This window comes from Pongo pygmaeus, chromosome 19, assembly GCF_028885625.2.
Source record: "Pongo pygmaeus isolate AG05252 chromosome 19, NHGRI_mPonPyg2-v2.0_pri, whole genome shotgun sequence".
NCBI lineage: Eukaryota > Metazoa > Chordata > Mammalia > Primates > Hominidae > Pongo > Pongo pygmaeus.
The window spans coordinates 10,216,970-10,349,723 of NC_072392.2; the positions used below are offsets into that span (position 1 = coordinate 10,216,970).

The 132,754-nt window shown below is 45.1% G+C and overlaps 1 protein-coding gene across 1 annotated transcript; it reads right to left on the bottom strand.

Annotated features, from left to right (window-relative positions):
* Positions 1 to 44,150: 44,150 nt before the first annotated feature.
* On the bottom strand, positions 44,151 to 116,142 carry MYH13 (myosin heavy chain 13). The gene is made up of 41 exons (XM_054459132.2): positions 116,115 to 116,142; positions 114,330 to 114,380; positions 107,372 to 107,587; positions 105,391 to 105,534; positions 105,153 to 105,309; positions 103,205 to 103,232; positions 103,004 to 103,115; positions 100,778 to 100,870; positions 98,138 to 98,201; positions 97,949 to 98,047; positions 97,733 to 97,836; positions 93,620 to 93,758; positions 89,405 to 89,523; positions 88,195 to 88,344; positions 87,930 to 88,100; positions 86,521 to 86,830; positions 83,046 to 83,119; positions 82,868 to 82,955; positions 75,873 to 75,990; positions 74,897 to 75,020; positions 73,187 to 73,323; positions 70,665 to 70,920; positions 67,165 to 67,407; positions 64,708 to 64,884; positions 63,526 to 63,671; positions 63,331 to 63,421; positions 61,952 to 62,341; positions 59,070 to 59,196; positions 58,863 to 58,981; positions 56,325 to 56,521; positions 55,742 to 55,925; positions 55,079 to 55,244; positions 54,273 to 54,397; positions 52,705 to 53,013; positions 52,416 to 52,619; positions 50,153 to 50,278; positions 49,673 to 49,843; positions 46,644 to 46,748; positions 46,447 to 46,542; positions 44,820 to 44,954; positions 44,151 to 44,251 (listed from the first exon to the last, which is right to left on the bottom strand). Exons 3-41 carry the CDS (start codon positions 107,573 to 107,575, stop codon positions 44,237 to 44,239), a joined length of 5,817 nt encoding a protein of 1,938 aa, XP_054315107.2. The 5' UTR covers positions 107,576 to 107,587; positions 114,330 to 114,380; positions 116,115 to 116,142; the 3' UTR covers positions 44,151 to 44,236.
* Between the last annotated feature and the right edge of the window lie 16,612 nt (positions 116,143 to 132,754).

Here is a 132,754-nt window from a genome sequence, read left to right on the forward strand (position 1 = left end):
ACGCCCCTTCCCTGACCTACTGAATCAGACTCTGGGGTGGGACCCAGCAACCTGCACTTCAACAAGACTTTAAGGTGACTGCAAAGGGCACCCAGGCTGGAAAAGCACTGCTTCATAATCACTGATGATTCTTTGCATCATCAGTTGTCACTTTGCATCATTCACAGTCCAAGAGGATGCTGGACATGGTGGCTCACACCTGTAACCCCAGCACTTTGGGAAGCCAAGGGGGGGATCACTTGAGGTCAGGAGTTCAAGACCAGCCTGGCCAACATGGTGAAGCCTTGTCTCTACTAAAAATACAAAAATTAGTCAGGCATTGTGGTGGGTGCCTGTAATCCCAGCTACTAGGGAGGCTGAGGCAGAAGAATTGTTTGAACCCGGGAGCTGGAGGTTGCAGTGAGCTGAGATTGTGCTACTGCACTCCAGCCTGGGCAACAGAGCGAGATTCCATCTCAAAAACAAAAAACAAAACAAAACAAGCAAAAAATCCACACACACAAATATCAAAGAACAAAACAAAACAAAAAACACAAAGTCCAAGAGGAATGTGTCTCGATTGACAGATCCTAAGTCATGTGTCTTACTTCCTTGCTGCAAGAGAGTCTGGGAAAGAGTATCAACAATGAAAAGCTTCCATAGTGAGAGGCAGGCGCTGCTTTGTACTGAGACTTATGGGGATGAGGGTTCTCAAGACATAGAGATTGAGTTGAGATGCTGATCCACAAAAAAGAATGACTAGTGGGTCATTGGAATGACAATTCCAGGATATGGAGCAATTAGAGGCAAGGGTTTTGGCCAAATCAATTCAACAATTATTTCCAGACTGATTAAAGAATGAAAAGTACAACAATAACTTTTAAAACGTTTAAGAGAAAACATAGAAGACTATCTTTTTTTTTGAGACGCAGTTTCACTCTTGTCGCCCACGCGAGAGTGCAATGGCACAATCTTGGCTCACTGCAACCTCTGCCTCCCAGGTTCAAGCAAGTCTCCTGCCTCAGCCTCCCAAGTAGCTGGGATTATAGATGCCTGCCACCATGCCCAGCTATCTTTTTTTTTTTTTGTATATTTAGTAAAGACGGGGTTTCACCATGTTGGGCAGGCTGGTCTTGAACTCCTGACCTCAGGTGATCCGCCCACCTCAGCCTCCCAAAGTGCTGGGATTACAGGCATGAGCCACGGCGCCTGGTCTAGAAGACTATCTTTTTTACACCAAGGTAGTGAAGGATTTCATAAATCAACTTCAAAGAACATGAACTATAAAGGGAAAAACCTGGTAATTTTGATTATATTAAATATTAAATGTTTATTATGTTAAAAAGCACCATAAATAAAGTAAAAAGACAAGCCAAAGATTAGGAGAATATACTTGTGTCCCTTATAGCTAACAAAAGATTAGTGTCTCGAATATTTATTAAAATTCTATAAACTAATAAGAAGGAGAAAAACAACCCAATACAAAAAGTCTGAAGATGTTTAAGTTATTTGTTGCTGCATACAAAATTACCCCAAAACTTAAGCATCTTTCTCTCTCTTTTTTTCTTTTTTGGAGACAAGGTCTTGTTCTGTTGCCCAGGCTGGAGTGAAGTGACATGATCAAGGCTCACTGCAGCCTCGACCTCCTGGGCTCAAGTGATCCTCCTACCACAGTCTCTCGAGTAGCTGGGACCGCAGGTGCATGCAACCATGCCTGGCTAATTTAAAAAGAATTTTTATTTTTTAGAGATGGGATCTCACTATGTTGGCCAGGCTAGTCTTAAACTCCTGAGCTCGAGTGATCCATCTGCCTTGGTCTCCCAAACTGCTGGGGCTATAGGCATGAACCACCGTGCCCAGCCAAAATACAGCATCTTTAAACAATTATTTGTTATCACAGTGGGTCGGAAACTTGGCAGTACCTTATCTGGGTAGCTCTAGGGTCTCTCAAGAAGTTGTTACCCAAGATGTCACTGGGTCTGTGAGTCACCTGTATTTGCATTATTCACAGTATTACACTTATCTTAAAATCAATTATTGCTATAGGATAAGGGCAGCTGGGTTGACAAGATCTCCTGTGAAAATTCTAGGAGTCTTAGCCTTTTATAACCTGTTGATGGGAGTTTAAATTGGCTTCTGGAGGGTAATTTGGTTAAATATAATCAAAAGCTTCAAAACAAAACACATCTGTTGACCTAGCAGGCCTATCTCTCAGTTATTAAGAAACCATCAGACAAGTATATGTAAAAATATGTATAGAATGTTTATCCAAACATTGTTTATAGTAGCAAAAACAAAATAAAGCATGCAAAACCCATAAATAACCCACATCTCTCCAGAGGGTGCAAAATATACAACATGCATTGGAATATTACAATTCCAATAGAAAAGGCAATATAATAGGCCGGGCGCCGTGGCTCACGCCTGTAATCCCAGCACTTTGGGAGGCTGAGATGGGCGAACCACAAGGTCAGGAGATCGAGACCATCCTGGCTAATACGGTGAAACCCTGTCTCTACTAAAAATTCAAAAAATTAGCCAGGCATGGTGGCGGGCACCTGTAGTCCCAGCTACTCGGGAGGCTGAGGCAGGAGAATGGCATGAACCCGGGAGGTGGAGCTGGCAGTGAGCCGAGATCGCACCACCACACTCTAGCCTGGGCGACAGAGCGAGACTCCATTTCAAAAAAAAAAGAAAAGACAATATAATAAGCATAGAAAATAGTCTGGAAGTTTTCATAATAATATGTTCATAGTAAATATCACTGGAGATTGGGTCGTAAGAGCTTTCTATTTGTCTTTTGTTTTGTTTTTTTTTTGTTTTTTTTTTTTTTTGATGTGTAACATGAAATTTTTATTTTATGCACAGGATTAGACTGATCAAAATCTTTGGTTCATAATACACTCTTATTGTTAATCCATTTATTCATTCATTCATTTGCTAATAATGTTTTCATAAAACTTCTTGAATTACGAGCCAACCTAAGAACTAGAACGCTGACAATAATTCAAATCTACTATATGTGTTCCTTCCATATTTTATTCTCCCCCCACCTCTCAGGTGGCCAAAATCCTAAATTATTTTAAAAAATCATTTAGTTTTATTTTTTAAACATTATAAAAAGAGAATCATATTATACATTGTATTAGTCAGCGTTCTCAAGAGAAGCAGAACCAATAGGATATCTATCCATCTGCCTTTTTTTTTTTTTTTTTTTTTTTTTTAATTTATGAAGTATTTATTGATGATTCTTGGGTGTTTCTCGGAGAGGGGGATATGGGAGGGTCATAGGATAATAGTGGAGAGAAGGTCAGGAGATAAACACATGAACAAAGGTCTCTGGTTTTCCTAGGCAGAGGACCCTGCGGCCTTCTGCAGTGTTTGTGCCCCTGGGTACTGGAGATTAGGGAGTGGTGATGACTCTTAAAGAGCATGCTGCCTTCAAGCATCTGTTTAACAAAGTACATCTTGCACCGCCCTTAATCCATTTAACCCTGAGTTGACACAGCATATGTTTCAGAGAGCATGGGGCTGGGGGAAAGGCCATAGATCAACAGCATCCCAAGGCAGAAGAATTTCTCCTAGTCAGAACAAAATGGAGTCTCCTATGCCCACCCCTTTCTACACAGACACAGCAACAATCTGATCTCTCCTTCCTTTCCCCACACTTCCCCCCCCTTCCTTTCAACAAAACCGCCATCCTCCTCATGGCCCGCTCCCGATGGTCGCTGTCTCTTCGGAGCTGTTGGGTACACCTCCCAGACAGGGCGGCCGGGCAGAGGCGCTCCTCGCTTCCCAGACGGGGCCGCCCGGGCAGAGGCGCTCCTCACTTCCCAGACGGGGCCGCCCGGGCAGAGGCGCTCCTCTCCTCCCAGACGGGGCGGCCGGGCAGAGGCGCTCCTCACTTCCCCGACGGGGCCGCCCGGGCAGAGGCGCTCCTCGCTTCCCAGACCGGGCCGCCCGGGCAGAGGCGCTCCTCACTTCCTCCCAGACCGGGTGGCAGCCGGGCAGAGGCGCTCCTCTCCTCCCAGACGGGGCGGCCGGGCAGAGGCGCTCCTCACTTCCTCCCAGACGGGGTGGCGGCCAGGCAGAGGCGCTCCTCACCTCCCAGACAGGGCGGCCGGGCAGAGGCGCTCCTCACTTCCCAGACTGGGCGGCCGGGCAGAGGCGCTCCTCACCTCCTAGACGGGGTGGCCAGGCAGAGGCGCTCCTCACTTCCCAGACGGTGTGGCGGCTGGGCAGAGGCGCTCCTGCCTTCCCAGATGGGGCAGCCAGGCAGAGGCGCTCCTCACTTCCTCCCAGACGGGGTGGCGGCCAGGCAGAGGCGCTCCTCACTTCCCAGAGGGGGCGGCCGGGCAGAAGTGCTCCTCACTTCCTCCCAGACGGGGTGGCGGCTCCCAGACGGGGCGGCCGGACAGAGGCGCTCCTCACTTCCCATACGGGGTGGCAGCCGGGCAGAGGCGCTCCTCACTTCCCAGATGGGGCAGCCGGGCAGAGGCGCTCCTCACCTCCCAGACGGGGCGGCCAGGCAGAGGCGCTCCTCACTTCCCAGACGGGGTGGCCGGGCAGATGCGCTCCTCATCTCCCAGACGGGGCAGCCGGGCAGAGGCGCTCCTCACTTCCTCCCAGACGGGGTGGCGGCTGGGCAGAGGCACTCCTCACCTCCCAGACGGGGCGGCCAGGCAGAGGTGCTCCTCATCTCCCAGACGGGGCGGCCGGGCAGAGGTGCTCCTCACTTCCCCCCAGACGGGGTGACGGCCGGGCAGAGGCACTCCTCACCTCCCAGACGGGGCGGCCAGACAGAGGCGCTCCTCACTTCCCATACGGGGTGGCAGCCGGGCAGAGGCGCTCCTCACTTCCCAGATGGGGCAGCCGGGCAGAGGCGCTCCTCACCTCCCAGACGGGGCGGCCAGGCAGAGGCGCTCCTCACTTCCCAGACGGGGTGGCCGGGCAGATGCGCTCCTCATCTCCCAGACGGGGCGGCCGGGCAGAGGCGCTCCTCACTTCCCAGACGGGGCGGCCGGGCAGAGGTGCTCCTCACTTCCTCCCAGACGGGGTGGCGGCCGGGCAGAGGCGCTCCTCACCTCCCAGACGGGGTGGCCGGGCAGAGGCGCTCCTCCCTTCCCAGACGGAGTGGCCAGGCAGAGGCGCTCCTCACCTCCCAGAGTGGGCGGCCAGGCAGAGGCGCTCCTCACTTCCCAGAGTGGGCGGCCGGGCAGAGGCGCTCCTCACTTCCCATAGGGGGTGGCAGCCAGGCAGAGGCGCTCCTCACTTCCCAGATGGGGCAGCTGGGCAGAGGTGCTCCTCACTTCCTCCCAGACGGGGTGGCGGCCAAGGCAGAGGCGCTCCTCACCTCCCAGACGGGGCGGCCGGGCAGAGGCGCTCCTCACCTCCCAGACGGGGCGGCTGGGCAGAGGCGCTCCTCACCTCCCAGAAGGGGCGGCTGGGCAGAGGCGCTCCTCACTTCCCATATGGGGTGGCAGCCGGGCAGAGGCGCTCCTCACTTCCCAGACGGGGTGGTGGCCAGGCAGAGGCGCTCCTCACCTCCCAGATGGGGCAACCGGGCAGAGGCGCTCCTCACTTCCTCCCAGACGGGGTGGCGGCCAGGCAGAGGCGCTCCTCACCTCCCAGACGGGGCGGCCGGGCAGAAGTGCTCCTCATCTCCCAGACGGGGCAGCCGGGCAGAGGTGCTCCTCACTTCCTCCCAGACGGGGTGGCGGCCGGGCAGAGGCACTCCTCACCTCCCAGACGGGGCAGCCGGGCAGAGGCGCTCCTCACTTCCTCCCAGACGGGGTGGCGGCCGGGCAGAGGCGCTCCCCACCTCCCAGAAGGGGTGGCCAGGCAGAGGCGCTCCTCACTTCCCAGACGGGGCGGCCGGGCAGAGGTGCTCCTCATCTCCCAGACGGGGCAGCCGGGCAGAGGCGCTCCTCCCTTCCTCCCAGACGGGGTGGCAGCCGGGCAGAGGCGCTCCTCACATCCCAGACGATGGGCGGCCAGGCAGAGGCGCTCCTCACTTCCCAGATAGGGCGGCCGGGCAGAGGGGTTCCTCACATCCCAGATAGGGCGGCCGGGCAGAGGGGCTCCTCACATCCCAGACGATGGGCGGCCAGGCAGAGATGCTCCTCACTTCCTAGACGGGGTGGCGGCGGGGCAGAGGCTGTAATCTTAGCACTTTAAGAGGCCAAGGCAGGAGGCTGGTAGGTGGAGGTTGCAGCGAGCCGAGATCACACCACTGCACTCCAGCCTGAGCACCATTGAGCATTGAGTTAGTGAGACTCTGTCTGCAATCCCAGCACTTCGGGAGGCCGAGGCAGGCAGATCACTCGAGGCCAGGAGCTGGAGACCAGCCCGGTCAACACGGTGAAACCCCGTCTCCACCAAAGATACAAAAACCATTCAGGCGTGGCGGCGCGCGCCTGCAATCCCAGGCACTCGGCAGGCCGAGGCAGGAGAGTCACAGGAGCCCGAGGCAGGGAGGTTGCAGCGAGCCGGATCATGGCAGTACAGTCCAGGTTCGGTAACAGCCGGAGACCGAAAAAAGAAGGAGAGGGAGACCGAAGAAAGGGGAGAGGGAGAGGGAGAGGGAGAGGGAGAGGGAGAGGGAGAGGGAGAGGGAGAGGGAGAGGGAGAGGGAGAGGGAGAGGGAGAGGGAGAGGGAGAGGGAGAGGGAGAGGGAGAGGGAGAGGGAGAGGGAGAGGGAGAGGGAGAGGGAGAGGGAGAGGGAGAGGGAGAGGGAGAGGGAGAGGGAGAGGGAGAGGGAGAGGGAGAGGGAGAGGGAGAGGGAGAGGGAGAGGGAGAGGGAGAGGGAGAGGGAGAGGGAGAGGGAGAGGGAGAGGGAGAGGGAGAGGGAGAGGGAGCTTTTGTTTTGTTTATTTAGGTTTTCTAATTTTCTTTTCTTTCTTTTTTTTTTTTTTTTTTGAGACAGAGTCTCACTCTGTCACCCAGGCTGGAGTGCAGTGGCAAAATTTCAGCTCACTGCAACCTCCACCTCCCAGGTTCAAGCAATTCTCCTGCCTCAGCCTCCTGAGTAGCGGGGATTACAGGTGTGCACCATCACACCTGGCTAATTTTTGTATTTTTAGTAGAGACGGGGTTTCACCATGTTGGTCAGGCTGGCCTCAAACTCCTGACCTCAGGTGATCCACCCGCCTTGGCCTCCCAAAGTGCTGGGATTACGGGTGTAAGCCACCACGCCCGTCCCTAGATTTTCTAATTTTCTACAAAGATTATGTGTTGCTTATATGATGAGGCAGCAATGGGTTTTAAAAAATGAGTTTTAGTTGATAAAATACATTTAATCTAATCCAGCAGTGTAATAATGTTGACACTAAAAAGTGATCATTTATGACATTAGGAGACTGGAAGAAGTAATGATCCCATTACACTCTTCATATGCTCCTAATGGGAATCACATTTTAAGGGTTCAGAGGAGAGACCCCAGGATGTTGTTGGACTTGAAAACTATATTCTACAAGTAACTGTTGAGAAATCATGATGATTTATGTTTTTAAAAAGAGATAATTAAGGAAAAGTACTTTGTCTTCAAATGTCCGAATGGCAGTCTTATGAAGACTATTGACAAAGAGCTGCTCTAGCAAACAGTCCCAGAATAAACTGCTGGAAATCCCGTGGAGGAAGAGTTCATTATGATATAAGAAAGAACTTTCTAACTATTAGGCACTGTTACTATTGCCATTATGAGTTAAATATCTTAGGGTTCTTTGGTTGCAAACAATAGAAATAGACTCCAGTTAACATATTCAGGAAAAAAATTATTCAAGGATAATTTGAATTATTGTATAATTTGGAGCAGCTCATAGAGGGGACTTGGGTTTGGAAAATCACAGAAACAAAAGACATCTAGGATTCCAGATAGAAGGAACAAGTAAATGGGATGTTTCTGTTGGCAAAAATTAGCCCTACTTCTCTTCAAAAGGTCTTGACATAACTGCACCCAACATCCAAAGTTAATGGAGTAAGAGTGTGATGAACCTGGCTTGGCTGAGGGAAGGCAGGACTACTTCACTGACAGTCCCTTTAAGATTTTTTTTTAGACAGAGTCTCACTCTGTCGTCCAGGCTGGAGTGGAGTGGTGCAGTCTCAGCTTACCAACCTCCACCTCCCAGGTTCAAGCTATTCTCCCGCCTCAGCCTCCCCATTAGCTGGGATTACAGGCACCTGTCACCATGCTCGGCTAATTTTTTGTGTTTTTAGTAGTGACGGGGTTTCACCATGGTGACCAGGCTGGTCTCGAACTCCTGACCTCGTGATCCGCCTGCCTCGGCCTCCCAAAGTGCTGGGATTACAGGCGTTAGCCACTGCACCCGGCCCATTTTATTTTATTTTTTTTGAAACGGAGTCTTGCCCTGTCACCCAGGCTGGAGTGTAGTGGCGCAATCTCAGCTCACCGCAACCTCCGCCCCCCATGTTCAAGCTATTCTCCTGCCTCAGCCTCCCGAGTAGCTGGGATTACAGGCACCTGCCACCACGCCCGGCTAATTTTTTGTATTTTTAGTAGAGACAGGGTTTCACCGTGTTAGCCAGGCTGGTCTCGAACTCCTGACCTCGTGATCCGCCCGTCTCGGCCTCCCAAAGTGCTGGGATTACAGGCGTGAGCCACCGTGCCCTGCCCCTTTAAGATCTTATGTAGTGGGGAAGAGATCATTTCAGAGAAAGAGCAAAAGTGAATGAGAGAGCTGCTTCTATAAGACGGGAGAATGGATTCTGGAGCCAGAAACAACACATGGCAACACATTGCCGCTTCACTCTGCTGGGCCAAAAAATTTGCTTCATCACTGAAGGACTTCAGCAGAGGCTGAATGGTCAAGGATTGATAACTCCTTGCCTAGGCTGCTGTGGGGAGATCCCCATGTTAGACTGGTGGGGATTGTGGGGAAGGAGGTGTAGACTAAATGAGTTCTGTGGTTCCTCAGTAAGAGTCAGCCCAATATTCTGTCTCTGAGTCATACTTAGTGTGTTTTGTGAAAACCAGTGGCAGTTTTCACCCAAGATGAAAGGTGTGTCCCCTAGAACTCCCCAGTGTCCTCTTTAACACGTAATATGATTCCAGTACCCATGAATTAAACAAACCCTTCATGAACTCATCTATATTTTTATACTCTACCTCTTCTGGGTAGTTAATTAGGTCCAACAGTTTATGAATCCTAGAGACCATTATCATGCAAATGAGTCATTCTATTTCTTAGTCCCCCCCTCCTCCCCCCAATTCTGCTTCTAACCATTCACAGATGTCCGCTGACTGTCATTGTTTTGGGACTTGGTGATCGAGTTTATGTTTGCCCTGGAAACTTTAAACATTTAAAAACATTATCTTGCTGCTCACTCTCTCCAGCTCAGGTTTATTAGGCTGTGGAATGAACTTTCATGGGAAACAGTGAGCAAATGATTATGGAATGGAGTGTTTTCTTTGCAAAGGAGAGGTTTTCTTTCCCCTGATTATCGCACCATGTAGCTAGAACAAAACTTGGGTGCAAGGAAACAACCACAGAATAAGGAATCAAGAGGGAAAAAGAACGAATATTAAACTCCCACTATGTTCTAGGCATTATGCTGGGCCTTGGTGTCGTCAGGATTCCTAGTCATAAGCCCGGAAAATGACTGAAGCTGATTAAAGCAGAAAAAATCCTCACCCGTTTTAAGGCTATTGGGGTAGTTCATAGATTTCTCAGAAAGATTTGATAACCAGGTGGAGCAAATAGGCAGGAACAAAATGGTGCTCTACAGTCAGAGAGTAGCAAAAATCAATGCCACAGAACTGGTTCAGTCAAAGAAAAAAAGATAGCACTAGAAACCAAACCATGCACTCAGTCCAGATCCCTCAGGCCTGACACTGAGGCTGGCACCACTGCCACTCTGGCCATGAAACTGCATGTTACTGTCACTGCTAACACCACCTGGTTCTTCTTTCCTTGCTCCAATTCCCCTCTCCACGCTCATTCAAGGCTGAGGAGCACGTACATATGTTTGACTGAGTCTAGGTGACCTGGCCATTCCTCAGCTTCAAGGGAGGCTGGGAGAGGAGTAGCCAGGATTTTCCACTTGGAAGAGGGCTCTGTCTCTCTCATTTGGACAGCGAAGAAAACCACCAAAATTCCACGTTAGCACTTGCCATATTTCCCTAATTCAGCAACCCCATGGGTAGGTATTTCCCCTGTTTTATAGATGAGTAAATTAAGGTTTGGTGGGCTGAGTAGTTGGATTAGATCATACAGTGAGTAAGTGACTGAACAATGGCTAAAACTGGTCTCCTTCCCTATAATTTCATGATGTCTTATCTATGCCAGGTTCTATGTTCACCCCTTAACATAAGAACCTATGAGCTAAGCATTATTATACTCATTTCACTAATGAGGAAATGAGAATTTACCCCGGGTTCTCAGCTCATAAGGCATGGAAAACAGGTGGCATAACATGAGTCAGCCCTTTAACTACTGCACTATATTGGCTCTTCAGGTAAGAGGGACATTGGGTGAATCCTCTTTCGCAGTCTTTGTCTGGCAGGCCTTGGGGGCGTACCAAGTGTTTTAGTATGTTCTCACACTGCTAATGAAGGCATACTTAAGACTGGGTAATTTATAAAGGAAAGAGGTTTGATTAACTCACAGTTCCACATGGCTGGGGAGGCCTCATAATCATGGCAGAAGGCAAGGAGGAGCAAAGTCACATCTTACATGGTGGCAGGCAAGAGAGAGCTTGTGCAGGGGAGCTCCCACTTATAAAACCATCAGATCTAGGGGCCGGGTGCGGTGGCTCATGCCTGTAATCCCAGCACTTTGGGAGGCTGAGGCAGGCAGATCATGATGTCAGGAGATCGAGACCATCCTGGCTAACACGGTGAAACCCCGTCTCTACTAAAAATACAGTAAAAATTAGCCAGGTGTGGTGGTGGGTGCCTGTAGTCCCAGCTGCTCAGGTGGCTGAGGCAGGAGAATGGCGTGAACCCAGGAGGCAGAGCTTGCAGTGAGCAGAGATCATGCCACAGCACTCCAGCCTGGGCTGTCTAAAAAAAAAAAAACAAACCATCAGAACTTGTGAGACTTATTCACTACCATGAGAACAGTATGGGGGAAACTGACTCCATAATTCAATTATCTCCTGCCAGGTCCCTCCCACAATACATGGGAATTATGGGCGCTAAAATTCACAATGAGATTTGGGCAAGGACACAACCAAACCATATCACCAAGTGACCACCCAGACACCTACCTCAGGCAACAGAACACTAATCACTTTGACACCCAATGTTGGAAGCTTTGAGCATTCTCAACTCCTGGCTCTTCCATATCAGATAAGTGGCAAGTTGTTTTTCCCTCTTTGTGCCCGCAGCCACATCTCTGGTCTGGGTTTTATTACTTTATGCCAGTGATCTGCACTATCTTCTCAGTTGATCTCCCTGTCTCCTGTCTTCTCCTTGAGCATAGCCATGGCCAATGCCTATGTTTTGTCCCAGGGCTGTGTGATCTAATGAGACATAATGGTGATGGGAGAGTGGTGTCCGCTGGGGGGATGCATCAGAATTTAGTTGTGCCTGGATGTGTTACTGGAATGACCATTTTATAACCATCCAAGAATAAAGCCAATAGTAAATGTTGTGAAAGGAGCATGCGTATTAGAGGGGTTGATTATGCTGTGCCTGCAGCCTGCCTAGCCATCAACTTCCAGTTAGGTGAGACAATACGCGTTCTTATGGTTTGTAATTGAGTTTCTACTATTTGCAGCAGAGAGCATTGCCACTGCTGGTCATTTAGCTGAAATACAAATCCAATCATTTTCTTCCCCTGTGGTTTTGTATTGTCTTTGGAATCAAGCTCACATTCCTTCATATGGTTCACAAAGCTCCCGATGGGCTCATGGTTTACTGGTCAGGCGTGGTTCTCAGTATCTGCTGTCTACCCTTTTCCCCAAGGAACTTCAGGTTGTCATCAGACAATCCTGCTTCCTTTTCCCCATACACACCTGTATATCTATATCCTTTCTTTCCTAGAACATTCTTTTCCTCCTTCTCCATCTACTATACTTCTATTTATCTTTCAAGTTTAGCTCAACTGACAATCCTTCCACAAATTTTTTCCTAACCCCTCCAGGCAGAATTAAGGAATCTCTTAAGCCTTCCTGAGCACTTTGTGTCTGTGTTATGGTGCTTTCTGCAGCCTCATATACAATCACAGGCCACCTATATTTCTGCCTCTTTGCAAAACATGAGCCCCTTAAACACGACTATGTTCCATCCACCTTCTAGCTCTAGTGCCTGTGCCTTGTACAGTACAAAATTATCCTGTAAGTACTAATGAAATGTTCATGAATTCATTCAGATTGCAGGTAACTTAGCATGTGGTTATTAATTGTTATTTATTTTTATTACAAATAAAGCAGTATTAGTGTCAGTAATAATGTCTTTAGGATTTTGCAGTTCATGAAGCTCTTTACTATACGCTATCTCAATTAACACAGTATTTATTTTTAAATATTTATTTATGTATTTATTTACTTTTGAGACAGGGTCCTGCTGTGTTGCCCATTCTGGAGTGCAGTGGCACCATCACGGCTTACTGCAATCTCTGCCTCCCAGGCTCAAGTGATCCTCCCACCTCAGCCTCCCAGGTAGTTGGGACTACAAGTGCATGCCACCATGCCTGGCTAATTTTTTAATTTTTGTACAGATGAGGTCTCACTATATTGCCCAGTCTGGTCTCGAAGTCCTAGGCTCAAGCCATTCGCCCACTTTGGCCTCCTAAAGTACTGGGATTACAGGCATGAGCCGTCGTGCCCAGCCCCACAATATTTCTATAACACCAATGTTGTCCCCACTTCCCAGATGAGGAAACTAGGCACCCAGTTAATGTATGTATATTTGTTGGATGCCTATAATTTGCATAATACTGGGCAAGAAGCCAGCTGTGAAGGAAGCTTGCAAAGAAGTAAAAACCAGAGTCTCCCTTCTCACAGTGTTTACAATTTACTTGCGGAGATAAGAAATCATGCAGAATATTTCCATTAAAAAAGACAAGAGCATTGGAAAATAACAGTGAAGAGATGTTGAAGACAGCAATTTACTACATAATAAAAGAACACAGGCCGGGCGCGGTGGCTCACGCCTGTAATCCCAGCACTTTGGGAGGCCGAGGTGGGCGGATCACTAGGTCAGGAGATCGAGACTATCCTGGCTAACATGGTGAAACCCGGTCTTTACTAAAAATACAAAAAATTAGCCGGGCGTGGTGGCAAGCGCCTGTAGTCCCAGCTACTCGGGAGGCTGAGGCAGGAGAATGGCGTGAACCCGGGAGGCGGAGCTTACAGTGAGCCGAGATCGCACCACTGCACTCCAACCTGGGCGACAGAGTGAGATTCTGTCTCAAAAAAAAATTAAAATATAAATAAAAATAAAAGAACACAAAACATAATTACCATAAGGATTAAGATGGAACACTATGGTCTCACAATGGAGGTCCACAAAGGGTCTTCCAAAAGAGAGCCCAACTTGGATTTTAAGGATTAGCGGGATTTCACAAAATGAAGAAGTGGGCAAGGCATTCCATGTGAAAAGTGAAGTCTTAACTGGGTGCAACTCCTTCTCTGCTAAGCAAGGAAGAAGATAGGATAGTGAAAGCCCCAAGGAAATGAATGGATACATTTGTGGCATGGATAGATGGATAGATAGATGGATAAATGGATGGATAAGTAGACGGATTGATAGATGGGTGGAAAGATAGGTGGATAGGAGGATGAGTAGATGGGTGGATGGATGAACAGAGGAGTAAATTCACAGCTTGTAGAGGATGGCGCTCATTTTACCAAAATTGTCTCCAAACACAGCAGCATGATAATGAATTGTATTCTCTTTACAGAACAACTTGGTTTAACTTGTCCAGATGAAAGAAAGGCATTGTAGAAATCCATAAACACTTGTTGAATTAAAACATTTGAATGTGGTCAGAGATACAGAGAAAGGCCTGGGCTTAGGATGCAATCAGGCCAGTGTGGCCTTTTGACATTATGTGTGGGTGTGTTTTCTCACAAACACATGTGAAGAGACACAAACAAAACTTTGTTTGAGGTTTTTATTTTCCTTCTTACTGTGAGATGCCAAACTTCTGTTTTGACTGGATCGTCCCTTTCCAATTTTTCATGTGTGGGAGCCCAAAGCCCCATGAGTTGGTGTGAATGAGACACTTTGACTCATAATGATGGTGGAGGCAAGTGTTCATGTGACTGGGATAAAAGATGTTATTCAGCTGGTCAGGGAAAAGATCACACTTGATGGGAAAGTGAACTTTATTCCTCAATCTCATTCTTATATCTCATGAAATTGTATCCTGAGTCAATGGTCTTATGTGATCAAGATGAGATATGAGTTGGTCTTCCTCTAGCTTTTTTTTTTTTTTTGAGATGGAGTCTTGCTCTGTCACCCATGCTGGAGTGTAGTGGCGTGATCTTGGCTCACTACAACCTCCGCCTCCCAGGTTCAAGCAATTCTCCTGCCTCAGTCTCCTGAGTAGCTGGGATTACAGGTGCCCACCACCACGCCCAGCTAATTTTTGTATTTTTAGTAGAGATGGGGTTTCATCCTGTTGGCCAGGCTGGTCTCGAACTCCTGACCTCAAATAATCCACTTGCCTTGGCCTCCCAAAGCGCTGGGATTACAGGTGTGAGCCACCGCACCTGGCCTCTAGCTTTTAATTTCTAACAACTAATGAGTCGCATTAACATAATACTTCTGCCTTACTCCACAATATAACCCATCATCTGTGTTCCCTGAATTTCTGGCTATGTTGCAGAGCCTGCAGCCATGCATCTGAACATAGAGGCTTTTCCTACAGTTGGGAGTTTCCAGCCTAGACTTTCCCAAGACTGGCCTAGTTCTGGTCTAACTCACAATGTTTGGACTCAGCCTAAAATGTGCCAATTTTTAAAAGCTTTTAAAAAAATTTCCCAGCCTAAGATGGCTTGCGCAATCTTCAGCCTGATGTCTTGTGGTTCTCTGAGGGCTTTTCTGGCAGACACTGTTGGTTGCCTACACAACCCATTTCTGACTCGCTTCTTTATCTTGCTACCTCTACTTGTGGAAGGAGGAAATCCAAGTACAGAATTTCCCAATCTCCCTTGGGCTAGATGTGGTCATGTGACCTGACTCAGGCCAATGAGAAGAGGAGGTCTACTTGGGGCTTCTGGGAACATGTTTTTTCTTTATGTAGGAGATAAATTGAGATGTTACCTTTCTCTTCTTTTTCCCATCTGGAATGCAGAGGTAATGTCTAAAGGTACAGCAGTCACCCTGTGGCCATGATGCTGCAAGCATGTGGAAGGAAAGCCAAAACACTAAGAATGGAAGAGTAGAAAGGTAAAAAGATGCAGGCTGGGCCGGGCATGATGGCTGATGTCTGTAATCCCAGTACTTTGGGAGACTGAGGGGGAGGATTGCTTGAGTTCAGGAGTTTGAGGCGAGACTGGGCAACATGGTGAGCCCCTGCTTCTACAAAAAAATTTAAAAAATTAGCTGGGTATGGTGGTGTGTACCTTTAGTCCAAGCTACTCGGGAGGCTGAGGCAGGAGGATTGCTTGAGACCAGGAGCTTGAGGCTATAGTGAGCTACTTCAGCCTGGGCAACACAGCAGGACCTTGTCAAAAAAAAAGAAAAAAAGAAAGAGGAATGAACAAAGGAAAGAAAGAAGGGAGGAAGGAAGGAAGGAAAGAAAGAAAGGGAGGAAGGAAGGAAGGAAGGAAGGAAGGAAGAAAGAAAGAAAGAAAGGAAGGAAAGAAAAGAAAGAAAAGAAAGAAAAAGAAAAGAGAAAGAGAGGCCGGGCACAGTGGCTCACGCCTATAATTCCAGCACTTTGGGAGGCTGAGGCAGGCAGATCACCTGAGGTCAGGAGTTCGAGACCAGCCTGACCAAAATGGAGAAACCCATTCTCTATTAAAAATTCAAAATTACCTGGGCATGGTGGCACATGCCTGTAATCCCAATTACTTAGGAGGCTGAGGCAGGAGAATCACTTGAACCCAGGAGGCAGAGTTTGCTGTGAACCAAGATTGAGCCATTGCACTCCAGCCTAGGCAACAAGAGTGAAACTCTGTCTCAGAAAAAAAAAAAAAGAAAAAAGAAAAAAAGGGTCAAGATGACCTAGTTGGGCTGCTCAGGCAAAGGGAGACCACTTTCAATAAATGTCCACATGGTTTAAACCTTTGTTGTTGAGTTCTCTCATACTTGCAGCTGAATACATCCTAACTGGTATGGTCTGCCAGTGTTTGGCTGAAGGATGCTGTGAGGAACAAGGTGAGAATATGGATCTGACTTTGGATAGAGCCAAGTATGGGAAACTAGAAATGGGGGAATGGGTTGATGAAAGGATTCGTCTTGCTATATTCCTACTTGAGTTTTCCTTTTTATTTTTTTGAGACAGGCTTTCACTCCTGTCGCCCAGGCTGGAGTGCGGTGTCACGATCTTGGCTCACTGCAACGTCTGCTTCCTGGGCTCGAGCAATTCTCCTGCCTCAGCCTCCCAATGGCTGGGATTACAGGCACATACCACTGCACCCAACTAATTTTTGTATTTTTTGTAAAGATAGGGTTTAGCCATGTTGCCCAGGCTTGTCTGGAACTCCTGGGCTCAAGTGATCCGCTCACCTTGACCTTCCAAAGTGCTGGGATTACAGGTGGGAGCTACCATGCCTGGCCAAGCTTTCTTAATTTCTTCTACCCTCCATATGCCTCTTGGTTTAAGTTTTTTTGTTTGTTTGTTTGTTTTTGGAGACAAGGTTTTGCTTTGTTGCCCAGGTGGGAGTATACTAGTGCAATCACGGCTCGCTGTAGCCTTGAACTCCTGGGCTCAAGGGAACTTCCCTCCTCAGCCTCTTGGATAGCTGGGACTATATAGGTGTGCACCACCACGCATGGCTAATTAATTTTTTTTTTTTTTTTTTTTTGCAGAGACAGAGTCTCACTATGTTGCCCAGCCTGGTCTTGAACTCCAGACCTCAAGTGATCTTCCTGCCTCCACTTCCCAAAGTGCTAGGATTACAGATGTGAGCCACCACACCTGGCCTTGGCTTCAGTTTTAATGCATTAACTCTCTTTATAGGAAATTCAAGATATTGTTGTGGCAAAGATCCCACATATGCCTATATCAGTAGTAAGTTAAAAATGATTCACCCCTAGAATCAATCTCCATAAGGGAATGGATTTTTTGCTGTTTTGTTCAGTTATTTAGCCCCAAATTCCAGAATAGTGCTTAGCACATAGTAGATGTTCATTAAATATTTGTTGAATAAGTCAATTATTGAGACTTTGTCTCAAGACGCCCTTGATTTGAAAGGCAGAAAGTTTGGCAAATGAAAATCTATGATGCTTATAATCTGGTCATATTGCTTTGATTGTGGACTGTACTCTGCTTTGCCTAAAATCCTTTTTAATAATAGTCTTAAGTTTTGTCATGTCAATATATACCCTAAAAATAGTTGAAAAGTCACCAGTTTTAGGGAGCAGGTTTAGAAAAAATGACTGTTCCCTTGTGAAAATCCAGCCACGCTTCTGAAAAGAGGAAGTTCTATTGGACCTTGAGATTAGTCCGGGAAAGGGAGAGTCTAATTTAGGGATATTTTGAGGACAGAATCCTGAATAGCCCATGTGGATAGCTTCCTCTGTTTTATTTTAATTGTACGCTCAGTGTAATGTGCTTAGTCTTTACCAGTCTGGTCTGAAAGTACCCTTCCAGCCTTCCTCAGCCTCCCTCTCTGCACTTCAGTTACATGCCCGAAACGCCCTTTCTCATTTCTCATCTGACCATCTCCAGGTCAGCCCTCAATTCCCAGCTTGGCCTTTCCCAATTCCTCCAGGTGGGGATCGTTGCTCTAATCCTAGAGATCCTACAGTCTCTCATTCCTGCCTCTCCGTAGCAGCTTGTCAGGCTGCCTCACCTGCTGGAATTACGTCTTTCCCATTTCTCCCCTCTAGTACACACTGGATTTGCGGTGAATAATTACGGCCGTAGATAACATTTATAGAAAATTCACTTCATGCCGGACACAGTTCTAGGTGCTTTACATGTATTAACTCATTTATTCTTCCCAAGAACCCCAAGGTAGATACTACTGAGAACCCCATTTTACAGAAGAGGATTTAACACATTCTGCAAATATTTATCGAGTCGCTACTGTATGCTTGGCACTGTCCCAGCTGGGTACTAGGGATGTAATTTTTTGCTGTTGTGTGTGTGTTTTTTTTTTTTTTTTTTGAGATAGAGTCTCACTCTGTCACTCAGGGTGGAGCGCAGTGGTATAATCTTGGCTCACTGCAACCTCCGCCTCCTGGGTTCAAGCGATTCTTGTGCCTCAGCCTCCCAAGTGGCTGGGATTACAGGTGCCCACCACCATGCCTGGATAATATTTGTATTTTTAGTAGAGACGGGGTTTCACCATATTGGTCAGGCTGGTCTCAAACTCCTGACCTCAGGTGATGCTGGTCTCGAACTCATAACCTCAGGTGATGCCGGTATTACAGGTGTGAGCCACCGCGCCCGGCCTAGGGATGTAATGTTGAACAAGACTGGAAGAAGGATAAAGTCAACAAAGTAAACAAATTGATGAATCGATATTTATAGAAATTGGGCAGGCCTGATGCATCAGAAAGGAACTTTTTAGGTCTGAGGAGTGAGAATGGATCCTCCCACAAGGTGCTACTGTTAAAATAACCACAGATAAGGGAGGTTGAAGATGAAAGATTCATACCAGGAAACTTCACAAAACCCACCGGGCAGAGATCAATGTTAACCATGAAAGGAAGGACAAAAGCAGGAAGAGGCAAACTGAAAGAGCGACAGGGAGTTGGAGAAGCACAAGTCCAAGATGCAGGGAGAGAAAAGGGAGGCTCAAGAAAAGACTTACAACATGGCCAATGGCAGAAAGAGGAGCTGATGGTAATGAAAGGGATTCTTACAAGTGCCTGGAAATAGGCTGGCACTGATCTTACAGGCTGAGGCTTAAAAAGGCTTTGTTCTTCTGTCGGATAAGGAGAGCCATTGTGGTCCCCAGGAAATAAGGAGTTCTTGGGTGCGTGTATATGTGTGCGACTGAATGGGGAGGGGAAATCCCTTGCCCCAAATGCAGAATGATTGTCAGTGTCCACTGTATTCCTTGCACCTGCCTGAGCAGAGGAGCTGGAACTGCCCCCACAGGGACCTGCGTGAGGAAGCTGGGCGTGGGGGTGGGGATCACGGGAGGTAGGCTTGGCTCTGCCTCACAGTAAATGACTACCTGTGAGCCAGGCTAGCACGCGGCATCTGCAGCTGGGCATGGAGCCCCTGCTTTGGGGCCCCAGAGCCCACCTGGTGGAGGTGTGGATGTGATAGGGAGGAAGAAAGGGGACTGACTGCAGACCCCAAAACCTGCCCCAAGAGCCTCTGAGTAGGAGAACCAGTGGCCTCTGGACCACAGCTGCCCTGATGGAGCCCCTGTGACTCCTAAAGCCGTGTAGATCCTAAGGTCTGACCCAGGTAGCCTCTGGAGAGGGATCAGGGACCCTTTGGGAGGGCTGCAGAGAACACCAGCCCGGGATTTTCTGCTTTCCTTGCCATCCCTGCTACTAGCGAGGCAGTACAGTGAAGTGCTCCGGAACCCCATCCCCAGGGGAGAGTCTGGCTCTTTCCCTTTCTACAGTGTGGCTTTGGGTAAATTTTAACCCTTGTCTCTGCGTCTACAAAATGGGCACGATAGTATCTCCCTTACAGGACTGTAGGGGGGTGAAAAGCTTAGGAAGGTGTGGAGAGCATAGTAGGCACTCAATAAACATAAATAGTGGTCGTTATTAGTAGTATTTTTGCCTCTGGGGATTGTTTGGTATGGGAAGGGCACACGCTCTTTGAAATATACCATTTCCTCTTGTCCCTTAGTTTCAGGGACAACCACAATTTTTTGGTACAGGATGAAGTCCAAGAGCAAACCTTGAAGTCCCAGGCCTCTTAGTTGCCACTTCCTTCCTCTTCTGTCCTTGGTGGCAGTAAATAACCCTGGGGTAATAATTGCCAGGAGTTGTGCCTGGAAACAAACAATCCCACTTTGACAGGACTCTGCAGAAATTAGAATAGCTGAATGACATTAGTTTAGGTGATCTGGGCATCTGCTGCCCACCTCCTCCCAGTTTGCACTTTATTATAGGCAGGCATGGTGGTATTTAGCTGAGCCCCTGACCCCATGACACTCTCACTGCCTTCTAGATTCTGCTATGCCAGGGCTGCCTCCCCACTCCTCACTTTTTCTCTGCTCATTGCTCAGTTGGGCTCTCCAGGGGAGGCAGGGGCGGGGAGATGATTTGCATAACATCTGAAAATAGAATTTTGGCAGCTTTTGTCAGATGCCAGGGTTCTTGGGAAGGGCACGGATGCTGAAGAGGAAAAAACAAAAGGAAGTATTCTGGGAATTCCCAGTTTGTTCTTGGCACCAGACAGGAATTCTAGTTCACTAAGAAGATTTTTCTCTGCATCCCCAACCCCTTCAGCCCATCCTTCACCTTTCTCTGAACACATTCCTGAACTTTCTGAATGCCTGGGGCTATTCTGAGTCTGAAGCAAGCCCTTATGGGTCCTGGTGGTTCTCTTGGGTTCATCTCAGTAGAGAGAGAATCTTTACAGAGCAGGTGAGCTCAGAGTGTGTCTGAATCTTCCGTGGAGTGTGTTGACAGCCAGAACCCTCTGGGGACCAGGGCATGAGGGATTCCACTAAACCTTGGCTTGGACGTTCTTTCTCACCTGTATCCTTTGGCCTTGACCTTTTTTTTTTTTTTGAGACAGCATCTCACTCTGTCACCCAGGCTGGAGTGCAGTGGCAGGATCACGGCTCACAGGAGCTTTGACCTCCCAAGCTCAAGTCATCCTCTTGAGTAACTGGTGTGCACCACCATGCCTGGATAATTTTTTATTTTTTGTAGAGATGGGGGTCTTGCGGCCGGGCACAGTGGCTTACGCCTGTAATTCCAGCACTTTGGGAGGCCGAGACGGGCAGATCACAAGGTCAGGAGATTGAGACCATCCCGGCTAACACAGTGAAACCCCATCTCTACTAAAAATACAAAAAAATTAGCCGGGGGTGGTGGTGGGCGACTTTAGTACCAGCTACTCGGGAGGCTGAGGCAGGAGAATGGCGTGAACCCGGGAGGTGAAGCTTGCAGTGAGCCGAGATCGCGCCACTGCAGTCCAGCCTGGGAGACAGAACAAGACTCCGTCTCTTAAAAAAAAAAAACAAAAAAAAAACCATGGGGGTCTCGCTATGTTGTGCAGGCTGGTCTCAAACTCCTGGATGCAAGTGATCCTCCTGCCTCAGCCTCCCAAGCCTCCCAAAGTACTTGGAAACGGCACCTAGCTGGCCTTGACTTCTGCTACCTAAGGTTATGCTGGGGGAGTCTGAGGGAATGATGTTTCTGTGGCTTTGTAGATCTCTTCATTTATTCATTTGTTAATTAATTCATTCACTCATTTATTTATTTTACTCTAAAATAATCACATGAAAAACGTTTTGTGTGTATGTGTTTGCTTGTGTACACAACTGCTTATGGGGAAGGTGTCTACAGCTTTCATGGGGTTGACAAAGGTGTCCCTGACCCCAAAGAGTAAAAAAAACAAAACAAAACAAAAGCAAACAAAAACAGACAAAAAAACCCCACCTGTATGGAGGGGTAAGAAGATTGAATTAGCATTTGTTGAGGCCATTCTGTGCCAGGTGCTATACTAAATTTTTGTGTGTTTTTTTGTTTGCTTGTTTTGGAGGGAGCGTAACTTTTTTAAATGAAGTAATACAAAAAAATCACTGTAGGAAATTTGAAAAAATAATGAGAATAATATAGAAAAAATTAATCTGTAATCCAACCACACAAAGAGCTCTTTAGCTATTGTGGATCTGTTATCTTCAAACCATCTTCCTATAAAACTGGACACTTTACACTTCTACAACTCCCTGACATGGTTCTTATTCCTAAGTCATAGAAGACTGTGAGGCTGAAGCCACGTCCCTCGCACCGGGAGGCACGCAGCCTTAGCTATCAAGGATAGCTTTCAGGGGGTGAAGAATACACTTAGCTACCAGAGTAAGGCAAGTTCTAGGATTGAGGAATACAGGACTGAGGTTCACGAAGTAGCAGGAGGGAGTCTTGAAGGGACTCCTCCAAAAAGGTAACGATTTGGCAGGTCTTGAAGAACCAGCCTGAGTTGTTTAATGGTTGTAGAGTTTCAGTTTTATATGATGACAAGAGTTCTGGAGATGGATGGTGGGTTATTTCAAATAATGAAAGTTCTGGAAATGGAGTTGGTGGATGGGAAAGGGAATTACTGAGATACGGTTTGGGTACACGGGGTGCCGATGGGGAAGGAACAGGCACTGCATCTCGTGGAAGCTCGATCCCACCTCGAAACTGACACTATTCTGCCACCATGGAATAGCTGTTAATGTATTTTGGAATTTCTTTTACCACTGTAATTCCCTTCATATATTTATTGCTTCTTCTTCTGGGGATATCAACTTTACATGGTATAAAATTGACTTCGGAATTTGCGCAGGAAGAAATCTGGCTTGCACTCGCAGTTTTTTTTTTGTTTTGTTTTGTTTTCAGTTACATGATTGTTTTTAGCCCCACTTGTAGCTAGCTTTACCACTCTAAATAATCCACTTACCCTCTGCTGCGTGTGTTATCCAACTTTAGATGGTATCAATGAACTTTCCCTTCTGGAGGATGAGAAGATCAGTGCTGTCACTCATCTTTTGCCTCTCTTCTGCCCCCTCCACCCTAACTCCTGACATCTGTCCACTGGATGCTCAGTTTTAGCCTGTCAGAGTTTATAATATTTATATTCTGTTCTGTAACTGAAACTGGGATTTTAAAAAAATTGTGATAAAATATACATAACATAAAATGTGCTGAATTTGCTGTCTTAACCTTTTTTTTTTTTTTTTTTTGAGGTGGGGTCTTGCTCTGTCACCCAGGCTGGAGTGCAATGGTGCGATCTTGGCTTACTACAACCTCCACCTCCCGGGTTCAAGTGATTCTCCTGCCTCAGCCTCCTGAATAGCTGGGATTTCAAGTGCCTGCCACCATGCCCAGCTAATTTTTGTATTTTTAGTTAAGGCAGGGTTTCACCATGTTGGCCAGGCTGTTCTCGAACTCCTGACCTCAAGTGACCATCCGCTTCGGCCTCCTAAAGTTCTGGGATAACAGGCATGAGCCACCACGCCCGTCCATCTTAACGTTTTTTTACATGTACAGTTCAGTGTTAAGTTTTCACATTGTTGTACAGCCATCACCACCATCCAGCTCCAGAACTCTTGTAAAACAGAAACCTTGTAACCATTAAACAATTCAGGCCAGGTCCAGTGACTCACACCTGTAATCCAAGCACTTTGGGAGGCTGAGATGGGAGGCTGGAGTGCAATAGTAGGATCACAGCTTACTGGAATCTCGACCTCCCGAGCTCAAGTGATCCTCCAATCTTAGCCTCCCAAGTAGCTGGGACCACAAGCATGCACCTCCATCCCCGGCTAATTTCTGAGCCCAGGAGTTCAAGACCAGCCTGGGCAACATAGGGAGACCCCGCATCTCAAAAAAAAAAATTAACCAGGTATAGTGGTGCATGCCTGTAGTCCCAGCTACTCAGGAGGCTAAGGTAGGAGGATCACTTGACCCAAGAGGTCGAGGCTGTAGTGAGCTATGATTGCATCACTGCACTCCAGCCTGGGTGACAAAGTGAGACCATGTCTCAAAAAACAAACAAATTAAAAATACGAAAACCCCCACAACACTCCATTTCATTCTCCAAGTCCCTGGCAGCCACTATTCTTTTCATCAATATGATTTTGACTACTCTAAGTACCTCATATAAGTGGAATCATACAGTTTTGCGTCTGTGTGACTGGCTTATGTCACTTAGCATAATGCCCTCAAGGTTCATCCATGTTGTAGCATATTGCAGAATTTCATTTCTTTTTAGGCTGAAGAATATTTTGTTGTATAGATATACCATATTTTGCTCATGCATTTATTCCTCAATAGACATTGAATTGCTTTCACCTCTTGGCTATTGTGAAAAATGCTGCTATGAGTGTGACTGACTGTACATCTATCACTTTGAGACTCTGCATTCAATCCTTTTGTGCATATACCCAGAAGCAGAATTGCTGGATCATGGCAATTCTATTTTTAATTTTTTGAGGAACCATTATACTGCTTTCCATAGAAACTACATTGTTTTACATTTTCACCAACAGTGCACAAAGTTTCCAATTTTCCCACCTCCTTGCTCACTCTTGTTAGTTTCTTATTTTATTTTGATAGTTGCCATCTGATGAGTGTAAGCTGATATCTTGTTGTAGTTTTGATTTGCATTTTCCTAATAATGAGGGATGTTGGCATCTTTTCATCATTAGGGAAATGCAAATCAAAACTACTGTGCTTGTTGGCCATTTGTATATCTTCTTTGGTGAAATGTCTATTCAAGTCCTTTGCCCATTTTAAAATCAGGTTATTTGTTTCATTGTTAATAAGTTGTAGGAGTTTTTATATATTCTGGATGTTAACCCCTTACCAATTATATGATTTGCAAATATTTTTTCCCATTGTGTAGGTTGCCTTTTCACTCTGTTGATTGTGTTGTGAGATGTACAAAAGTTTTTATTTTTATGTAGTCCAGTTTATCTATTTTTACTTTTATTGGCTGGGCCTTTGGTACCATATCCAAGAAATTATTGCCAAATTCAATATCATAAAGCTTTCTCCCTATGTGTTCTAAGAGTTGTATAATTTTGGATCTTTGATCTATTTTGAGTTAATTTTGTATATGGTATGTGGCAAAAATGCAATTTCATTCTTTTGCATGTGAATAAGCTGAATAACCAGTTTACTCAGCACTATTAGTTGAAAAAACCACCCCTTCCCCATTAAATGGTTTGGTACCTGTATTAGTCCATTTTCACACTGCTATAAAGAATACCTGAGACCAGAGAGTTTATAAAGAAAAGATGTTTAATTGACTCACTGTTACACATGGCTGGGGAGGCCTCAAAAAACTTTCAATCATGGTGGGAGGGGAGGCATGTCTTAGATGGTAGCAGGTGAGGGAGTGTGTGAAGGAGGAACTGCCAAACACTTAGAAAACTCACTCACTGCTCACTATCATGAGAACAGCATGGGGGAAACTGCCTCCACGATCCAGTCACCTCCCACCAGGTCCCTCCTTTGACATGTGGGGATTATGGAGATTACAATTCAAGATGAGATTTGGATGGAGACACAGAGCCAAACCATATCAGTACCCTTATTGAAAATTATTGACATATATGTGAGGGTTTATTTCTGGGCTCTCTATTCTAGTCCATTGGTCTATATGTCTGTCTTTATGCTAATACCATACTATTTTGATTACTGTAGCTTTGTAGTAAGTTTTAAAATCAGGAAGTATGAGACCTCCAACTCTGTTCTTTTCAAAATTGTTTCAGCTATTTGATGTCCCTCAAGAGTCCATATGAATGAAATTAAGTTTTCTGTGCCTTGTCTATAGATTGACTCTAAAAAGTGAAAACCAGCAAAAGACATTAACTATTTTTCATTGTTGAGCCAAGCAGTGTAATCAGAACTGTAGAGAGGTATATTTGTTTGTTAGTGTGGTCCTAATGAAGTACCACAAGCTGAGTGACTTAAACAAGAGAAATAAATTATTTCACAGTTCTGCAGGCCAGAAGCCCAAGATCAAGATGCTGACAGGGTCATCCTTCTCTAGGGCAAGGACTAGGGGAGGATCAATTCCAGACCTCTCTCCTAGCTTCTGGCTTTTGGCAGCATAAATGCAATCTTCACATGGCATTCTCCCTAAGTGCACGTCTGTGTCCAAATTTCCCCTTTTTATTAGGACATTAGTCCTATTGGATTAGGGCCCACCCCAATGACCCTAATTAACTTAATGTTAACTTAATTACCTCTGTGAAGAGTCTATCTCTAAATAAGGTCATATTCTGAGGTCCTGAGGATGAGGATTCCAACTTATCCTTTCTGAGGGACACAATTCAACCCATAACAAGAGGAAATGTAATCCTATCTCATTAACTCTGTTCCATTTGATGGAAAATTCCCAAGTGTCAAAGTCAAATGGACACTCTTTCTTTACACTCCATCAAAATCATGTCATATTTTAGTTTGCTTCATACTTCAATAGAAATGTTCTGGTTCAGATTTTAGTTTCTAATTACATTTCTCTTTCTTTTACATAAATAAACAAATAAAAAACTATTAAGTCTCACCTTACCAATAAGTTCATCCGTGTTCTGAATTATATCATTATGACTAAATGTGGGACCCTGACAATCTAGGTTCAAATTCCGGGTCTGTCAATAGCTCTTTGGGCATGTCACTTAAACTCTATACTTCAGTTTTCCCATATTGTTAGTGGAGTAAGAATGCTGTCTATCTCTTTGGAATGTTGTGAGGAATGGAATGAGTGTACAAGAAGATTTAGAGCAGTACCTGGCACGTAACAAGCACTCTCAACAAATATTCACTATTTACTGTGGCATACTATTTCTTGAAATCAAGCTGCTTTATCTTAAAAGAGATGTTCTTCTCAGTGCCCCAGGAGTCTTTTTGTAGAGCAAACATTTCTGCCTTGTTCTTCTTTAAGAGTGTCTTAGCTGTTTTTTTGTTGTTGTTTTTTTTGAGATAGAGTTTCCTTCTGTTGTCCAGGCTGGAGTGCAGTGGTGCGATCTTGGCTCACTGCAACCTCAGCCTCCCTGGTTCAAGCAATTCTCGTGCCTCAGCAAGTAGCTGGGATTACAGGCATCCACCACCATGCCTGGCTAATTTTTTGTATTTTAGTAGAGATGGGGTTTCACCATGTTGCCCAGGGTGTTCTTGAACTCCTGGACTCAAGCATTACATCGGCCTCAGCCTCCAAAGTGCTGGGATTACAGGCATGAGCCACTGCACCTGGCCAATAGTGTCTTAGCTATTCTTGATCTTTTACGTTTCCTTATAAAATATGGAATTATCTTGTTAAGCTCCATCAATGAAAAAGAGAGAGATAGACAGAGAAAGACAGAGATAGAGACAGAAAAAGGCAGAGATAGAGAGAGACAGAGTGAGAGATGTATACAGAGAGGGAGAGGGAAAGGAGGGAAGAAAGAAAACTCTGTAGAGACTTTTTATTTGGATTGCACTGAATACATCAATTTGGGAGGAATTGATACCTTTATACTATTGAGTCTTCTAATTGATGAATGTGGTATATCTTTAGGTCTTTTAATCAAATAGTTGTGTGTAGGAAAAAAACCTCTTGTATGGCAAAAGGCATCTTGAAGCTAAACTGCAATGATGACCAATGTGTAGTTCCTGCATACCAAGGTGGTCTGCAGCCAGGTCTTAAAACAATACCTGTAGCACAGATAATCCATCATAAAGATGGCCACCTAACCTCTCCAGTGGTCATGAGTTGCAATAAGAAAGTCTGAGATATGACCAGCTGCACCTGTTTTACCATAAAAGCTTGCTATAGAAAAGATATTTTCTGAAGGGTGGGTATGGGGATTCACTGTGTCATGGCCACCAGAGACATCACTTCTGTTCATAAGTCCCCATTAAATATTTCTTCCTGAGAAACTGGATTTGTCAGCCTCTTTCTTTGGCTTCTCAGCTCCCTTGGTCTTTGGCTGTAGGTTTGCATAGACCTGCTCACCTCAGAACACTCTTAATGAGAGTGTTTTATGATTTTTCTCATAGAAGTCTTATACATGCTTTGTTTGATTTACTGCTAAGAACCTGATTTGTTTTATTTGATTAGAAACAGCAGAGTTTTAAAAAATAGTTTTCAACCTTTGAAATTAGCTGATGCTTGTATATACAAGTACAATTTACTTTTGTATTTTAAGTCAAAAAAATTTTATAGCCAGGCGTGGTAGCTCATATCTGTAATCTCAGCACTTTGGGAGGCCAATGTAAGATGATCATTTGAGGCCAGGAGTGTGAGATCAGCCTGGGCAACATAGTGAGAGCCCTGTCTCTACAAAAAAAAAAAAAAAAAAAAAAAAAATTAGCTAGCTAGGCTTGGTGGTGTGTGCATGTAGTCCCAGCTACTTGGGCGGCTGATGTGAGAGGGTTGCTTGAGCCCAGGAGGTCGAAGCAGCTGTGGGCTGTGGTCACGCCACTGCACTCCAGCCTGGGTGACAGAGCAAGATCCTGTCTCCAAAAAAAGAAAATTTTAAACCAACAAAAATTATAAATAAACACTTTACTTGGAAATAATTTTAGATTTATGGAAAAGTTGCAAATATGGTACAGGGAGTTCCTGTATACCCCAAACACAGCCTTCTCTAATGCTAACATCTTATGTAACCACAGTACATTTGTCCAAAACTAACAGATCAACATCAGTACATTACTAACAGGTAAATTCCAGGCTGTGTTTGGATTTCACCAGTTTTTCCACTAGTCTTTTTTTTCTCTTCCAAGAGCCAATTCAGTATACCTCATTGCATTTAGCGTGTTTTGATTTTTGAAAACAGCTACCTTGCTAAACCCTGTTATTAATTCTAATATTTTATATATTGATTCTTTGGAAATTTCTTTGTATACAATCAGCAAATAATAATTTTGTTCTTTCCTTCCCAATCCTTGTATTTTAAGTGTCTTTTTCCTGCTGTATTGTATTAAGTAGGACTTCTAGTACCTTGATGAATAGAAATAATGATGGTTGGCATTCACATCTTATTCCTGATCTCAAAGGAAGAGGTTACAACATTTCCTTAATCTGATGTTTTTATCAGACTTTTGTAGAGACTCTTTCTCACATCATGGAAGTTCCCTTTTATTCCCAGTTTAAGAGAAAGCATTTTTAAAAATCATCAATGGTTGTGAATTTTATCAAATATATATTTTCCGCATCTATTGAAATGATCACATGAATTTCTGCTTTTATCTGTTTATGTAGTATATTAACTCAAATAGATTCTCTAATGTTAAATTAAATTTAAAATCCTGGAATAAATCCAACCTTACATCATGTTATATTATTTTTCTTATATATTGCTGAATTCAGTTTGCTAATATGTTTTTTAGGATTTGTTGCATCGATGTTCATATATGAAATTGACCTATAATTTTTGTTTTGATATCAAGATAATACTGGCCTCATAAAATAAGCTAGGGCATGACTTTCTTGTCCCCATTCCTCCTCTGGAAAAGTTTGGGTAAAACTGGAATTATTTCTTCCTTAAAAGTTTCACTCTCATCGGTGTTTAAAGCCAAGAAGTATAGCAATCCTGGCTGGGCATGGTGGCTCATGCTTGTAATCCCAGCACTTTGGGAGGCCGAGGCAGGCAGATCACCTGAGGTCGGGAGTTCGAGACCAGCCTGACCAACATGGAGAAACCCCGTCTCTACTAAAAATACAAAATTAGCTGGGTGTGGTGGCGCATGCCTGTAATCCCAGCTACTCAGGAGGCTGAGGCAGGAGAATCGCTTGAACACGGGAGGCGGAGGTTTTGGTGAACCGAGATCGCGCCATTGCACTCCAGCCTGGGCAACAAGAGTGAAACTCTGTCTCAAAAATAAATACATAAATAAAATTAAATTAAATTAAATTAAAAAAAGAAATATAGCAATCCTGACATGAGTGTTTCACAACCATCTTCACTGCACTGTTTTTTTCCAGAGCCGCGAAGCATCTCCTCATGTATTACACTAGTCATTTTACAGTAATGAGTAGAGCACAGATACAGCTTCTCCGCTCTGGGCTCTGTAATGCTGGAAGCAATGGGAAACCGCAGATCATTTATACCAGTCTTCCCTTAAGCCTGGTGGATAACTAGTTTTTGTAAGCTTGCAGGATATGCAATGGGGGGATGCCCCCATGTGCTTGTTTTTTTCGGGGGAGGGAGAAGACAGGGGATTATAGAAAGCGATGGTACAGGGCCCCTAAAACCAGCACAGCAGCTAAATTCACATTCCCTCCAAAGCTATTAGTGGAAGTATTGGCTGGGAGCAGGATCAGCATACTAGTGTGGGTGTGATAAGGAGTTCTCCTTGTTCTGTAGTTCTAGGAGTCTCCCTCCATCCCTCTTTTCTCTTTACTGGCTCAGACATGCTCAGCACCTTCAGTGATGGGGAGACCTCTACAGTCATTTGTTTGGGAGAACAGGATGTGACACTTCCTCTGGCATTCTAGGGGAGCTGTCCAGGGCACATTCCAGGAAAGGAAGTGGGAGGTTTCCTTTTCCCTTTTCCTCCACTGAACCCTGGGCATGTTTACTTCACTGGGGGCAGGTTGAGGCTGTGCTGAGAGAGGAGTAGAAGGAGATAACTCCTGGCCACGATAGATTTCTTCAAGGTTTAGCTAAAAGGTTTCCCAAAGTTTGGTCTCTGGACCCCTTTACACTCTTAAAAATTATTGAAGACTCCAAAGAATTTTGATTTATTTGGGTCCTATCTGTTGAAATTTACCATACTAGACAATAAAACTGAGAAATTACAAACATTACGAATTCATTTAAGATAGCAATAATTAATGCATCACCTTAATATAATCTATTTTTATGAAAATGACTATTTCCCAAAACAAAACAAAAAATAGTGAGTTGAAAGTAGTAGTGTCTTACATTTTTGCAAATCTTTAAAATTTCTGGCTTACTAGAAGATAGCTGATTCTCAAGTCTGCTTCTGTATTGAATTTTTAAGGCTTTTTTTGTGGCTGAGTAGTATTCCATAGAGTGTATGTACCACATTTTCTTTATCCAATCCACCATAGATGGGCACATAGGTTGATTCCATGTCTTTGCTATTGTGAATAGGGCTGCAGTGAACATACAAATGCATGTGTCTTTTTGGTAGAACAACTTATTTTCCTTTGGGTGTATATCTAGTAATGAGATTGCTGGGCTGAATGGTAGTTCTAAGTTCTTTGATAAATCTCCAAACTGCTCTGTATTTTTAGTGAGACAAGGTTTTGCCATGTTGGCCAGGCTTGTCTCGAACTCCTGACCTCAAGTAAACCTCCCACCTCAGCCTCTCAAAGTGCTGGGATTATAGGTGTGAGCCACCACGCCCTGCCTTGCTGGAGTGTTTAGGGTTTTCTAGGTATAGTGTCATATTGTCAGCTAAGGGAGATAATTTGACTTTTCCTTTTCCTATGTAGATGCCTCTTATTTCTTTCTCTTGGCTGATTGCTCTGGCTAGGACTTCTAACTACATTGAATAGGAGTAGTGAGACTGGGCATTCTCGCCTTGTTCTTGTTCTTAAGGGAAATGCTTCCAGCTTTTGCCCATTGAGTATGAAGTTGGCTGTGGGTTTGTCATAGAAGGCTCTTATTATTTTGAGGTATGTTCCTTTGGTGCCTAGTTTGTTGAGGGTTCTCATTATAAAGGGATGTTGGATTTTATCAAAAATTTTTCCTGCATCTATTGAGATAATCATATCATTTTTATTTTTAACTCTATTTATATGATGAATCACATTCATTGATTTGTGTATATTGGACCAATCTTGTGTCCCAGGAATAAAGCCTACTTGATTGTGGTGAATTTACTTTTTGATGTACTGCTGGATTCAATCTGCTAATACTTTGTTGAGGATTTTTGTGCTTATGTTCATCAGGGATATTGGCCTGTAGGTGTCTTTTCTCATTGTGTCTTTGCCAGATTTTGATATCAGGGTGATGCTGGCTTTATAGAATGAGTTAGGGAGGAGTCCCTCCTCCTCAATTTTTTGGAATAGTTTCAGTAGAATTAGTACTAGCTCTTCTTTGTAAGTATGGTAGAATTCAGCTGTGAATCCATCTGGTCCAGGGCTTTTTTTGTTGGTAGGTTTTTAAATTACAGATTCAATTTCAGAACTCGATATTAGTCTGTTCAGGGTTTCAATTTCTTCCTAATTCAATCTTGGGAGGTTGTGTAATTCTAGGAATTTATCCATTTCCTCTAGATTTTCTAGTTTATATGCATAGAGGTGTTCATTACAGTCTCAAGATTTTATTTTTTATTTCAATAGTTCTTGGGGGAAAGACAGGATATTTTTTATTTCAATAGTTTTTGGAGAACAGATAGTTTTTTGTTACATGGATAAGTTCTTTAGTGGTAATTTCTGAGATTTTGGTGCACCTGTCACCTGAGCAGTGCATACTGTACCCAATGTATACTCTTTAATCCCTCACCACCCTCCGCTTTTCCCCCTGAGTCCCCAAAGTTCATTATATCATTCTTATGCCTTTGTATCCTCTGAGGATCTTTTGTATTTCTGTGGGATCGGTTGTAACGTCATCTCTGTCATTTCTGATTGTGCTTATTTGGATCTTCTCTCTTTTTTCTTTTTTAATCTACCTAGTTGTCTATCACTCTTGTTTATCCTTTCGAAAAACAAAGTTTTGGTTTTGTTGACCCTTTGTATGGATTTTTGGGTCTCAATTTCATTTAGTTCTGCTCTGATTTTAGTTATTTTTTTGCTTCTGCTAGCTTTGGGGTTAGTTTAATACTGTTAGAATATTCTTCATATTGAGCTAGAGTCTGGGTCCTATAACTCTTATCTACTGCTCTGGACCTGTCTTTTAATCTAGATCAGTAGTTCTCACTGTGTGGTTATAGTACCACCAGCATCAGCACCCCCTGGGAGCTTGTTAGCAATGCAGATTCTCAGGCCCCACCCCAGAACTGGTGAATCAGAAACTTTGGGGATAGGGTTGGCAGTCTGCATTTTAATAAGCCCTCCTGGTGATTCTGAGACTTGCTGAAGTTTGGGAACCACTTTTCTGTACACAGCTTCTCAAACTCTCTGTGGTGAAGGATCCTCCCACCTCCATCCATGTGGACCTTCCAGGTACAACCAGTTCTGCAACACTGAAAATACATTCTGTTCAATGGGATGTGTCTGCTGACCATGAACTTGGATGTCACCACAGCATTAAATTGCCTTAAAAGTGTCCAAACGGCCAGGTGCGGTGGCTCACGCCATAATCCCAGCACTTTGGGAGGCTGAGGCGAGCAGATCACCTGAGGTCAGGAGTTCGAGACCAGCCTGACCAACATGGTGAAACCGTGTCTCTACTAAAAATACAAAAAATTATCCAGGCATGGTGGCACATGCCTGTAATCCCAGCTATTCTGGAGGCTGAGGCAGGAGAATCGCCTGAACCCGGGAGGAGGAGGTTACAGTAAGCTGAGATCGCACCATTGCACTCCAGCCTGGGCAACAACAGTGAAACTCTATCTCAAAAAAAAAAAAAAGAAAAAAGAAAAAGCATCCAAACACTCTCAATTTCTATACTTACCCCATGGAAGATCATTAACAAACAGTTCAGGAGATGAGCACTTGTTCCTGGACCACGACTTGAGTGGCAGTGCTCCAGATCTGCACTTCTCAAACTTAATGTGGGCACAAGTCACCTGCGGATCCTGTGAAGGATGGGTTCACTACATCTGGGAGGGACCTAAAATTTTGTATTTCTAAGTGCCCACGGGATATTTATGCTACTAGTCCATGGACCACACTTAGAATAGCAAGGTCTAGACTAAAGCAGTGCAGAATACATCTGATATCTTTTCTCATGAGTGTCTACCTAATATTTGAAGCTAATCACCATCCTCCCATTCTCCAAGCTTCTTCTCTAGGCTAAATATGACCAGTTCTCTCAACTCTTCCACATCCGCAATATTTCCAGATCTGCTCCCCACACCATACAGGATGGCCCCATAGATGCTATCTCTTCTCTGCCCCTAAGCCAGTGCCTCCTCTTCTCTTCTCATTCTTCCTCCCCATCCTCCCAGCATTTGTAGCTGTTTTGTTCAGTGTTTCCTGGGCTGGCTCCAGCCCTTGGGGGATTTTCAGATGGCTCAGGCTTCTGGGAAGCTCTTGCAGCTGGAGGAAGGAAATTACCCCAGAATTGGACAGTGGAATGTGCATCTGCCTAACCTGGACTCTTGCCCTGGTGTGCCTCCTGCTCTCACTGATCTCTCAGAGGACCCCTGCCTGCCCCATCTAGAGTCACCTCAATTTGACTCTAGTAACCTGGGCTTTCCTTCCTCCACTCACTCCTTAAAGCATCCTGGGGAACTTAAGGGGAAGGGAGGATAGCATAGAGAGGAGAGAGGGGTTCCTTGTTTGCTCTGGAGAGGGGCTTCTGACGAGGCCAAGACCCTTCACAAGGATGCCCCATCTCCACTAACCCAATGTTTCTTCTTTCATCTCTTAGGACTGCCTAGAGCCAAGCTCACTCCCCGAAAGCCAGTCTTGAGCCAAGGCTTTGTTTTCAGAAGTTCTTATAAAATGTCTTTTCTGGGAAGGCGTGAAGGGATTGAGACAGTCTCACTCATTAACATCTCAGCAAGGATTCATCTGTCAAATTAGTGAATAATTTGTCTAGCCCAGAGGGCATAAAACTCATAGGTAGACAACTTAAAAAAATTATACACAGCTTTACAGAGAAATGAAGACTTAAATAGATTAGAACTTCCATTTCGTTCCCCTGAATGTTGGCTTTTCTGACATGTCCATACATTTCACATGGTTATGATTAGTGTGAGTATATTAATGTAGACTTCTTTCATTTAACTTCTTTTAGTATGCATTAATATATACATCTCAAGGCAGACAAATGTTGGATGTGCTTTTGCCCTTTAACGTGTACATAACCCTCCAAGTAATCCCAGAGTAGCATGGTGGTTATAAACCCAGGCCCCATCACTTACTAGCTGTGTGATGCTGGGCAAATTCTTAACCTCTCTGAGCCCAACCTGTAAAATGAGGATAAAATAAGAACTCACAGCATAGCGGTTTTGTGAGAATTAAATAAGCTGAGGCATGCAAAAACTCCTAAAACACCATCTAGCCCCTCATAAGCACCCAATTAACTTTAGCTGCTCTGATAATAATTATTACTAGTATATTCAGGCAGTCATCTATTTCTAAGCATTTTAGATTATTTGCAGTTATTTCATTATTATAAAAAGGTTGTTGTGAACCTTCATCCTTTCTGGTAGCCATGTAAGGATTGCCTTGTCTACTAGAAGATATTAAGATGATAATGACAATGCCAAGATAATCTGAGAAGAGAATGATTACAATCAGCGAAGGGCTCAGAAAGGAAGCATTTCCTAGGGAAGGGAGAGAGCAAGTGAGGCAGATCAGAATCGAACCAGTCGTGCGGGGGGGACAGTTGATGCACGAGATGAATTTGGGATATCTTTGAGAGGAAGGCAGTTCAAATTCTTGTTATTTATTTCACTATGGTGCTCTCTGTGCTTGGAACAGTTTGATATAGTTTGGCTCTGTGTCCCCACCCAAATTTAATCTTGAATTGTACTCCCATTGTGGGAGGGACCCGGTGGGAGAGAACTGGATCTCGGGGGCAGGTTTCCTCCATACTGTTCTCGTGGTGGTGAATAAGTCTCACGAGATCTGACGCTTTTATCAGGGGTTTCCGCTTTTGCGTCTTCATTCTCTCTTCGCCTGCTGCCGTCCATGTAAGTTGGGACTTGCTCCTCCTTGCCTTCCACCATGATTGTGAGGCTTCCTCAGCCACGTGGAACTGTAAGTCCAATTAAGCCCCTTTCTTTTGTAAATTGCCCACTCTCGGGTATGTCTTTATCAGCAGCATGTAAACAGACTAATACACAGCACCTGGCACATCATAGGTCCTCTGTCAGCTCCTGGTTGAACGGATGAGTTGTCTGCTAGCTTCAGCAGAAGCCGCCAACCTGCTGTGGGCGGCCCTGGGTCCGGATCCCAGCCATGTCCAGATTTTTTAAGTCCAGATGTTTTGTCTGGCGCCACTCGGATCTCTCCTTCCTGAGTCATGGGACGAGAAACTCCTGGCTGGGGGCAGTGGCTCTGAGCAATGGTCTCTTTCTCCTCCTGTCAGCAGTGAGAGGCCTCTCATGGAATTTGGGTCATGGGGGTGGGGGTGGGGAATGATATTCATTAAGGGAACTTGGACTCTCAGCAGGAGTTGAAGGATGAGAGGTGTCTGCTGGGTCTGAGTGCCAGCTGGTTCAACAGCAAGAGAAGAAAGAGATATGGCCTGCATCTTAGAATCTTAGCAGCGCTGCCTCTTTCGTAGGAAAAAGACAAGTGAGGATAAGTACAGAAGAGGGGGAAGTGCCTACTGGCATTCTTAGATAGATTATTTTGGGCGGGGGTGGAGGGCGTTTGCAGCCATCGTGTGGTTTTGTCTACACAATGATCCAATGGGAAGGCATGACCAGCTGAAATTTAAAAGTGAGAAATAGACTCAGTGCAGTCTAGTGAGCCCTCATCATGGAATTCCTTGTCTCTTTCCACACTGTTTCTTCTGGGAATAGGAACTTGACCTAGTAGTGGGAGGGATAAGAAACACCCCTTTTGACTCTCAGTTCATGCAGTCTGGGTGGGGCTGGTTCCACCCAAAGCTTCAGAGGTGGGCTCATGAATCAGATCTGATTCATCAAAGTACCACATCCTCCTATCACCTCCTGACCAGGGGCACATGACCATGCTAGGCAATTAGAGCCAATGAGAATCAGCCCTAGGGTTTTGCTGGAACTATCTTTAGGCTCCTAAGATTTTAAGAGATAGGTTAGAGGTCTGGCCATTTTGTCATCCTAAAGGGGTCACCTTCTTGGGAATAAAGTTAATTCAGAGGAAAGCAGAACTGAGAGAAGGAAAGAGAGAAAGAATTAAGAAATCATCTTAAAACCCAGATCTAACCATGAATCCATGGATCCAGTCAGCCTGAAAATTGACTACCCTTGGAATTTTCATTTAGGTGAACCAATACATTTTCCTTTTTTTTCCCCCCGAAAGACTTGTAGCTGACTTTGTGTTACAGCTGAAGGAATTCTTATCATAGAGTATAGCAGTGAAGTTGAGACTCGGTCAGCATAGTTTACACTTGTCTTTCTGCCTTCCCTCCCTTCCCTGCACTGTGCAGTACGTAAATCCCTAGTCCTGAGAAGATTTCTCAATTTGCTACCTTGTATAAGCTTACCTAGTTGGACTTGTGGGTGGTTAGGAAGAGTGGGTGGCCCTACATATTCCAATATCTTTTTAAATTTTATTTATTTATTTATTTAGAGACAGAGTCTCCCTCTGTCATCCAGGCTGGAGTGCAATGGCACAATCTGCTCACTGCAACCTCCGCCTCCCAGGTTCAAGTGATTCTCCTGCCTCAGGCTCCCGAGTAGCTGGGACGACAGGCGTGTGCCTCCACACCCGGCTAACTTTTGTATTTTTAGTAGAGATGTGGTTTCACCATGTTGGCCAGGCTGGTCTCGAACTCCTGACCTCAGGTGATCCACCTGCCTCGGCCTCCCAAAGTGCTGGGATTACAGGTGTGAGCCACTGCGCCCGGCCTCCAAGTGTTTTATATACAGAGCTGCAGTTGTGTTTTTACTAGGATTTCACTGGGTCCACTCAATAATGTGCTGGTAAACGTTTAACAAAGAAAGGAAAAAACCTGTTCTGCAGTGTTTGCCAATTTCTGTGGTGCAAATATTCCAGCCATGGTTAATCCCAAGCTAACAACATAACAACACTGAATGCAGAGATGGAAAGAGGTACAAAGAGCACATGATTAGATAGTATTTTCACCACACAGATTTAATAGTTGTAGGTAACTACAAGAGATTATAGATACAATGTAGTAGGTAATTAAGAAGTTGTAAGTTTTGACTATTTAGTACCTTTCTTATTAATATAATTTATTTAATTGTAAGTTACATAATTTAATTTTGGTAGCATCTCTGTTTAACACCTGGCTCACAAAATTCCTGAAAATGTTATAATTGGCTCTTCTGAGCTGGAATGAGCTAGTTCTAGGCCACCACTGATCTCACTTAGTGCCCAGGTAGAAATGATGGCTTCTTCAAGAGTTAGGAGTGTAAGCTCTGGCTTGAATTAAAAAAGAGACCTGAAAGTAATCTTAAAAGCTTGATTTTGGTGAAGGTCAGTGCCAAGTTGAAGTGTGCAATGAAACTGAATACATTACTGTCTACTGAATGGAATTTATGACCTGAAGATATTCACAAATAGCTGTGAGACAGCACTCTTACTTCGCATGGTCAGCTGGTCCTGCTCTGTAGAAGGGGCCATAAAGCAGTAAAATAGATGTGTAGGGCAGGAGTCCTGTATCAGGCAAATTGAACCTGCAGAAAACAGATAGCACATCTGTATTAGTCTGTTCCCCCACTGTTACAAAGAACTACCTGAGACAAGGTAATTTATAAAGAGGTTTAGTTGGTTCATGTTTCTGCAGGCTGTACAGGTTCTGGGGAAGCCTCAGGAAACTTACAATCATGGCAGAAGGCAAGGGGAAGCAGACAATGTCTTACATGGCTGGAGCAGGAGGAAAAGAGAGAAGTGGGAGGTGCTACCCGCTTTTAAACAACCAGATCTCATGAGAACTCACTATCACAAGAACAGCGAGGGGGCAAAATCCACCCCCATGATCCAATCACCTCCCATCAGGCCCCTCCTCCAACATTGGGGATTACAATTTGACATGAGATTTGGGCGGGAACACAAATCCAAACCATGTCAACATCCAAATTAGCATAATATGAGGAGTGTTTGAGGAACAGACTCTCTACAAAGGTGTGGGCAGGTATAGAAAAACCAGAGGTAGAGTAGAATTCCAGGTCTATTAACAGGGCTCCATTATCTTCCCTAGGCCTGTGAGGAGGTACAGGCTGGGGGTAGGAGGGACTTGGTTACCAGAACCTGGAGACAGAAGGGTTGGGGGACTGGGATACCTGACATGGAATGGGATTTTAGACTACAGGGAGAGACACGGGGAATAAATACTGCTCTCAATCTCCTCCTTCCCTCTGCTCTTCTAGCCCAGCTCCCCATTGGCTAGGCCCACCCAAAGGCCAGGGCAAGGGATCCCATTGATGTCAACCTCTTGGGGCATTGAGCACGTTGGAGAAAGGTGGAAAGGGTCTCAAGGGTCAAATGGCACCTTGAGTATTCTGCCGTGGAGTGCACGTCCTGTCCTTTGTGTTGGGCTAGGAAAAGGGCCAGGGAACCTTGCTTTTGGAATTGCTATGGGCCACCTTCATCCCAGAAATTTTTAGGGTCTGGTCACCTGTTCCTGCGAAGGGCAGGAGGCTATTTGTGTAGGTATACTGGTTCTCCCCTGGGACCAACACTTCTCTTCCAGCCTGGCATGAGGAGCATGAAGTTTGGGGAGAGACCGTTGGCCATGTCATACTCTTTACTGCCAAGGCCATCACTAGGGACCACTCTTTGTCTGTCCAGTGAGTCTTAGCCCTCTATCTCAAGATTCTGCAAGGTCCTTTTCTGTGGATACTCAGTTGAGGAAGCCCTGGTCTGGGAGCCAAAAGACCTGGGATATCTGATTCTGATGCTATATCTTGAGGGGTTACCAGAACATATCACTAATCTGGATTTTTGTCATTTGCAAAACCAGTGGGCTGTTCCAGATGAACATAATTCCCAGTGACACCTCTGACTCTGAAGAGCGAATCCAAGATTTTATGAGTTTCATCTCCAGGTCATTTGTGTAATGAAAAGCATGCCTTTCCACAGCCAGGAGGTGGCAGCAAAACTCTGTTTTGAAGGGGGCGTTAGGCCAGGGTAGGCACTGCTCTCCAACTCCCTAGAGCTGAAAGTTCAGGTCTGGAGGCTCGGTTTTACTCCTGAATAACAACCACAACAACAATAGCATTATTCTTTTCATTATCGTTAGTAAAACAGAAGCAACAATGCCATCTTCAATTTGGGCAATGCTGTATAGTTGAGGAAACATTTTTGTGCATCGCATGGGAACCTTTTAACAACTGCATCCTGTAGGTAGGTAATGCCAGGACTTTTAGCCCCATGTTGAGGCTCAGGAACATTTCCTGACTTGCCCAAGACCCTCTGGAAAGTATTGATGTGCCAGGATAGGAACCCAGGCTTTCTTGCTTTTGTTCTTGTTCTGTGCACTCCTTATCTTATGGTGTGGAAGACCCAAGGCAAGGTCCCCTCTACCTCCTTTTCCATTTTGCAAGAGAGTAGGAGGGTCCAGAGGTACCCAGCTCAGCCTGAGGACTTAAGACTGGTTTCTAGCTGCCAGATGAAATTTGACATATACATGCTGGGAAAGAAAACTCAGCACACAAACCTCAGCTTCACTCTCTTCTCTTTCTTCTAGTCCCCAGAAAAGAAAAAAGATATGTATCTTTAGTTACTTACCATCAGGGTGTACCTGGTGTTTCTTTTATTCATTCATTAATTCATTCCTTCAATAATCAGAGTTCTGATGAAGTGTAAGACAATGTTATGTACTGTGAAGGATTTAGGAAGGTTCTTTCTCTTCTGACTCAGAGATCTGGGGGTCAGGAGCTGGGATATGGGAGCCAGGTAAGTGCACAGCTTCTTGGGGGTATCTTAATCCTAGAGAGCCCCCACTGAACTGGGAGTTCTTGAGAAGATGGAATTCAGATTTGGTTTTGTTGGCGTGTCAGGCAGAAGTGAATCCACAGGATTTAAAAAATGACCCCCAACTCCATATGTTAACTTCTCAAACCAGAGAAAACACCTTAGAGACACAGCCAAAACCCCAGACTGTTGTCCAACTGAATCCCTGTCTTGTACTCCACCTACCTCCTGGGGCCAGGTTTCAACCCTCCACATCACGATAACAGGTTATCAGAGTGCTTACTGTGTGCCCCACTCTAGACCACCTGCGCTTCTTGCATATTCTTATTTGCTTCTTAAAACAACCCTATAAAGTAAACTGTTACACTCTATTTCACATCTGGGGAAACAGAGGCTTAAAGTCATGAAGTAACTTGCCCAGGGTCTCAAAGCTAGTGAGTGGTAGCAGAATTGGGACCCTGACAGGTTAGGACTCAGGATCCTGACCACCTGTCCTTGCAGAGGGAAAACCCACCAATGTGAGACTGAAGAGCTGCAATCTCATCTCCTCCTCAAACACTGGGCAAGTCATAACTTGTCTGCATCATCTCCAGAAAATGAGGGTATTACACTTGCTTGGTCTTCTAATAGGCTTGTTGGGAGGATGGAATGGAAAAGAGAAAAATGGGCGTGTGACAACTTAGCATCATACAGTGTTGTTCTGTGTGTTCGAAATAATATTATTCTCCCTCCTGACTTTGGATTTTTTTGACTGTGAAGATTGAGGCAATTGAAAAGATCATTTCAGTGGACTCTTTCAGCAATGATGATGGTGATGGTGATGATGGTGATCTTGAGAAGGTGGTGGTGATGATGATGATGGTGATGGTGGTGGTGATGATGATGGTATGATCTTGAGAAGATGATGGTGATGGTGATGATGGTGATGGTGATGATGGTGATCTTGAGAAGGTGGTGGTGATGATGATGGTGATGGTGGTGGTGATGATGATGGTGATGGTGATCTTGAGAAGGTGGTGGTGATGATGATGATGGTGATGGTGGTGGTGATGATGATGGTATGATCTTGAGAAGATGATGGTGATGGTGATGATGGTGATGGTGATGATGGTGATCTTGAGAAGGTGGTGGTGATGATGATGGTGATGGTGGTGGTGATGATGATGATGGTGATGGTGATCTTGAGAAGGTGGTGGTGGTGGTGATGATGATGATGGTGATGATGGTGATCTTGAGAAGATGGTGATGGTGATGATGATGATGGTGATGGTGATTTTAATAGTGATGAAGGTGATGATGGTGATAATGATGATGGTGATGATGATGATGATGATGATGGTGATGATGATAGTCATAATAATGGTAGTGGTGAAGTTAGGGGAAGGTGACCTCAGAATCATTTTCTGCTGCTACCGCTACTGCCAATCCTCCTCAATCTCCAACCCCACTGTGTCAAAGGCATTTGGGGTGGGCTGGTGATGAGATGAAAAGGAGAATCTAGAAGGCCAGAGAGAAGGAATAATCTAAGATGTTAGAGAATAGTGTACTTATCTCAGTGCCTGGTACATAGTAAGCCAGTACTTACTATCAGGTAATAGAAGCTATGAATTTTTAAAACAGTTTTATTAAGATGTAATCATACACCATACAATTTATCTGTTTAAAGTGTAAAATTGAATGGCTTTTAATATATTCACAGTTATGCTGCCACCACCACAATCAATTTTAGAACATCTGTTATCCCAGAAGAAACCCTGTGCCTCTTGCTGTCACCCCAACCCCCTCATCCCTCCTGGAAAAGCTATGATTTGTATTGTTATCTACACCTTACGGAATAAGGAAATTGAGACTAAGCAATGAGAATAACTTGCCCATGGCCACACAGTTGGTATGTGACAGCACTGGGATTCCATCTAGGTCTGCCAGAACGTAAAGCCTGTGCTTCTGTCCACACAGGTCAGTTTGACCAATGAGGAAACTCAGGTTCAGAGAATATATGTGATCAACCCAAGGTCACACAGCTACAGCTATTAAGTGGTCAGGATGAGGCTCACATTTAGTCTTGGCTCCTAATCCACCCATAAGGGTCCTTATTCCATGTTACTGTGCCCCTTCAGGGTAAGCAAATCAACATAATCAGAGTGGATGAGATCCTTAAGATCCAAGAGAGAGATGTGAAACTAGCAGTAGTTTTCTTTTCCACTGGGGAGGGAGAATGGTGCCTGGGTCCAGTCTCGTCCTGGACTTGGAAAATTAACATCTCTTTGGACCCAGCTGCTCCCTTTTCCTTTCGGCCCTGAACAGCCTGAGGAGGCTCCATGCAGGTGGGGAGGAGTTACCCTAGCTGGAAGGAGGAGCAAGGTGGTACCTGAGCCCCTATCCAACCTTTTCTAAAGCATCTGTCTTCCTAGGAGTGAATGAGTTTGACAGTACCTGCTACCTTCTCAGATGTTAAGGGGAACTGTGGGTAGGCATGAGAGAGTTGTACGACAAAGCCTCTAAAAGGGATGGGATAGAAAAGCAGAGTTGCTCCGCGGCCCGCAATTCTAGGATCTCCAGGGTGTAATTTCCACTCTGCCCTAGACAACTATAGTCACAGTGCTTAATCCATCTGGGCCCCAGTGTCCCTATCTGTAAATTCAGAGAGAAAGTGAGGAAGTGAATTGCAAGAATTATGACTTCCTAGGAGGAAAATGCACTACAGTTATCTGAAAGAATCTTTATTTTCCCTCCTTCCCCTCCTTCCTTCCTTCCTTTTGGATGTTTTCAGCTTTATTGAAGTATAATTGACAAAAGGAATTATATATACTTAAGGTATGCAAATTGATGTTTTAATACATGCATACATTATTAACTATAGATAGGCCTGGTGCTGTAGATCTCCAGAATGTATTCATCTTGTATAACTGAAAATGTGTACCCTTTGACAAACATCTTCCCATTTCCTCCTGCTCCCAGCCTCTGGCAACCATTATTCTACTCTTTGCCTCTATGAGTTTGACTATCTTAGATTCCACACAGAAGTGAGGTCATGCAGTGTTTGTCTTTCTGCATCTGGCTTATTTCACTTAGCATAATGTCCCCCAAGTTCACCTATGTTGTCACAAATTACAGGATTTCCTTCTTTTTTATGGCCCAATAGTATTCCCTATAGTATATGAATATGTATATTCAAATTTGCATATATATGTACATTTGCATATATGTACACATTGTGGTGATATATACATATATACAAGCTATATACATATATATGAGATATATACATATATATGTATATACACTTTTTTTATCCATTTATCCATTGATGGACATTTAGTTTGTTTCCACATTGTGGCTATTGTGAACAGTGATGCAATAAACATGGAAGTGTAGATATCTCTTCAGGATCCTGATTCAATTTCCTTTGGATATATGCCCAGTAGTGGGATGGCTGGATCATATTGTAGTTCCATTTTTAAGTTTTTGAAAAACTGCTCTTAGGTTGTACCAATTTGCATTCCCACTAACAGTGCACAAGAGTTCCCTTTTCTCCACATCCTCACCAACACTTTCGTCTTTCTGATAATAGCTATTCTGAGAGATGTAGAGTGATATAGGGTCTTTATTTTTAAATGTTTGTGGAAGCTAGTGATTTACCTGGCCATGGGTTGGATTTCCATGTTTTCTACTTGCAGCAAAGATCCTCCACTTTCACATTCCTTATTTTATATTTACAATAGAGCAGCAAGAATTTAAATATCAGCTTCATAGAAGAGAAATGGACCATGACAATAAATATAGCAGAGCCAGGAATCCGAGTATTTAGGATAATTTATTTCTCATACATTTTCCCTCCACTCTCTCGGAGGTGTCACATGGCAACGAGCATCAGGTGAGCCTCATTCTTCCATCTTCTGTGGGAGAAAAAATAATTGTACGTAGGAAATGAGTCAACTAAATGGGAGACTGAACATCATCTTGAAGTGAAGCAGCTGGAAAATCTGGAACTTCAGAGGAATATTAAGGAATGGCATTGTTTCCCTTTGCACACTGTAAAAGCAAACCAATCTAGCTACTGGCGACAGGACAAATGCCCTGCAAATCAGGGGCTTCATGGGCAGCATCTGTAGCAACAGGGAGAGACAGGGATGACAGTGTCGTGCCTCACTGCTCATTCTCTCAAGAGTCTGGAACCACAGGAGTCTTTGCTAAAACAGTAGCATTTGGGAGTGTGCAACCAGCAGCAGGAAGGAGAGGATCAACAGTCATCTTCCAAGCTCTCCCGGTGTGGTCCATGGGACTCCCCCGGGGCTTGGGATTTCTTGGGAAGAAGCCATACTCAGGTACTTGCTCTTACCTGGCCCCACATCTCAGGTACCTGCCCTTATCTGGCCTCCCACACTCAGGCATTCGCTCTTACGTGGCCCCCGTATTCAATATCTGTTCTTAGCTGGCCCCTACATCTCAGGTACCTGTTCTTACCTGGCTGCCCACGTCTCGGCTCTTGGCCCGAAGCTTGTTGACCTGGGACTCAGCGATGTCCGCCCTCTCCGCAGCCTCCTCTAGCTCATGCTGGACTCTCCGGCATCTGGACAGCTGCGTATTGGCCTGCTCCTCCTGCACAGGAGACAGAGTGGGTATGAGGCTGTAGAGCCCCTCAGTCTGATTATGAGGTGCCCTGTCTCTGAAGGCCTCTGAGGAGTTGAGCAACCAGGGCCCTGGATTCCCTGATGGCAGAGAGGGCAGGTAAGCTTTCTCCAGAGTGTGAGGACAAGGCTCCCAGCTCACGACCATGTGTACTGCCTCGGATCACCCTGCAGGTGCTATTGTCCCTTCTAGGACCTCCACATGTTCCCTTGCATCTCTTCTATATGGTATCTGTTCCATAGAGATCTTTGGGGGAGACCTAAGTCCAGAGCTCTCCCAAGGCACCTAAAGGTATAGAGACCAATGGCCCAAGTCTCCCTCATCCTGTGCCTCTGCCCAGCACCATCTGTCTAAGGCCAGGCCACTGTACTGGTCTATTTGGGGGAATGTCAAGGATTCCTGACTAAGGTGTCCTCCTGGGCACCCTCTAGCCTGCTGATCCTGCTGGGACTATACTCATCCCATGTGCATGAATTGCTCTCAATATTGAACCAGTTCAAATCTGCTTCCCTGAGGTCAGGATTGAACCAACCAGGTTCCAGGGAAGGGAGGAAAAAGAGCAATGGGAGAAGCTCAGTCATTTGTCCAGGGCAGGCTCCCCTAAATTTTGGTCCTCAGAACAGTAGCCCTGAGGGATGCTCTGCATACAATAAGAAGGTTCCAAAGTCAATAAAGTGTGAGAAATGGTATATTCTGGAACCCCTCTTCCACTTTGTAGAGTTGATGACATATCAAACTCTACAACATCTACAAAATCTGAGATATCCTTGAAGTAAAGCAACGAGTGTAACTTTGTTTAACTCAGATTTTCCCAAACGATTTCTTTTCTATAAAAGAATAAGCTCCTCCCCACGGCAGCCCCACCTTCCTGCTATTAACATCCCTCAGAACCAGTGTCCTCAGAAGACACTCTGGGAAACACTGATTTCAGCCCATTCCATTTCTTTCCTATTGATTTCACCTATTTGATCAAAGGGTGGATCAAAAAGGATGGGATGGAGTGGAGGGAGTTAGGGAGGGCTGAGGAGGGCTGGAGATGCCTAGGAGGTTGGGCTGCAGTGGGATGGTGGGAATTAGGATGAGGTATCTCAGGTCAGGTCATGGGAGCAGGAATGGCTTTGAGGGTAGGCTGGGGTGGTTTGGGAGAGTCCGGGAGATCCAACGCCAGCAGGGTAGGCTAACATGCTCTAGGGGGTGTCAAGTGAGTCACGGTGGGCAGGATGAAGGGGATGGAGGGGACTGGCTGAGTAGGGTGAGGCAAGAGGGCACAGAGATGGTGAAGGTCGTGAAGGCTTAACATGGAGCAGGAGAGGAAGAGGGCAGGTGTCTCTGTGTTTATAGCCTGCAAATGCAAACTCAGGCCTGAGGCTCAGGAGACTTTACCAACCAGGATGGCGGGGACACCCAGGATGCCCCAGGGACTGTCTGTCTGTGGGCACTGCCGGGGACCTCCTGTGCTCACCGCCTCCTCAGCCTGCCTCTTGTAAGACTTCACTTTGGCCTGCAGCTTGTCCACCAGGTCCTGGAGCCTGAGGATATTCTTGCGGTCCTCCTCAGCCTGCAAACAGAGTACACACGGCAGGGGCCCGCAAACCTATGGCCACTTCTGATGGGGCTTGGTCCATACAGCATTCACTGAGGAGGTTTTGGGACCTCTACCTGGTAAGTCATCTCCTTGACTTTGCGTTCGTACTTGTGGGCTCCCTTCAGGGCTTCAGCTCCCCTCTTCTGTTCCACATCAAGCTCATTTTCCAACTCCCGCACCTGGGTAGGATGAAAGGAACACAGAATTCAAATCTCCTCTCCTAGGCTTCTCTCATGGACTCATGGGCCAATCATTCTAGAGTGAACTCAAGATCCCCCAATGGTCATTGAAAAGTCAGGAAAACAACAGATGCTGGAGACGATGTGGAGAAATAGGAACACTTTTACACTGTTGGTGGGAGTGTAAATTAGTTCAACCATTGTGGAAGACAGTGGGGCGATTCCTCAAGGATGTAGAGCTAGAAATACCATTTGACCCAGCAATCCCATTATTGGGTATATTCCCAAAGGATTATAAATCATTCTATAAAGATACGTGCACACGTATGTTTACTGAGGCACTGTTCACAATAGCAAAGTCTTGGAACCAACCCAAATGCCCATAAATGATAGACTGGATAGAAAAAAATATGGCACATATACACCATGGAATACTATGCAGCCATAAAAAAGGATGAGTTCATGTCCTTTGCAGGGACATGGATAAAGCTGGAAACCATCATTCTCAGCAAACTAACACAGGAACAGAAAACCAAACACCACATGTTCTCACTCATAAGTGGGAGCTGAACAATGAGAACACATGGACACACACCGGGACCTGTCAGGGGGCAGGGGGCTAGGGGAGGGATAGCATTAGGAGTAATACCTAATGTAAATGATGGGTTGACAGGTGCAGCAAACCAACATAGCACATTATACCTATGTAACAAACCTGCACATTCTGCACATGTACCCCAGAACTTAAAGTAAAAAAAAAAAAAAAAAAGATCCCCTAATGGGATTTTGCCAAGATGTCTCCTCCTAGGTCTCAGGAGCCACATTTTATTGACAATGCAGGTGCTCTGTGCAAGTGAGAATAAGATGCCCTCATTGGGCAGAGGCAGCCTCAGGTGCACAGAGCATAGCTGGTGGGTCAGGCTTTGCTCAGATGTCCCCTTTTGTGGAGCCAGGTCATTTGGCAAGGACAGCAAAAGCTAACCTGACTTATCCTTGCAGGTGAAACCTGCCCAGCTGTTCATGGTGGCCCTGATTACAGATCAAGTAAGGCAGCAGGGATCATGAAGAGAACCTGGGCCAGGAGTAGTCAAAGCACTCTCCACGCCCACTTGATAGACCCAAAGCAAGTCAGTCGCCACCACTGAGCATGAGTTTCTGCATATTTAGGATGGAGATAATATTTCCTACCCAGCTACCCAGCCTACCTCAAATGTGGAGATCGAATTAAAGTATATGAAAGTGTTGTTAGAATGACAAAGCACTACACAGGTGTTGTTAATTTCACAGTTGCTTCTGCCTTTCCTGAAGTCTTGAGGGGAAAGGGCAGCCACTGAGGACATAAGTCACCAGCTGTGGTCCCAACTCCACAATCCAGAGATTGAAGCCAGGGAGGGGCAGCAGCCAGCTGCATGCTCCACTCCACTGGGAATCCCAGTGGCTGCAGAGCAGTGGCGACTCTGGGCTTGGAGACTCACTACATCAACCTTGAAAACTACCAATGGGATGGGCTTACTCTGGGTGCTGTTCCCAAAACCTCCCCACCCTCCACCTCCTGGACCCAGGAAATGTCTTCCATCAGGTTCTACAAAACATTTGTTTTCCTGGGAATTCTTTCTAGGCTTCTGTAAGGTTTATGGAAGTCACATAACTGGGCAGGGGATGGGAGGACAGTCAAGGTGCCTCACCAAGGGAGGGGAAGGGTGGCCGAGGGCTCCCTGCTAACTCAGGAATCAAAGTATGGCAGAAGGTGTCATGAGATCTAATCCTTTTCCTATAGGAAGGATCCATGAGAAGAACAGGCCTAAACTCATTGTAGTGGAATAGGACTGGGGATAATTGAAAATAAACATTAAAGAATTTTGGGGGAAGTTCTAACTTCCCTGGTGTTTACTTTTGTTATTCAAAAAGTCTATGGCCTTGTTGTTTTTAGCACCCCCCTAAAAAAATTCCTTTCACATTTAATGGGACCATGTGCCTGGGGAGGATATCCTCGGGTGGTTTGCATAAAGAATGACAGTATTTGGAGGCTTTCCTGCTGGGAAAAGTTGTCTCCTTCTCTTTTCCTCCTCCTCATCCTCCTTTCCTCCCACTCTTTCATTTCCTGTCTCCCTGGGACAAGAGACATTCGAACAGCCTCCTCCGCAGAGCCCTCCTCCAAAATGTCAACCGCTAATGCAGCCCATTTTAAAATGATTGAAATAAACCACATGGGTCTAAAAGGAAAAGCAAGGCAGACAGGAAACAAAGGGAACAGTCAGCAAAGAAACTGAACAATAACTGCAGGATACGCTCCAGATAAAGAAAGAGCAGGATGTCCAGGTGTTGGGGGGTTGAACTCTTCTGGTGCATCAACCTAAAGGAAGAAGCCCTGATTGCCCTCTTTTGGGGCTGGAGCAAGAGACATACCTGTGCCAGAATTGCAGCCTGCACTGACAGATGAGAAAAGCTGGGGAGGGAAGGAAACCTGAGATGGGGAGAAAACGGAAACTGCAGATTTTATGTAGGATGGGCCGTGTTGATCAAAGTGAAGCTTAGTCCAAAATGTAAATGCATCAAAATGAGTAATTTTATGACTGTAAAGTATATGTTAATAGCTTTTTCCATGTATGTGTGTGCATCTGAATCTACATAGCAAATGGAATGTGAACATTAACACACATCACTATATTACATTTACTGAGGTGTGAGCATACCAAAATAGATGTGTGTGTGTGTGTGTGTGTGTGTGTGTGTGTGTTGGGGCATAGGAACAGGTGAAACAGAAAGAGGTGAGAAATGAGGCTCACAGGGAATTTTTCAAGCAGTCCTGAAACTGAATTTGCAATCTATTCATTCAGTGGCCTTTTCCCACCATCTCAGTTTCTGGACTGTGGTTCTGTCCGAGGCTGTCACTTTCAGAGTAAGAGTCCTCTCAAACACTCTACCCGGTTCTCCAGTTTCTGGATCTGCTTCTTCCCGCCCTTCAGCGCCAGCTGCTCAGCCTCATCTAGACGGTGCTGCAGGTCCTTCACCGTCTGCTCCAGGTTCTTCTTCATCCGCTCCAGGTGGGCGCTGGTGTCCTGTTCCTTCTTTAGCTCCTCAGCCATCATGGCAGCCTGGTTAAGTTCACAGGACACATCAGAGGCCCTGTCCGCCCATCCCTACCCAGAGTTTGCAGAAAAGGCGAAGGCTGGGATCATGGTGCTGAGCCTCCCCTGTCTGACTGGGGCCAGTCATTGCTGATTCCCCACAGCCTCCCCTCCCACTTTGCTGCTGCTGAGACTGTACCTCATTACATCTGTCTGGGAAGCCACCACTAACCGATTGTTGTCATGAGAGATGAAACGTACTTGCCATGCCCTGGCTCAGAGGCCCCCCTTTCTCAGTTCCAAACCCCATCTCTGAAAAGGAAGAACAGAGCTCACATCCGTGACGGCCTTCTTGGCCTTCTCCTCTGCGTTCCTGGACTCCTGGATTGAGTTCTCCACCTCTGCCTGGCACTGAGCTATGTCAGCCTCCAGTTTTTTCTTGGTATTTATCAGGCTCGTGTTCTACAAGAAGAATTAGATATCAGGGGTGTGGGTTCTATTGGGGCGCTTAAAAAAATTGGAAGGGAGAGGGTTGGCTGGGGAAGGAAGTAAATCGTGATCCTGTTCCATTTCTTATTTTTCCCGTGGGTGACCTGCTGGGTACAGTGCTGTACATTCTTTCTTTATTCTTAACTGAACAGAAAGTCCTGAAACAGACCCAAGGATTGTACATCAAAGAATTGAGTAAATGATAAAAGTAGAATTTCAAATATTTGAGGATGGATAGATTATTCAGTAAAAAGTGCTGGAACAAGGAAATGATGATAGACATACCATATAAAATGAAAAATAATTCAAATAATCAAAATATGCCATAAATAGAATTGTAAGGGTGATGACAAACTGGAAAACATTTGCAATGTATATTACAGAAGAAAATATTCCCTTTCTTAACATATAAATAAGGCAAATCAATCAAAAGGGCAAAAACTACAAATGGGTAAAACATACTAGAAGAAATTCAAATGGCCAACAAATGTGATAAAATGTTCCACCTCATTAGCAATAAAAAAAATACTAAAAACTCAGTGAGGTATGTTTCAGCAATAAAATTGGTGAAGATTTTTAAAATAAGAGCTAGAATATTTGAGAATTTATAGAAGAGAACTCTCACACATTTCCCCAGTGGAAATAAAACTTGGGACAACCTTGTTAAAGAACAATTTATAATACATTACAAATATCTTTGCTGTTTGGACCCTGAAATTTCATTTTTAGAAATTTATTTACTTCTAGAAATATTAAGATTATAGTAATCATGGAAGTATATGAAAATTTAGTTATGAGGAAGTTCATCAAAACAGTCTTTCTAAAAGTAAAGTTTTTATTGAGAACAATCTAAAATAACCACAGAGGACTGATTAAATGAAAGTACCATAATATACAAGTAGAATAGCCTACTTTTCTGTCATTAAAAATCATATAGAAGACTAAAGATGTCGAGGCTGGGCACAGTGGCTCATGCCTGTAATCCCAGCACTTTGGGAGGCTGAGGCGGGCGGATCACCTGAAGTCAGGAGATCGAGACAATCCTGGCCAACATGGTGAAACCCCATCTCTACAAAAATACAAAAATTAGCTGGGTGTGGTGACGTGCACCTGTAATCCCAGCTACTCAGGAGGCTGAGGCAGGAGTATCGCTTGAACCCAGGAGGCAGAGATTGCAGTGAACTGAGATCGCACCACTGCACTCCAGCCTGGTGACAGGACGAGACTCTGTCTCAAAAAAAAAAAAAAGATGTCAAAATATGTTCATGATTGTTAAATCCAAAAAAGAGGTTGCAAAAGATTGCTCATATTTTTACTATATATATATGTATTTATTTTTAATTAAAACTTTTTTTTTTTTTTTTGGAGAGGCCCACGCTGATCTCAAACTCCTGAGATCAAACAATCCCAAAGTCCTGGGATTAGAGGCAAAAATATAATATTTATATAATTCACAATGGGCCTAAGAATCAGAGACCCCAGTATGTTAATAATATGCTTGACTTTTTTCTTCCATGTATTTGCTTGTTTTTTCTATTTTTTTAAACAAAGGAGTTTAAAAAACTTTTATAAAAATAATTATTTTGTGTTTGTTGTTGTTGTTGTTGTTTGTTTTTTTGGCAGGGTCTCCCTCTGTTGCCCAGGCTGGAGTGCAGTGGCATGATCATAGTTCATTGCAGCCTCAACTCCTGGGCTAAAGCGAACCTCCCATCTTGGCCTCCCAAAGTGCTGGGATTATAGTTGTGGCGCTGAGCCGGGTCAAAAATAATTATTTTGAAATAAAATCTTAATATTCTAAGGTTTCCACTTAAATAGTACTTCCAGGTGCCTTACGTAATAATTAATCCTTCCTTGCTCTGATTTCCCCACAACGTGCAAGATGTTTAATGTTTGGATGAGAGAAAGCTCAGAAATCTGTCAATCAAGAGTCAGTTATTCCAAGAAGCAAGCTTAAAGAAAATTGGTCTTGGCCACTAGTCTGGGAGAAACCGGGTGCTCCTTCCCACGGCGTGAACCCTGAGCGGAGGGATAGCGGAAGCAGCTGCAGGGTGCAGGGGGGCGCTATCTGCCCCAGGGTGGACCTTCAGCGGAGGAGTGAGGGCCGACGCACCTGGGAGTGCAGGAGCTGCACGCGGTAGCTGGCGTCCAGCAGCTCCTGCTCTGACAGCCTGCGGGTCCGCTCCGTCTGCTCCAGGGCCACCTTCATTTCCTCCAGCTCCTCCAGCAGGAGGCCATTCCTGCGCTCCACGATGGCCAGCTGCTCCTTGAGGTCCTCATTGCTCCTCAGGGCGTCGTCCAGGTGCAGCTGGGAGTCCTGCAGGGGAGACCCAGAGTGAGGCCAGAGCCGCCTGGCAGGCTGGGGGCCCGTCCAGGTACGCAGAGGCGGCCACCGTGCTCACCTTGAGCTGGCCCTGGACCGTGCGCAGGTGCTTCTGGGTCTCTGCCATCTGGCGGTTGGAGTGGCCCAGCTGAATCTCCATCTCATTGAGATCTCCCTCCATCTTCTTCTTTAGCCTCAGGGCGTCGTTCCGGCTGCGGATTTCAGCATCCAGCAAGCTCTGCAGAGCCTCTGCTGCCCGCTGGCTGTTTCTTTTTAGCTGCTCGATTTCTTCATCCTTCTCAATGACCTTGCGGTCTAGCTCGGATTTCACCTGGCTCAGCTCTAGCTGCACGCGCAAGATCTTGCTCTCCTCGTGTTCCAAGGAACCCTGACGAAAGCAAAGGAGTGATTGAGAGTGCCGTGGACAGCCACCTTCCTGAATGGGTATTTTCATCCCCATACGATCAAATGGGTATTGGTTTTTTTAAAAAAATTAAATTAAATTTTTTTTTTGGTAGACACGGTCTGTCTATGTTGCCCAGGCTGGTCCTGAACTCCTGGGCTCAAGTGATCCTCCCTCCTTGGCCTCCTAAAGTGTTGGGATTACAGGTGTGAGCCATGGTGCCCAGCCCAAATAGGGTTTTTTTTTTTTTTGGACAGAGTCTCACTCTGTTGTCCAGGCTGGAGTGCAGTGGCACAATCTTGGCTCACTGCAACCTCCACCCCCTGGGTTCAAGCAATTCTCCTGCCTCAGCCTCCCGAATAGTTGGGATTACAGGTGCCCACCCCTGTGCCTGGCTAATTTTTGTATTTTTGGTAAAGACAGGGTTTCACCATGTTGCCTAGGCTGGTCTCGAACTCCTGACCTTCCAGGTGATCTGCCTGCCTCGGCCTCCCAAAGTACTAGAATTACAGTTGTGAGCCACCATGCCCGGCTGCAAATAGGTATTCTTATACCCATTTTATAGATGAAGAGAACAATATTCAGAGAGGTCTGAGTATTTGGCTTGCTCCCAAATATCCCTAATAGTGATGAAACTGGGACTAAAACTTTGCATCGCTCATGAACAAATTATCTTATGACTTGAGATAGAGTATCTTTCTTAATTAGTGAAAATTTTATTGAGGGTGTCTATTTTAATAGTGACCATAAATCAGGAGTCAACCTATTCTCTAAAATGACAGGGCAACTGCTCTCCTGTTATCCTGTGTCGGTTCGTATTTCCCTAGAAACCACCAGTCATCCTGGCCACCACCGATTACTGCATCAGGAGACTCTGGGTGTGTTTTGATTATACAGGATTCTTGATAGCCAAAGATGATTGTCTGTGCCTCTATGTTAAACATAACTGAGAGATTCTGCACTGCTCTCAGGATGTTAGGTGATTGATTTTCTGCTTCCTGAGAGGAAGACATTGAAGAACATAATGAACACATTTATTTATTTTCAAAGGGGAACTGTACCAGAGGACACCTAGGAGATAAAGTAGCAGCCCGTGGATGTTTCAGCCCCTGGGATGGCTGAATATTACTCCCAGTGGAGACTCAGGGCCTCCTGGCAGGAAGGGCCCCATGGGATGGTGAAGGGCAGCCTCTTGCAGTTCCCTGTCCTCCTGAATTTCCGAATGTCATATCCCAGACACTTACCTCCACTTCTTCTAAGGCGACCTGCAGATCTGACTTTTCCTGCTCCACTAGCTTCTTGGTCTTTTCCGCTTCCTGAAGATTCTTGCCAGCTTCTGCAATCTGCTCAGTTAAGTCGGAAATCTCTTCTGCAAAGGACAGGCTTGATTTAGGCTGTTTCAACAGGCTCCAGTTTATAGTATCGGCATTTGCTAGGCAATTCAGGGATGGGCTATTCATTCATGACATTTATACAGGAGAGAATACAGGGCAGCCGTTCAATGAGGTGTTGGCAAGACAGGGATGTGTTGCCTCACCTGCACTAGGCAGACAGGAACCACAAGTAAAGAATAGAAACTTAAAACTTCAAAAGTACCATATACAAAATGGTCATAGAGCAGACCAGAGAAAACAACTGTGGGGAAAACGCATAGAATCATAGTCTGCAGAACCAGAAGGCGCTTTGGAAAGTGTTGGGTGTGGTCTTCTGATTTTGTAGATCAGAAGTCTGAGGTCCTAAGGGATTCAGTGGCATGCGCAAAATACAAAGGCACTTAGAGACCGAATCACTGAAGGGTCTTCTCTAACGGAGCAGTGGGCTCAGCAACCCACTGTGCCTTCAGTTCTCAAAAATGAGACTTAGCTGCTGCCGTGCCTTACATTAAAAAGGTTTGGGCCTTGGGGCAAACTGAGTCAATGTGAGGCATGATGGGTGAGGATTGTGTGGGGCAGTGGGAAGGAGGCATCTGGAGATGGCTGTGGCCAAATGGGGAAGGGCTTGGCAGGAGGAGAGGGGGACATAGCACACACCGGTGGTGGAGAGAGCTCACCTTGCAGATTTTTGTTCTCTCGCCTCAGTGTCTCTAACTGGTCCACCACCTCCTCATAGGCATTCCTCATCTTGAAGAGTTCAGTGCTGAGTGACCTGGACTCCTTCTGAGCAGCTTCCAACTCAGCCTGGCTTTCGTCCAGCTTTTGCTTCCACTCTGCAAGGACCTGGGAGATGACAAAGGGACATGGGAGAAGCAGAAAGCAGGGGTGACTCAGAAGAGTTCATGCAAACAAGGGCTGTCAGTAACACCAACGTTTTGCCCTTCCATCCTTAGCGACTAAAGAAAGAGGAGGAGCACTGTTCTAGATCAGGCACCCCAAACTGTGATATTCCTGCAGACCCTCTGCTGCATTCTCACAAACATTACAATCTCAATGAAACGGAATTAGCTTTCACTAAAAATAAAGTTGCCTTTGGAGGGACTGTCACAGTAGTCAAGAAGACACCTTAAGTCCCCCAAACTGGGAAATGATGCTCCAACTGGGGGCCTTCTAGGATGTGCAGGTATCTCACACATCTAAGTGTGAAACTGTTGTTTTCACCACTGCCACTGCAAAACATTTGTCCCTTTTCCAAATTCAGGTATTTTCATGTAAATAGCATTTCCCCAACTTGAATTATCCTCATGCCATCTTCACAAAGAAAGCGGCTGGGGACGGACCTTGTCGAAGTTCCTCTGCTTCTTGTCCAGGGTGGCACAGGCGGTGTGGGAGCGCTCCAGATCCCGCATCAGATCATCCACCTCTCCCTGCAGCCTCTGCTTGGTTTTCTCCAAGGATGCGCACTTGGAGTTCGCCGTCTCCGTGTTCTCCTCTGCTTCCTGCAGCCTCTGGGCCAGTTTTTTCCTAGGAAAACCAGATTTTTTTCCCCCTTGGCAAAGGTGGAATATTTCAGAAGGTAACTGTCAGATGGGAAGAGAAATGAATAGCATGGAAGGGACTGGTGTTTGATGAGACCAAGACCTAGGATTTGGTGAGTGGAGAGGATCCAAGTGTCACCGAGAGATTCTCAAAATGCTTGGTGGCAAAGCAGGTCCCTAAGGAGCACCCCCAGGGAGCTAGGTGGAATGGACAGTTCCTGAGAAGGACAGGGAGACCCCCAGAGGGTGGGGGGTACAATCTGAATGTTTCAGAAACCACAAAGGCATGGGCAGGAAAGAGAGAATCTCTCAAGATGTGAAGACTCCTGGTCCCTTGGCTTGTGTTCTCAGACCCCCTCTGCTATTGCCACCCTGGAGCCCCTACTTGGCCTCCTCCAGCTCCTCTGTGCGCTGGATGGCGTCCGTCTCGTATTTGGTCCTCCACTGGGCAACCTCAGTGTTGGCCTTGGACAGCGCCCTCTGCAGCTCGGCCTTGGCTTCCTGCTCCTCCTCATACTGTTCCCGCAGCAGGTCACTGTCGTGGCGGGAGGACTGCAGGGCGTGCGCCAGGGCGTTCTTGGCCTGGGAATGACAGCGGTGACAAATTGCAAAAACATTTGACCCTTTTCCAAGTTGAGGTATTTTCATTTAAATCGCTTTCCCCCAACTTGAATTATCCCTATGCTGTCTTCACCAATTTTGCCCTATCAGCATATCACCTGGTTTATTTAATTTTTTTCAAGTGGACTCCTTAATTATATTTAAATATATTTAACAAAAGAGTAAACTGTCGCAGGACAGTAAGTGGAAAACCATTGACATTTGCCATAAACAGAAGGTAACCATAAGTGCAATGGAAATAAAGCAATGTTATCATGTTCTAGCTAGGTACTGTTGCCTGCTGGGACTCCATGCCTGGGGTCTACCCTTTATTTCTTAATAGGGTAAATAAGCAAATGCTAAGGAAGTATGGTTCACACTGAGGCCTTTTCCTTGATATAATCAGATGGATTGGAACAATTAAAAAGGGAATAATTTTCTCACTACTTGATGCAATGGTATGGAATGCTGTGACCAGGAGAAGCCTGAAAGCATCTTTTGATGTCACCAGTAGGCTATGTCCCTACACTGGGGATTGCTGATGTGAGCTTCGCTGTTTCCACGGCCTGACTTCCTCCTCCTAGGCAGAGAAGACATGCCTAGAGGCCTCCGTCCCTCAATCCCTCCCATGTGGAGGGATGTAAGGGCAACAGTTTAGCTCCGACTATAATGGCCACAAGACGCCCTCTGGTGCCACCATCAAAGAGAGAGTTCTGTCAGCCCACTTCAGTAATTTGTACATTTTCATCTTTTTAAAAATGCAATAGACCAGGTGTGGTGGCTCATGCCTGTAATCCCAACAGTTTGGGAGGCCGAGACGGGCGGATCACCTGAGGTCGGGAGTTTGAGACCAGCCTGGTCAACATGGAGAAACTCTGTCACTACTAAAAATACAAAATTAACCGGGCATGGTGGCACATGCCTGTAATCCCAGCTACTTGGGAGGCTGAGGCAGGAGAATCGCTTGAACCCAGGAGGCAGAGGTTGCGGTGAGCCAAGATCGTGCCATTGCACTCCAGCCTGGGCAACAAGAGTGAAACTCCGTCTCGAAAAAAAAAAAAGGCAATAAATGACAAACTTTGCCTAAGAAGGAAAACTCAGCTGTTGCCATATCCTGGCCAAAGGACAGCCCGCTCCTGCAGTGGCCGTTCTCAGTACTCGTTCAGGCTTGGGTTCTCACCACTTCCCCCTTCCCCTCATCTACCAAAGATCTTTACTATACAACAGAAAGATGGGAGACAAATATGGCGCTTGTCCTTTTTCAGAAGAAAAAGGTGGAGCTTGGGAAAATTCCAAAAGATTGCCCTATAAGTCTTAGCCAGTGTGCAACAACCTTGGAATTCCATTCATGCAGTTTTTTGGACTCTTGGTCCCCTATTCTGATACTTGAATAGGAATTGGCAGCACCAAGCACCTGCTGTGTGCACTCTTCTACTGGGCACAGTAGGTACAGTGGGGACAAACTATTCTTGCCCTCCATGAGTTTATAGATCTGTCGGGAGACATGTATTATAAACACAATATCTAGACATTGAAATCAAGAAGATGATGATGTTCATGTTTATGCAACAGTCTCAAGGGTGCTCCCAAAACCATGGAGCCTTCTTGGAGGAGGGGAGCTTAAAATCAGATGGTATAGGAGGTGACACACCAGGAATAATGAAGAAGAAAGAGGAAGGGGGATTTCGGTGGCCGGGATGAATTGCTGGGCAGAATGGTCAAGTGTGTGCAGTGATGCGGAGGAGGTGCCCTGGCTGGAAAGGGGAGTTTCTCAGACCACCCTGTGGGGGACAGAGGAGCCCAGGGGATGGACCACCATGGGTATGGTTTTCTATCTCTGAAGAAGGAGATCCAATGCCAAGGCCCTCTAACCTTAAAGGACAGGTTCCCACCATGCTTCAAGGCAGACAGGAGAAGCAACAGGTTTCTTTCTTTCTTTTCTTTAATGGAGTCTCGCTCTGTCTTCCAGGCTGGAGTGCAGTGACGTGATCTCGGCTCACTGCAACCTCCGTCCCCCGGGTTCAAGGAATTCTCTGCCTCAGCCTCCCGAGTAGCTGGGATTATGGGCAGCTGCCAGTACACCCAGCTAATTTTTTTTGTATTTTTAGTAGAGACGGGCTTTCACCATCTTGGCCAGGCTGGTCTTGAACTCCTGACCTCATGATCCACCTGCCTTGGCCTCCCAAAGTGCTGGGATTACAGGCGTGAGTAACCGCACCCAACCGCAGCAGATTTCTTGATGTAGCACTGCTCCGACCAGCTTCACGGGTGAAGTGGTCATATGGCCTGGCTTCTCAGGTTCAATCTGACTCTATATGTTTACCTTGGTTTCTTCTTCCATTTGCCTCTTAAGCTCTTCCAGCTGCTGGGTGAGGGCCTGCTTGCTTTTGGTCAGCTGTGAAATCAGAGACTCCTTCTCTTCCACCTGGTGACTCAGCTCCCCTGCCAAACAGATGTGGCCCCCACGTCAGTGTTACCGACCACCCTCTCCTATGGCCCGGCTGGACCCCAGAGCCCTGCCCATTCTCACCATTTTGGGTCTGCAGTCTTGCTTTCTGCATGTTCAGATCATGGATCAACTGTGTCTGTTGCTCGTCCTTGGCTTTGATTTCACTAAATTGATCTTCTACCGTCCGGCACGTTCTTTCTATGTTACTCTTTAACAAACAGAAAGTCAACATGAATGGGAAGAAATGGATTCCTAGTGCCCAGCATTGAACTGAACAGTGTGATCGTTTAGTTTCTTGTCAGGTAAAATAAAAATGAAAGTACAGAACAAAAAAAGGTTAGTTTCAAAAAAATCATAATCGGCCAGGCGCCATGGCTCATGCCTATAATCTCAGCACTTTGGGAGGCCGAGGCGGGTAGATCACCTGAGGTCAGCAGTTTGAGACCAGCCTGACCAACATGGTGAAACCCCATCTCTACTAAAAATAGAAAAATTAGCCGGGTGTGGTGGCACATGCCTGTAATCCCAGCTACTCAGGAGGCTGAGGCAGGAGAATTGCTTGAACCTGGGAGGCGGAGGTTGCAGCGAGTCGAGATCACGCCATTGCACTCCAGCCTCGGCGGCAAGAGCGAAACTCTGTCTCAAAAAAACAAACAAACAAAAAACGTAATCATTTCAGATTTGTGAATGCAGCTCAATCACCAATCGCTTGGAACATCAGGTAGATAAGTATTTAATGATTTGTAAACAACCCTTTGAGAAGATGTCACTTTTAAGTGGATCTTTGGGATCCTCTTGTAATATAAGCGATTCGTGAATAACTGCAAGCAATACAAGCCTGTGAATATTTGCAAGCAATATATTCAGATGACAGTGTTAAGCATTTCATTCAGTAACACAGAAGGTTCCCCATGGTGCAGGCAGTATGAAGGGATTCACCTCCCTGGCTTCCAGTTGGCCTGTATTTTTGTGAAGTTTGTTCAAAACCCTTGTGTGTGTTGACCTTTCTCTCCTCCTGCTGCTGCATAAAATAGAAAATAAAATGTATAGAGCATATGTTTTTCTTTAGAATGGGAAGTATGAGATGGCAGTGGAGGAAGCAGGTATACTAATTCCAAGGGACTCCTGGAGGAGCTTAGGATCTCTTTGAGAAGATGACATGTAAACATGAAGGAATCAAAGCAGGGAGAGTTGAAACGCGATGGCATCTTGCAAGGAGAACCATCAAAGGGGACAACTGAAAAAGCGTTAAGAGACATGAAGTGCTGCTTCCCCTGGATGTTAAAGTTGAGAACAGAGAGCAGCACATGGCAATTCTGGAGACAGGGAGGCTGGAGTGGGGGCTGTTTGTAGGTACAGTGCGTGGGGGATGCTGGAGGCCCTTCCTACCCAGCTACCCCTGCAGGCTGGCCTGGCTTGCCGAGAGAGAGGTGTGGGAGGGGAACATATACAGAACCAAGTTCTTAGAGGAAGAAAGAAAACCAAGGGAAAAAGGGCAAACACATGGGAAAGCAGGAAAGAAAGAGAAAAGGAGTCATCAGCCGGAGCCAGAGGCTGCAGTCGCGGAGTCAAGAAGCAATCTAGGAGGTACAGGGCTGTGTGGACGCAGACCCTAAACACTGGCAGCAGGGGGCGCTGGAGAGACCACTCTAGTTCTCTGATCCACATCTCCCTTCCTTTTCTGGACAGATGCCCTGACCTGGGAAACCCTCGGTGAGAGGCCCACAGCCCCACTTCTAGGGTCACCACTGCTTCTTCCAGCCCAGCCAAACAGCTCCTAGTACAGCTCAGAGCACCCTGCAAGGAGGGCAGGTGTTAAATCGAGGAGCACACATGCTCCACGAGGAGTTCTTTGCTTTGAGGCCGTGCACAGAGGTGGGTTCACTATGAAGCTTGTGAAATAAGCTTCAGGACCTGCATTTGCATGAGCCACAGAGAGTCTGGGAGCTGCAGAAGGTTCGAGGGAAGAGGAGCCATCACAAGCAGAATATTCTAGAAGGCATTTCTGGCAAATGGCCCAAAGAGGCCTCAGGAGAAAAGAACTTGAGTCTTCAGGGTAACCTGCGACTTTTTTGTCTCATTATAAATATTAACTTTCATGCTTAATTTTCATATGTTTGTGTACTTTTTTCTTAAAGAGCCCCAATCGGCCAGGCACAGTGGCTCATGCCTATAATCCTAGCACTTTGGGAGGCCGAGGCGGGTGGATCACCTGAGGCCAGGAGTTCAAGGCCAGCCTGGCCAACATGGTGAAACCCCATCTCTACCAAAAATACAAAAATTCGCCGGGCCTGGTGGCGTGTGCCGCTACTTGGGAGGCTAAGGCAGGAGAATCGCTCGAACCTGGGAGGTAGAGGTTGCAGTGAGCTGAGATGGCGCCACTGCAATCCATTCTGGGGAACAAGAGCGAAACAGTGGTGCCAGATCATCCAATTGTGCTTGAATCAAGTGATCTTGATGCTTTGGTCTGAAAGTTTGTGTCCCCCCAAAATTCATAATTTCTAGTCCAGTGGTGTTGGGGGGTGGGTCTTTTGGGAGGTGATAAGGTCATGGGGGTGGAGCACTTATGAATGGGATTAGTGTTCTTAGAGGCCCGAGAGAAGCTGTTCACCCCTTCTACCACATGAGGATGCAATGAGAAGGCACCATCTGTGAGGAACAGGCCTTCAACAGACACCGAATTTGCTGGCACTTTGATCTTGGACTTCCCAGCCTCCAAAATTGTGAGCGATAAATTTCTGTTGTTTATAAATTACCCAGTCTAAAATATTTTGTTACAGAAGCACAAATGGATAAGACAAAGGACGTGAGTGAATTTGAGGAACTGGAAACAGGCAGAAATAGGGAAGAGGGTTTCAGTGTAGAGCATGCAGTGGTTTGGAGGCATCAAATTACACGTGCCCAGGGGCAGGTGGCCATCAAATGCCTTGCATTTTCCGAGAGCAGAAGGGCCAGTCAGGTACCTTTGACTTGGAGAGAGCCTCGATGTTGCTGGCCATGTCGTCGATCTCCATCTTCAGCTCGCTCTTCTCCTTCTCCAGCTTCTGCTTCACCCGCTGCAGGTTGTCAATCTGCTCCCCAAGCTCGGCCACACTATCTGCGTGCTTCTTCCTCAGGGTGGCCGCCGTGGCTTCGTGCTGCAGAGTGGCCTCCTCCAGGTCCCTGCGCATTTTCTGGAACTCAGCCTCCCGCTTCTTGTTCATCTCAATCTGGGCTGAAGTGGCCCCACTGGCTTCTTCCAGCCTCTCGCTGATCTCCTCCAGTTCCCCGGCCAGATCTGAGCGCTGCTTCTCAATCTTGGCTCTGAGTGTGTGTTCTGCTTCAGTTTCCTCCTCCAGCTCTTCTATGCGGGCCTGAAAGGATTACTCTATCAGGAATGTTATTGTGGAGGAGGGGGCAGCCCCCGTTGAGAGGGGCTGGGTGTCGAGGAATTGCGGGTAGGCAGCACGAGGCGGGTGGGTCATTTGAGGTCAGGAGTTTGAAACCAGCCTGGCCAACATGGTGAAACTCCGCCTCTACTAAAAATACAAAAATTAGCCGGGTGTGGTGGCGGGCGCCTGTAGTCCCAGCTACTCGGGAGGCTGAGGCAGGAGAATAGCTTAAACCTGGGAGGTGGAGGTTGCAGTGAGCAGCTGAGATTGGGCCACTGTGCTCCAGCCTGGGTGACAGAGCAAGACTCGGTCTCAAAAAAAAAAAAAAAAAAAAAAAGAATACATTATAACATTAAATTGGTGAAAAAACTTGGAACTTGGAAACAACCTAAGTGTCCATGGATAAGAGAAGGCACAAACTGATTGTGATGGAGACTTGTTCTAGAAGTCTATGGAGCGGGTAGACACCAATCTATGTCTATCATGGATAGCTCTGCAGATCATGTTGCCAAAAGAAAGAAGCAAGTTGCAGAGTGATACTCTCAGTGTGATATGCTAAGAATATAAAGAAACAAGAACCTTTTCTGCATGTGCACTATATATTTTTTTGGGGTCTTAAATGTGTACAAAAACACATAGCAAAAGAGGCAGGAAGATGCACATCCCACTGAAACTGGCAATTAATTCTCAGAAGACGGGGAGGGCACTGGGCTTAGGGATGGTGATCAAAGCACCCTTATCAATAATATTTAGCTTTACTGGGCCTATTTTGAGCCTTTGCAAGGAAGTATGTTTATGGTTACTTAGAACATTAAAATATTATTTTCAAAAACTAAAGGAAATGACAGGACATCTTCTCTAGCTTTAGCAAGAGGAAGGAAAGAAGCAGCTAAAGAAACAAGGGGGAAGGAGTGAGGAAGGGCGCTCTTGCAAAGGGATTGTCATGATTGGGAAGGTTTTGATGCTTTTACCTGCAGTTCTTTAATCTTCTTTTGAAACTGCAAACTGTGGACTTGTTCGTCATCTATTTTGGCTTGTAACTGACTGAGTTCAAACTCCTTCCTGCAAATAGATTAAAAAAAAAAGAACATGAAATACAAGCCTCTTGGAGGGGGTGAAATTTGGCATTTAGGCTGAGACACAGAGGTCGTAAAAGAAATATCTACTTTTTCAATTTCTCTTCTATTTGCTGCTTGTCATTTTCTAGATCCATAATGGATTCCTGGGACATTTTCAGATCTCCTTCCAGCTTCCTCTTCGCCCTTTCCAGGTCCGCCCGCAGTTTCTTCTCCTGCTCTAAGGAACCCTCAAGCTGAGAAGACACACAGGTAGAAAATTAAGCCCCTGCTGGGGAAATGTTTGCCCCTTTTATCTGGTGCAACCATACACGTGGCCTGGGGCTTCCTGGGGCTCCTGTAGGGTGCTGGCTGCAAGCCTCTGGCCCCAGGAGGAAGCAAGTCTTGCCCCTACCTCCCCTCTCTTCTGTCTTCCAGAAAAGGCTACCCAGGGTGGGGCTGGATCCCTCAGGGGCCTCCTGGTGCCTCTCTCAGCTGATTCCCACTTGGCCTGGCCCAGACTATGTTCCCTGTAGGGGTATGGTACCCATGGGTACACACTCTTGCACAGACAATACAAATGGGGGCTTCTGTGGACAGCACTGTGAAGGTCTGTGCTGCACACCGTCACGCCCTCCCTGCTAACATGCGACCACGGGAGGCAAGGAATTCGTGTGTGTGTATGTGTGTGCACACACACACATGCACACATAGGAACAGGAAACAGGGGTGTAGAGGAGGAGCACACCTACCCTGGGCTCAGAAACGTTAAAAGTTATCTAGAAAATCTCTAGCCACAATAATGAGTAAAACCTGAAAACTTCAAACGTGGCTCTTACATCAAGAACAATAATGTCATGTGACGGGGGCGGAAATAGTAATTTTCATGGCCACAAGCGGAACTCATCTTTAGTAACGTTACAACAGGATTGGAGGTTTTGGAACCCAAAGGACCTACAAGTGGATGCTAATAATAATGATGATGGTGATGATAGCAGTAGTAGCAGCTATGTTTTACTGAACACTTTCTGTGTGCTGAGCTTTCTGTGAAAACCCTCTGAGATGGAGCTATTTACATCGCCATTTCACAAAGCACAAACTGAGGCTTTGCAAGGGTAAGCAGCTTGCTCAGTATCCCAGACTCCTTCAGGGTCAGGGTGGGGCTGAGATCTGAATTTAGGGATGCTGATTCCAGAGTCTGACCTCTCAAGCCCTGTGTCCTAGTTAGACCGTCTCTTGTCTGTGCTTCCACAAGTGATAAATGCTAAAAGCATAGTAGTAAAATATCCTCACATCATCTGTTTGCTGTTCAAGCTTGGCATTTATTTTGATTAGACCATTGACTTTATCTTCTTCCACCTGAAGATCATCCAGTGTTTGCTGATGGGCCTCCTGTAGAGATTTCTTTTCTTTGGTCAATTTGGAAATGTTTTCTTCAAGTGCTGTCATTTCTTCGGAAAGATTCTTTACCTGAGACAATATCAACACCGATTTAATATGGAAACGATTAAGCCAGAAGCTTCCATCAACAAAAGCTATTGCTTCTTTGCTCATTTTTCCTCTTTCCCTTTTCTTTTTGGCTACTACTTTTTTACCTCCTGGAATTGACAGACTGTCAGTTCTTCATCTTCCTTAATGGCCTATCATGGTGCCTCAAATTCTCCCATTAGGATTATTCATTTAAGGAGGGCATTATATTTTACAAGGAAGGGCACTTTTAAAATGCAAATGTGCTACCTCTGAAGGGTAACACATCAATCTATATTCGCTCATAATACGTCTGTGGAAATGTGTTTGTTAGGTTGGCTGAACAGGGTTTAGAATGAGGCAGGAAGGGGAGGAGAGGCGTGAGGTGCTATGCAAGAAAATTCACACCAGGCGCGGTGGATCATGCCTGTAATCCCAGCACTTTGGGAGGCCGAGGCGGACGGATCATGAGGTCAGGAGATCGAGACCATCCTGGCTAACATGGTGAAACCTCGTCTCTACGAAAAATGCAAAAAAAAAAAAAAATTAGCCAGGCATGATGGTGGGCACCTGTACTCCCAGCTACTCAGGAGGCTGAGACAGGAGAATCGCTTGAAATCAGGAGGCAGAGGTTGCAGTGAGCGGAGATTGCACCATTGCACTCCAGCCTGGCGACAGAGCGAGACTCCGTCTCAAAAATAAAGACAGAAAGAAAGAACGGAAATTCAGAACGGGAGTGCTGTGTTATCGGGAAGCAGGAGGAGGGCACCCAACACGGAACTTGAAGGAAGTAAGTGAAACCTTTTTCCGCATCCAACAGGCTTCCAGATCAGAAGTTGCTAACTCCTAATCTATGGGCTGAATCTGGCCGTATTTTCTTTAGTCCACATAGCAGTTTACAATGTTATCATTTACAATGTTACAGTTTTTTGTTTGTTTTCTGAGACAGAGTCTCACTCTGTCACCCAGGCTGGAGTGCAGTGGCGCAGTCTCAGCTCACTGCAAGCTCCGCCTCCCGGGTTCACGCCATTCTCCTGTCTCAGCCTCCTGAGTAGCTGGGACTACAGGCGTCCACCACCACGCCCGGCTAATTTTTTGTATTTTTAGTAGAGACGGGGTTTCATCGTGTTAGCCAGGATGGTCTCGATCTCCTGACCTCGTGATCTGCCCACCTTGGCCTCCCAAAGTGCTGGGATTACAGGCATGAGCCACCGCACCTGGCCCTATATTTCATTTTCTTACATTTTTCCACCATTTAGCAGTAGGTATTTAATATTTGGTGTGCACACCCCATCGCTCCTAATGGCTACGTAGTGTTCCCTGCTGTGTATCTACTACATTTTAGTTCTCCGTTTTCCCCGTGGTGGACCCTGGCACTGCCTCCAGCTGTCTCCCGCAAGCAATGCCATTACAAACACCCTAGGACATGTCGCCTTGTGGACAGGTGGAAGAATTCCTTGATCTATACACCCAGGAGCAGATTTGCTGGGTCGTAGGGTATCTGGATTCTTAATTTGACTAAGTAATTCCAAATAACTTTCCCAAAGGCTGCATCAGTCTCTGTCCTGCCGGTACCCGCTCCTCTCAGTCAGTCCTTGGTATTATCCAGTCTTCTGCCTCCTTCACTATCTGCCTGACCCCTGTAGGCCTTCTTGTTTGCAATCCCTGTGCTTGACGCTATGGGAAATGAAGAAGAATATGAAACGGTCCTTCCTCTCAAAGAAATGCTAGAAGTCTGTGATACAGCCAGGGAGGGTTGAGAAGAGCCTATGGAGCTGGGCCCAGTGGCTCACACTTGTAATCCAAGCACTTTGAGAGGCTGAGGTGGGTGGATCACCTGAGGTTAGGAGTTCCAGACCAGCTTGGCCAACATGGTGAAACCCAGTCTCTACTAAAAATACAAAAAATTAGCTGGGCATGGTGGTGCATGCCTGTGATCCCAGCTACTCGGGAGGCTGAGGCAGGAGAATTGCTTGAACCTGGGAGGCGGAGGTTGCAGTGAGCTGAGATGGTACCACTGTAGCGAGATCTGCCTGGGCGACAGAGCAAGACTCCGTCTCACAAAAAAAAAAAAAAAAAAAAAAGAAGAAGAAGAGTCTATAGGATAGAAAAGACAGCAGAGGACAGAACTTGTTGGGACTTAACTATCCTTCACCTTGACTCCAGCATCCCGTTTCTGGGCAATGTTATATTGACTGGACTCCTACGCCACTCTTTCTCCTCCTTACAGAGAGAGAGTGAAGCCTGGTTAAGACACTGTGGGAGTCCCTGGGGTTTGTGCACCTTGTTCTCTGTGGCATGCTTCTCTTTTTCAACTTTCGTCAAGGTCAGCTCCAGGTCATCAATGTCTCTCTTGAGAGAGGAGCATTTATCTTCCAGATTCCTCTTCTTGGCAACCAGTTCAGAATTCATCTCCTCTTCCTCTTCCAATCTCTCAGTCAGCTCCTTGACTTTTGCTTCCAGTAGGATCTTGCTTTTGATGAGTCCTTCACACCGTTCCTCAGCGTCCATCAGATTTTCTGTTTCCTGAAAGAACCAGTTCATTTTATGTTTTGATTGGCCTCTTTGAAAATGCTACAAAGAAAGGGTATCACCCTCTAAAAGCCTATTATCTACACCTAAGCCAAGAAATGGGTCATGCACACACATGCACACACACGTGTACATAAACTTAGATATCACCCATAAACACATTTTTTCTTTTTAGATGGAGTTTCGCTCTGTGGCCCAGGCTGGAGTGCAGTGGCGCGATCTTGGCTCACTGCAAGCTCCGCCTCCCAGGTTCCAGCGATTCCCTGCCTCAGCCTCCCGAGTTGCTGGGATTACAGGCGTGTGCTACCATGCCTGGCTAATCTTTGTATTTTTTGTAGAGATGGGATTTCACCATGTTGGCCAGGCTGGTCTCAAACTCCTGACCTCAGGTGATCCTTCCGCTTCGGCCTCCCAAAGTGCTGGGATTACAGGCATGAGTCACTGCACCTGGCCTGTATACATGGTTTTTTTTTTTTTTTTAACTAGCAAGGACATTGCTTATAGAAATTCACATATAATAATTTGTTCATTTATTTATTTAGAGACAAGGGCTTGCTCTGTTGCCCAAGCTAAAGTGCAGTGGTGTGAGTATAGCCCACTGACTGCATCCTCACACTCCTGTGCTCAAGTGATCCTCCCACCTCAGCCTCCCAAGTAGCTGGAACTACAAGGTATGTGCCACCATGACCGGCTTCTTTTTTTGTGTGTGTACAGGTGGGGCCTCCATGTGTTGCCCAGGCGTGTCTCAAACTTTTAGCCTCAAGTGATCCTCCTGCCTCAGCCTCCCAAAGTGGTGGGACTACAAGTGTGAGCCAACATGCCTGGCCTCACTTATAATAATTTCAAACAGAGGAGTTCGTGAAATTACAAGTTCACTTTAAAGAATGAATTCTCTAGAAATTTGCCACATTTGAACAGCTGGTCATCTCACTCTTCCTGCTACCACCAGTTGGAAAATGACTCATCTACTCTATGTTATCTCAAGCTGACAAAATAGTTTCAAAACATTACTATCTTTTAACTTTCATTAAATTTGTTTTTAAATGTATACATTTATTTATTTTCTAGAGATAAGCTCTCACTATGTTGCCCAGGCTGGTCTCGAGCTTCTGAGCTCAAGTGATCCTCCTGCCTTGGCTTCTGAAAGTGTTGGGATTATAGGCCTGAGCCACCAGGCCTGGTCCTTTCAACGGAAAAGTTCTGCCTATGTCTCCTTAGCTGTGTCTCCTCGAACCACAGAACAGAAAATTAAAAACACCCAAGAATTTGTGATTGAATACATATGTCCCAGAAGATGCTGCAGTGAGTCTCTTGGACAGACCAAGATCAGCTACTTCTGTTCTAAATTGGGCTGTATCTTCCCATATAAGAGTATTTATTTATTTATTTATTTATTTATTTATTTATTGAGACGGAGTCTCACTCTGTTGCCAGGCTGGAGTGCAGTAGAGCAATCTCGGCTCACTGCAACCTCCACCTCCTGGGTTCAAGTGATTCTCCTGCCTCAGCCTCCTGAGTAGCTGGGACTACAGGTGCCCACCACCACGCCCAGCTAATTTTTGTATTTTTAGAAGAGAGGGGGTTTCACCATGTAGGCCAGGATGGTCTCGATCTCTTGACCTCATGATCCACCCGCCTCGGCCTCCCAAAGTGCTGGGATTACAGGCGTGAGCCACGCCCGGCCCATATAAGAGTATTTTAAGACACACACTGCAGGGTAATGCACGGGAGGAGACTGGCAAGCATGCGTGCTAACGTTTACTGAACATCTATAAACATGAGCTGTGTGCCAGGCATTTTACAGGCATTAACCACTCTGATTCTTCAACAGCTGGATGAGGTGAGTACTCTGACTATGCCCATTTTACAGACGAGACAACGGAAGCACAAAGAGGATATGTAGCTCGTCCAAGGTCACGCAGCTATCAGGTGGAGCATCTGGGATAGAAACCCAGTTATCTTGTTCCAAGAACTGTTCTTTTGTCTGCTGTACCTGGGAAAGTGCTCCTATTAACTCACTATAGTGATTGGGAAAGTGAAAAGGGGAGTGGAAAATGCTCTGTATAAAAACAAAAGGTAAAAGTATTTGGGGATTTATTAAAAAGGGAAAATTATAAATGCCTTCACTCTGTGAAAGAGACAATTATATTGCCCCATTTCTTTTCTTTTTCTTTCTTTCTTCTTTTTTTTTTTTTTTTGAGATGGAGTCTTGCTCTGTTGCCAGGCTGGAGTGCAGTGGCACGATCTCGGCTCACTGCAACCTCCACCTCCTGGGTTCAAGCGATTCTCCTGCCTCAGCCTCCTGAGTAGCTGGCACTACCGGCGTGTGCCACCATACCTGGCTAATTTTTTTTTTTTTTGTATTTTTAGTAGAGACGGAGTTTCACCGTGTTAGCCAAGATGGTCTTAATCTCCTGACCTTGTGATCTGCCCGCCTTGGTCTCCCACAGTGCTGGGATTACAGGCATGAGCCACCGCGTCCAGCCTATACTGCCCCATTTCTTCAATAAAACTATATATCTTTAAAGCACTTTTTTTTTTTTTTTTGAGATCAGGGTCTCACTGTGTTGCCCAGGCTGGAGTGCAGTGGCATGTTCTCAGCTCACTGCAACCTCGACTACCTGGGCTCAGGTGATCCTCCCACCTCAGCCTTCTGAGTATCTTGGACTAGAGACATGCACCACCGTGCCTGCTAGTTTTTAAAATTTTTTTTATAGAGATGGGGTTTTGCCATGATACCCAGGCTGGTCTTGAACTCCTGGGCGCAAGCGATCCTCCCACCTCGGCCTCCCAAAGTGTTGGGCTTACAGGCATGAGCCACTGCGCCCGGCCTAAAGCACTTTTTACATATTATTGTAAATAATATATAGAAAATTACTCTTGCTACTTTGAATTGGGTTATTTAATTTTGATTATTTTTATTTTTATTGATTTTTAAAAGCTGTGGTGCATATTCATGTGACACATATATATCCCTCATGCCCACAGCAAAATATATCTAACTCTACGATGAGGGGAGAAATCAGGGAGAGCACAAATTCTCTTTGCAGACATAATTTCCGGCAGTCACTGCTTTGCTAAGCCCGGGACCAGGCATCCTTTTACGAGCAAGGTGGTGCTGCAATACTCCGCGTGACCACTGGGTGGCACCACTGTCTCTCGAATAGACACCTGATGGCGCCCTCAATGTTCCTCCCCCTTTTCTGTCCTCCAGAGTCTGTGTTTTGCGTTCTCAAGTAGAAGGTACTTACAGACTGGACCTGCAATTGGAGGTCATTCTTCTCCTGCAGGAGGGAGACCATTTTCTCCTCCAGCTCCTTCCGGCGAGCCTCGGATCGGGCCAGTTCTTCCTTGGTCCTCTCAAAGTCTTCCTTCATGGTGGCCATCTCCTTCTCGGCCTCTGCACTCTTCAGCAGGGGCTTGATTTTGAAGAACAGGTTCATCCAGGGCCAGTGCTTGACGTTCATAAAAGAGCGGATGTTGTACTGGATGCAGAAGATGGAGTCCCTGTACACCAATTAGTACTCACATTAATAAATCCAACAAGGTCTGGTCTCTGTACCCCCAACCTGTCCCCGACGGACACCATCCTCCACCCTTCTCGGTTAGGTGGGAAGGAGGTGCAGCCAAGCTTGGCAGATCCTCTGGATCCAGAGTAGGTCTGCAAATGAGGGGCAGAGGAAACGGAGGCACGTGCACAGGTTGGAAGGTAGGAGAGGGCGTGGGGCCACCTGCGTGCTCCTGGTCACCTGGCTGCCCTTTCCACCACTCTACTGCGAGTGCCCGCCTGAGGGCGTCGGTGACCTCCTAATGCTCAATGCAAGGAATAGCTTTCATTCCTATTTTATTGGGTCTTTCTCCCATGTTTGATGTATTAATCAGCTCTTAACTTTTGAAACTTTCTCTGCCTTAGATTCCATCAACATTTTTCCTGTTTCATTGTATTTTGCCATATGGGGGTCCCTCTTCTTGCTGAAGAAACCCAGGACTTGTCCTTGGTCATTTCCCAGTCTCTTGCCCTGGTAGAGTTGATCTGTCTTCCCAATTTCTTTCTTTTCTATTCTTTTTTTTTTTTTTTTGATACCTTTTTTTTTTTGAGATGGAGTCTTGCTCTGTTACCCAAGCTAGAGTGCAATGGTGCAGTATCGGCTCACTGCAACCTCTGCCTCCTGGGTTCAAGCAATTCTTCTGCCTCAGCCTCCCAAGTAGCTGGGATTACAGGTGTGCACCACCATGCCTGGCTAATTTTTATATTTTTAGTAGAGATGGGGTTTCACCATGTTGGCCAGGCCGGTCTCAAACGTCTGGCTTCAGGTGATCCGCCTGCCTCGCCCTCCCAAAGTGCTGGGATTACAAGCGTGAGCCACCACAACCAGCCTGTATTCCTAATTTCTACTGCTGTTTTCATCCCAGCGTCACCCACATGATCTCCTCCCCTTCACCCTCCACAGCCTTATATTTACATAGCTTAAGGATTCCTGAACACTGGCTTCTCTTTCCCTTCTTGAGATTCTTTTCATCTCCGTGCTGGCTTCCATTTGCTTCACCAAGCTCGATGCCTGGGAGTGATTCCTGACGCATACGTGATGGCGGTTCATTATGGCTCTGACAGTCAGAGCCACACGGGATCAGGGAACCAGGGAGAACAGGCTCCCTCCCACACTCCTCTCTCCCTCCAATCCCTGCAGGTGACTAGTCATCAATGCTGCTATTCCTTCTCTTGAATTATCGAAGGAAAAAGACTTAAACATTCCTTTAATCCATGCCCTCCTCTCTCACCCATCAACCATGTCCTACTTCAGGTCCTTGTCATCCCTTGTTTGGACTTCTACCACACTGTAGCCTTGCCCCGTCATAGCCTTTGTGTTCACTCTCCTAGCTGCCAGAGTGACGCAATCCTACCCCTTGTCTCTGCACACACCTTCTACAGCTCTCCATCAATGACAGGGTCCAGCCTGGGTTTCTGAATGTGACATATGGGGACCTCCACTACCTGCCTCTTGTTCTGTATTCCAATGACAGCCACCAGCTTGTCCGGCTTCCTCCCAGACCACCCACTCTCTCAGGTTATGTAGAGCTTCAGAAAGTGCTTTCTTCAGCTGGGCGCAGTGGCTCATGCCTGTAATCCCAGCAGTTTGAGAGGCCAAGGCGGGCGGATCACCTGAGGTCAGGAGTTCAAGACCAGCCTGGCCAACATGGTGAAACCCCATCTCTACTAAAAACCAAACCAAACCAAACAAACAAACAAAAAAATTAGCCAGGCATGGTGGTGCACACCTGTAATCCCAGCTACTAGGGAGGCTGAGGTGGGAGAATCGCTTGAACCTGGAAGGTGGAGATTGCAGTGAGCTGAGATTGTGCCACTGCACTCCAGCCTGGATGACAGAGCAAGACTCTGTCTAAAAGAAAAAAGAAAGTGCTTTCTTCTTGCTGACACCTTCATGCCAATTCCAACCCCCTCATCAGGCTGGGGGCTTATCTTGCCAGTTCCCTATCCCCCGACTAGAACTGGAACATTGAGCTTGTCACAGGCTTTAAAACCAGCCATGCACGCGTCTGCTTCCCTTTGTGACCCCGTGAGGCAGGGTTCATTTCTGTCTCCCCAGCGCCATGCAGAGCGCTCGGCCCAGGATTGCCACTCAGTAGATGTGGGTTAAACAAATGAAGGAAAGAAAGAGCAAGCACATGGAAATCCCAAGACTAAAAGCAGGAAGCGACAATCAGCTGCTAAGCAGAGAGAGCAGGATAAGGTGGAGGTGAGGGTCTGTGTCACCTCCTCTCCATCATCTTCTTGAACTCCACCCGCATCAGGTACCCCCTACACATGGCCTGTGTGCGCGTCATCAGCGTCACCAGCTTCTCATCTCTCATCTCCTCCAAAAGCCCCAGGAGCCCAGCTTTGAAAAACACCTGCATTAAAAGACAGAGGAGCCTTGATCTTTCTCCCCAGCAGGTGTTCAGCCGGGCCCTTGAGGGGGCCTGTTTCTGCCCAACTCTGAGGCTCAACCCTCAGAGCACAGCAGGGGCAGCAATTCCGTTTCCAGGACTTGCTTCTCAGCAGCTCTGGTCTCCTCAGTGGCTCCTCCTGGGCAGTGAGGCAGCCTGGTCCAGAGTCTGTTCCAAGCTGGGCACGGTGGCTCATGCCTGTAATCCCAGCTCTTTGGGAGGCCGAGGCAGGTGATCATTTGAGGTCAAGAGTTCGAGACCAGCCTGGCCAACATGGTGAAACCCTATCTCTACTAAAAATACAAAAATTTTCCGGGCGTGGTGGTGGGGACTTGTAATCCCAGATACTCAGGAGGCTGAGGCAGGAGCATCACTTGAGCCTGGGAGGTGGAGGTTGCAGTGAGCAGAGATTGCGCCATTGCACTCCAGCCTGGGTGACAGAGCAAGACTCTGTCTCAAAACAAAACAAACAAAACAACAACAACAACAACGACAAAAACAACGTGTGTTCCAGGCCCCACCAACCCACAGAGACCAGTTCTGACAGAGCTCACGTACTGGAAACAAAGATGAGTCCAGAAAGAAACCATGGGACGCAATTGTGCCCAGATCAGAGAGATTCACAGATGCGTTGGCTTCACCCTCTTCTTCTGTCCATCTGGGAAGGTTGGTCCCACCCTCAGGCCCACTTCGCCCACTCCCTCCATAACATTCCAGGGAAACCAAGCACCCTCTGGGGCCAGCAGGCTCTTCCTTGGTGGGGACCCCCAGCCTGCCCGTTTCTGAGATGTGGATCTTTGGAGGCAGGCGAGGATTTGAAGCTGACCTTTGCCGCTTACTATCTATCCATGTGTGACCTTGAGTAAGTTTCTTGACCTCCCAAGAACCTGATGAGTAAGTGCCACCCTTATCACCATCACTCTCACCTCACTGGTTAGTGAGGAGTCAGTGAAGTACGTGCAGGAGGCTTCTCACAGGGCTGATCCTCACGTGCTCAATAAATGGCAGCTAGTTTGTCTTTGTTTTTGTGTTTTGAGACAGGGCTTCACTTTGTTGCCCAGGCTGGAGTGCAGTAGTGTGATCAAGCGCACTGCAGCCTCCATCTCCTGGCCTCAAGAAATCATACTTCAGCCTCCCAAAAGCACGGGATTATAGGCATGAGCCACTGCGCCCCGCCTGGTAGCTGGTTTTATTGTTTATAGTCTTTCTCCTCAAGGCCTCAGTGTCCCTGGAGTCCTCTCTACGTTCTCCTCTCTCTTCAGCTCTTTCTTACCTCTGGGACACTAGAGTTCCCCGTTGGCTTTTCCTATCCTTGCTGCATGGTGGGGCTCAGGCTTCCAATCTAAGCTTTCGGCCACTTACAAACCAACAGGGAGACAAGCTCTGTCTACCTAGACACAGAGCTCCCGTTACCTGGGCGACTGGGCAAGGATGGTCAGGTGGACCAGAAGGGGAAGGGGACCCTTTTTCTGATCAGCTAACAAGCAGCCCAGGGCTGTGGGGTTACTAGGGGAGTCCCAGCCTCGCCTGTGCTCACCTTGGTGTTGCCGAACCTGAACTGCTCCCGGTCCACATCGATGGAGTTGAGGAGCTTCTCCGAGGCGTTTTTGCTGTCAATGAACTGCCCTTCAGGGATGGCACTGGCATTGAGGATCCGATACCTAAGGAGAGAGGACATTTCCTGAATGGATTCCAATCCCCAAAAGGCTTCATAGCTGAGACCAGCCTTCTAGAATCTTCTCCTGCTCAAGCCTTAGGAGGAAGTGGAATACTGTACAGCTGATCTGGGAGATGGGAATAGCTAGGGGCTGATTCTAGCAGGGGGGCTTGAATCAGCCCCCTTGGGAGAGAAGCAAGGTGGGTGGGAGAGAAGCATGAAAGAAGGGGGCCCAGCTGAGTGCATGGCGGGAAGTTTGCTTTCAGAGGAAATGGTTCTTCTCTGGCTTAAAAGAGGCCTTGAAATCTACCGTGACCTGCAGGCCCTGGTTCTCCTCCTTCTGGAAGGTCCTCTCCTGTCCTCCATCCTGGACAAGGCCCGGACTTGGGCAACCCAATGGCGGCTCAGAGGAGAGAGTTAGTCTAGAGCTGTGGGCCTCAGCTGGGTGTGATTTGGCAATGTCTGGAGAGTTTTGATTGTCACAGCTCGGTGGGGAGGGGTGTGGTTTGCTACCACATCTCTGAGTAGAGGGCAGGGTTACTGCTAAAATCCTCCCACACCCAGCACAGCCTCCACAATAAAGGACGATCTAGCGTGAATGTCCGTAGTACGGAAGTTGAGACATCCTGGTGCAGAGCCACAATCAGGCTAGAGGGTCTGGGCTCTGAATTTGGAACCACTTGGGCTGGCCCAGCACTCACTGTGGGCATGGGATCAGTTCCTCTAGCAAGAGATGAAGTCTGTGGAAACTCTGGGGGGCTTGGGAGCTCACCAAATACGCAGGTCAAGAAATGTCTTAGGGAAATGCAAAAGGTGCCCTCGAAGGAGAGAGATGCACAGGAGAGAGGGTGCCTACCGCTGCTTGAAGTCAGCATAGAGGATCCGGCTGGGAAATCCCTTCCTGCAAATCCGGATGCCCTCGAGGACCCCGTTACAGCGCAGCTGGTGCATGACCAAGTAGTGGTCCATCACACCTGGAGAGAGAACGTCCCGGGGGTGTGCCTGTGACCCCTTCCTTTGTTGTTGACTGTCTGAGGCACCATGAGACCCTCCAACACATCCACGCTTGAGTGGGAGAGTCAGTGCCAGCTCCAAGGTAGAGGGCTGGGGGTGGCTACAGCCTGCCTGCAGGTCCCGCAGTAGAAATAATCCCAACCTCTTGGGGAGATGCTAGCACCCCATAACCATGGCAATAAGAGCCAAAGCATTGCGCTTTCTGTCCTCAGCCCTGACTCTGCAGCAAGGCTGCAAAAGCTGCAGAGTGAGTACGGGGTGATGGGATAACCTGAGATGTCTTCTTGCATCTACACAAGGATGGGGATGGAAAAATCTTCAGGCTGTGGCTGCAGAAGAGTAACCCAGCAAAGAAGAGGAGGCCGGATGGGCGTGGTGGCTCACGCCTATAATCCCAGCACTTTGGGAGGCCGAGGTGGGCGTATCGCCTGAGGTCAGGAGTTTGAGACCAGCCTGGCCAACATGGTGAAACCCAGTCTCTACAAAAAATACAAAAATTAGCCAGGCGTGGTGGCCCACACTTGTAATCCCAGCTACTTGGGAGGCTGAGGCAGGAGAATCGCTTGAACACAGGAGGCGGGGGTTGCAGTGAGCTGAGATTGAGCCATTGCACTCCAGCCTAGGTAACAAGAGTGAAACTCCACCTCAAAAAAAAAAAAAAGAAGAGGCTGTGGGAGGGGACCCAGAAGGGGGTTGAAGGTAGGGCGGCAGTCATCTGCTGACCACTCAGCCCCTGCTCTAGGAATTGGGGGAGAAATGGAGCTTAGCTGGAAGGAGAGGAGGTAGAGGGGCAAGCCCCTCTGGGGAGGTAATGTGGGTGCTCGTGGTAACCAGCCTGGGTCAGGCACAAATCAAACTAGGATGGAGAAAATTCTGTCTCAGGTCTGCGTGAGGGGTTAGAGGAGAGGGGCTATGGCAACCTGGTGGCTTCTCTTTGTGGGCTCCCTAAGTTGCTGGGATGGGAGTGGTGGGGCCAAGGCTGGCTTTGACTTAACCTTAGGGAAGCTTCTAGAATGCCCACATGCTTCCCTGGTAGCTGTGGGGAGACATCACTATACAATTAGATGATTTTTAAGGCTTTGGTAGAGCTGCACTGTCAGATACAGTAGTGACCAGCCACATGTGGCTATTTACATTTAAATTCATTAAAATTAAAAATTAATTAACATTTTAAAACTTTTCATGTAAATGTAAACATTTCATGTAACGGTGGCCACCCTGTTGAACAGTGCAGACATGGGGCATTTAATCATTTCTGAAAGTCCTATCAGGTGGTGATTCTCTAGAGAAAACATGGTTAAGAGCAAGGAGAAAATGTCTCAGACATTCAGAGAACTGGCCAGGTGCAGTGGCTCACGCCTGTAATCCCAGCACTTGGGAGGCCGCAGTGGGCAGATCACCTGAGGTCAGGAGTTCGAGACCAGCCTGGCCAACATGGTGAAACTCCATCTCTACTAAAAATACAAAAATTAGCCGGGCGTGGTGGCAGGTGCCTGTAGTCTCAGCTACTTGGGAGGCTGAGTCAAGAGAATTGCTTGAACCCGGGAGGCAGAGGTTGCAGTGAGCCGAGATTGTGCCACTGCACTCCAACCCAGGTGACAGAGCAAGACTCAGTCTCAAACAAATAAATAAATAAATACAATAATTAAAAAATTCATAGAACCACCGATGTGGAGAGAACCTTAGAAATGGTCTAATTCGACTCCCATGAGCTCTTAGATGATGATTCTGAGTGGTTAAGATCCCAGCTGTGCCGTTTACTAGCTTCGCAGACTTGGCCTGTCTCTGTCTCAATTTCTTTATTTGTAAAATAAGGATAATAATGTAGGTTGAGCATCCCAAATCAGAAAACTCAAAACCTGAAAACTTTTGAGCTCCAACCTGATGCCACAAGTGGAGAATTCCACAACTGACCTCATGAGGCAGGTCGCAGCCAAAACTGTTTCACGTACAAAATTATTTAAAATATTGTATAAAATTACCTTAGGGCTATGTGTATAAGACCCATATGAAACAGATGAATTTTGTGTTTAGACTTGGTCCCATCCACAAGATATCTCATTAGGCACATACAAATATTCCAATATCCACAGAAATTTAAAATTCACAACACTCGTGGTCCCAAGCATTTCAGATAAAGGGATATTCAGCCTGTAGTATCTGCTTCATCAGGCGGTTGAGGATTACATGAGTTAAGATGAGTACAGGCTGGGTGCAGTGGCTCACGCCTGTAATCCCAGCACTTTGGGAGGCTGAGGTGGGCGGATCGCCTGAGGTCAGGAGTTCGAGACCACCCTGGCCAACATGGTGAAACCTCGTCTCTACTAAAAATACAAAAACTTAGCTGGGTGTGGTGGTGCATCCCTGTAATCCCAGCTACTCGGGAAGCTGAGGCAGGAGGATTGCTTAAACTGGGGAGGCAGAGGTTGCAGTTAGCTGAGACGGCGCCACTGCACTCCAGCCTGAGCGACAGAGTGAGACCCTGTCTTAAAAAAAAAAAAAAAAGAGAGAGAAAAAAGATGAGTACAAAGATTAAAATGATGAAAGCAGGCATGATTAACACTTGCTTTAACCATGTGGCTGAGGCCTCTTTCTTCTTAAGTGCCGGGAGCAGAAAGAAAACGGCATAGTTACAAGAGAATTGAAGCTTCTAGAGCCAGAAGAAAGCTGAAAGGACCATCATTTTACGGTGGGGAGGCCAGAGATGCCACCCTGCTTGCCAGGCTGTCCATCCTGTTAGGGGTCGTGTCCCACTAGGACTGGGAGATCTTTTCTAATTCCCGCAGAGGCATCCTATGGGGTGGCAGGGCCCTGGGGGAGACTGAGGCCCAGAGAGGTGAAGGGCTTTGCAAGGCTGTAGCAGAGCAGAGACGGCACTCTCCTTTCTCACAGGGCCCCTCTGGTTTATGCAGATTCAGAATCCTGAGCTGAGTTCTCTTAGGGCTTGCTTTGTTTTTCCTTAAACCCGGCCTGAGATGTTTTCTATCAGGTCCATATAAAGGGCCTCCTTTGCTTTTGTACCAATGCATAAAACTTCTAAAAATTTCCCTGAGCTATTCTGTCATCCTTCTGCTCCAGCTGCTGAAGGGTTTTTCCTCTTTATTTCTCCAAGTGTATTGCTTCCATCCCGCTCCTTTCTCCAGCCATCTTGGCCTCCGTGGGCAGTGGTATTAGCCATGCTTTTGAAATATGCTGTATCTTACGATGCTCCGGCATCATGGGGCCTTGCTGGCTCAGGAGAGACTGCCCTTCCCGGGGCTAGCTATTCCAGGAGATGGCAAGAAAGTCTCCTGCAAGCACATCGTTCACATGCAAACCAGCCATCCAAAGCCCTTAACCCCCGACCCCTACCTTTATCAGGCTCTCACAGGGCTCTTACACTCTGGGCCAATATTTCCCTGTCCTGGTCACCTCAGGGCCCTGGGTACCGGCCAACTTGAGAAAGTCCCTACATTTTGAAGCCTGCTGAAACCATTCAAACTTGTCAATACTGAACCTGCTTGGCCTGTTCATGCTGCCTCGCCCACTCCATCCCATGGGAACGAACCTCGAGGCTCTGGCCTGTGATTTCTCCTTACTCCCCCACCCCCAAACCTAGCCCTGGTGCTTCCGCTCGTGGCCCTCTGTGGCAGGCCCCCTCCTCTTGAGCACTGTGTCTTTTTTTTTTTTTTTTTTTTGAGACGGAGTCTCCGTCTGTCACTGAGGCTGGAGTGCAGTGGTGCAATCTCGGCTCACTGCACCCGCCGCCTCCCGGGTACAAGCAATTCTGCTTCAGCCTCCCAAGTAGCTGGGATTACAGGCATGCGCCACCACGCCAGGCTAATTTTTGTATTTTTAGTTGAGACAGGGTTTCACCATGTTAGGCTGGTCTCAAACTCCTGACCTCAGGTGATCCACCCACCTCAGCCTCCCAAAGTGTTGGGATTACAGACATGAGCCACCATGCCCGGCCGTGACTGTCTTTTTAATAGTAACCATCTTCTAGTCTGTTGGCCTCACCATCCCTTAACAATAATAAAACCTACATTTAAAAACAGCAGCAAGCCAGCTTTTGGTGAGTCAGCAGCACAGACTCAGCAGGCTCCAGGTTTGCTGCAAGAGGAGAATGAGAGGAGTAGAGGTTGGAGCCTGCTCCTGAGGGGCCCTTGTTCAGCAGGCGAGCAGAGGACCTGTGCCCGTGAAGCCCCAGAGGATTCGGGAGAACAACTAGCAAGCCCCTTATGTGCCTGTGGGTGGGGAGGGACTTGAGATTTGATCATGGATCGTGACTCCCAGCCCCTGCTCTAGGTGCCCTGGGGTGAGGCATGGAAATCTCCATAGTCTCTGGTCTTCTAGAAAATAAAGAGGGTACACTATGTGCTTTCTAAGGTGTCACCAGGCTTCTGTATCAGTGTTGGGCTATTCCCAGAAATTGACATGAAAACAGAGAGGTAGGTGCCAGAGCTAAGGAGAAGCAAACGCAACAGGAAAGGACAGACATTTCAGCAACATTTACCTTCCCAAAGAAAATGTAGGGCAGGGCGCAGTGGCTCACGCCTGTAATCCCAGCACTTTGGGAGGCTGAGGTGGGCATATCACGAGGTCAGGAGATCGAGACCATTCTGGCCAACATGGTGAAACCCTGTCTCTACTAAAAATACAAAAATTAGCTGGGCGTGGTGCTGTGTGCCTGTAGTCCCAGCTACTCGGGAGGCTGAGGCAGGAGAATAGCTTGAACCAGGGAGTTGGAGTTTGCAGTGAGCCGAGATCATGCCACTACACTCCAGCCTGGTGACAGAGCGAGACTCTGTCTCAAAGAAAAAAAAAAAAGTAAGCCAGTGGATTACCAAAAGCATTCCTCCCAGAGGCACAGTTTGAAGCTATCCCCCGACACCTTGCAGGCCATCTGCTTAGAGAGGAGTCAGGCCACGAGCATATTTGATTTATGCAAGCATGTACTCAACGACGTTTTTTCCAAGACCTACATGCAAGCCAAGGATTTCATGTGATTCTTAACCAAAGAAACCACTCTTCCCAACACTGGAGAAGCCGGCTCACTGGTCAGGAGGCTGCAGGATGCCCCAGATAATGCATATCACAATGATGTAGTTGGTTATTGCCTTTGACTTAGACTTTAGAACCTAACTTTCATGGAAGATGCAGTTTCACTAACTATAACACACCTGGCTATTGGGGATTTAAAGTTTCTAGTTCTGAGTGATAATAATAATAATAATAATTAGCTTCCAACATTTGCTGGGTGTTCACAATGTGCTCAGCCCTGTTGTAAATGCTTGACTTGCACTTACTCATTGAACCCTCACGACAACCCTCTAAGGTGGGTTAAATGAGCTAATATTTGCAAAGTGAGTAACCACTTTATGAGTGCTTATTAAAGAAGTAAATAATAGATTAAAATGCCACTTTTATCCTTGTTTTTTTTTTTTTTTTGAGACAGAGTTTCGCTCTGTCGCCCAGGCTGGAATGCAGTGGCGCGATCTCGGCTCACTGCAAGCTCCGTCTCCCGGGTTCACGCCATTCTCCTGCCTCAGCCTCCCGAGTAGCTGGGACTACAGGCGCCCGCCACCACGCCCAGCTAATTTTTTTGTATTTTTAGTAGAGACGGGGTTTCACCGTGTTAGCCAGGATGGTCTCGATCTCCTGACCTCGTGATCCGCCCGATTCGGCCTCCCAAAGTGCTGGGATTATAGGCATGAGCCACCGTGCCCGGCCTATCCTTGTTTTATGGACAAGAAAGCTGAGGCAGAAAGTGCTCAAATACTCTGCTTAGGATCACGTGGTAATAGGTGAACTGTTTTGTTTTTCTTTCCCCCCGACAACCTATACCTCTGTTCACTCGTAATGTTGCAGACGCAGGATGTTTAATCCTGAGCTGGGAGGCCCGTGTTGGGCATAGAACAGCTCAGCTGGTGAGTGAGCTACCCCATAGCCACAGCTCCATGTGACAGTTTGTTTTCCTTTTTGTGACAAATGACACTGAAAAAGCTAGACTCCAAGAATATTTGCAAATCATGATGAAGTGACAGTTAAAGAAGTCCTCCATTGCACAGGGTTCTGTATTTATATATAGTCTCTGATTCTCAGTTTTCTCATTTATAAACTGGAGATCAATACGCGTATCTTGCAGAGAACTGTTGCAAGGATTCGAGATAAATATAACAAAGTGATTGACATGCAGTATGGCCTCAAACAGTTGTTATTGATGCTATTTTGATTATGGGATATCTAAGATGGTTCTTTGCCAAATGTAGTGGTATTTAACTTTGGGGTAAACAGAGCCTTTATCTTATGAAAGCTCTGGATCTGATGTGCCTATGTACATACACACAATATTTTGAATATGATTTCATAGTAGGGGTGCCAGGCAAGATACAGATGCCCCGTTGAATGTGAATTTCAGATAAACAATGCATACTTTTTTAGAGGAAGTATGTTCCAAATATTGCATATGTCACACTTATACTAAGACATTTTTCATTGTTTAACTGAAATTGAAATTTAATAACATTTAATATGGCATTTTGTTTTTAGCATTTTTGTGGTTACATAATAGTTGAACATATTTATGGGGTACACATGATATTTTGATACAAGCGTGAAATGTGCAAAGATCATATCTGCATAATTAGGATATCTGTCACCTCAAACATTTATCATTTCTTTGTGTTGGGTACATCTGGTATTTTTATCTGCTAAATCTGGCAACCCTATTTCAGAGACTACTTTCAGAAGTGATACAGACCATCACTCTTTCCAAACGCACACCCACAGAATTTTGCATTTATCTCAGGGCGTCCTGTTCTGTTCAAATACTTGGCAAGATCTGCTGGTACTCACCAGGAGTCTTGGTCTCATTGGGAATCAGACATCGTACAAAGTGAGGGTGGGTGCTCCTTAAGTTAGTCATCAATTTGTTTAAATTTTCCTGGGACATAAACCAAAACAAGCACATTTAGCAAATACCATTTCACTGGGCAGAAAAACAACCGAATGTGGAAGCTGCCAAAACACCAACCCTGAACACGGCCGACACGGTCTGGAAAGAGGAGCCCTTCTTCTTCCCGCCCTTCTTGCTTCCTCCGGAGTCGCCTGGAGACAGACACAGAAGGGCATGCCAGATGCATCCCAGAGGACCCAGCAGTGGGCTTCCTGAACCACCACTTCCCCGCCCTGAGTTCTGGTTTCCTTTTGACATAAGAGACCTGAGGTTTTGTTTGTTTGTTTTAGATGGAGTGTTGCTCTGTTGTCCAGGCTGGAGTGCAATGGCACCATCTCAACTCACTGCAACCTCCACTTCCCAGGTTCAAGCCATTCTCTTGCCTCAGCCTCCCAAGTAGCTGAGACTACAGGCGTGTGCTACCATGCCTGGCTAATTTTTGTATTTTTAGTAGAGATGAGGTTTCACCATGTTGGCCAGGCTGGTCTTGAACTCCTGACTTTGGCCTCCCAAAGTGCTGGGATTATAGGCGTGAGCCACCGTGCCTGGCCTGTTAGTTTATTTTTAAAATGCCCCCAAATTACCCAGGATTGAGAACCCTCAGCTTTATCATTGTGGGAATGGGGTGGGAGTGGGGTGTGGGTAGCATTTAACTGGGAGTATAACTTAAACTCTCAGTATAAAAGGGGAGTCCTTTTCTTTAGAAATCAGACCTGAAAGCAAACTGAATAATTCGCAAGATTGAAATGTCCCTCTTAATGTTTGTAGTTTCTTTCTTTTCTTTTCTTTTCTTTTTTTTTTCTGTTGTTGTTTGTTTGTTTTGAGATGGAATCTTGCTGCGACACCCAGGCTGGAGTGCAATGGCACAATCTCGGCTCACTGCAACCTTCGTTTCCCAGGTTCAAGCAACTCTTCTGCCTCAGCCTCCCAAGTATCTGGGACTACAGGCGAGCGTCACCATGCCTGGCTAATTTTTGTATTTTTAGTAGAGACGGGTTTCACCATATTGGCCAGGCTGGTCTTGAACTCCTGACTTCAAGTGATCCATCCACCTTGGCCTCTCAAAGTGCTGGGATTACAGACGTGAGCCACCATGTCTGGCAATGTTTGTAGTTTCTTTCATGAAGTTACCTCCTTTTATTCTTTAATCCCTGCTTATCTCTAAAGAGTAAGTAACTGAAAGTAATAAAATGGAATTTTCTCAACAATATTTTATAGGTTGATTTCTTTTTCTTTCCTAAAGGAAACAACCCAATTTGCCATCTTAATTTGGAGTCTACCTTTTCTGAATGACTCAGTTTTCTCTGATACTTAATCAAGATGCAGCCTTGGGGGAAAATGGCATGTCCCAGTCTCCCCCATCTTCCTTTCCCTTCACCCCACTTTGTCCCCGGGGTCTAGCATGACTGCGTGTTTGGATTGGGGAAGGGAAGGCAGGAAAGTCGCTTCCCCAAATCCGCATCCACACAGGGTCTTACGTTAGAGTTGATGTTATCTCTAGGCGAGGTTATACAATGTAGTTACAGAGACATTGTGATTAGATTCAAAGAAAATGATTTTCATCATTGAGGTTTACATGTGTGCCCGTTTCCCATTTATTACATTCCCTTGCCCAGAGGAATTAGGCTTTCATTTTTTAAAAATGATCTCATTATCTAATGAATAATTATATTTCATATATTTTATTAATTTATTAAATGTATGCATTTAAAATGGCATATAATGTTAAAACTGTATGTTGGCAACTATTTAAAAGTATATTTACTGGTAATCTTAAAAAGTGTTACTGGCTTGTGTTACTTATTTATTTATTTGAGATAGGGTCTCACTCTGTCATCCGGGCTGGAGTACAGTAGCCCAATCATGGCTCAGTGCAATCTCAGCCACCCAATCTCATGTGATCCTCCCAGCTCAGGCTCCCAAGTAGCTGGACTACAGGTGTGCACCACCACTTCTGGCTAATTATTTTATTTTATTTTATTTTATTTTAGAGACAGGATCTCTGTGTTGCCCACACTGATCTTGAACTCCTGGCCTCAAATGATCCTTCCGCCTCAGCGTCCCAAAGTGTTGGGATTACAGGTGTGAGCCAACACGCCTGGCCCCTGTGTAACCACTCTGGAAAGGAGTTCAGAAGTTACTGAAAACTTTGAACACAGTTATTATATGACCGAGCAACTCTACTCCTAGGTACTGTATATACCCAAAAGAATTGCCAATATATGTTCACATATAAACTTCTATACAAATGTTCATAGCAACATCATGCACAGTAGCCGAAAAGGTCATCGGCTGATGAATGTGCAGACGAAATGTGATATATTCATACAATGAATTATTATTTGTCCATAAGAAAGAACAAAGTCCTGATACATGCTACAACAGTGACAGACCTTGAGAACAGTAACCTGAGGGAAAGAAGCCAGATGCAAAAGAGCATCCAGTATATAATTTCATTTACATGCCTATGTAGATAGGCAAATCTACAGGGACAGAAAGTTGATGAGTGGTTGCCAGAGGCTAGGGATAGAAATCTGCTCATGGGGACAGGCATGGTGGCTCATGCCTATAATCCCAGCACTTTGGGAGGCCGAGGCGGGCGGATCACAGGGTCAGGAGATCGAGACCATCCCGGCCAACATGATGAAACCCTGTCTCTACTAAAAATACAAAAAATTAGCCGGGCGTGGTGGTGCACACCTGTAGTCCCAGCTACTTGGGAGGCTGAGGCAGGGGAATCACTTGAACCTGGGAGGCGGAGGTTGCAGTGAGCCGAGATCGCACCACTGCACTCCAGCCTGGAGACAGAGCAAGACTCTGTCTCAAAAAAAAAAAAAAAAAAACAAAAAACAAAAAACAAATTTGCTCATGGGTTACAGGGGTGTGAAAAATGTCCTCAAATTCCACAGTGGTGATGGTCACACAACATTGTGAATATCCTAAAAACCACTACTTTTTTTTTTTTTAAATAGATAGAGTCTCACTCTGTCACCCAGGCTGGAGGGCAGTGATGCAAACTCCATTCACTGTAACCTCTGCTTCCTAGGTTAAAGCAATTCTCCGGCCTCAGCCTCCTGAGTATCTGGGACTACAGGTGTGTGCCACCACACTCGGCTAATTTTTGTATTTTTAGTAGAGACGGGGTTTTACCATGTTGGCCAGGCTGGTCTCAAACTCCTGACCTCAAGTGATCGGCCCCCACCTTGGCCTCCCAAAGAGCTGGGATTACAGGCATGAGCCACCATGCCTGGCCAAAACCACTAAATAGATTTAAGGGTGAATTTTACCATACGTGAATTATACCTCAATAGAAAACTATTAAACAATGTGATGTTGACTATCTTGGCCACTGAGAGGTCCTGTTTACCTCCATAGAGCTCAATCTCTTACGGAAGAGGAAGAATAAGAGCAGGAGGAAGAAAAATGGAGTTGCAAGAGAAACATCATACTCAGCTGAAGCTCATGTCTGATTACTGGTTCTTCACAAGCAGCTCTGGGTTAGGAGTCATTACACAGAACGTCCCACAGAGGGAAAGAAATGATAGAATTTTACCTGTCTCTGCACCAGCATAGTTGGAAAAAAGGAAGGAGAGAAGCTTCAGCGAAGACTTCTGGTACAGCCCCACCACAGTCTCGTTCAGGGGGTCCTTGTTCTTGTCCAGCCAGCCTGCAATGTTGTAGTCCACGGTGCCGGCATAGTGCACCAGCGAGAAGTGAGCCTCAGCCTTGCCTTTGGCAGGCTTGGGCTTCTGGAAGTTGTTGGATTTTCCAAGATGCTGGTCATACAGCTTGTTCTTGAAGGAGGTGTCTGTTGCCTTGGGGAACATGCACTCCTCTTCCAGGATGGAGAAGATGCCCATAGGCTGGAAAGAGGATAACAGAGTCTACACCTCCACATATAATAGTGCATACCCCTGCTGCATGGTCTGGAGAAGCCAAAAAAGCTTCTTTGGTGCTTTCACTCTGGTACCAGGAACACTGGCATGTACGCTCGGTGAGAGCAAGACTCTTGGTCTGTTTGGGGGATGACCAGAAAGTGCTAGGCATAGAGTATGTGCTTAATTAATATTTGCTGAACAAAAGAATATAGGATAAAATTATGTGTGTATAAATGTAGCATACTTTTTTCAATAGGTGTACAAAAAAAGTAAAGTTTCATATATAGCCGTAAAGTAATGTAATATTTTGAACAATAATGTCTCAATTTCTCAGTAGCCACCTTAGGAAGATATACTCATTCCAACATGAGCAGTGCTCAAATGTTACGGGAATTCCTTTTTAAAAAGTTAATGTCGGCCAGGCGTGGTGGCTCACGTCTGTAATCCCAGTACTTTGGGAGGCTGAGGTGGGCGGATCACAAGGTCAGGAGTTTGAGACCAGCCTGGCCAACATGGTGAAACCTGGACTCTACAAAAAAAAAAAAAAAAAAAAAAAAAAATTATCCAGGCGTGGTGGCGGGCACCTGTAGTCCCAACTATTCAGGAGGTGGAGGCAGGAGGATCACTTGAACCCAGGAGGTGGAGGTTGCAGTGAGCCGAAACTGCGCCACTGCACTCCAGCCTGGGTGACAGAGCAAGACTCCGTCTCAAAAAAAAAAAAAAAAGTTAATGTCCATTCCTGTTTTCGTATTAACATCCCTCCAAGAGCCACACTGCTCCATGGTTCTGCCTCCTTGGGTCTTTGGGTAAGTCAAATAGGTAAGAAATGCCACAGTCCTTACTGGGGTTCCATCACATTCTTGGAGATAACTGAGCCCTTGGATTTTAATGACCCATAAACCTCTTTAAGTGTCAGAACAGATTTAGGACATTCATTCTCTTTGCAAAAAGGCATTCAGTTATCTATCTGAAGGCTTGCAGCCTGGGGGCTAGGGGCACCAATCTGTGAGCAGAAAAGAATCAGAGCAAGAAGGGGAGGGTCCCCAATAAGGAGGAGCTGTCCCAGGGAGCAGTATCTCTCTACCTTCTCGATGAGCTCGATGCAGGCAGCCAGGTCCATCCCGAAGTCAATGAACTCCCACTCGATGCCTTCCTTCTTGTACTCGTCCTGCTCCAGCACGAACATGTGGTGGTTGAAAAACTGTTGCAGTTTCTCATTGGTGAAGTTGATGCACAGCTGCTCCAGGCTGTTGAACTGGGTGATTCAAATACCAAAGAATTTGAGTGAGCTTGGACAATACATTGGAGATTCAGCAAAGCAGACAAGAAAGTAGAAGGTCACAACTCACATCAAAGATCTCAAAGCCAGCAATGTCCAAGACCCCAATGAAGTACTGCCTGGGCTGCTTGGTGTCCAGCTGCTGGTTGATGCGGGTGACCATCCACAGGAACATCTTCTCGTAGACGGCTTTGGCCAGAGCACCCACCGAGTTGGTCACCTTGAAAAAGTATCACCCACTCAACCCTTGAGTTAGTGTTTCTATGGCTGCATTAAGTTGAAACATATGAAATTGACTTGAAAATCAAAAGCTATTGGCTAGGCGTGGTGGCTCACTCCTGTAATCCCAGCACTTTGGGAGGCCAAGGCGGGCGGATCATGAGGTCAGGAGTTCAAGACCATCCTGGCCAACATGGTGAAACCCCGTCTCTACTAAAAATACAAAAATTAGCCAGGTGTGGTGGTGCGTGCCTGTAATCCCAGCTATTCGGGAGGCTGAGGCAGGAGAATCACTTGAACTTGGGAGGCGGAGGTTGCAGTGAGCCAAGATCATGCCACTGCACTCCAGCCTGGCGACATAGGGAGACTCTGTCTCAAAAAAAAAAAAAAAAAGAAAGAAAGAAAAGAAAAAAAGAAAATCAAAAGCAGTTGAATATTGGCGATTTCATATCATTCAATGTAATATTAAATATTTTATGAGGTGTTTGCCCAGCTCATGCTGTTCACCTTTGAGAACTATCTTATTTACAAAGATATTTTTCTAACAACATGGTTATAGCATTTGACTCCAGCCCCTGGCCACACTTAATTAGACCAGAGGTGAACACTTGATCCAGATTGGATTAATTGAGTATCTCTCCTAAGAATTTGGAATAGGGATCAAAAGACACTGGTCTCAGTCTCAGGGTGAGGCTGGAAACAGAGATATAAACTTGGGAGCTATGGGGTGGCCACGGGCAAGAGAGGTCCAGGAAACTTATCTGCCTAGCAAGGACACAACAGAGGAGAGACTCAACAGCCCATGAATCCCAGAGGAGCTGGAGGGAGGCTGCCTGGCTCCAGAGGGCTCTTCAATTTCTAATTCCAGGTCCTCATGGCATCCAATGGGCACTTGATGATTTGCATTCCTTCAGCTGCCTCTGAAGCCTAAAAATGAACTTCCTCTTAATGTGAAAGCTGATTTCGTGTGCATTTCTGATACCTGCAACTGAAGGAGCTTTAAGATAATGGCTCAAATAGCAAAAGATCTCAGTCAACTGGATTCAGAGCATCTCCATTACCTGCTGGACATTTTGCCCTTTAGTGACATATTCATTCCCAACCTTCACCCTTGGACAGCACAGGCCCTTCAGCATTTCTGCAGAATTCAGTCCCATCAGGTATCCAGCTTTGTCAGCCACTGAAGGAAGAGAAAAAAATGGCATCATGCAAAAACAGTAGCTGCTAAAGTGTCCAGTCAGCCCCCGGCTTCTCCCAGAAGTGTTTTCTGTAATTTTCTTAAATGTTTTCATGTTGTCATATCTGTACCAGGTCTGGACTTGTTCACTGAAGCTTTAATCCCATATCCAGGGGCCCATGGTTCTCAGGAACTTCCAATTTGCCTCCTAGATGCGGTTTTAACAATAAGATACTCCGTGGCCAATTTTGACCTATATTTCGATTTCATAAAAAAATGTTAATTACAGGCCAGGCACGGTGGTTCACGCCTGTAATCCCAGCACTTTGGAAGGCTGAGGCGGGTGGATCACCTGAGGTCAGGAGTTTGAGACCAGCCTGGCCAACATGGCCCCATCTCTACTAAAAATACAAAAATTAGCCAGGCATTGTGGCAAGCGCCTGTAATCCCAGCTACTCGGGAGGCTGAGGAAGGAGAATCGCTTGAACCTAGGAGGCGGAGGTTGCAATGAGCCAAGATCATGCCATTGAACTCCAGCCTGGGTGACAAGAGCAAGACTCCGACTCAAAAAAAAAAATTAATTACATAGTTATGTTGGAGTCTGACAATACATTAAAATGTTATATGAGTAAAGGAGCCACCATTTGGACAGTTGACAATATACATGAGGCACCTTCCTAATTTAAGCAAAGTACCATGCTTATAGTTGGAAGAGAAGTACAAAAGTTGACCCTGCCTTTAAATGTTTGGAGATGGTCAAAAGCAGTAAACTTTTGGCTGTTTCCTACAGTTCATGGGTTATATGTTTTCATATACTTCAGCAGACGTTCATTGACTTTGAGAAGGACCTGGTGGCCTGTATTGAGCTCATCAAAAAGGCAGAGAAATGCTGCTCCCCAGGGACTTTTTTTTTTTTTTTTTGGAGACGGAGTTTCACAATGTTGTCCAGGCTGGACTGCAGTGGCGCGATCTCAGCTCACTGCAAGCTCCGCCTCCCGGGTTCATGCCATTCTCCTGCCTCACCTCCCGAGTAGCTGGGATTACAGGCGCCCGCCACCACGCCTGGCCAATTTTTTGTATTTTAGTAGAGACGAGGTTTCACCATGTTGGCCAGGACGGTCTTGATCTCCTGACCTTGTGATCTGCCCACCTCCCAAAGTGCTGGGATTACAAGTGTGAGCCACCATGCCCAGCCCCCAGGGACAACTTCTTGGTTGGGACCCTTGCCTCGTTGCTGGGTGGGGAGATGAGTTAATAAAAATCTAGGGCAGTCTATGTTAAGTACTTAATCAGAGGCCAGATGCATGCTTTACTCTCTCCTCGAATTATCTCCTTTTCTTGCTTTGCCCATTCAGGTGGATGGTACCATTATTCTTCTTCTTGTCATTTAAACTTGAAAGGGGTGATACATCCTTCTCTCTCTTGCCCCTGACATTCCTTTGTTCAGGCAGGCACCAAGTCCTGCTCATTTCACTTTCAAAATGCCTGGCCTCTCCATTGCTTCCAGCAGTTATAGTGGCAAAGAGCCTGGGCTCTAGAGTCAGATTGCCTAGGTTTAGATTTTGGTTTTGCTTCTTTGTGCCTCAGTTTTGCCATCTGTAAAATGGGAGACAGTGACCGTACCCATGTTATAGGGTTGTCATGAAGCATGCCTGGTGACTAGTGAGCACCCAGCAAATATTAACTTGGGTTAGTATCGTCATTGATATCATTGGAGCTCAGGCCTTGATTATAGCCCTCCACTTTCTGCTCCTAAGCACTGCACACACACAGCTGCTAGGGCTGGAAGAGGGCCTGGGACCCTACTGAGGTATATCAATATGTGTATCAATGCACTGTTGCTGAGGAGCCTGATACTTTTTTTTTTTTTCAAGTTTTCCCACTCTTGGTGAGCCTGGCTGCTGACAGATTAATTTCAGGTTGTCTGCATGTACTTCCCCTGCTACTTGAACAGCAGCTTCCGTGGCCTGCCATACACTCTAAATCATTAATCCTGACACTCAAGACCTTCCCAAAGTGATGGCAAAATTGTTACTTTAAAATTCTCTTTTTCTTGAGATGGAGTCTTGCTCTGTTGCCCAGGCTGGAGTGCAGTGGCACGATCTTGGCTCACTGCAAGCTCTGCTTCCTGGGCTCAAGCGATTCTCCTGCCTCAGCCTCTTGTATAGCTGGGATTGCAGGTGGGCGCCACCACACCTGGCTAATTTTGGTATTTTTAGTAGAGACGGGGTTTTGCCATGTTGGCCAGGCTGGTCTTGAGCTCTTGACCTCAGGTGATCTGCCCCCATTCCTTCCTTCCTTCCTTCCTTCCTTCATTCCTTCTTCCTTTCTTTTCTTTCTTTCTTGATGGAGTTTCACTCTTCTCACCCAGGCTGCAGTGCAATGCCACGATCTTGGCTCACTGCAACCTCCGCCTCATGGGTTCAAGTGATTCTCCTGCCTCAGTTTCCCGAGTAGCTGGGACTATAGGCGGGCACCATTATGCCCAGCCAATTTGTATTTTTAGTAGAGAAGGGGTTTTACCATGTTGGCCAGGCTGGTCTTGACCTCTAACCTCAGATGATCCACCCACCTCGGCCTCCCAAAGTGCTGGGATTACAGGCGGGAGCTGCCGTGCCTGGCCTGCTCATGACGTTTCTTCTGCTTGAACTGATCTCTCCCCCAATTTTTCAGAATCCTACTCATCCCTCAAAGTCCAAGTCAGTGCCCCTTTTATCAGGAAGCCTTCCCTGATTGCCCCAGTCAGAAGTGTTTCCTGTGTGAAGACTTGGAGTCCCCTCCACTGTGATGGGCAGGATTCTAGGATGGCACCCAAGGTGTGCTCCCTGGTGTACATGCCTTGTATAATCTCCTTTACTTGAGTGCAGCGGAACCTGTACAACTCCCATGATGCAGTGACCAAGCAGTTGACTTTAAGTTAACAAAAGGGGAGAATTAACCCAGGCAGGCCCAGGATAGGAGGCTGTAAGCATTTATGGGACACTGATAAGGTTATGTAGATTTTTCCACCCTTTCATTTATGGCTGCACTTCCTTTTTATTACTTGAGAATTTAAAGCGCACTGCTTCACACACTGTGGGGCTGTAATCAAAAGGCAGAATTATCAAGAACGATCCGTGTTGCCAGGCTTTAATTCAAGGAACTTGTAAGAAGCATCGTGAGAGCTAAGAAGTCTAATGAGCAGGACGTATGGGCGGGAGTCAGTCACTGCTCAGCCCTTCCTGCTGCCCTGTGCTCTAGTGCCAGGCCTCTTAGGGATGAGGCAGAGGGTGGCGGTAGGATCAGCCAGGTGAGAGTTATGGGGAGGAAGAACCGTTCACCATTCTTGGTTCAGGGTCAAGTTCAACAGATGCTGGGGTGGAGATGATGGGAGGAACAAAACTTGGCTCCCGCTTTGCCAAAGGCCTCATTTTAGGCCTGAGTGATTAAGACTGCATTCTGGTGGCGAGAAAGAGAAGTTCACCTAACAATATTGTCTCATAAAAGTCCACCTTAAAAAAAACAGGCACATCACGCCTGTAATCCCAGCACTTTGGGAGGCCAAGGTGGGCAGATCACGAGGTCAGGAGATCGAGACCATCCTGGCTAGCACGGTGAAACCCCGTCTCCACTAAAAATACAAAATATTAGCCGGGCGTGGTGGTGGGCGCCTGTGGTCCCAGCTGCTCGGGAGGCTGAGGCAGGAGAATGGCGTGAACCCGGAAGGCGGAGCTTGCAGTGAGCGGAGATCGCGCCACTGCACTCCAGCCTAAGCGACAGAGCGAGACTCCATCTCAAAAAAAACAAAACAAACAAACAAAAACAAAACAAAAAACAAAGTAAACAGGCACATTTAGATGGTGAAAGATAGTGGAGAGGGTGGTGATTATTCATTTACAAGAATGATGCTTTTTGTTTTTCAAGGATTCACCACTCTAGGAGTCCTTGACTGAGTGAGCGGACTTCCTAGTGCGTGCTACAATGAGTTTCAGGAAACCCAGATTTGATTTATGCAGTTTTGGAAGAACAGTTCTTAGATAAATGCAGTTTATGTCACGTGGCCTCGCCCACACACGAACACAGCTGGACCCAATCGCATCCCTTTCCCAGATGAGGTTACCTTCGGTGCCGTCCGGCTCCGCCTGCTCCTCACGCTGCTTCTGCTTGAACTTCATGTTCCCATAATGCATCACGGCTCCTGTCAGTTTGTAGATCCCAACTTTCTCCTCTGAGCTGAAGCCCAGGATGTCAATGGCATTCTGGAAAGAAAAAAAGGACAACTGTCCTAGTAGGACTCAGGGATCCATATGCAACCTTTTCTTGGTAAAGACCTTACCCCTTTTTTGTATAGCATGTGAGACAGCATTTGTCCAAATAAGTGGATGACAGGTGGGGTGTGGTAAATTAGAAACCATTTGTATCACGTTTGTGTGGGTGGGTGGAGACTATGGGAAAAAGATGTGACTTGTCTCTTTCCTTCTATCAAGTAAGAACTGATTACAGCAGGGCGCGGTGGCTCACGCCTGTAATCCCAGCACTTTGAGAGGCCAAGGCAGGCAGATTACGAGGTCAGCAGTTTGAGACCATCCTGGCCAACATGGTGAAACTCCATCTCTACTAAAAATACAAAAAATTAGCCAGGCATGGTGGCCGGCGCCTGTAGTCCCAGCTACTCAGGAGGCTGAGGCAGTAGAATCACTTGAACCTGGGAGGCAGAGGTTGGAGTGAGCCAAGATTGCACCATTGCACTCCAGCCTGGGAGACAGAGCGAGACTCCATCTCAAAAAAAAAAAAAAAAATAGAACTGATTATGATCTTTTCCCACTGTACATAGATTTGGGGGGGCAGTTTTCTGGATGAGGTGATTGGGAACCATTGTATGATACTGAGAGCTGGGAATGTCATAGGGAGTGACTGGGAAATAATGTTTAATGGTTTAAGAGTTTGGCATTGTAATCCAGGAATTCCAGCATTGTTCTGACTCAAGACAATATGCATTATGGAATATTAGATCTGGAAGAGAAGATCATCAAAGATGGTATCATCATTCACCAAATGAGAAAGGGGCAAGTTTTGCAGAGCTCTTTCTATGTGCTAGACATTGGGTAGGCATCATCTGTATGTTATTAAATCCCCATGAAGCCCCTTTAGCTGTACAGGTTTTTCCAAATTTCTGGGTGAAGAATTGAGGGTCTAGTTGGTAAGTAGCCTGTCATACAGGGAGGGTGTGATAAGACTGGGACTGGAGTTAGGTCTCAATCCCTTCAAAACCTAGGGTCATTGCTAGTTTGGTTTTATAATCACGTTGCCTGTCTGCCACCACAAAGGTTTCAACAAAAAGAAATCGTTCTCTGGGATACACATATTGATTATGCAGTAGGGTTTGCAGCCTGAGTCTGTAGAGTGTCCATTGGTAGGATTGAAACATGTTTGGACGTGTTTGGTGAGCAGGTAGGATAGACCCAGTAGGCCAACACCAGCAGGATGATATTGGAGAGTCAGGCATTCTTGGAGTGGCACCCCCTTTAGTGAAGAATGAGCCTATGCCAGGAGCTGGGATATATGGGGATGAGAGATTCCGAGGCCATGATGGCCATCCCTTGAATCCATATCCCATTTCAGAGATGCATATTTCTGTCCTAGGGAGGGGTCATTGTAGGTTAAAAGAGAAATAACTCTTTCAAAAACACTGAAAGGAGCGGGTGAAAGCGTCACTGCCTGGGGACCCTTTTGGAGAATGTCATCTCCAAAGGGGTGCAGGTGGAACCTGGGTATATGATGGGATGTCACTCCCATTATGAGGTTACCAATCAGTCGACTTTGAGTTAATAAAAAGGGAGACTATACCAGGCAGGCTATAAAAGCTCCGTGAGGCCAGGCACGGTAGCTCACATCTGTAATCCCAGCACTTTGGGAGGCCGAGGCGGGTGGATCACAAGGTCAGGAGTTCAAGATCAGCCTGGCCAACATGGCGAAACCCCTTCTCTACTAAAAATAGAAAAATTAACCGAGCGTGGTAACAGATGCCTGTCATCCCAGCTGCTTGGGAGGCTGAGGCAGAGAATTGCTTGAACCTGGGAGGCAGAAGTTGCAGTGAGCCGAGATCGCACCACTGCACTCCAGCCTGGGGACAGAGCGAGACTCCAACTTGGAAAAAAAAAAAAAGAAAAAGAAAAAAAAGCTCCGTGAGAGGAAGTAGCAACAGCCGCATCTGGCAGAAGGCATCTCGGTGAGGACATGACTTAGGCATGGTGACTTTTAGAATTCCTTAGGTGGGCCTTTCTCAGGGGATAGGGGCCTTGTAGCAGTCATTAGCCTGGCCCTTTCTGTGCTTACAAGTTAGTTAAGACTGGGGAAACCTCATTAAAAATATATAACAACTTAAATTAAATTTGGTCTAAAACTGCCTCCATACATAGCAAACTATAACCTAAATTAGTATGTAAACAAACTGCAACCTAAGAGTATATTCTTGTAACAAATAGCTGTCTCAGCCAATCACAGCAGCTAAGCTTCAGCCAATCACAGCAGCTGAGCTTCAGCCAGTCACAGCAACTAAGTCTCAGCCAATCACAGCAGCTGAGCTTCAGCCAATCACAGGCTGCCAAACTGATGGGACATTGTCCATATAACGCAAATGCTTCATCACACCACCTGCAGATAAGGCAAAGGCAGACCTGTAACCAATCAAGCTGTTTCTGTATGTCACTTCCTTTTCCTGTCTGTAAATACTGCCTGCCATGTTGCTGGGTGGAGCTCTCTGAGCCTCTCCAGGTGCTGAGTGTGGTCCAACTCATGAATCGTTCTTTGCTCAAATAAACTCTGCTAAATTTAATTTGTCTAAAATTTTTCTTTTAACACTATTAGACCTAAGATAACAAGTTTATTTGATCATGAAAATGTTTCTATTTGTGTTAAAACAATTAGTATCAGCTGGAAATGTCACCAAATGAAGGCTAAGAAGCTGGTCATGGGGCAGTGTCTCTAGGATGATGGACAAGACTCCTTTTCTCAAGCTCTTGCAGCTTTTGTATGGGTGGAGCCAACAAGGGTGGAGATGAATTGCTCACAGACGGTATACTTTAATTAAACATGTAAGTTCTGTAGTTAGGCAGACCTGTGTTTAAATACTCTGTCATTGGGCCTGGTGCAGTGGCTCATGCTTGTAATCCCAGCACTTTGGGAGACTGAGCTGGGTGGATCACCAGAGGTCAGGAGTTTGAGACCAGCCTGCCCAGCATGGTGAAACCCCAATTCTACTAAAAATATACACACAAAAAATTAGCCAGTCATGGTGGTGCATGCCTTGTAGTTCCAGCTACTTGGGAGGCTGAGGCAAGAGAATCTCTTGAACCCAGGAGGCGGAGGTTGCAGTGAGTCGAGATCATGCCATTGCACTCCAGCCTGGGTGACAGAGCGAGACTCTGTCTGAAAAAAGAAAGAAGAGAAGAGAAGAGAGCAGAAAGAAAGAAAGAAAGAAAGAGAGAGAAGGGAAGGAAGGAAGAAAGGAAGGAAGGAAGGAGAAAGACTCTGTCATCGACGGACTGTGTCTTCCAGAAAATTATATATATTTTAAGAATCAGCTTCCACATTTGTAAAATGGAGACAATAATGACATAATTTTGAGACTATAATGAGATAATGCAGGTAAAACCACTTATCTCAGTGCCTGGCACATGTAAGTGCTCAATATATTTGGTTATTATTGTTATTATGATTATTAACCCTACAGGTACTTCCCGAAAATAAACACCATAGGCCTGACAGGTGTACTGAGGAGCTGAGTGTCTAAGGTGAGCCTAAAGTGAGAGGCAGAAAGAAAAATGGAGAGGCTATTACAGAGTGGGGTTGGTTTTCTGCTTTATACTTTTTTATATTTTCTAAATTTTCTTGAAGAACCATGTAGATGGTTTTGCAACATGAAAACTTTCAACAAATGTTAGGTTACAGATCTTATAAATGCACAAATGCATTCCAGTTAAAATGTTAGAGAACAGAACTGAAGGCCTGCTTTGGTGAACCTTCTGGATTCCCATTTTGGAATGCTGTGAGGTGGAGCTGAGTAGGGAGGGGCCAATCTGTGCTAATTCTCTGAGCTCTTGATCTCTGAGATCTTGAGTCTAATCACTTAGTATCCCTGGATTTCAGCTTTCCCATTAGCTCACTAACATGTCTCTCAGTTCATAAACTCAATAATTCTGTGCATAAACAAACAAATAAATGGCATGCTTACATCTGTTGCCAGCAGTTCTTCACTGTCATCGATACTGGCCACCGTGACCTCTCCTTGGCTCACAAAGGGGAAGTCGAAGGGGTTGGTGGAGATCAGAAGCAGGTCTGTGAAACACAGATATCCCTTTAATAGCTTATGCGTAACTTACTCTGATTTTTCTTTTTTTTTCCCAATGTCACCGATTTGGAAGATAAGAAAGGTATTCCAAGAGCTTACCAATTAGTTCTGGCTTCTTGTTTGACATAATTTGGTAGAAAATATGATAGCTTCTCTCACTGGATAATTGAAACGTCACTCTGGATTTTTCTAACAGATCTAAGGTAACAAAAATAACGTGATTTCAGGCTCCCAGGAGATGCTTTTGTGGCCAAAACACCAACAGATTTATAGAGTGTCTGGACTCACAGGTTTCAATGTCTGCCGATGCCAGCTTTCCTGTGGCTCCAAAATGAATCCGAATGAACTTCCCCTGTCCAATAACAGGTGGACAAATGTTACAGTTATTTGATTTATATGGTTTTGTGGCTGGCCTTAGATAGATGCTGCCACAGATAAATTATAAATGCAAAAATGCTAGAGAACAGAACTGAAGGCCTGCTTTGGTGAACCTTCTGGATTCCCATTTTGGAATGCTGTGAGGAGGAGCTGAGTAGGGAGGGGACAATCTATGCTGATTCTCTGAGCCCTTGATCTCTGAGATCTTGAGTCTAATCACTTAGTATCCCTGGATTTCAGTTTTCCCATTAGCTCACTAACATGTCTCTCAGTTCATAAACTCAATAATTCTGTGCATAAACAAACAAACAAATGGCATGCTTACATCTGTCGCCAACAATTCTTCACTGTCATTGACACTGGCCACCGTGACCTCTCCTTGGCTCAGAAGGAAGGGATGCCAGAACATGGGCACCTCTCCACCTGGTGCCCAGTGCTCCCAAGCTGGGTCAGCAAGGACTCAGGTAGCTCTACCCAAGCACCTGTCCCTGTTCCTACAACTCAGGGGATGCCTGCAGGCTCCTTCTCCAGCTCTCTTCTTGGGACTACTCCATTCTTGACTTCCTACCTGGTTTTCATCCTGTTCTCTTATACCTGGATTCTTAAATATTCCTAACACCTTTTAATTGTAACTGGTTGGATTGTTCTGTCTGACTTTTTTTTTTTTTTTTTTTTTTGCTTGTATTTTAATAGATGCTACTTCTGAGATTTCTTGCCTGAGTTTCACATATGGCTGACTACAGACAAATCTGGCTCACAGGCCCGGGCTCAGGCTCAGGCCTGGCTCCCTGGCTGCCAAAAGAACAACTCAGGGTCTAGGTGGCCCACTTTCTGGGGAGTGGGAGGTAAAATTTCATATGCGTGTTTGTGTGTATGCACCTGCTTCATACATTATCTGCTTAATTGGTCCTCAACGACACTGTGAGCAAATTTGAGGACAAAAAATGTTTTCTTGCTTTTTCTCCCACAGTGTCTGAAATGTGGATGGTACTTAGTAATAGCCTAAATATTTTCTGAATGAGCCCTAGGAAAAGTTAGTGAAGGATCAGTAAAGGCCCACGTGCACTGTAAGTGCTGTGTCTTCAGTATATTTAGCTGCTTAATGGAAGACAATGGAAGTCATCCCTAGCCTGCAAATATTTGGAGGGTGGAAAGAGGACAAAATAATTAGAATGATTGTGACTTCTGGGTCAGGGCTAGGAGTAGAGGCCCATGAACTAAGTAAATGGGAATGAGAAGAGGGAGTGCCTGAAGGTATTGTCTTTCACTTTAAGCTGGTGTCAGGCCAGTGCAATAACTAACTTGGTCCAGGCATGGGTAACATACATCTGCCATGTAACACGTGCCCAGATCTTCCACAAGGAAGAGGAGTTTATTTGGGCACTGGGGAGGATACAGGTGCAAACTGGCAGTGCACAGCGTACAAAGAACATATCCAAGGAAAGAAAAGTCAAGGCTCAGAGCCGTGGTCCTTGATGGATTATCTACTTCCTCATTGATAACCATTTTATCTTTTAGGCGACAAAATACAAGTTTGAGACTATCCAACTATTAAGATGTGTGAAGTTTTAATGTACTTTTGCAACCATAGGCACAAATGATGGCTTCGCCTCTGAGTACTTGCTTCACTGGCCAGTGAAATGAAATAGAGGGCTGGATGTGTGTTTATTTCCAATGGGAAGTAAATGTCTTTTTGATTAAGCCAAACCTAAGTAAAAAGTTGAAGGATGGCATATATCCTTCAATATCTTCAGTATGAATCTATTCCAATTTTTTTTTTTTTCTTTTTTTTTTGAGACAGAGTCGCCCTCTATTGCCCAGGCTGGAGTGCAGTGTTGCAATTTTGGCTCCCTGCAACCTCCGCCTCCCGGGTTCAAGCAATTCTCCTGCCTCAGCCTCCCAAGTAGCTGGGATTACAGGCATGTGCCGCCATGCCCAGCTAATCTTTTGTATTTTTAGTAGAGATGGGGTTTCGTCATGCTGGCCAGGCTCGTCTCAAACTCCTGGCCTCAAGTGATCCACCCACCTCAGCGTCCCAAAGTGCTGGGATTACAGGCGTGAGCCACCGCGCCCAGCCTATTTCAAATTTTTGAGCTCTTCTGCCTTCACTAGGTTTTCTCTGCTCCCAGTCCCTACTGAGTTGGAAGAGGTCAAATCTGCTAACTTAATTCGCACTAAGGTTTCCGTGGCTAGGCCAATAGATATGGCTTAATGGATGTTAACATTTTAAAATGTTTCCACACAGAGAGACCCATTTTAGCATAAAGTTGATCTCTAATTGTGGGATTTGAATCACGTGAGTGACTTCAGGATGCTGTGAGGTAACATTGCCTAGTTAGGGTAGGATGGCAAATCTTCCCTCTGCCAGGACCAAGCCAACACCTTCCTCAAAGTGTATCAAAATATTCCACGTGGGTAGATTGATCTCAATCACTTGGGGGTAGAAAAAGGCCCCCGTATATTCCAGTTTATGGGGCAGTTTTTCATATCCAGCATTTCAGGAGAGGGTATGGTTTTGGGAGGATACTTGAAAATTGGGCTGGGTCTTACAAATCTTGAGGAGTTGTCATTCCTCACAGTCTTGGCATTTCCAAAGGCCTCCAGCAGCGGGTTGGCCTGGATAATCTGATCCTCCAGGGTTCCCTAATAATAAACAAGAAGAGGAAAAAGAGGACTTTGGATGGTTTTCTAAAGTAGCCCCTTGGTGACTAAAACGGTGGATGCTCTGGGCAGGTTCAGGTAGAGATGTCGACCAGCTCCACCTGGTGGTCAGTGCAGTACCCACACCCCCACCCCCACCAGACCTGAGGCATCTTCAAGGTCCCATCCTAGACAGGCTCTTATTAGCAGAGCATCGAAGTGACTTCTGGTCATGCCAGGTTCTAGGCAGGAATATTACTCCCTCCATCAGAACATCCAGACTGCCTTTCTGATAACATTTCATTATAAATCATGGATTTTTATAACATGCCCCTCTGTTATTGCATGTAATATGACCCACCTAATATAGATATTTGTGTTCAGAAGGAGAAATAGAATGTGAGCAAAGCAAGGGACCCAGGGGATGATACAATAGAAACAGTGGTTCTCAAAAAGGTTTTTTTATGTAGCAAAAACATATGTTATGAGAATAATTATTCAGAAATCCACTATAGAAAGCAGAGTTTTCACCTTCACCTCCATGACTGCTTTATCATTCTGGGCCCAGAGCAATTTAGAAACTACCGTCAAACCTAGTGGTTCTCAAAGGGTGGTCCCTGGACCAGCAGCGTGAACACTATCTGGGAATATATGAGAAATGCCAGGTATGGTAGTTCACACTCGTAATTAGCACTTTGGAAGGCTGAGGCAGGAGGATTACTTGAGGCCAACGGTCTGATACCAGCCTGGGAAAGACAGTGAGACTCCATCTCTACAAAAAATTTAAAAAAACTAGCCAGGCATGGTGGTTCCTGTAGTCCTAGCTACTTGGAAGGCTGAAGCAGGATGATCGCTTGAGCCCAGGAGTTTGAAGTTACGGTGAGCTATGATGGTGCGCCACTGTACTCCAGCCTGGGTGACAGAGTGAGACCGTGTCTCTACAAAATAAAAAGGAAAAAAAAAAGCAAACTATGAGGCCCCACCCTAGATCTACACAATCAGGAATTCTGGGCCTGGGCTCTGAGGCCCTTTGTTAAGGATCTCTCCTGTTGATTCTGATGTGTACTCCAGTTTGAAAACCACTGGTGTAAACATTCCTTCTCCAGAGGAGGATGTGGAGTTGGTCAAGGTCCCTCAGCTGTAGCTGATGGAGCTGGTGCCAGAACTCAAGTCCATTCTGGTGGAACCACTTCCTGCTTTGCTTCATGTGATACTGTGATATAATAGGAATGGTATATTTTGGTCTTTTTCCAGTTTCCTGGTACACAGGTCCTAAAACCCTTGGAATATCTGAAGTGATAAATGTCTTTTTGTGTGCTAATGAGATGATTGGTGGCTTCGGGGTCCTGGACAGCTCAGGATGGGGGCTGGTTGCCAGGGAACCAACCACGTGATTAGAGAGTTGGAACTTTCAGCCCTATTCCTGACCCCTGGGAAGGAAAGAAGGGCTGAAGGTTGAGTCAATCATCAATGGCCAGTGATTTAATTAATCATGCTCATGTAATGGAACTTCTATAAAAACCCTACACAGAAGGCTTCAGAGAGGTTCCAGGTTGATCAACACCTGGAGGTACTGGGAGGATGTCACCTGCAGAGACCCTGCCCCTCCCCCATACTTTGCCCTAGACATCTTTTCCACTTGGCTTTTCTTCTGCATCCTTTGTAACATGCTTTATAACAAACTGGCAAATGTAAGCAAAGTGTTTCTCTGAGTTCTATGAAGCATTCTAGGTAATTATCAAACCTGAGATGGGGGTCTTGAGATCCTTCCAATTAATAGCTGCTTGCTTAGAAGTTCAGGAGGCCCAGACTGGTCCCTGGTGTCTAAAGTGGGGTCAGTTTTGCAGGACTGAGCCCTTGTGTGATTTGATGCTTTCTCTAGGTAGTTAGCATCAGAATTGAATTGAATTGTAGGACACCCAGTTGGTGTCTGCAGAGAATTAGAGAATTGTTTGGCATGGAAAAACCCCATACATTTGATGGCAGACGCGTTCTGTGTGAGGATACAGAGAGGAAAGAAAGAGTTTTTCCTATTTGCCATTTCTACTGAGCGCATACCCTGCATACACTTGGTGCTCATCCAGGCTTTAAATTATACTTATTCCAATAAGCCTCCAGATGCAGGTGGCTGCTCACCTGCATTTTGCCTGGCTGTGTCTCCTTCTTCTTGTCCCCAGTAACTGCAATTGTTGCAAAATACTGGATGACACGCTTGGTGTTCACAGTCTTCCCAGCCCCGGATTCTCCGCTGCCAATTTAAAAGTAAACAGGATAAAGGAGAGTGGAAGGGAGGGCACTGGTTTCCAAGTCATGATGGTACAAAGAGGTGTTACTCACGTGATGAGGATAGACTGGTTGTCTCGATCTAGAAATGCAGAGGGAAGCAAAACAAAACAAATAAACAACAAACAGAACATTAAAATAAAGTAACATTGGGGGTGGTTGGAGAACATAGGCTCTAGTTAATGTCTTCGCCATTAACCAGCGGTATGATTTGGGCATGTCTAATCTTCTTTGGGACAATTTAGGCAGATTTCTCAAATGTGGGATGTGCAACATGACCAGCCTGGGAGGTGAACGATTCACTACTCACTGTAGTGAATCCCACAGTGTAGAAGTTTCTCATGTTTGTAGATCTTTCGCTCCCTGCTAGTTCTTTCCCATTGCCCTTTTCCATAAAGGCAGCAAGTGTCGGGTTCAGAGCTTGTGGGGCCACAGCTTTTCATCAGCATTTATAGATGCTGGTTGGTTTTATTGCATTTTTCTTTTACCTTTACCTTCTACTTGTGAAAAGTGATACTGGTTTTTCATTTACAATAGAGCACGGATTGAACTGTGTCCTCCTAAAATTCACATATTGAATTTCTAACCCCTAGTACCTCAGAATGTGACCTTATTTGGAAATAAGATGTAAACAAGATGCAGGGGTCAAGATGAGGTCATGCTGGAGTAGGGCAAGCCCCTGATCTAATATGACTGGTATCCTTACAAACAGAAGAAATTTGGAGACACACAAGCACACGGGGAGAATGCCATATGAAGATAAAGGAAGGGATCAGGGTGATGCTTCTACAAATAAAAAACAACAAATATTTCTGCTAGCAAACCATAGAAGCTAGGAGAGCGAGGCATGGGCCAGATTCTCTCTCAGTGTCCTCAGACTAACCAATCCTGTTGACGCCTTGGCCTCGGGCTTCAATCCTCTAGAACTGTGGGACAGTACATTTCTATTGTGTAAGCCCCCTCAGTCTGTGATACTGGAGCAGCCATAGCAAACTAATAGAAATCATGGTATTAGTCTTCCCTTTAAAATTAATGTAACATGAATTAATTTCAAGAAAAATATTAAGTTTGCAGACATGGCAAGGATTGTGATTGTGAGACAGAAATGACAGAAGTTTGGGCACCATTGCATTAGATGATTTTTAAGCATCTACAGGTCTCAGATTCAGATGCTTGCTTCTTTTTTTTTTTTTTGAGACGGAGTTTCACTCTTTTTGCCCAGGCTGAAGTGCAGTGGCAAGATCTCAGCTCACCACAACCTCCTCCTCCAGGTGCAAGCAATTCTCCTGCCTCAGCCTCCTGAGTAGCTGGGATTACAGGCACCCACTACCATGACTGGCTAATTTTTTTGTATTTTTACTAGAGAGAGGGTTTCATCATGTTGGCCAGGCTGGCCCTGAACTCCTGACCTCAGGTGATCCACCTGCCTCAGCCTCCCAAAGTGCTGGGATTACAGGTGTGAGCCACTGCACCCAGCCATGCTTCTACTTCTAGTATCTGTTCCAAGTCAAGTCAGGTGAAGGTTGAACAGACAGACTTGATATTAGGCATCATGGCATGACAGTGTTACCATGTCCCTACTCCCCAGGTCATTCTGGAAATTTAAGGAGGTGAAGGGGAGCCTGAGTTTGGGGAAGAACACAGGAACACTGCTTTACCCATTTCTCCAACGTAGCATTCCCTGAGTGGCTACTGATATGGTTTCTCTTCAAAGTACACCTGGATTGGGGGTTCCCTGGGGACAAAGGTAGGGCATCTCCTTGTGTTCCACATTCTCCCAAATAAGCATGAGCTCAGTGTAGCTTCAGCCATAACCACAGGCCTTGTCATGCACTGTGACTGGCAATGGAAGACGTTGTACTCCTTGCTTTTCATCCCCAAATCATCTGACTCTTCAAAGATCCTTTGATTATTGCACCATTCAGATGGCCAATGCCTGTCAAAAGCTTGAAAAATTAACTAAGGATGGCTTCAAAAAATATGAATCAAAGAAATTACTCACCAGTCAGCATGAACTGATAGGCATTGTCAGAGATGGAGAAGATGTGGGGCGGGGCCTCCTGGCGCTTTTTGCCTCTGTAGGCAGCCACCACCTCGGGCTTGTACACTGGCAGCCACTTGTAGGGGTTGACGGTGACACAGAAGAGGCCTGAGTAGGTCTGGGAAAATCAGAACATTTATCATTTGGATCTTATTTTTACTCAGAGACATGAAATAAAAAGGTGTTCACAGACACTCACGTAGATCATCCAGGCTGCGTAGCGCTCTTTGAGGTTGTACAGAACAGCAGGTTCATGCAGGTGAGTCATCATGGCCATGTCCTCAATCTTGTCAAATTTGGGAGGGTTCATGGGGAAGACCTGGTCATTGTTCAGAGTGAGCGTCTGGGTATTGAGAGGAAAAGCAGGTAATAAATGGGTGAGCGAAGTGCCCACATTACACTTTACTGATGTGGTGGAAGTAGTGAGATATTGTGAAGCAGTTACCCCATTGTGATGGATAATTTTATGGATCATTTCCATACCCCAACGTGATCCATAAATAACAGTTCTTGAAGAATCTGATTCTGGTCAAACTATGTAGCCAATTCCAGTCTGATGCCCCTCAGTCATCCTGCTGTCGTGTGTACCAGGAGTGGGTTACAGGTGTGCAGAGCTTTGGAGCCCTTGGGTCCTAATGCCAGGTTGCCTCTGTTTACCCTATTTGTTGTGAGTGCTGTGATGAGACAAAGGTTGGAAGGTTACAAAGAACTGCTTCAAAGTGTTCTGTGCTTTTCCACCTCAAAATCTCTGCTCATGAGGGTTCCTTCGGCTGGAATGTCTTCATGAAAATTTTGTTTAGAAACCTTCAAAGCTCAGCTCCAGCACCAACTCCTCCACGACCCATCTCCTCTCTCCCCTATTGCTTCAAGGCTCCCATAATTATTTGTACCTCTGCTCTAATAGTTCAAACATTTGGGGGTGCATCATGGTTCTTTGCTGAATATTTTCAGAATATTATTTACCTTTTTTTCCCTTTTTTTTTTCCCACCTCTCTCCCCCATTCAAGCTGGCTCTGCACTCCATGGCTCAGGAGAGATAGAAAATAGGGCAAGAACAGCTACTAGGGAGGCTGAGGCAGGAGAATGGCGTGAATCCGGCAGGCGGAGCTTGCAGTGAGTCGAGATCGCGCCACTGCACTCCAGGCTGGGCGACAGAGCGAGACTCCAACTCAGAAAAAAAAAAAAAAAAAAAATAGGGCAAGAAAAGAAAAAGAGCTTGTAATACTTCCTGGATTTTGTTTTCCAGAAGCCCAAGTCCTTAGGAAAACTTTGAGGGTTTCGCAGAAAAGGTAAAAGGAAGGAGTTTTGCTGGCATAGACCAATTTTTTTGAGGAAGGGAGGCCCTTCCACTCCATCACCCAAGACTAGAAAAAGAGAGACAGACACCCAAGGTAGCCAAAGGGGAGGTAGAAAAGCCTATGTATCCTGAATCTTTAAGGACTGGGACTTGTTTCTTAATAGATCCTCCAGGGAGGCCGTGAGTCCCCCGTGTAGTGCTGTGTAAGGTTCTGAAAATGTGACATCCCTGAGGTGGTGGTGGGGGCACCCCAAGAGTGACTGAACACATTTTTTCCCAGCCCACTGAAAAAGGACTGGAATCAGAGGTTAAGTTTAATAACAAAAAATAAAAGCAAGGTCTGTCTCATATGTCTGAGTTTGTGAAATGAGATTCATACCTGCCATATACATCTTTGGGAAACTTTGGGAAAGCAGGTGCAGAGGTATGCTTATATTTGCAAAGCGATCAACGCTATGACCTAGACCTGGTGGATGTCCAGTAAGTACTGAATGGTACATGATAATTCTCCACATTAAACGAGTCAATGGCTCGTGAGCTTCCTCTGTAGCAGCCACTCTGCAGCCCAGAGAGGTATAATTGGTCAGCCCATCCAGTATCAGCCTCTTCCTTAAATAGACCAACCTTTTCTGCCCTCACCTGCTGCTTTCCTCTAAAGCAAACACCACAAAACCCCCTCAAAGCCCAAGTCCTTGGAGAAGGAAAGAGGCAAGAGTGAAGATGCATGTAATAGCAGCTTTCACCTGCTACCTCACTGCAGAACAGATAAACTGAGTTTTGTTGTCTTCAGATTCCAAAGGACCAGCATGCAATTTCTAATATTCTACTCCAAAGAAAAATGGGCATGCCCATATTATCAAAGACATCTGGAATCAACACTCACCCGGTCATCAAGGGTCTTGACTATGACTTTGTCATTTTCCCTAGTCTGGATCATGCCTTTCACATACATTTCTTTATCATCCGCTACAAAGCAGGCTTTCTTGGAATCAAACGGACGATTTTGAGCCTCGATTCTCTCCTTCTCTGGTTTCCGGAGGTAGGGAGCTGCTTCTCCAAAAATGGCCATTTCTGCATCAGAGCTCATGACTGCAGAGGGCTGGGAAGACCAGAGGGACTGCTGAGTCTTGTGCTTGGATGACTGCTGAAGCTGCAGGGCCCCTACCCTTATGCTATTCAAACAGTGGGCCAGATTCAAAGGCTCCTAGATTGGACATAGGTCCTGAGGGATCTATGGCCAGGTCTAGGAGCTTAAAGTGTGAAAGTGGGAATAAGCTAAAGGGGATATTTTATTCTAACAAAAAAGTATGAAGGTTTTTTTTTAATCCTCTGAGTGTTGATTTTGGGAATATTTTAGTTCAGCCCCATGTGTGCATGTCTGAATCAATTAGAACCAAGGTGAACCCCATAAAAGAGGCTTCAGGAAGCACTTTCTTTCTTTCTTTCTTTTTTGAGACAGAGTTTTGCTCTTGTCACCCAGGCTGGAGTGCAATGGCTCGATCTTGGCTCTGCAACCTCTGCCTCCCAGGTTCAAGTGATTCTTCTCTCTCAGCCTCCCGAGTAGCTGGGATTACAGGTGCCCGCCACCACACCCAGCTATTTTTTAAATATTTTTAGTAGAGAGAGGGTTTCACCATGTTGGCCAGGCTGGTCTTGAACTCCTGACCTCAGGTGATCCGCTCGTTTCGGCCTCCCAAAGTGCTGGGATTACAGGTGTGAGCCACCAAGCCCGGCCTAGGGAGCACTTTCTAAATCACTCATCGTATTTGAGCCTGTGATCTCAGTGTCATTCTAAAATGTTAAGAATATTTGAAAATCATCATTGGAATGCTGATAATTCTTAATAGACATTTCGGTTAGCTCCGTGAAAAGTGAATGACTTGAACATGAAGATTTGTCACATTTGTTTAAATAACAAGATGATGGGAGGCAAAATGGCCCAGGGCGATGGTCCCAAACTTTAACATGCCAGAATCCCCTTGAGGGGTTGTTAAAGCACAGATTACGGGCCCCATCCCCACGGTTTCTGATTCAGTAGGTCCGAAGTGGGGCCCAAAAATGGGCATTTCTAGCAAGTTCCCAGGTGATGCAGATGCTGCTGATCCAGGAACCACATTGAGGATGGCTGGCATAGTGCCTTCCTGTTCCCAGAGTGGTCCTTGAAATGTAGCAGCTTCATGCAGGACTTCATTAAGAAATGCAGAATCTCAGACCCACCCAAGATAATGGAATCAGCACCTGCTTTTTAACAAGATCCCCAGGTAATTTCTATGCATAGGAGATCGGGAAGTACTGGGCCTCTAAACTCCAAACGCAGTCTCTAAACTTTGTGCGTAGCAGTGTCAGGGTGTGACAAACATTGTTTAGTTAGATTAATACCCACCTTAGAACTTGATGCATGGTGTGTGTGTGTGTGTGTGTGTGTGTGTGTGTGTGTGTGTGTATGGGGGGGTGTGTGTGTAGGGGGTATTAGTCTCTCTCTTATCCTTTGTATCACTTTCTCCTAAACTATCTCCGTTTGCTGCCTTTCTTGCTCTTCTCTTTATGTATTTTTTCCTTCTTTTATGTAATGTATTGTCCCTGCTTAGAATGCAGAAAATTCATCTTAAAGTCCTAGCGCTGATCAAACCACTTAAGCTCTCTGGGGCGCAGCCTCTTCCCACTTACAAGGGAGAAGCCAGCCTCACTCGTGTCTAAGGTTTCTGTAAGTCCTGTGTGGACTGTTCCTTTTCTCAGAATTTGCTTCTCCCATTCCTCCTCTGCACCTCTTCCCTCTACTCCACTACCTGTTTTCCTCAAGTCTCTTTCCTCTTTCCTTCCCTTCTCTCCTCTTTTCCTTCCCACTTAATTCTGTAACTGACATAAAATGGAGTCAAGTCATACACACACACATGCACACCCACACATATCTCTCCATATCTCTCTTAAGAAATAAATGTGTTTTTTTTTTTTTTTGTTTTTTGTTTTTTTTTTTTTTTTGAGAGACGGAGCCTTGCTCTGTCTCCCAGGCTGGAGCGTAATGGCACAATCTCGGTTCACTGCAACCTCTGCCTCCCGAGTTCGAGCAATTCTCCTGCCTCAGCCTCTCGAGTAGTTGGGATTACAGGCGCCCACCACCATGCCCGGCTAATTTTTGTATTTTTAGTAGAGATGGGTTTTGCCATGTTTGTCAGGCTGGTCTTGAACTCCTGACCTCAGGTGATCCGCCCGCCTTGGCCTCCCAAAGTGCTGGGATTACAGGTGTGAGCCACCATGCCCAGCCTGAAATACATCATATTTTTTGAATAAGGTCTTTTATGTCCTCTTTTTATAGTGGGAAAGTTGAACGTGTTATAGTTCTCTCCCCCATCTTAGCCTTTATGAAATTGCTCTCTTTATTGGTAACTGGCCATTGTTGAAATATCCTTTCCTGTGATTCTGTGGGGTTCTGTCTTACAGAAAGAAAAGCATCCACTTCCCGCGGGGCCTTATTCAGATAAGTTGCATTTTAGTTATACTTTGTCCAGTGGCTCTGCTGAACCATCTGTGGGTTCGTGGTTAGGTTTTCATAGTAAGGGACTGGAATTCAAACGTAGCACCCACAAATAAGGCTCCTGGCCTGCAGCCATCATGCTGGTTTAGAGTCTGTCAGTTACTACCTGGAGGATGAGAAAGAATTCATCCACATGGCTTTCTTCTCTCATTTCTTTGAAGATAGTCCCCAATGTAATGGCTTAGGTGGATTTCACTGCAGCAGCGGTTCTCAAACTTTGTGGTTTCAGGACTCCTTCGCACTCTTAAAACTAAATGACTGAGAGCCCCATAAGATTTGGTTTATGTAAGTCATATCTATTGATATTTACCATATTGGAAATTAAAATTGAGAAATTAAAAAATATTTATTAATTAACTAAAAATTACTATCAAATTCATTACATTAACATAAATATTTTATTTTATTATTTTATTGAGATGGAGTCTCAATGTGTCATCCAGGCTAGAGTGTAGTGGCGCAATCTCAGCTCACTGCAACCTCCACCTCCCGGGTTCAAGTGATTCTCCTGCCTCAGCCTCCTGAGTAACTGGGACTACAGGCGCCCGCCACCATGCCCAGCTAATTTTTGTATTTTTAGTAGAGACAGGGTTTCACTATGTTGGCCAGGCTGGTCTTGAACTCCTGACCTCAGCCTCCTGCTGATCGTCCTGCCTCAGCCTCCCAAAGTGCTGGGATTAAAGGCGTGAGCCACCGTGCCTGGCCAACATAAATATTTTAATAAAAATTACCATATTTTCCAAAACAAAAAGATTAGTGAGAAAGGTAGTGTTGTTTTCCATTTTTTGCAAATCTCTTTAATGTCTCCTTAATGGAAGACTGTTGGATTCTCATATCTGCTTCTGTATTCATGCCTTTGCTGTACGTTTGGTGAAAGTAAATATAAAATATTTAGCTATGTAATTCAGAAAAGGAAAGAGTATTTTAATCACCTTTTCAAATAATTGTGAATTTTCTTCTTAGATACTCTACCAAAACTTGACAAGTGGTCGTTTCTTAAAGGCTAGTTGCAATGTGGAATCTGAAGCCATATCAATAAACATTTTGTACTCCGTTACATTATAATCTGCTAGTCTGTCTTGCATTTTGAGTGGATCTTCTTTTCCCATATGTGGATTTCATACACTGGTTGTTTGGAAAATACTGGTTTACTGAATTATATAGTACTTCCAAATGTGGACACATTTTCTTACACAATATTAAAAAAATTACAATAATCAATATCACCACTGTGATATCATTTGAAAATTCTTTCAGTACTAGGAAGCTGTCAAGCTAATGGTGGCAAATACATATTTTCCTGTACGCATTCTTGTTTATACTTGAAGGCTCAAAGTTGTGATTTATAACAAATGTTGTCAGTTTTTTCCTCAAGATGACAACCACATTGTTCCTTTTGGAGAACATGTTTGCCAAATATCCAAGTCTGAATAACCCATAGTTTGTCTGCTAGTTGGTCTTTTAAATAAAAATGGTGCTTTATGAATAAAGTGGCTAGTTCAGCTTGCAACTCACACAAATGCACATGTGCTTTTCCAGGAGACAACCATCAAATTTTGGTGGACTTCCCATTTCATCACATAAAATTATTAATGAAACTTTTTAGTGCAAGTGTATGGTAGTGAAGAATACAGTAATTACTAATACAGTTTGGTGCGGTGCCTTGATTTGTAATAAGGTACCAGCCATTTATTCATCCTTGCTTTTGCATCACTCATGCAGTGAAAATGGCAAATGAAAGCTGGGTATTATTTGTGAAATTGTTTTAGCCTCATGTACCTCCTAAAAAGTTCTTGGGAGTCTACAAGGACCCACAGACCACACTTTGAGAATGGCTGCCCTATCGCATAAGGGAATCCTGACTGGTTACAGGTTTACGACCTTATAATATGTAGCTTGACTTAGTGTTAAGCATGATACCCAAAAGTGTTGGAAGATGATTTACTTCAAAACCATCTGCAACATAATCTCTATGGCTGGGACCAGGGACTCTGATGTTTTGATAAGGTCCTCAGAGAGATGTTTGGGAACTACCGGTTTAAAGCATTACTTTGCTTGTATGAAACTACTCTGCTTTTCTAAAGCCAAAACCATGGCACAGTCTCATTGCTTGTACACAAATAATTTTAGGCAAATATTTCTTAATTTAATATTTGTATGCTTATTTTAAAGCCTATTACCTTATTTTATCAAAACGTGCCATCAATTATAAGTTCCACAAATAAAGAAAAAAAATGCAGCTGATTTAAACTGCAGTGCTTCTTTCATAGATTGTAATATGCATCCTCATTTCAGAGATAAATTTGTAAAAAATATTAAAAAATCAGAATCGATGGAAATAGGGTAATATTTGTTTAACATTTAGGAAGCATGCTACATCCATGTATTCTATGACATAAATCAGTGTTTCTCAAACTTAAATGGGCATATGAGTCCTACTGTGAATATTCACTAGGTCTGGAGTTGGGTTTGAGCTTTTAAATATCTTACAAATTTCTCAGCTAATGCTGATATAGCAAGAATACAGGGTAACTTTAAAAACAAATAAGAAAAGAAAATGAATCAATGTAAATACAAATATTAAGTAAATTGACAGTATTGGTGTTAACATGGCTATTGCAAAACTTGTGATGGCAATAGGAGAATAAAGTCTGAAGTCAGGGAAAGGCTGCCATAACTGATAGTTGAGCCATATTTTTAGTCCTCCTGGAAAAACAAGGCTTTTCCATCTGGGCCTCACTGACAGTTTTCAAGTAGAGATTTTTCTCCCTTCATTTACTCTAACCGTGACTCAGAACCCAGTATCTCCTAGTAGTATTACCTAGATGATGCTTGAGTTATCCCTCCATATTCCTGCAATGGTGCATCTAACCTAGTTCAATACTTTTAGGCACAACTCTTTTCCCTTTGGGGCAGGTTTGATAGGCCAAATATTCGTCTTGCTTTAAATTAAAATCTGGCTCTCCATAACTTCAGGACAATAGTTTCTCATTCCACCCCTTGGTAACAGCAGAACGAGTTCAAACCTTCCTACGTGACAACTCTTCACCCTTTTGATGGCTGTTCTGTGTTCTGCTCAGCTTTATCTTCTCCATGCTAAATAGCCTCAACTTCCATTGCTTCTTCTATGATATGCTTTTGAATCCCTTACCATCTCAGTCACTCTTCCCTGAACCCACTCCTGTTAATCTTTTAAAGTGTGATATCCAAACCACATGTCACCCTCCACTGGAGTGTGCCCTCACCTCTCTTGACCTAGGTGTCATGCCTGAGGTGGTGATTGCCTGTTGGCAGCCACGTCTCACACTGCTGACGCACCACTCCCTGTCAAGCAAAGCCCCTCAGTCCTCTCCGTGCATGCAGTTGCTAAGTCAGATCTTCTCCCTATATTTATGCAACTGTGAGTTGGGACCCAAGGGAAGACCATTCATTTTTGACTGATAAACTTCACCTTGTTAGATCTGACCCAAGTCTCTAGGCATGACTCATGCTGCCCACTGAGCACCACCCTCTAGAGTTTCCTTAATTAGCCTCTTCTCTGTTCCAGCAGCAGGACCTGCTTCCAACATTGCATAGCTGTGCCCCTTCAACCACCTCTGTTCCTGTCTTTAAGGGCCTTCTAATTGAGATGACCACCCCCGCCTGCCTAATCTCCATCACCCACTTGTGAGGGCCCTTTTCTCTCTGTTTACCCTCTGTGTACCATGACACTACTCTCAATTTTCATCCCTCTCCTGGGAATTTCACTGCTACTGTGTCTTGTCAGCAATGATGTGGTCATGATTCAATGACACCTTGGCTTTTTTGGTTCCAAGTCATTTAGAATTACCTCTAATAAACACACATTTTAAGGGGATAGGGTTTTTATTACCACACCGGGCAAAGGATTGAACAGATCCCTCCCCATTCCTTCAGTATTACATGTGAGGGAAGGTGCAGCTGTGTGGATTCAGGAGTGCAGACTCTGCTCAAGGAGCAGCAAAGTTAGCCTTTGTGAGAAGACTGCATTTGGACCCCATGAACATCATGTTCTGGGCCAAGTAAGTACTGTATATTGACTTGGAGCTTGTATGTCAAAATTCTGCATTATATTTTGTACATTTCGGTGTAATGAGCAAGTACAAGAAGCCATTCTTCCTTCGGTAAAACCTGTATATATTTTAAAATCTACCTTTAAGAATAGTTAAGTTATTGGTTTCAAATTCATCAATTTCATTTTCTTATGAGTGTGGCAAGAATGAGAACATGTAAAATCCCATTTGCTAATTTCAATGATTGCATTCATGATCAAGCTGAAAACAACCCTTACCTTCTTGTTTCCCAAGTGACAGTCAGTGTCCTTCAGGAATAAAGCGTCTTCCTGGGGATAATTTGAGAAACAAAAAACAGACCAAAAAAAAAAAAAAAAAACCCAAATGAGCTACAAAGAGTTTAAATAAATATAGAAACCGTGTTTGTTCCAGTTTATCTACCTTAAATAGATAAACAGTAGATGGTGTGGAATGAAATAAATTTGCTGTTTTGAATTTTTACTTTTGATTAAAATCATTATTCTTTAAATAGTTGGTTAATTACAACATTTAATTAATACTCTCTTGAGAAACTTCTGTGTGCACAATGTACTGTGTCAGCTCCTTAAGGGGGTATGAAGAAGAAAGAACAGTATCTGCCCTGTAGGAATGCAAAAGTTAGTAAGGGATAAGAGAATGCTCAAATAAGTCTTTGAATAGGATTAAGACAAATGTTTAAGGAGTCTAAACAAAGTGCTATGGGAACTTAGAGAAACTGCCTCTGACTGGGGGGCTGTGAGGGGTCAGGGAAGAAAGAAAGTAGGGAGGGGAATGCTCCAGATTGCAGCTTGGATGCTTAGGGGCAGTCACCTTTTTTCGGCAATAGGAGAAAAGTTATAAATTGTGGACAAAGACTTCTTTATTCTCTTCAATGCTCTAAATTCCCTTTGAAGATGATGAAGGTAGGGCAGCTGAAAAGTCACATGGGACTAAGGAATCTCAGCTCTAGGAGTTTATAAACTATGTGGCTATCTCAAGGAGGCATGAGTGTCTGAAAAATTTTCAATATCAAGTGTAATCTAAGCAAACTTCCCATTTACCATTCAGTGCTTTTATGGAGCCAGGGGAAAATTTCATGAGGCCCTAGTTAGGCAGGAACAGACACTTAGGATTTGGTTTGCTATCCTTGTTATTACCTCCTTCCTTCTCCGTCTTTAATGCATCTTAAATAATCTCCAGCTATATCCTAAAATTCTCACAATTTCTTAAAAAATTAAAGTATTATGTACTATATTCTGAATCCTCAATTTAAAAAAATATGGAGGCAGAGCTACAGAAATTCTAATATCAGTTCTGTTAAGTAGCTGGTATGATTTCTTTGGGCTTCTGTTTCCTTCTGTAAAATGAATCAGATGCACCAGAAAATCTCCAAGATTCCTTTCAGCCCTATGAGTCTATAACAGAAAGTTCTCTGTAGAGATGGTGGCCTGAATTCAAAGTATCACAAGTGTCTGAGGGATGCTATTGCACTGTCAGACACAATCCAGTCCCAAGTCCATAAAATATGCTGTGTGAGAACAGTCTGCACACCAGTCAATTCATATCAGACTAGGACACTTTGTGAGATGGGTAAGATGCTTGGGATTATTTCTTCCCACAACCATTTTTCAGAAATCCTGACATGGGAAACAAATTAAATAACCATAAAAATTTCAAATAATAGCTTAAGCAATCCCAGAAGAGATACCACAAGTTACCAAGTTAATTTGCTAACTGAACAGTATAACATCGACCTAAGTAATCAGAGGAGGAATCATGCATTATACTCAGTTTTATTCTGCAGGTGAATATTTTTTGTCTTATGATTGCTTATATTATTGTCTTTTCACCCCTTGTAAAAGTTTCTTGAAAGGCAGTTGTCTTGTCTTTCCATCTTGTCTCCAACCTTGCCCTCAACACAAGACCTCACACTTAGTAGGCCCTCTGTAAAGCCTACTTCATTGTCTTCCCCCCTTGACTGGTAACCTGATCAGGTGCAACTATAGCTACATGGAGCAAAAAAGTGGGCACTTGTGAGCACTTACCTAGAGATGCTGCAGTCACAGCAATTTCGGGAGTGTGACCCCCCAGCTCTCTTTATACTCCCAAATCTGCCAGCCCAGCACTCTAACTTGGCTATATTTGGGGGATCACCATTTACTTGTTAGATGTAAATGCGTCGTAGCCCTGATCTCTCACTCTTGTTAAGTTACTTGGATAAATGACCAGCGGAGGCTGCATAATGCCAAGTCAGCTGCGTAGGGATTTTGACGTTGGACACAGACCTTTGAGACTTAGAGAGTCCTAGGGGCTGAGTGGAACTGGAGCAGAGAGTGCTATGAAGGTCACTGAAGGGCAAAACCACAAACCACAGGATGCTTTGTCAAGCAATGGGTGATCAATAGTGTGGACAGTAACTACACCTCATTTACCCGGCATTGGTATGGGATGGTGTGCGTCTCGTCTCAGAAATCTCCGGAAATTTAAGGTTGACCTTTTAACACATCCAGTCTTATTTATGTATTTGTTTGTTTAAAAATCTACTGGAAGAAAAGCTTTCCAAAATGTATTTTACATTATCCTGCTCTGTGTAACCTACTATCTAGAATAGAATTTAAGCTTTTCTTGATCACTCTGGGGGTCTGGGAGATGATATAATAAAGTCATCAAGGATCTGGTTCTTAGTGGATCATGCCTGCACTAATGGTTCCTGCTGGGAATTTTGGTGTACACTTTTATTTATTATTATTATTATTATTGAGACAGAGTCTTGCTCTCTCCTCTAGGCTGGAGTGCAGTGGCGTGATCTTGGCTCGCTGCAACCTCCGTTTCCTGGGTTCAAGCAATTCTCTTGTCTCAGCCTCCCAAGTAGCTGGGATTATAGGCATGTGCTATAATCCCATGTGTTATATATAGGCATGTGCTATAATCACCCGGCTAATTTTTATATTTTTAGTAGAGACGGAGTTTCATCATGTTGGCCAGGGTGGTTTCGAACTCCTGACCTCAAGTGATCCTCCCGCCTCGGCCTCCCAAAGTGCTGGGATTACGAGTGTGAGCCACCACACTCGGCCTTACTTTTTGGATTTTCTATCTTTGCCTTCATGGCCAGCCTCTCAGGTGTAATTTCTTTATGTCGTAAGTTTGTCTTTACTAGCCCGATTTTGTATTATTGATTGGGAAAGAGATTACAAAATTAAGATCAGGCTAAAGTAAGAGTAAATAAGTTCTGAGTGCAGCTCTAGTGGGTTCTAATGAAAATACGTGGTCTTTGTGACAATTATTATGGTTACTTAGGAGATTTTTTATTTTTTGCTAAAATATAAGTGATGTTTGACTATGTAGGAACAACTGTATATGTAGAAGTTAGAGCCATTTACTGCAATACAGTGTGATCTGTTTAAATTGTATATAATCAGTGTTTGCTGAATCAAGGGTTCCTTAATCAGTCTCCAGTGGGTAGAATTTCATGTAGGTAGGATATTTCCAAAAGACAGTTTGCATTAATCAAAGTGAATTTTAGACCAGAGGAGGAGTAGGTAGAGATAGGACTTCCACAAAGTATTTTCTCTCTTTCTTTCTTCCTTCCTTCCTTCCTTTCTTTTCTTTCCTTCTTTCTCTCTCTCTTTCTTTCTCTTTCTTGTTTTTTTTTTTTTTGAGACAGAGTTTTGCTCTTGTTGCCCAGGCTGCATTGCAATGGTGTGACCTCGGCCCACCACAACCTCCGCCTCCTGGGTTCAAGCTATTCTCCTGCCTCAGCCTCCCAAGTAGCTGGGATTACAGGCATGTGCCACCAGGCCCAGCTAATTTTGTATTTTTAATAGAGACAGGGTTTCACCATGTTGGTCAGGCTGGTCTTGAACTCCCGACCTCAGGTGATCCACCTGCCTTGGCCTCCCAAAGTGCTGGGATTACAGGCATGAGGCACCACGCCTGGCTTCCACAAAGTATTTTCTAAAGTAGATTTGACAGAATGCAGATTGGGAGGGTCACTTCGAAATAAATGGTCCTGTGGTTAAATGAGCTTAATAAATGTGTTAAACTCTATTCCCTCCTGTTAGAGATTCATCATAAATATTAGCATATTAAGGGATGTGAGAAGCCCTTCAGTAAAGAAATATGAATACTTTTTTTTTTAGACCTGGAACTTCCCTAGGTGATTTGATGTTGGAACACAAACTTATTTATTTCCCGTTCCAGAAAACAAGAGAGGAAGGGCTGAAGGACATAATCCATAGCAAAGTTCTGGCCCAGAAGAAAGCAACCAAGAGTGATCAGCCATAAGCACAGTTGCTTTTATTCGAGGTGCAGCCTTTTGCACGTAGCAGATGCTCAGTAAATGTTCGTTCTGGTGAATAAATGAATCAAGATGACTCATGGGGAGTCATCCTGACTCATATGTTGAAAGGCTTGAAGTGATAAGAAAAGAATGGCTGAGTTTCACTTAATGGTAATAATTAAGACTTAAGAACTGGGCTGGGTGCAGTGGCTCACACATGTAATCCCAGCACTTTGGGAGGCCAAGCCGGGTGGATCACTTGAGGTCAGTAGTTCGACATCAGCCTGGCCAACATGGTGAAACCCCATCTCTACTAAAAATACCAAGAAAATTAGCCAGGCGTGGTGGTGCACACCTGTAATCCCAGCTACTTGTGAGGCTGAGGCAGGAGAATCACATGAACCCAGGAGGTGGAAGTTGCAATGAGCCGAGATGGCACTGTTGCACTCCAGTCTGGGCGACAGAGAAAGACTCCATCTTACATAAAAAAAAAAAAGAAAGAAAGAAAAGAAAAAAGACTTAAGAACTCACTACATGCCAGGCTTTATCCGTATTGATTCACTGAAGCTTTATAATAGTCCTGTGAGGTAGGTGCTAATATCATTCCTATTATACAACTACTGAGAGTTTAAGCAACCTGCCCAAGGCCATACAACTAGTCAGCACAGCTGAAACGAGTTTCAAGTGCTCTCTGGCTCTAGAGCGTATGCCTGTAACATCTCATTTTTTGGAAATGCATCATGTATCAGTGCCTACTTGGTATTAGACTCTGTTCTGGGAATAGGGAACAGGGGTATGAGCTAAGATCACTGACCCAAAGGAGCTGACAATGCAGATGGGAAGAGAAGTACATAGACATGAAAAGGATAAATCACTTTCCCAAGATGAAACTATCCTAAACTGATTGGATTGTGGACAGTCGATTCGATGTATGTACAAGGTATTTGAAAACCATGAAGTATGTTGTATATATAAAATATTAGCAGAATTGTTATGATAAATATTAATAATAACATTTTATTTATTTTGAAGGAGGGAAGAGATCTGGACGGGAGTAGTGGCTGTAGATAATAATAATCTTTTAGTACTTTTCAGTTTACATGACGATCTTATATATTTTATTACGTTTATTTTTCTCTACCAGGCTGAGGGGTTTATACGATTCATATTATTATTATTCCCACTGTCTAAATGGGGAAACTGAGGCCTAAAAGGGTAAGGGATTGGCTAAAAGGCCCCACAGCTAGCACGCAATTGAACCAGAACTGAAATCCAGGATTTCTGATTCCAAAGCCATGCCTTTTCCTCTAGCCTCTCCTGTCTCTTAAAGGAGGCAGACTTTTAACTGGGTGAGGGGAACAGGAAAGAGGTTCTGGGCTTAGGGAACTGAGGGATCATGGCTTGAAAACAAGTCTTCCCAGGATATTTTAGGAAGGTCAACTGGGAGAGCCAGGCCACAGCACAGGACTGGGGTGGGGTCGGGGGTAATACAGAGGTGAAGGCAGAAGCGGGCTGTGCTTATTTGTGAGGGATTTTCAGTGCCCAGGAAAGGAGTCAGGCATTATTCTGAGATCACTGGGAGGCCTTTTGAGGTTTGTGAGCAGGAAAGTGAGCAGATTACGCACACATGCACACTCACGCTAACACAACCATATGTATCTGAGGATGAGTCTAGAACTGCTGATATGATGTAATGATGGCAAGAGAACCTGGCGGCCTAGAAGCAATTTATGGCTATTGAAAAAATCTTGGTGTAAAACTTCCCTAGATGATTGGACAGGTTCTGATGGCTCGTGGGGGCAGGCAGGCTGTTAGATGCTTAGACTTTACCCCTCAATGCCCCTGCGCTTTCAGATCTGTGTTAAAATTCCCCACAGCACCGCAGAGTGGCTTTGGCAGTGGTTGTGAGTCCTGGTGGCTGGTGGTTCTGAGTCCAGCCCTGGTGGCTCTGATTCTGCCATGCAGAGTCAGTGAGAAGAGCATTGCGTGGGCTTGTAGTTTTTCTTCTACACTGTCCCATTTAGGCAAAGCAGGAACAGTGAAATTTCAAACCCCAAGTGGTAAAAGAAGTGTATATTAGGGACCAAGTGTGGTGGTTCACACCTGTAATCCTAGCACTTTGGGAGGCTAAGGCAGGTGTATCACTTGAGGTCAGAAGTTCGATACCAGCCTGGCCAACATGGTGAAACCCCTTCTCTACTAAAAATACAAAAATTAGCTGGGCATGGTGGCGAGTGCCTGTAATCCCAGCTACTTGGGAGGCTGAGGCAGGAGAATCTCTTGAACCTGGGAGACAGAGGTTGCAGTGAGCCGAGATCGCACCACTGCACTCCAGCCTGGGTGACACAGCAAGACTCCATCTCAAAAAAAATTAAAAAAGAGGTGTATATTAGGGCCCATTTAAGACCTTTGTGAGTTCTAGGCTTATTTTTTGAGGCTCTACCCCATATTATATCAATATATTAAAATCTACTCAGTGTATATTAACAATCACTTACACTGAATATAAAAAATAATCGGCCAGGCACGGTGGCTCATGCCTGTAATCCCAGCACTTTGGGAGGCTTAGGCGGGTGGATCACGGGGTCAGGAGATCGAGACCATTCTGGCTAACACGGTGAAACCCCGTCTCTACTAAAAATACACACACAAAAAAATTAGCCGGGCGTGGTGGCGGGTGCCTGTAGTCCCAGCTACTCAGGAGGCTGAGGCAGGAGAATGGCGTGAACTCGGGAGGGAGAACTTGCAGTGAGTGGAGATCATGCCACTGCACTCCAGCCTGGCTACAGAGCCAGACTCCGTTGCAAAAAAAAAAAAAAAAAAAAAATCATGGTTAAGTCATCATAGTTAAGTGTTTGCAGAAAAAATTTTTAAAAAATTGGTGTAAAATGAAGAGGGCCTCAATTCCAGAGAATAAAAATGAAGTTCAAAAGGAAAGAGAGAAAACTCAAGAGGTCCCCTAAAGGCAGGACCCAAAGGGCTTTGATGATTGCTGAGTTTGAGGGGCGAGGAGTCGTCAAAGGATCCTGCCTGTCATGCAGCCCTCATTTCAGCCTGGAATCTAGGGCCATGACACCAGCCCAGAGGAGACACTGAAGTGGAGAAAGATGAGTGTCGATTTTGGACATATTGAGTGTGAGATGATGTGGCAGAGATAAGGGCTCAAAGTTTAAAGGAGATGTCAAGGCTAGAGATGTCATCCTCTGTGTTGGGGGATATCATTTGTCTAGAGGTGATAATTTAAACTCTTGTGAAAGTTGAGTGCTCACAGGAAGGCTAGGTGTTGTGGACATGAGAAGAGGAAATGAAAGCAGAAAAAGAGGAAAAAAGTAAATAAAAATAAATAAGGTTCATTCTGCAAGTAAGCAAATACCAAGTGAGAAGCAGTAAGATCTTGCTGGAGTCAGAAGACCTGAGAGAGTCCCCAGCTTACCTCTGCCATTTTCTGACGGGGGTGAGCCCCTCTCCCTTCTCTTAGCAACTCTGGAGTCTTTCCCCTTCAGCTGCAAAATCAGAAAAAAATTTTTCTGTTTCTGTCCAAGTCACGAGAATGATGCAGGGACCTAATGAAATCCTGTCTATGCCATCTAGATGTGGCTATCTCTATGTGCAGTCAGCTTCTAGCCCATGCCAAACTGTATATTTTCATGTCCACCCACCCTCCCCTGGTCTCAGCATATAATCCACCATCCCCCAAAATCTAAATGAGCAATGCAGAATTTACCAAAGATATTTTAGGGGAGACATAGAAGAGGATTATATTACATACCTCAGAATACATTATCTGTTTCCATCAGAAATGTCTGTTCTACAAAGTCCATTTTTCTTTACACTGATGCTGAATGTCTTCTCCTTTCTTCCTTTCAGGAATTTCTCTGCACCCCTACGGTACTCAGTTGTTCCTCTATTATGTGGAATCATTTAGCTCTGCCATAGACGTGCATTTCTACTCTTCTGGTTACTCAGCAACATAAAAGTCATCAAGTAAAGAAGACCACTTTCATCTTTAGAAACAAGTTTGGTCACCACCTATTTTTATTCATATAGGCCCTTTTTCAGGGGGAAAGGGACTCATCTTTTTATTTCTTTTTTTTTTTTTTACAGCTGTATTGAAGCATAATTGATATACAAAAAGCTATATACACTTAAGCATACAATTTGATGAGTCGGGACATATGCATATACTGTAATCAAGGTAATAGTCATATCCATCACCTCTGAGAGATTCCTTGTTCTGGGGTTTCATCATCTCTGTTTCATCACTATTCCCCCAAGTCCACAGTTCTTACCCCACACTATCAGCCCACCTCTCTCAAACCTGAGAGGATTTCTATGACTGGAAATTTTCTTCAGTCTTATTACAAAATCATTTCGTCTACTCTAAAGTGAAGGTAACTTTATTATTAGTGTCAAAATAAGTCAAGAGAGGTGATATTTTCAAGAGAGAGGCTATCATGAAGAGTGCTACAGAGAAGCTGGAGAAAGAGAGGACCAGGAACAGGGCACTGGATTGGCCAGGGAGGTGATCCTGACAGCAATGTCAGCAGGATGGTGGGGGTGGCAGCAAGGGATTAAGGAATGAGCAGGTGTTAAGGAGGAGGAAAAAGTTTTTCTGATTTTCCTGGGGACAAATCTCTTCACAAATGACTATTTAAGATGCATTCAGAGGAAATGTCAATGTGGATAGCACAGTGGGAAGAAGGAGGCAGTAGCAAGGCCAAATAAGAATAGGAAAAAAGTGTGATTGAGGTCACTCCTCAGAAGGCTACTTGAGAAGAAAGGGCAATTAATTGTGCTAATAGTGGGATCATACCTCACCCCTTACAACTCAGGCTCTCTCAGGGCTTATGTAACAGATGAAATTTCAAAAAGCAGCAGGACGTTTTCCAGCCAGGAACAGAAATTTCTGGGTGAAAGTCACATTAGTGAATGGCCCCCATTCATATTTGAATTGCCTAACTAAAGATTTGAATGACAATATAGATTCTGGAACTAAAGGAGGCTTTGAATATTGTCTAAAGTAACTCCTACCTTACAGAATTAGAAATTGAAGTTCTAGACAGGTTATCTAATTCATGCTAAGCATAAAATTAGACCCTTCTCCATTCTACTCTCAAACTCAACAGAGCAAGTTTGGAACTCTTTCAAATAGAATATATAAACTTCTTCACTGCTGGTATTTATATACTGAAAATGTGCGAAGCAAAAAGTTCATAGGGTTTATCAAAAGCATTATTTAAATTGATTATTAAATGTCAATGAGAAGAGAGTCTTATCACAGTTTTGTAGGTGGGAAAACTGAGGCTTGGTGAGGATAAATGACTAACCATACGGCTAATAAGTGGCAGAGTGAGAGCTAAAACAAACATATTTTGACTCCAAGTCCAGTTTGTATTTTCACTTGAAGACAGCTGCTTCTGGCTTTACAAGATCCTGTAAGACACTAATGCTATCAGAATTATACATGCTTCTCAGAATTACACACAAACTAGGCATCCTTCACCGAAAATAACATGAAGAGGTTGTGTGGATGACCTGAGAACATTGTGTTCAGAGAATAAAATCCTACCAGCTAGGTCTGTTCAGTAAACTGGAGACCTTCCAGCCTGGCTTCATAGCTTTGGCTCATGTCTGTGAGAGTTAGGATCTCCTGCTGTTTGCTTCCTACCTCGGGGTCTATTTGCTGTGTTTTGGTTACTTCAGCTGCTTAAAACCTCATTAGAGCTAAGGAAAGCATGACTGATTACTTTTAACTACTACCATTGAGGTCTTAATGTGTCCTAAAAAAGCTTGTTGGATGCAGTAAAAGTATGTACTTATATCATTAAAATCTGCATGATAATGCAGTCACTAAGAATGGACCTTGACAATCAGAATGCTGGGTCTCAAATTCTGACTTCACTATTCAAGCTACTTTAATTTGGGCAAGTTACTTAACCTTTCTCAGCCTCAGTTTTCTCACCTGTAGAATGGGAATGTTAACAATAACTAACTCAGGAGGTTCTTGTGGCAATTAAGTGAATTAATGAATGCATGGCAGGGTATTATTTGGATGTGATATGATAGTCTGGGAAAGGGGAGAGTGGTTGAGGCTATGTCAACAGAGAACCCTGTGATTTTGAAAAACATGAGCTTTCTTTGGTGAACGCACCCATTGACAGTGGCAGAGGGCTTTGGGAGCCAAGTCAATGTCTCCAATGTTGTTCATGTCTTTGATGCTGCTGTCTGGTGAGGCCCACCAGCTGCCAAAGCCTGTCCACTGTCTTTTTAGTCCTCTCATTCTACCCAGTATACGTAGCCAATTTTCTGTGTAGATTCATTCCTCCCCACATAGCAGTAAGACAAAACAGGGAAGATAGGAGCCTGGATATCTGAAAGTAGGTGACCAACCATGCCAGTTTGTTTGGGGCTAAGGGAGTTCTTGAGACTTTCCATTTTAAAACCAGGACTGTCTTGGGCAAGTGGTGGTAAATTCATCACTATACTGATAGGTTGTTGGGGGGTATCATGGCAAAGTCCTCAAAATCTCTACCTAAATTTCGGTTTAAATCTTTTCACATTTTTTCCATGTTTTTATGTATTCTTTTTTTGTTTGTTTGAGACGGAGTCTCACTCTGTCACTAGGCTGGAGTGCAATGGCACGATCTCAGCTCACTGCAACCTCCTGACAAGACAAGCCTGACCAAGACAAGGATAGATGGAATCAGTTTGAGATCTCCTAGAGTGATCCAAGCTAGAATGATGATGAAATTCCCACCTGGAACTGTTAATTGCAAAGCTGTAATACATACATAGGGCTTAGCAGAGAGCTAGCAACATGGTAAACATGCATTCATTCATTCAACATTCATTGAAACCTTACCATATGCTGGGAGGATTTTAAGTACTGGAGAACAAAATAGATAAAGTCACAGATATATCAATTAAAGATAAATGCTCTGAAGGAAAGAAAAGCAGGATAAGGAAACTGCGGCTGTGTGGGAAAGTTTCTCTGAAGAGGTGATATTTGAGCAAACACCTAGTGAAGTGAATGAGTAAGCCATGAAAATATCAAAGGGCGACAGTATTTCAGGCAGAGGAAACAAATGTAAAGGCTCTGGGAGATGGTGGGCCAGTGGGGCAGAGTGAACCAGTAGTAGGGAATGTAGTGGCAGAGGTAGGCAAGAGCCAGATGGTTTAGAGCCTTGGAAATTAAGGTAAGGACTTCGGGTTTCAAATGTTAGCTGTTGTTATAAAGGCTGTTTTGTTCCTCCTTTTTCTGTGCTGACTGTTGGATCTGTTATCTGCTCTTTTTCTACTCAATATTGGGTCATTCTGTCCAACAAAATTTATTGAATGTCTGCTCTTCATTCAACAGAAGGCTAATGAAGACATTTTTTCAGGAACTGAAGAGAAAGTTTGTTTTCTCAACAACTATGATCTAGTTGTGGGGAGGGAGGCAGTGGGTCAAAGTGCTGATAATGCGTCAAAAGACGGCAGCAGTGTGTCGAGCGCGGTGGCTCACACCTGTAATCCAGCACTTTGGGAGGCCGAGGCGGCGGATCACCTGAAGTCGGGAGTTCGAGACCAGCCGACCAACATGGAGAAACACCAAGTCTCTACTAAAAATACAAAAATTAGCCGGGCGTGGTGGCGCATGCTTGAATTCGCGGAGGTTGCGGTGAGTCGAGATTGCGCCATTGCACTCCAGCCCGGGCAACAAGAGCGAAACTGTCTCAAAAAAAAAAAAAAAAGAAGACAGCCGCAGTGTGCTTCGAAGGAGACACCCCGGCACTACAGGAGAGAAACGATGTTTTCAATTGTCCAGAGAGGAGGGGAGTCACTTCCGGTGCGTCCCAGGGCATTATGGGAGGGGTCAGTCTGCGGGAAGGAAAGGCCAGAAGTGACTCCCGCCATAGCTGCGGCAGGCCTGGAGGCCATACTGGGACCTGGCCAGTAAGTGTGCATTTAAGAGTTTGCGAGTGAGCAGGACCTTGTTCGTCCCCGCGATTTATTTGTGCTGTGTAATTCCAGACAGTAGATCCGTGAAGGACTGTGTGGTGGGGAGGGTATGAAATTGAGTGTGGAGAGGGCATTTGAGGGCAAGTCCCATGACTGCCTGGGCCAGACAGAAAATTTAAAATTCTTGTCAACAAAGCCCGTTTGAAAATTTTCAGTGCATACATAGCCATATTATTATGTTGTACATGGGGTACACATAAATATTCCTTTTTTTTTTTTTTTTTTTTTGAGACGGAGTAGCACTCTTGTCGCCAGGCTGGAGTGCTGTGGCGTGATCTGGTTTCACTGCAACCTCCACCTCTCGGGTTCAAGTGATTCTCCTGCCTCAGCCTCCTGAGTAGCTGGGATTACAGGCACCCGCCACCACGCCTGGCTAATTTTTGTACTTTTAGTAGAGACGGGTTCTCGCCATGTTGGCCAGGCTGGTCTAAAACTCCTGACCTCAGGTGATCCGCCCGCCTCGGCCTCCCAAAGTGCGGGGATTACAGGCATGAGCCACCGCGCCCGGCCACACATATATTCTTATATAAAGTCAGGTTCAGATACTCAAATCCGTGGGTACCAATTGAATTATTTTTCCAAATAGTGGAAAAAGTGATGATTTTGTTGCTCAGAAGGTACTACCTTTCCCATCCATGTTTTAAACATAATTTCTTATAATTTGAGCCTTCACACTGCGCAGTACCTCAGTTTCCCCAGGAAAGCCACAAGCCATAGTTTCTGTGAGGAGCTGAGAAAATAGTCTGCCCTCTTATGAAGGTCAGGCTATTGGAATCTAAGAGAAGCCCTGTTTTGGGTGTGTTCCCCAAGGGAGATGTTTTTCTCCTTCACCATGGAGTGGCTTTCTTTTTCCTTGCGGCCTCCGGAAGCAGCATCTTAGTGGCCCTTGGAACTAGGAGGGAGGAATCAGGCTGGCAAATTCCAAACTTAAGCAAGGTTCTTTCCATCTGCCCACGGCTGATTCTTCAGCTTCTCGCTTTGGAAAATGTGACCGATGGAGTCTGCAGTGATGGTTCCTAGGGACACTGATATGTGGAACATGTGCCCAAACCTCTGCCACAGCCAGGAGGCAGAATTTAAGTTTGCTTACTGACAGCTGCTGTGTGTCAGTCCTGGAATGTTAATCCTTACAGAGAGCTTGAATGACAGGCAACAGCTTTCAGCAGCTGTGCTAATGGTCTCATCCATCAAATGACCCTCTCTTCACCTTACTGTTGTCAGTTATATCCATGTCTTTGATGAGAAGTGGATATGAAATCTTAAGAGGCAGGTTACTTTTATTTATTTTAAAAACATGAGCCTTTAAAAGAATTCCAAAAATAGTACACACATTGAAAAATATAATCAAACATACTGAAGGAAAATTTTAAATCGTGCCTAAAATTTTAGCATAGAAGTCATCTCTACCTAAATTTTGGTTTAAATCCTTTCACATTTTTTCCATGTTTTTATGTATTCTTTTTTCTTTTTTTTTTGAGACAGAGTCTCATTCTGTTGCTAGGCTGGAGTGCAATGGCGCGATCTTGGCTCACTACAACCTCCGCCTCCTGGTTTCAAGTGTTTCTCCTGTCTCAGCCTCCCCTGTACCTGGGACTACAGGCGAGTGCCACCATGCCCAGCCAATTTTTGTATTTTTTAGTAGAAACGGGAACGGGGTTTTACCATGTTGGCCGGGATGGTATCCATCCATCTCTTTTTTTTTTTTTTTTTTTTTAGATGGAGTCTCAATCTGTCGCCAGGCTGGAATGCAGTGGTGCGATCTTGGCTCACTGCAACCTCTGCCTCCCAGGTTCAAGTGATTCTCCTGCCTCAGCCTCTGGAGCAGCTGGGACTACAGGTGCATGCCACCATGCCCAGCTAATTTTTGTATTTTTAGTAGAGATGGGGTTTCACCATGTTGGCTAGGATGGTCTCGATCTCTTGACCTCATGATCCACCCACCTTGGCCTCCCAAGGTGCTGGGATTACAGGCGTGTGCCACCACGCCTGGCCAATTTTTATGTATTCTTAAACACATACACAATTGAGATATCAGTCTGCAAGCACTGTTTTGTATTCTGCTTTTAGAACACATTTTAAAATTTTCTCATGATATTAACTATTCTTTTAGATTATGATTTTTAATAGTTACATAGTGTACCATGCTTTGAAGATAACATAATTTATATAACAAATTTTCTATTATTGGGCATTCAGGGTGCTCTAAGTTTCTGTTCTTTAAAATATTCTGCTAAATATATATGTGTACATAAATGCTTATGCATATCTTTAATTGTTAAATCTGCAGAATAGACTTTCTGGGCAAAGGCTAAAGATAGTTTTCAGTTTGCAATAGTGGAGTCCCTGTTATTGGAGCCTTCACAATAATGATATTGCATAGGAAAACAAAAAGTATTCACTAATGATCTTGTTGATCATTACGTATTGTAAATATGCAATAATCCATTTAAGTTGAATGCAAAGTAAAATGAGAAATCTTGGAACAGTTGCAGAATTTAGTGAAGTCGGTGGAAGTAGTAAAAAAAATTGGCTTGAATTTTGCAAAGCTATTGACCAGCGTGCATTCAGCAGTGTTGACCTAGTTAACAATTGAAGAACTGAAAATGGACAAAAATGATGACCCAATAGATGTTTCCTGAGAATGAATTCAGGATCAAAGGATTAGGGAGGCTCTTAAAAATATTGATGAAGTCGTGCATTTTTGTGAAAAAGGATGTATTTTATTATTGCATTGCAAAACTTAAAGGATGTCATATTATGTTATCACATACGACTGTGAGACATCTGTCCCTTTTGTCCCAACTGCAACATTTACTCATTCTTTGTTCTAAGAATAGTAGAGTTGCAATTATGATCTAAATCTTAAGAAATACAACAGAAGGCTGGGCACCGTGGCTCACGCCCATAATCCCAACACTTTGGGAGGCCAAGGCAGGCAGATCACGAGGTCAAGAGATTGAGACCATCCTGGCCAATATGGTAAAACGTCTCTACTAAAAATACAAAAATTAGCTGGGTGTGGTGGCACGTGCCTGTAATCCCAGCTACTCAGGAGGCTGAGGCAGGAGAATCACTTGAACCTGGGAGGTGGAGTTTGCAGTGAGCCACTGCTCTCCACCCTGGCAACACAGTAAGACTCCGTCTCAAAAAACAACAACAAAAAAAAAAAAAAAAAAGAGAAAAAATCAGTTGTTTTTCTGTATGTTAGCAGTGAACATGTAGACGGCAAAATTAGAAATATGATGTTATTTACAGTCACTTAAAAAAAAAAAGTTAGACGGGCCAGGAACTGTGGCTCACGCCTGTAATCCCAGCACTTTGGGAGGCCAAGGTGGGCGGATCATGAGTTCAGGAGTTTGAGACCAGCCTGACCAACATGGTGAAACCCTGTCTCTACTAAAAAATACAAAAATTAGCCAGACATGGTGGTGCACGCCTGTAATCCCAGCTACTCAGGAGGCTGAGGCAGGAGAATGGCTTGAACCCAGGAGGTGGAGGTTGCAGTGAGCCGAGATCGCACCACTGCATTCCAGTCTGGGCAACAGAGTGAGACTCCATCTCAAAAAAAAAAAAAAAAGTTTGACATAGATCTAACAAAACTTGTATGCTGAAAACAAAACTTGTATATGGCTTGTATGCTGAAAACTACCAAACACTGATGAAAGAAATAAAAGAAGATCTAATTAAATGAAACAGAGTGTAGTTAAGAATTGGAAGATTCAACATAGTAAATATGTCAACAAACTGATAAACAGGCTTCATGCAATTTCTGTGAAAAAGTATAACTCTGGCTTTAAAGTTTGGCATACAGTATTCTAATTATTATTTTCCCAGAGTACTATAATTGTGGTATTTCCCCTAATGCAGAATTTTAGATTTATGGAGGTATAATTGACATTTAAAACTGCACATATTAAAAGTGCACAATTTGATAGGTTTTTACATACATAGATGCCCATGAAACCATCATCTCAATCAAAATAATGAACATGTTCATCGATCCCCCCCAAATTTCCTCCTGCTCCCTTGTAATCCCCTCTACCCTTTCTTTGTGCCCTGCACAAACCCTCCCTCTGCATCACTAGCCAGGGAGTGATGAAAACTGTAGTTTTCATTTTCTAGAATTTTATATAAATAGAATCATATAGTATGTACTTTTTGGAGGGGGTGCTGCTTTCAATCAATGTAATTATCTTGAGATTCATCCTTTTTTGTGTTAATAGTTTCTTTTGATTGCTGAGGAGTATTTCATTGTATGGATATATGATAATTTGTTACCCATTCATTTGTTGATGGATATTTTGGTTCTTCTTTTTGGTTTTTGCCCCTATTACAAATAAATGTGCCATAAACATTTGTGTATAAGTCTTCATGTGGACATATGCTTTCATTTCTCTTTGGTAAATACCTAGGAATAGAATGGCTAGATCATATAGATAATTTGTTAACTTTTAAAGAAGTTGCCAAACTGTTTTCCTAAGTCATTGTAACATTTTACATTATGATTCTTGGCCAACACTTTGGTCTTTTAGTCATTGTAGTAAGTGTGTTGTGGTATCTTACTGTGTTTTAATTGATATTTTTCTCATGATTCATGATGTTGAATGTTTTTTCAGATGCCTTTTTATTATCTGTATGTTTAGTGAAATGTTTGTCTAAACCTTTTGCCTTTTAAAGTATTATGTTGTTTCCTTTTCCCTGGATTTTTAGATTTGTTTATATATTCTGAATATAAATCTTTCATCAGGGATGTAAGTTGTAAATACTTTCAGTCTGTGGCTTGTCCTTTCATTCTCTTTATAACAGTGTTTTTCAAAGAGCAGAAGCTTTACATTTTGATGATGTACAATTGATCAATTTTTTTCTTTTGTGACCTATGTCTTTGGTGTCATATCTAAGACATCTTTGCCTAAGCTGAGGTCACAAAGATTTTTTCTTTTGTTTCTTTCTAGATGTTCTTATAATTATAGTTTTGATTTCCTCTTTGATCCAAAATTTTGTTTTTTGGAGATTATTTTAAAATTTTTTCCTCTTTTTTGTTTTAAACTTTTGTTATTAACTTAGACACATTTGAGATTGCGGTCTACACAATTTATAATGAAAAGATTGAGGCTGATAGGAGTTTAGAGGTTGGGGGAGAGTAAATGTTAGAAGGTAGAAGAAGGAGTGAATAAAGTACAGTCTTTGTCTAGATTTCGTTTTTGTTCTGCTGCTTCCTCTCTTTCTGGAGGTTCTACTCCATCAAGCCTTTTTTTTTTTTTGTCTTATTTTCTGTCCCTCTTTTATAAGTTCATTCTTTGTCTCTCATCCAATCTATCTGACAATCCTATGTATGCTAGCTACCTTCAATAAATCTGGAATCCATCTTCTCTTTGTCTCCTGATGTTATTTTTCTGCCCTAAGCCACTGTCATGGTTTTTGTTGTTGTTGTTAGTTTTTTTTTTTTTTTTTTTTTTTGAGACAGGGTCTCACTCTGTCTCCCAGGCTGGAGTGCAGTGGTGCGATCTTGGTTTATTGCAGCCTTGACTTCCCAGGCTCAGGTGAGTCTCCCACCTTAGCCTCCCCCGTAGCTGGGACTACAGGCATGTGCCACTATGCCTTGCTAATTTTTTTCTTTTTTTCTATTTTTAGTAGAGATGGGGCTTTGCTATGTTGCCTAGGCTGGTCTCGAACTCTTGGGCTCAAGTGATCTGCCCACCTTGACCTCCCAAAGTGTTGGGATTCCAGGTGTGAGCCACCGCATCCAACTGCCACTGTCATCTTTTAACCTTTATTTTTCAGTAGGCTCCTAACTAGTTTCCCAGTGTCCATCTTTGCTCCCTTAGTTTATTCTCAACACAGCAGCCAGAATGATTCTTTTAAAATGTATGTTAATATCGCCCTGCTCAAAACCCTCCAAAGCTTTCTCACTTCACTCTGAGTAAAGGCAAAAGTCCTTAGAGTGGCCAAGGGGCCCTACATGATCTGACCTCTCGGTTCCTCTCTTATGCCTTAACTGTCTCATCTTGCTCATTCTCTTCCTGCCCTGCTTGGCCTCCTCCCTGCCTTTCTAACATTCCCTACCTGCCCTTGCCTTAGGGCCTTTGCATTTTCTGTTGTTCTCTGCCTGGACGTGCTGTGCGCCCATATACTCACTTGGTTTACCCTCTTGCCTCCTTCAGGTCACTGCTCAAATGTCTTCTTACCAGAGATGCCTTCCTTGACTATTAGCTATAAAATAGTAAATGCGGCCAGGCGCGGTGGCTCACGCCTGTAATCCCAGCACTTTGGGAGGCCGGGGTGGGTGGATCACGAGGTCAGGAGATTGAGACCATCCTGGCTGAGATGGTGAAACCCCGTCTCTACTAAAAATACAAAAAATTAGCTGGGCGCGGTGGTGGGCATCTGTAGTCCCAACTACTCTGG

Excerpts from the sequence above, each read along its gene's own strand:
- MYH13 (XM_054459132.2), bottom strand. The coding sequence starts at position 107,575 with ATGAGCTCTGATGCAGAAATGGCCATTTTTGGAGAAGCAGCTCCCTAC. Across the intron at positions 103,233-105,152 it reads CTATCAGTTCATGCTGACTG|ATCGAGACAACCAGTCTATC; the intron begins GTGAGTAATTTC and ends CTGCATTTCTAG. Across the intron at positions 62,342-63,330 it reads AGAAGATTAAAGAACTGCAG|GCCCGCATAGAAGAGCTGGA; the intron begins GTAAAAGCATCA and ends TAATCCTTTCAG.